Source organism: Lacerta agilis, chromosome 11, assembly GCF_009819535.1.
Source record: "Lacerta agilis isolate rLacAgi1 chromosome 11, rLacAgi1.pri, whole genome shotgun sequence".
NCBI lineage: Eukaryota > Metazoa > Chordata > Lepidosauria > Squamata > Lacertidae > Lacerta > Lacerta agilis.
In genome coordinates this window covers 18,282,217-18,426,395 of record NC_046322.1, presented here as the reverse complement: position 1 = coordinate 18,426,395, position 144,179 = coordinate 18,282,217, and the positions used below count along the sequence as shown (strand labels likewise).

Genomic DNA, 144,179 nt, shown 5'->3' with positions numbered 1-144,179 from the left:
ACACGTATGCACACACTATTTCTGGCGCACTTCCGGGTCGGAGGAGCACCGGAAATAGCTTGTGCGCATGTGCACAGGCCTCCTCTGACCTGGATGTGCACCAGAAATAATGCTTGCACATTTCCACAAGCTATTTCCGGTGCTCTCCAACCCAGAAGTGGACAGCCGCGCTGTGCCGCACTGTGCCGGTAAGAGTGGGCAGTGGCAGTGGGTGGTGGGGGTCACCGGGGGTGTGTGTGTGGATAAATGAGTCCCTCGGGCCTTATCCGGCCTGTGGGCCTTAGTTTGGAGACCTCTGAGTGTTGGACTAAGACCTGGGAGACCAGGGTTCAAATCCCCACTCAGCCGTGGGTGACTTTATGTTAATTCACAAAATCTATACACTGCCTGGTTGTTTAAAAAAAAAAAACCCTCAAAGCAGTCCATGAAGAGAACCAAAACAGTTTACAAAGAGAATTTGGCCAGTCACAGTGTCTCACAGCCTATCCTACCTCGCAGGGTTGTTGTGAGTATAAATGGAAAGAAAGAGGGAAACATGTTCTCTGCCTCGAGCTCCTTAGAGGAAAGGTGGGATATAAATGAAATAAATAAAATAAAAATGCAAACCGACTATTGCCGTTACGGAAGTGAGAGGACCAAGTGAGGCTGCGGGGTTGTGGGAGGCAAGCTGCATGGTCAGCTGCAGGCACAGGTTAAAAGCAGCAACTGAGAATCTGGAAGGCCAGAGTCAGGCGTTTTTAACCCAAGGGCCAGATTTAGGGCGCAAAATCAAGAAGCCCAAGGTTTCAGAAGGCTAGATTTCAGAAGGCAGTAGAGGCAAGGCAGGTGGAGATTACCCACAAGAGCCTGAGTACTCTGGCAGCTAAGGAGCTAGGCCAAGCTTAACACCATTCTTATATGAAACAAAATAGGAAATTCTTTCCAGTAGCACCTTAGAGACCAACTGAGTTTGTTCTTGGTATGAGCTTTCGTGTGCATGCACACTTCTTCAGATACCTGTAAGTGTATCTGAAGAAGTGTGCATGCACACGAAAGCTCATACCAAGAACAAACTCAGTTGGTCTCTAAGGTGCTACTGGAAAGAATTTCCTATTTTGTTTCCTATTTTGTTTCGACTATGGCAGACCAACATGGCTACCCACCTGTAACTGGAACCATTCTTACATAACAGGCACGTCCAACTTCCAAGAGACTGCGACCTACTCCCACTAGAAATAAACTGGCAGTGATCCACCCATTGGATTGACCAGAGTTGTTGAGCTTTCTTGGGGGAGGGGGAGCCAAAGTTGTTGAGCCCCCCCCATTTTTTGGGGGGGGGGGAGGCGATCGATCAGGATCCCACGATCAGCAACTGACACCCTGCGATCAACAGGTATACCGCAACCAACAGGTTGCACATAACTGTTATATAAGGTCAGAAGGGCCTTTATTGGCTCTGTACCTGATCCCTCTGAGCTTACCAGCTGCCATTTCCTTTTCTGCCAGTATCAAGGTGGTGCTGAGGCGCAGCAAAGCCCAGGCCAAACATTCTGTCTGCCTACAAGCTGTTCTGGTGGCACAGAACACGAACGCACCTGGTCCCTGCTGTCAGATTCCCTGTTTCAAGCCCACCATCACTTTGCATGGGTAGTCGTCAGCGGATCTAGTGAAGACTACTGCTAAATGTTATTTTTTTCAGACACTTAACATGCCTGCCAGAGGTGTGAGCCTGACTATCCTGATACACATACCTTAGTGTGGGTGAAGCTTTTAATATCACACAGGGTTTATTTTATTTTATTTTAAAGGTTATTTGCTAATGATGAATCATCCCTACCTGAAACAGAACAGCCACTTATATCATTTCGTTCCTCAGTTGTCAAGCATAACTACCCTCTAAAATGGTTGGCTATATGCCCAAGGTCAATAGTTTCACATCACTGTGAACAATGTCCCCTTCCCCTAACCACCAATCCTTGATGGGTGGTGGAATTGTTCCCAGCCTCTGCTGTATTATAATATTTTACGCCAGCAATTCTTACAACACCGCACAGTATCAATATCGGGGTGCCTTCAGGGTTCATGCCCCTTCCATTTCACAACAAATAAAGGTTGGATCAAGTGAAGCCCATTGAGCTCATCTTTTCATGCACTCTTATTTTGTCATTATCCCTTTTGTATTAGTTTGCCACTCATTCAATGCCGTGTTTGTGTGTGTGCATCCTTCTTAACTATATATCTGGGTTACTTTTTATGGCAAGCAGAACAACTGATTTTGGTGCATGCTATTTTATTCCCCAAGGTTGCCTTGAATATTTCTTCATTCTTGGGGCGTTAGGTGGTGGTGGGGGAATGGTCAGTAAGGGACATTATGGGGTAACAAAATGGTATCTGACAAAATCAGCTCTGCTGCTGCCAGTAGCCACTAACCAGTTTCACGCAGTTGCCTTCCAGCTGAGGGGGGGGGGCCTCCCTACTGAATTTCCAGTGCCTACTTTTTTAATTAGAGCAAATTTATAGTTTTAACTAGTGTCCAGAGCACTGTGTAGTCCTGTTGTGCTGGATGAGTGTCAGCTAGTAAGCCTCTAGAATGCTGACAACTGCTTGGATCCCTTGAAGATCCCTAGGACAATATGGGGGGAGGGAGGGATGGACGACAGGGACAGTCCTAGTAAACAGGAACCGTTTTGCACAAACGTTATTCTTATCTTCATATTGCAGGCTGTTGGTGGTATTGGAGGGGAGAGATGGCAGAGGCACTTTGCCAGAGGTTGTGCTAATCAGTTTCAGGGAAATGCCGGGCTCGTATTTTGAAGACCGTTCTGTAAACCGTGACAGAGCCCTGTGCACCATGCACACGGATGTGGGGTGTGGCTCGAACTTCATTTTGCAAAGAAAAATAGCGAGGCCATTAAAAAAAAAAAAAAGAATAGTGGCAAATGAAGAGGAGATGGCAAAAGCAGTCAAGGGTTGCATATACCAGTAGTTCAGAAGTCATGGCCTGGAGAATGAGGGCAGCTGTCAGGGACAGGTCCTTCAGCACCCTGGACAGATCCCCAGGAGCTAAAGACACACTACTTTTTCTGGCCTGCTCCTAAATCTAAGCGGAAATGCAAGGGGATAAACACATTACGATCTAACACGGGTTCAGGGTGAGTGACTAGTTAAGGTGAACAGGCCAATGAGCTTTAGAAAGAAGAACCAACTATTTTCTCTCTTCTCAGGGACATCACCTTTGCATTTTTATTTTTATTTTGGAAAAAGGTGGTCCCCACAGACAGTCAAGCTCCTTCCCTGTGGGGACAAAAGAAATATATTTGGGGACCAAAGAAACCTATTAGTCACTGTGTTTGTACAATGTGTCATACCATTTCCCAGATTAGAGAAGGGTTTGTTATCTTACTGCAGCGCTTGTGTTTCTATTTTCTCCGTTCACAGCAATAGCACGATTAGTATTTATACTCTGAATCATATTTTCTCCTCACCTCTCTGAAGGGTGAAAGGAAGGGGGGCGGCGGCACCGGAGCAAATTTTGGAGTGAGAAATAAGAAACAGGTATAAAAAGGCGGGAGGGGAAGCTGAGGTGATGAGTAAGGAAGGGGAGGGGAGGAATTCACGGGTTATGCCTTTTGATTCTTGTTTCTTGGCTTCTTTTAAAAACATAATATGGAAATTAATAATGCAGGCAATTTGCTTCCCTTTTGGCATGTATTCTAGGTTTTGGGAATCCATGCTTGGGAGTATGCATGGTTTGCAAGGGAGCAGAATAAGAGCTATTCCGGATCACACAAAGGACCTGTCGCCCAACATCCTGTTTCATGCAACACACACACACACACACACACACACACACACACACACACACTTCTTGCCACAAGAGCATGCAAAATTTAAACATGCCACATTAAGAAAGACCCACTATTTTTGTTTCTTTCGCAGGAGGTCTGGCCTCCTCCACAATGGTACCTATGGGTTGGCCACTGGGAGAAGAGGACTCTGAATGAAATGGGCCTTTGGTCTGATCCTGCAGAGCTCTTATGTTCTTCTTAGGTAAGAGCAAAGCAGAAACGATCTTTTTATTCCTTGCAAATGTACACAATTAGTTGGTGTGAGCTTGTTATGATTTATTGGCCACAATTCTGTCAATGGGGTGACAGATCTGCTGTTGAAAGCTTTTGAATATTTCAGTATTTGGGGGATTTGGACCACGCACCAAATATGAAGAGCACCTGATATCAGCTCTTGGTTTTAAACCAAGCTACGGTCCTTAATTGTAAGGGGATTTTATTTGGCAATAGGTCAAGCCTTCTGTACGAATATGTGTGTGTGTGCATTGTCAAAGTTGTCATCTATCTCAGCATAACTCACCAAGAGGATATTTTTCTTTAAGCTATTTTAAATCCCCGTTGATGTTTCTCCATTCCTAGGCTGCTGAAAGAGAAAGGTCACTTGCCACAAACTGTATTTCTTCTGTAGTTCATGGAACACAAGGTGTTCCCCATGAGATCTGGCACTTACCTTTGCAAATCCCTAGCTGCTGCTATTTTCTCATGAGCAAATAAATAAGGACACAAGCTAGGTTAAAATGCATACATAGATAGATAGAGCCAGGTCTATAATTTGCTGTGCGAATAGCTGGCCAATTAACATACTGCTGACTCCTGGAGGGAATGCAAGAGAGCCGCTGTTGCTTTTTTCGCTTTGTGTTTGCAATCATTTATTGTAGGAAGGTGCTATAAATAGAGTGTGGATGGAATGTATGAATGATTTAATGAGGAGAAAGTAGGGTTGATCCAGAAGCTGGGTCAAGTCAATGCTTGAGACTTTAAAAAGTTGTTTCATTCCACTCATTAAAAAAACAACAACCCAGCCTCAGCCTCAGCCTCACAAATATCTAAACAAACAAAGCTCACAAATAAGAATGCTAAATACTAAAATACACTTCTGATGTTGCAGGACTATAAATCCCAACATCCTTGGCTTTAAGGTGTGCTAACATGGGCTGATGGAAGCCCAACCACACCTTGTGCAAAAGTGACAATAGACCAATGCCTTTTAAAGGGCCAGCTAAAAACCGCCCAAGAAATGAGCAAGCTTTTGAGTTCAATGGGTGAAATTCTAGCATCATATAAAACTTAAAAACTTGGAGTGTTTTTTTTACAATAGCTTTTCAGTTGTTTTGTGTATGGGGGGAGAGTTGCATACTTTTTGGTCTATACTTTATTCTCTCTCTCTCTCTCTCTCTCTCTCTCTCTCTCTCTCTCTCTCTCTGTGTGTGTGTGTGTGTAGCGGCTTTGCTTGCTAATTAGAAAAAACAAACAAACAGAGCATTGCCAGTTTTTCTGCAGTGAATTGAGTATTTTGTGGTGCCCACATCAGTTTCATAGATTTCCAGATATGATCTGGGCCCAAAAAGGGCTGTGGACTTCTGCATTAACATATAGAGAGTGTGCCAATCTAGCATGGAGCATAATTTGGAGCATGTGAATAACTCCTCCCATGGTTTTTTTTTCATATCAGGAGACGTGGGCAGCTGGGCAGGATGCAGAATATTGAACAGATCTTTACTGGAAAGAAACACATGCACACACGCACACACACACACACACACACCAACCTTGGCCACCTTGCAACAATAAGGTAAACCTCGCATCAATCCAATTCCAAAGAAATGAACTGGGGATGATTTCAATGTTGCAAATAATTTCAAAGTGATAATTCCATCTGGGCAAACATTCCAGCTTACCAAACAGAAGAACCCGCCCTCTCCTTTCTCTGCAAACTGTTTTAGGGGTTCTCCTTACCACCCTGAGCCAATTTTGTGGGTTGCATGGGTGTATGGGGTGAAGAGACGGGGGAAAGTCCTGTTGCACCAGTGGCAGCCCTGGCATAGGGTTCCTGCTGATGCATCTCATTAGCTGACTCCTGCCCTGAAAATAATGAAGAAAAAATGGGGGGGGGGAATTCTGAAAAACTGGAGGACAGATTTTAGCAAAGTACTTGGGGAGAAAAAAGTCGGTGAGAACAGGAGGGCGAGTGGATTCAGCACCTGGGTCAGCAACATGTTATGGTAAATATGCCTTTTAAAAAGGTGTGCTTTAACTGGCAATTTTCATTCTGAAAAAAATGCAGGCGTAGAGCACCTAAACTGATGTGTTCCTGATCTTCATTGGGGCTCAGCATTGGTTGCTTGCAGAAATCCCCTCGACTGTTTCTTGCCCTCTGGGGACAATAGCAGCACCTTCAAGGGGATGGTGGTAGCAGGAAACTGCTGGCTCAGAGCAGATAATGTTAAGCTAAGCTAGACCAATTGTCCTTTCTATGGTCCTCTGAAAACAGAACTACCACCTACCATTGTTCATTCAGGAAGCTCAGAATAGTTGGTCTAATTCGGGGGTCAGCAACCTGCGGCTCCGGAGCCGCATGCAGCTCTTTGACAGGTTTGCCGCGGTTCCGGGCAGGGCAAGCGCTTAGCGCCGAAATGTAGGCGCCGCCGCGCCGCGCTGCTGGCCCGCCAGCGCCCACCCACTTGCCGCGCTGCTGGCCCACCTGCGTTGCTGGCCCGCCTGCGCCGCTGCCCCGCCTGCGCCCACCTACCCCGAACGCGGCGGGGGATGGGGGGAGGCGGGCAGGAAGCGACGGGGATGTTGCTGGATCATGTCAGCACCTCCGTACGCCGAAAGAAGCTTCTTTCGGCGAACAGAGGTGCTGACACGATCCAGCAACATCCCCGTCGCTTCCTGCTGCTTCTCCCGATCCCCCACCGCGTTCGGCGGGAGGTGCGGGGAGGCAGCTGCGATGCCTGCTTTTGGGATCGGTGGGCGGCAGGGAGGTTGGTGGAGGATTTCCTCCACCACCCCACGCGCTGCCCTCCGATCCCAAAGGTGCGGGGTGGTGGAGAAAACAGCGGGGATGCTGCTGCTTTCTCCACTACCCCGCGCTGATGCCAAAAGCAGGCTCATCCCCGCATGCTTTTAAAGGGACATGGGGAGGAGGGGAGAAACTGAGCGTTCTCCCCTCGTCCCCATGTCCCTTTAAAGCAAGCGGGGATGAGCCGTTGTGAAGGGCTCCCCCTCCAGCGCACCCCTCCCTGCCTTTTAGAGGAGGAAAACCAGTTTTGATCCTGGGTACGCCCCTGAGTCAATGCAAAAAAGTAAGAACTTATTCTTGTTGTTTTTACTAATTATACTTTGCATTGGCTCCTATACGTTATTTATTATTATTGCATTAAGGTAAGAAACAATATATGCAGCGTTATATTTGTTTTAAATGTCGCAATGGTTTTGCGGCTCCCAGTGTTTTTTTTCCCCTTTGGAAACGGGTCCAAGTGGCTCTTTTCGTCTTAAAGGTTGCAGACCCCTGGTCTAATTCATTCAAGCTGAGCCAAGCTGACTCCCAACACTAATGGCGAGTTTGTTTTTGGCACGAATTTCCGGTGCTTCTCTCCAGATAGGTGAGCAAGTGAAGAAAGGCACTGCATATTATCAAAGTAGCTATTTACACATGTAAGTAAAGAAATTGCAGAGCTATTTCTTGCCGTCTTCCTACAGGCATCCGGTGGACCACTATGATGCTGGACTAGACTGGCCACTGGCCTGATCCAGCAGCCTCTTCTTAGGTTCTTATGGCTAGTGGAAAAGCCTACTATAAATGAACAAAATGAAATATGCAAACTTGGGCTTCATTTATGGAAATGAAGTAAAAGAGGGATCAAGAGAGGTTGCTATGCAACTGGGTGTTTTCATTAAATTAAAAAAAGGGAAAGTATGCTCTTGATAATATATTTGGCCTAAAAAGGAGCAAGTTTAGAACTGGTAGTAATGAGGGATTCCTGTAATAATTATATTATTTCTAGCTGAGCTGCGGAAAGGATTTGGCCATTATTTTACAAAATAGGACTAGTGCTATAGTCTTTAATTACAAGAGCTTTGGCAGCCAAGAATGAAGCTAGCTAATGGAAAGGAAAAGTAATAAGTGGATGTATTTAATCCATTGCAAACACAAGGGTAATAATCAGTGTGGGAAGTATCCATAGCTCTCAACCTTCAAGATCTGCTCTTATGCAACCCTAATAAAAAGTGGTTTTGAAATGTGCTGCAAAACCCTTTGGAAATGGGCTTGTAGCAGGGGAGTTCCCTGGTGGATTGGGCCCTGCGTTAATATTCTAGTCCTAACACGTTCATCTCTGTCAGGAAGGTGTGATGTTCAGCAGATCAAAGAAGAAATAGCGGCTGCTTTGCATGAATAACAACAGTTTTAAACATTTTTTTTTCCATTCAAAAACTGAAAAGACTTATTTAGTATTCCGTTGCAGCTTTGACTATACAGCACCAAAAAAAATGAGAAGAGAGGCGAGGGAATTAAAACGGAGCAAGGCTTTGGTGTCAAAAGGGGTCATGACAACTTTGCTTCAGGTTTAGATTGACAGACTAACAGCACAATCCAAACCATGTCAGAAGTAATGCTTATTGGGTTTAATAGGGTCTTGGCATTAAGGATTGCTGCCTATTTTAGCTGGAGATGCTAAGTTATCCTATTGCCATTGGAACAAATGGAATAAAATGCATTTTAAAAAAACATTTTTTAAAATCATCGGGTGGGTGTGTTTGTACGTTTTCAGAACTTCAGAAGAGTAATATTGCTTCCTGAACATAAGAAATGCCTGCTGGATCAGGCCAGTGGCCAATCTAGTCCAGCATCCTGTTCTCACAGTGGCCAACCAGATGCCTGTGGGAAGCCTTCAAGCAGGACCTAAACAGTCTCCCCTCCTGCGGTTTTGAAGCAACAGGTACTCAGAAACCTTCATCATAGCTAGGAGCCATTAATAGATTTATCCTCCATGATCTTGTCCAACCCTCTTTTAAAACCATTCAAGTAGGTGGGAGGCAAGTGAAATACTGTACTTAGAAAAGTCCCTGTGATGGCCTGGGAGTCAGACTCTGATGCTGAACCTGAGGGATCCCAGCCTGCACAGGATTCCCCGCCTCCAGAACCAGCTGAGCCGGGGCCAGGGCTTGAGCCTGAAGGATCCCCACCTGTGCTGGATCCCCAGGTGCAGACATCAGCAGAGTCTGCTCTGGCTCCTGATGGGAGGGAGGACCCATTGCCTGCAGGTGCTCCACTCCCAGCCTCTTCAGAGGTAGCTGAGGCGGCCCCTGGGTCCAGTAACCCACCAGCCTCTCCTGAGCTACAGAGGCTCAGGGCAGAGAGGCGAAGAGAGCTAAGTGCCTACAGGAGGAGTGCTCGCCTCCAGGCCCGGAGGAGAGGCGAGTCACCAGAGAATCGGGGCCGCCCTAAGCATAGGGCCAGATAAAAGCCAGCCAGACCCAGCCCAAGTTGCGTGAGCAACTTAGTTGCAAGTGTATGCTCAACCTGCAACCTCGTGCCTGCACCTGCCTTGGACCTTGACCTGCTCCCTGCCTCGCTCCCTGCCGGACTGACCTCCTTTGGACCCCTAGACCCAGGACTGGACTTGGACTACGCTTCACGGACAAACCCCTGGGGCCAGCACAGTCCCTTTCAGTTATATTCCTCCATTGGGTGCAGCCTGGAAGCTGCAGCTAGCGAAGAACCCCAGCTGCTCCTGGGCTCAGTCCAAGGTTTTCCTTTTAGCCCTTTACATCTTGGGGACAGGTTACTTGACAGGTTACCTGAGGGAGTACCTTGCTCCATGTACCCCAACCTGGCAAAGCCATTCCTCTGATGGGGTATATTAGGAGTTCTTTATGCCCCAGAGGTACAACTGACATCAGCTGGAAACCAAACCTTTAGGCTTGCACTCCATCTCGATGGAATCAGCTTCTGGCTGAACACAGAGAATCCCTGCTTTTAGGCAGTGATTAACAACTTTTTTTTTTAAGGGCTTCCCCTGAAGAAACTCGGCCATTTTGTATTGTATACGATATATAATTTTGTAAGGTGGTGCTTTTAAGGTATGTGTTTTAGACTGTTAAGTATATTTTACATTCTCTCTCTTTCTCGTGTGTGTGTGTGTGTGTGTGTGTATACGTATACTTGTTGTTTTGGGATATTTCTGTTGTTGTTCAGAAACACTTGTTGGGTAGAAGTTTATAAATCCTTAAAATAGATCAATACGCACACATACCATTATGCCGACTGCAGAGATATTTTTTGTTCATACTGTATGTTTGTCTGGCTTTATCTCTTGGCTAAGATGCTTAACACTGAAAGACATCCCCCTCAAGGAGCCACAATATCATGTAATTTGTTGGGTGCCTCACATTCTCCCTCCCCCTCTCTTTGTGTGTGTGTGTGTGTGTGTGTGTGTGTGTGTACCATCTTATTCTGTTAAGAGTTCTACCCTTGGCTCAGGAAAAAGGGCAGGGGACTGGTGAATTGTGGGATGTGTAGTACCTTAGCACTCACTCTTCTTTGTCTGTGCGATTGAGGGAATGAAAAGACCATACCCGTCTCCTTTTAATTCCTCAGTTGCTGCCACCACTGCTTCTCTGCCACTGACAAGGACAATACAATGCGGGAAGGGGGAGCATTCTGTGGGCCTGGGAGCACAGCAGGGATGGGTCCTCTGGTGGTGTGCAGAACTTGAGACCTGCAGGAGACAGGGATTCATCCCTCAGTGCTACAGTTTTAGATCTGAGCAGCGGAGCATTACCAGGGGTTGGGAGATTGCCCACTCCTTTTGGGGCAGGCTTTCCAAAATACCAGGGTTCTTCTTCAGGCAAATTCCCATGATGTCTCTGATTCTAAGATCCTGGTGCTTTGGGATAGAGATGTCCAATTTAGCTACTCAACACGGACAAATCTATATTTGTCCTTTTAAAATGTTACAGGTGGGTAGCCGTGTTGGTCTGCCATAGTCGAAACAAAATAGAAAATTCTTTTCAGTAGCACCTTAGAGACCAACTGTGTTTGTTCTTGGTATGAGCTTTCGTGTGCATTCTTCAGGTATCTGAAGAAGTGTGCATGCACACGAAAGCTCATACCAAGAACAAACACAGTTGGTCTCTAAGGTGCTACTGAAAAGAATTTTCTATTTTGTTTCTTTGAAAATGTGTGGTGGAAATGCGGATTATTGGGTTGTCTTTGTTTTTATTATGCGTTTTGTGTTTTGTATATTGTGATTTTATGTTGGGAACCACCCTAAGACCTATGGGTATAGGGTGGTACACTGAATGAATGAATGAATGAATGAATGAATGTAAATATTATTGTCAAAAACAGAAGGCAAAGTCAGTTCTAAGATAGTGACCACCCGAGTAGACGATTCCATTAAATGAAGAAAGACACAAACCTTGTGTGAATGATATTTCCCCCCCCCCCCACTCTTGCTAGTAGAAATTTAAAGGATCATGTATTCACAGGCCACAATAGCACTACATGACAACAGTCTTTCTTTGTTGATGCTAAATGCCCCCTCACCCAGCTTAAACACATTCTACCTGAATGGAGAGAACGCTTGTTATTCATCACTGTCAGCAGGGTACAGAGAATCGTGGGGTAAATTCTAAAGTGACACCTCTAAAGAATGGCAAATGTCCCAATTTTGCTTTTGTGTTTGAGCCCAGGGAAACGTTTTCAAAGAGCAGTCCCCAAGGACAAGCATGTTTCTTGTATTATTATTATTATAATATTTTTTTTTTTATAAATCCAGACTTCAGGGAAATTGCAGAGGGCACCCAGAGCACTGAAATTACCTTTATGAGTTGCATTAGGCTTGCCACTTGAAAGGTGACTGCCCTCTCCATGCCAGATTGAGAAAACAGGTTTAAACAAAACAAAACGAAAAAGAACCCTGGCTCTTATATATGCGATTTGTACTGCTGTACTTCCTACAGCTGAAGGGACAAGTCCTATTTACACTCTTCTGTGGCTTGCCTCTTCAGCTGTGGGGATCGCTCTGTCACCAGTGTCAACAAAACTCTGGCTATGCCTGAGATTCTGCCCCATCTCTCACTTCTTTGGATTAAAACTCTAGGATTGTCCAGACAATTACACTGAACACAAGCACAAACTGTCGCTACATGTGTACAAGCATTGTGTGAAAGGGCGTACACTTGTTCCTCTGTACAGCTCAACTGTGGTGTGCAGACACTGTGCGGCTTTTGAAAGTAACATGTAAAAGTACAAGGGTACAATTGTTCAGCTATTTGTGTGCACAGCTTGGACGCTCCTGGACTGCAGATACCCGACAAGAGATTTAGTTTATTTAGTTCATCCTCACACCAGTTCTGTGGATTGCAGCAACTCATTTTAAAAATAGGAAATGAGGCCAGGCAATCATGATTTGCTTACGGTCAGTCACTCAGTAAACACTAGCTGTTCATGATGCAGGTTCAATTTCATAGAATTTTAGAGTCGGGAGGGACCATGAGGATCATCTAGTCCAGCCCCCTGAAATGCGGGAATATTTTTGCCCAATGTGGGGCTCAAACTCATGACCCTGAGATTAAGAGTTCCATGCTTTTACCAACTGACCACAGATCCATAGCAAGCTCTTAATAACCATGCAGCACGATTAGAAACATTTGATGAAGACAGGCTGTGAAACAGCATCTGCCAACAAAGAGACTTTTCTCTGGCCTTTTCACCTGAGATCGATTTCACCCTTAATAAAACAAGATACCTTATGATTCCATGGGGGTATCGTTTGAATGTCTCTTGGGGGAGACATCTAAATGCAGCAATGACATCAATCAATAATGGGCATCCATCGATTTGATTTGCTAAATGAGGATGTGCGTAACAGAGAAGGTACAATATTAGCTTGGTAAAAGAATACAATGTTATTGACTACTCGGGCTAAGACTAATATAAGAGGCAGCTGTGCACAGCTCTGTGCCTTTTGACGAGAGGATCAGAAAGGAAATAATTCCTCTCTTGTGTTAAAAGCACAGATAAATGGGCCAGTTTAGTGCATTTATGAAGACTGTTAATTAGATCCATAGAATTACAGGGGCAAAGGAGGATGCTTTAGTGCTGCTGAGGGATATTTTAAGCAGAGCCTCTACGGCCTTTTATTGGCTAAAGTTTTGCTACGGGTCCTTGTTCTTACTACAATTAGGGGACAATAAAACTAGGTAGGATCTGATTGCTGGTAGCTGCGGAAAGCTGCAGCTGATGGATGAATTGACAAAATGCATATGGCTTAAAATCTGTCGCTGTTGTTATGAAAGTCACTGTTTATTCAGGCACAGGAGTCAAACCTGGATGAGAAAACCCAAAAGCAATTCACAGTCAGCGCACAAACAACAACAACAACAACACACAGTTAAGAGGACCCCGTGTGAGAGGCGGGTAAGGTGAGATCTCACAGGTTGAGAGGCTGTGAAAACAGAGGGCTAAGCCCAGGTGAAAGGGCCAACCTTCCTCTGCAGAGGATGAAAATGATGAGATAGGATCTTGTAGTTTCTTTTTCTTCTTTCTTTGGTTTCTTTCTTTTTTATTTCTTGTAGATTAGTTTGTTCTTTTACTCGCATTGTGAAAAAATCAATAATAAATTCTAAACAAACAACAACAACAACAACAACAACAACAACACATCATATTACTGAATCAGACCGTAATATTGTAAGAACCCTGCCGGATTATAATATTAGTAATATATTCATACATACCCTGCCCTTTTCTCTGTCAGGGACTCCAAGTAACAGAACACATGGAAGAGACGCAAAAGGGGATGTGGGAAGTGAAGAAACCATGCTTGCAATGAGTTACCTGGACCAGTTGGGGGCAACAGACAGAAAATCAACCTGCTCTTCGTGCCCAGGTCTCCCTCCTTTCTTCCTTCTGTGGGAATGTTTAGGAGTGTGGATGATGATATATTATTTATATATCTCAATCCCAGTTTGAGTTAACAAGCTCCAAACTTAGCAGAGTTCCATTCCCTTTTAAAACACACACAGCAGACGCTCTTGAGTAGGCTTGCTAAAGCCTCTATAAGAAATATATATTCCTGGTATATTCCCCTTGTTCCCTCTTAAAAGTAAAGACACAACACAGTACTGATTATAAGATATAAAAGAGTTTACTTACAGTCATCCATGAGTTACAGTATAGGCTCAAAGAGGCAGATAAGCTTAGATAAATATATTTACATGTGGTGAAGCTGATTCCATAGGGGAACAGGCTTCACCTCTACTCCTCTCAGCTGCAAGCTAAGAGAGAGAGCATCCTGCTTTTTCAAAATACGAGGCAAAATGGAGAGTGATCTTTGGGATCTTGTTCCCAGGTAAGACCACACCTACTTCTGGTTCCTGTAACTCAGTCCAGGTAAACAGGAAGTTAAGCCTGGAGGACTGAGTTACCTTCATGTCCACTCTAGCAGTGTTGGGTTTGGCTGCTTTGTGTTTACATCCCACACCTTCGTCAGTGTTAGTGTTGGGTCTTCCTTTTGCTCCCCTCATTGACTCCATGATATGGCCACAAGGAAGCTTGCACTTAGAATGGCTTTATTTGCCAGAGTGGGGGGAAAAGCCTCAAGACACTCTACCCTTTCAACCAGCAGTCTTACAAGACTGCACTCCACTGCTGTTTATACCAAGCTCCCAACAGTGTGGAGGTGCTAGTGGTGAAAGTGGATTGAGCAACAGATGAGACTCTTACCTTTGAAGACTAGGCCATGCAAAAGCCATATGTTTTCCACACATGCACATTTCTCCATCCAGACAGGCAAGAGGCATTATTGCAGCTCAGCGACCAGCAAAAGCACTTGAGGGGGGTGCCCTATGGAGAGCTACTGAGTCCGAGGTCCTCTGCCCCTGCTTCAGACATTTGCTCTGGGCATACTGACGCCAGTGGGAGGTGCTGCCCTGTTCGTTTTCTCTCTCTGGAACCTTAATGTCTGAAAAAGGGCTTTTGTCTTATCTGGACTGAGCTCTACATCAGGCCCAGTATCAGTGGAGTTCACTGCGCATGCTGCAAGCATCGATTTATAACTCCCTCGTGCGGCTTTCGTGTAGTTTAGGTATAAATCTGTTTTTATAAATATTTCACTCTCATCATAGCAAAATCCCTTTAACTGTCTCTTTCCACTATATCACTTCTTCCAAAACTCGGAACATCTTAAGGCAGTAATCCTTCAAAGCACGCTCTGTAAGCCTCTGTTTCAGTTCGGGAGCTGTCCTTTACCAAAGAGGAAGAGAAAGGTTCTGAACATTGAGAGAAACTGTGTTGTATTTTTCCACATCTGCCAGCTGGATTAATAACGGAGTGCTGTGGCATTTTTCAGAGACCATGTGTTCCATGAAAGATACCACTAAACCATATCAGTCTGTCTTGCTGATTGAATTGTTGCTGCAAGTTTTGATCTAAGAGCATTTGAAAAAATGCTTGCAATTTGCCACTTTAATGGGCCAATACCATGAACGGTTGCTTTAAGATAAAGGCACATCATACATCAGGAAACCACCGATTCGCTCCAACTTTCACTTTCGCTTATTATTCCTGACTTTCACTTTCACTCATGCCTTCTACGTATTATCAGCCCAACTTCTGCCATGGGCCCAAGGCCACAGGAGGGCAGAAAAATGGAAGCCTCTTTTGTGAGGGAAGACAACTTTTGAGCAATTTTAGGACAGGTTTCAGCACAGCACTGGGGAAGTATATTTCCCTGTCTTGGCTACATAAGACAGCCGTAGGACGTTTGGGTCAGGAGAACAGCTAATGCCTCTCCCTTAAGGAAACTGTAGTTCCATCAAGCCTTAAAGTGCCTCTGGTTAGATCATTGTTGTGTAGACTCTCCATCTTGAAGAATTTCCTGCCAGTGTTGAGTATTCCATTTTTGGACCAGGTGTCTGGCTATGTGGTAGCAAGTCAGCTTCAGAGGTTCTCAGATGACACAGATGCACATTCCAGTCCAGCTTCAGGAATGATGGGGGGGGGGGGAGAGAGACAACTTCAGCCATCCTGGTAGATGCCCTCTGCTGGGAGCTATACAGGGAGAAGAGAGCTGTTGTATTCTCCCTCCCAGTGCTCCCCACTTTTCTCATTTCCAACTGCATCGCATTTATTGGATGCAAAGGCAACATTAAGAATTTATGAAGGAACAAATGAGAAAACTTGAACACACAATTCTTAGATAAGGAAATGCAGAAATGAGAAAAGGGAAATACAAAGGCCAAGTGAAATAAGGAATGCAGGAAACGACTTTATTTCAAGCCCATCTAGCTCAGTAATGGCTTCACTGACCGGCAGTGGCTCTCCAGGGTTTTAGACTCAGCAGAGATTCCTAACCCTACATGGAGACACTGAGGTCTGAGCTGTGGTCCTGAGGTAAGGTTGCCATTACTTCTCTGCCATTAGCTTCTCTCTCATTACTAACCTTCTGTTTGGGAATAGAGTTTTAAAGCGCCTCAGAGACATTAGGAATATGAACACAGGAATTTACCTTATACTGAGTCAGACTGTTGGTCCATGTAGCCCAATATTGTGACTACAATAACTGGTAGTTGCTCACCAGGGCTTCAGGTGGGATGCATTTCCAGCATTCCTTGAGCATGCCAAGTTTTGAACCTGGGACTTTCTGCATCCAAAACGGATGCTCCACCACTGAGCAATGGTCCTGAAACAAGGGCGCTCTCTTCAATGCAGCCATTTCAGGACACTGCAAGATAGGTAAGTCAAATTATTTGTTCATATAGCCCAGTAATGTCTGCTCTGACTGGTAGCAGCTTTCCAGGGTCTCAGGCAGACTTTTGCCCATCAGCTAGTCCTATTAACTAGCCAAGGTGGAACTTCAGATCTTCTGCATACCAAGATAAATAAGACCACAAAACTTCTGCAGGATCAAACAAAAGGATCAAACAGGTTTTCCACACCTATCAGCCAATCATCCATTCCCACCACCCTTCTGAGTAATACCCCTCCCAACTCTCTCACTATATATAAGGGTCTGGTGACTTCTGTTTCAGTGTATTTGAAGAAGTGTGCATGCACACGAAAGCTCATACCAAGAACAAACTTAGTTGGTCTCTAAGGTGCTACTGGAAGGAATTTTTTAAATTTTTTATTTTGTTTTGACTATGGCAGACCAACACGGCTACCTACCTGCAACACAAGCTTATCTAGTTTAGCATTCTGTACCCATGGTGGCCAGCCAAATGTTGATTGGGAGCTCACAAGCAGGATATGAGCACAGTAGCCCTCAGTGCCCCATCACTTAGCTATAGTCTCTCCCATACCTCTCCCTTCATTGCAAAGGTTTGATTGACTGACAGAGGGGCCAGAGGACCAAACTAGACATAGCATTGGGGTTCATTCTTAGGCTGAATGTGCACACACAGATTCAATCTGCCATCTCAGTTTGGACTGAGATGGCATTCATCTGCACTGCATTCTGCCTTTCCCCTTTCCCTTCGAAAGTGAGTACAGGGAAGGCTGGGAGTGAAGCCTGCACCTGAACTTGCATTGCCAAATTGGTCCCCGAACATCTGTTGGAATTTCTGATGTCTCAAAATTCTGCAGAGTATATTTATTGATATAACATGCCTGACACTTCTCTTTAGAGCTACACTTTAACTAAGCAAAGTACAAAGGCGTGAAAGACAAGGGGGGAAATTCAATGTAGCACCAAGGAGCCCACTCCATCAGTGAAAATATTTCTGTTTGCCTGATGGTGCGATCTCCCCTCTCATCCAACCTGCACCCTGTTCTGGAGGTTCCAGCAAAAACTCTCAAGGAGGTTGCATATTTAGGCCATTGAAGGGTGTGGCTTGGGGAGAGTCCTACATACCCTCCATTTCTCAGATGAAAATAGGGAGGTTCAATTCCACAATGACAATTTTACTATTTAATACCCCACACATCTTACTGGGTTTCCCCAGCCACTCTGGGCAGCTTCCAACATATATAAAACACAATAAAACATTATTATTATTTTTAATTTCCCTATAAAGGATTGCCTTCAGGCAGCTTGGGAGTCAGATAACTCCATATCTTCCAACATTTCTCCAATGAAAATAGTGACATCCTAAGGAAAAGTGGGACATTCTGGGATTAAATCAGAAACTGGGGTGGCTTCTCTAAAATCAGGGATGTCCCTGGAAAATTGGGACTTGGAGGGTCTGGTTCTGAGGGACAGAAAAAGAGATTTGCAGAGCCACTTTTTGTTCCCTTGGTCTGAGGTTCAGGACTCTCTGATTTAGAGCTTTGAAAAGTTAAGTCCAGAGCTTTGAAATTGGTTCCAGAAACTACTGGTAGCCTGTGCAACTGGCACAAAATTGGAGTTATGTGTTTGGTATCTCCTGGCCATGTTTTACACCATCGGTATCCTCTGGACCATCTTCAGAGGCAGCCCATAAATGGCTCAGGCCATTATCCACTCTACATTATCCACTGTCTCCAAACAAGGTTTACAAGTAACCTTTGGATGGCCACTCTCTAAGAATGCCCAGTGTCTCTTTTTGCATATATGCTTCCATTAAATACTTGAACTCTGTGGTGGAGATGACATGGGCAATATAGAGACATTCAGAGTTAACATGCACTTAAGAAACTGAATGCCAAATGATGGGGCTAATTAAATGAAGGTGCTATGGAATGTCACTGTAAAGACGAGCCTTTTATTTTCTGATGATTGCTACAGAGAGGACCTGAACTTTCAAAACAATGTGTTAGAAGAGCGTTTTAGAGTCTGCAAACCATCAAGGACGATGCTGTTGTCATTGTACAAGAGAGCCTTCTTAGAACTATCAGAAATAACAGGATTCTTCATTTGAATTGTTCCGAACTTACTATGAGCCATAAAGATAGAACTTTCTCTACAAAACTGAGTAGATCTTACATCATCATGATGCAGGGGCAGGGGAGAGAAGTCTAACATTTTTTACTCTGAAATAAATACCATATTTTTCCTTGTATAACACACACACACACACACACACACACACACACATAACACGACCCCTGATTTTGGGACTCAAATTTAAGAAAATGGGGGGAGATGCCCCAGAGTTGTTGAGCTTTTTTTGGGGGGGGGAGGCCAAAAATCACTAACCCGAATGACAAACACTGACAATCGCTTATGTCGCTGAAGCCAGCAAGCCACGCCCAATTGCCGCAGTGGCAGCCAATCCACAGCAGCCCTTGCTGCAGCAACCAATCACCCACCAGATTACCGCTGCTGCAGCCAATTGAAAGCAGCCCTTGCAGAAGCCACAAATCAACCACCAAATTGCAACAGACAAGCTCCTGCTTGCGGCTGCAACCAATCACCCGTCCCCTCAGGCACTATCCATTTATAAGATGACCCATGTTTTTTAACATTATTTTAGAGTAAAAAATACCCCCCATCATCTTATACATGGAAAAGTATGGTAATTTGCCCCCAAAGACTGAGAGGGTCCTTGTATCAATTATAAGTAGCCATCACGGTGGCTTCTCGGTGTTTTAGACTACAACTCCAGTCAGCCCTGAGCTTTGGCAATGCTGGCTGGATCTGATAGGTGTGGGATGTAAAAAAAAAGCACAGGAGCAGTCAAACACAACTTTTGCTAGAGTAGACATAAAGGTTGTCTCAGTCCTCCAGCCGGAACTTCCTGCCTTCCTGGACTGAGACAAAACTTCCTTGTATGTAACTTGAGATGGGTGCGGCCTCTCCTTGAAGAACCACAGGCCAGGCCTCCATTTTGTCTCTTCAGTCTTCTCTCTCTCTGCCATCTTAACAGCAGCATTATACTAAGATGTACCCTTGGCTCAAGGCCAAGAGAAGAAAAGGGGGACTTTCTCCCATAAGGAGATAGTCACCACATGTATACTGTTTAGTAACTTTTAAGTCTGCCTCTGGGATCCTTTGTGTGAACAGATGATTTCTTGTGAGTAAACGTTTTATACTTTACTGAAGACTGTGTAGTGTCTTATTAAAAGAGGGATTAAAAGGGGAAGACACCAGGATAATATTTCTAATGACTCTAGCGAGTCTGTGCAAGCTATCCGCTGTGTGTGCGCTAAAAAGGGAATGTTAACTCTGCAGATATTATAGAACTTGTAAACACAAGTTGGGACAGGATATCTTAAACAATATATGCTCCCCCACATCCCTCAACATTCCCACAATAGGGACATGAGAACATAAGAAGAGCCTTCTGGAACAGGCCAATGGCCCGTCTTGTCAAGCATCCTAGCCAACAGGATGCCTGTGGAAAACCTGCAAGCAGGAGCAGAGCACAAGAGCCCTCTCCCCTCCTGCAGTTTCCAGCAACCAGTATTGCTGCCTCTAACAGTGGAGACAGAGCATAGCCATCAATAGCTCCTTCCTCCATGTATTTGTTCAATCCTCTTTCAAAGCCATCCCAGTTGGTGGTCATCACTGCCTCCCATGGGAGTGCGTTCCATAGTTCAACCATGTGCTTTGTGAACAACCGCTTTCTTTTCTTCCTGTCCTGACTCTTCCCACATTCAGCTTTGTTGGATGTCCAGGAGTTCTGGTGTTCCAGTCCCTTAGAGCAGAGGTGGGGATGCTCCAACATCTGGAGAGCATCCCACTGACTACCTCTGACCTAAGAGTTAGCCAATTTGTTTTTGATACTCTACACTTGATGCCTGTTATATTGGGCTGTATCCAGCTGGCCACTGTGAGGATTGTTGTTGTTGTTCAGTCGTTCAGTTGTGTCCGACTCTTCGTGACCCCATGGACCAGAGCACGCCAGGCACGCCTATCCTTCACTGCCTCTCGCAGTTTGGCCAAACTCATGTTAGTAGCTTCGAGAACACTGTCCAACCATCTCATCCTCTGTCGTCCCCTTCTCCTTTTGCCCTCCACCTTTCCCAACATCAGGGTCTTTTCCAGGGAGTCTTCTCTTCTCATGAGGTGGCCAAAGTACTGGAGCCTCAACTTCAGGATCTGTCCTTCTAGTGAGCACTCAGGGCTGATTTCTTTAAGAATGGATAGGTTTGATCTTCTTGCAGTCCATGGGACTCTCAAGAGTCTCCTCCAGGTGTTGGATTAGATGGTCCACTGGCCTGATCCAGCAGGCTCTTATTATGCTCTTATACAATGCTAGTCCTACTTAGAGTACACCCGTTGAAATTAATGGACAGGGTTAATTCACTTCAGTGGCTCTACTCAATAGAATATTCCATCTCTACTCTACCTCTTGGCTTCCTAGTCCACTATCAAGAGGACATCAGCATTTTACAGCTACTGAGCATGGCTCAGTCAATTTCTCGCTGGGTTCCCCCCCCCCCCGGGGGGGATTCTAAGGTTTCTCTCTACTTCTACAAACTTTGAGGCTTCTCAAAGCCTGCTGATGTCCCCTTTTTGGTATAGATGGTGCTGTACTGATCACTTAGGTATCCACAACTGGAGAATGAGTTTGCTGTTAGCTTAAGATATGGGTTCTTAGTTGACTGGTGCTGTATTATTCATCGTGTAGCTACTGAGTTCTATTTTTCTGCTTCTGTTATTTTAAAATTCCAAACAAGATTCTTACGCTTGCAGGGGAAAGCTGAAGATGTCTCCAAAGGTTAACTTCTTATTTAATCCATGCCTGCTAATAGCGGTAAGTTTACTTTGCATGAACCGGTAGCTGCAATTTGTATCTCAAACTGAGAAACAATAATGAGATCCAATCCCATGGGGTCTGAGCTCTTTATTAGCAATTCATCCCTTATTTTGTACAATGTTATTACAGTTTCAACACCTAATTATCTGTATAATCCAAAACTATTCTGCATGTAATGAAAATATTTTAACATATTCATCGGAGCTTTTGCATATAATGACAACATGCCCCCCTATTTTTGAGAAATGCAAAAGGAAAAGTTCAGTATGAAATGTGCACATAAATTATGTTTAGGATGAACAGGCAAATGTTATTACAGAAAATAAATAGCCAGTTTTTAAGGAAGCAGGATTTAAAATTAAAAGAGTCAGATACACATAGCTTTATCATCAACCATGGTTCAGGAAACAGGGAGCATGGAAATTTCTGCTGATGCTAACAAGCAGAAGCTAGAGCTGAAGTGTGTGCGTCGGTGTGGTTGGTCCAATTTGTGCAGCACAAGAGAGATGATGAGAACCACACAATGTAGTCTGGGTTTAAGTGTTTAACTAGGACCTGAGAGACCAGGATTCAAATCCCCACTCGGCTATGAAGCTCACTGGGTAACTTTGAGCCACTCACTGCCTCTCAGCCTAACCTACCTCAGTGTGGTGTAGTGGTTAAGAGTGGTGGACTCGTAATCTGGTGAACCGGGTTCGCGTCTCCGCTCCTCCACATGCAGCTGCTGGGTGACCTTGGGCTAGTCACACTTCTCTGAAGTCTCTCAGCCCCACTCACCTCACAGAGTGTTTGTTGTGGGGGAGGAAGGGAAAGGAGAATGTTAGCCGCTTTGAAACTCCTTCGGGTAGTGATAAAGCGGGAAGTTGTATGTAAAGTAAGAAGATATTCTTTATTCTATTATATTAGATATTTTTTCTTTCTTTTAGTTGATTTGTTTTATATTTTTGTATTAATGGATGGTGAAGAATGTTTATTTTGTTTATTTCAATTAAGCAAATAAAATTTTTAAAAAAGGGAAAAAAAGAAAAAAAGAAAATGATGTATTGCTGGTACTTAGCCCCGAGTAAGTTAGCAAAAATGTATAGGACTAGTTCAAATATCTGCTGGAAATGTAAAGAAAAGGAAGGCACCTTTTATCATATGTGGCGGAATTTTAAGTTAATAAAAGAATTCTGGGAAATGATATATAATGAATTGGGGGAAAAGTTTAAAATAACATTTGTTTTTTTTAAAAAACATTTTTGTTAGGAATTGTAGGTGCAGAATTACCGAAGGAGCAGAAAAAAAACTATTCATGTACGAAATGACAGCTGCCAGGATGTTGCTAGCCCAGAGCTAGAAAGACAACAAGGTCCCTACCAGAGTGGAATGGCAGACTAAATGGTTGGACTATGCAGAAATGGCAAAAATGACCGGGAAAATCAGAAATCAGGAAGATCAAAATTTCAATAAAGTGGAATACCACTGAAAAATTTAAAAAAATTCCTTCCAGTAGCACCTTAGAGACCGACTAAGTTTGTTAATGGTATGAGCTTTCGTGTGCATGCACACTTCTTCAGATACCAGCACGGCTACCTACCTGTAACTGGAATACCACTGCAAACATTTGGACTCTTTAGCAGGTCTAAAATAACTATTGTAAGGTAACAAAGACTTTGGATACAATGGATAACTGAAAAATTGGAGCGACACATGATATGCAGTAGAAAAGGTTAAGCAAAGAACCCATGGAAGGGTGGAGGGAAGTCTAAAGATTCAGAAGAATCTTGTTTATTTGTTCTTATTTATGATTGTGAATGTAAACAATAATTTGTAAAATTGAATAATTTCCCCCCCTAAAAAATAAAAAAAATAAAAAAATAATAAACGCAGGGGACAACAAGAGATGCTCCTACAGATGATCTCAGTGACTCAGCTGAGAAATTAGGGTTCAGTAGTCTAGTCTCTGCATTCTGCACCAGCTGAAGCTTCTGTGCCAGCCCCAAGGGCTGCTGCATGTAGTGTGTTGCAGGAATCCAGCCTCGAGGTTGCCAAAGCACGGACTACAGACGTCAGGTTCCCCATTGCCAGGAGTTGGATAGATGCACCACAAACTACAGTCTTGCATAATCAACTTGATTAGGTCCCTCTGGTTTTCAGGGCTGCAAGATGTGCATTGTAGATGGTAACATACTGTAACCCGCAAACTGTGCTGTGGACCGAAACCAGCATATTGATTTAAGTAATTTTCATAAAATCTCATTAGGCTCATTGACGGCTCTCCACACCTTTGGGGAGTGCTTCATTACCATGTAAATAGAGATAGATCCTTTGGGCATCCAAAATTAAGAAACAGTGGAAGCTCATCAGGCAAGAAGGAAAGCTTCTGTGGAAAGGTGCCAATAAACCAAAATGAGATTTATTGCGGCAATCTGTGTTTCCCAGAATTTGCATGTGTTGCATTTTGAATTCCCCAAACTCTTTAAAATCTTTACGTTGTTTCAGAAGAGATAAGAAGGAGCTGTCTCTGTAATGTTTGATACAGATGGGTGAGAACTTCCAAGGAAGATCCTCAGGGTTCAGTATCCTTTTGGAGGAGAGAACAACAGAGACTTGTCTTATTATATGATATATTTGTAAGAAGAAGAGTTGTCATGTGGCTGCCTGGAGCGAGAGAGTGAAGTGAGCAGGTTGGTGGCATGAGTGAGCAGGTGAGCAGGCAATTGAATAGCCCAGGCAAGCTTTCCCACTTCCATGAATGAAGATGAGAAAGTCTTTCTTCCCTTTGCTCTGTGCCACCAACAGAAGGAAGTGTGGCAGGAATGGGGGGGGGTGGTTAAAGGAGCTGTGAGGTGATAATGGGTTTGGGCAAGCTATAAACGGAGAGGGTTGACAAGGTGGTTGTGTCAGATAACCAGCCTCATATAAACAACATGTTTAAGTCTAATTAATGCATGAAGGAGTTAAAATCATAGAGTAAGCTGTCCTGCCAGGCTTAGCTATGCCACTTCCTCTTACCTTGGGAGGCATTAGGTAATCAGGTCTATTGCTTCCCGAGAAACACAGCATGTGAAGAGACTTGAGCTGCTTGCTCCAGCTCAGCCACATGGCTCTCACCCGCCACTCTTGAGTTCCTATACCAATAATCTGGGATTTTTTTTTTACCACTTTGTAACTAAGCTACGTTTTACTGCCTGTGCAACTTTTTTGACTAAGGTGTGGAAAAGCACATGAATCTGACCTTTGGAGAGTTTGTAAGTAAACAATTTTTAACCAAAGGTGTGGTCTTTTCCTATGCTGGGAGGGAAATTTTGGAACTCATATTTTATAGGTCTAAAGCCTATATTTCCACGCTCTACTTTGCTGCATATTTTGTGACTTTAACTCTCTGCTGGGGCTGTCTCACCAAAGAGTACTTGCCCCAAACTTGGAATTTGGCATCTAGGAATTCTCCTTTCTTTCTTTTTTTTTTTTCTTTTTTACACCAACTGGTTGGTGGAGTAGGGGATAGACAGCATTTCCGGGTTCTGTAATATCTGTCTGCAGTAGTGTAGTTGCCAACATACAGGTTGAGCAGAGATGAACAAGCAACAATAGCCCCCAAACAGCAACATCAAGCCCAAATAATGGCATCGCTCCTCAAGCCTTTAAGGCTTCTATACCTTATACATAGTTGAGACCATTGTTGCCTCTAGCTCAGTATTGTATGCACTGGCTGGCAGCAGTTTTCCAGGGTACCACAATCCCACTTCCTGACTATTTTTAACCTGGAGATGCTGGGGATTGAACCTGCGACCTTCTGCATGCAAACCATGTGCACATCCACTGAGCTATTGCCCTTTCCCGAAATGGGCTATGACCCTTCCCCAATCAATTGTCATCTGCAGTGAGAACTTTCCAGCTTTTGTTGAGCGCGTGCAGCTGCCTGTAATGGTCTGCATCTATTTTTACCAGAGGGTTGATCTCCACTGCTCTGAAAAGTACAAGGCAGCCTTTTCATTAATGGACCTGCAATCCTGCCTCAAAAGACCAAGAGGAAAGAACAATCCATTTTGTTATTAATTAAGCAGCCTTTGGGTCCGCCATTTCGTTCAATAACATTTAGTACGTATATGTGAATACCATGTCAAGTGTCTTTTATTGGCAGCAATGAAGCTCCATCTGGCTAAGCCTCCCTCCCTCCACAATTTCACAACTAAGATAATAAAACAAGGATTTCTCTTGAGGTTTGGAACTGCCTTTCCAATGACCCTCCAATAAAGCAATCAGAAATGCATAAATAATCACTGCTTAAGTAGCACCCAGCCTTAATTAAGATAAATTACAGGGCGTGGCAGCAAACGTCTTGTGATAAAACCCACAATGGCTCTCGTATATCAAGAGTGCCACTTCCATAAATATGGAGAACATATCAATTCCAAGCTTAATTTAATAGGTTTATTTTGGAGGAGAGAAATCCTCTGTCTATAGCAAAGTCTCTTCTTAAAGGACTTTTGTCACTTAAGCTTTAATGCTATAGATTACAGCTCTGGGAAAAGGGACCCAGTGGATCAGTCAGAGCATAGACTTAGGGCACCTGGACACAGACTTAGGGTATTTCCATTTGCCTGTTGCTGCTGACTCAGGACGTTTTGCTGCCTGAAGCAGACCCCAGATGGCACCTGCCCAACCCTTAAAAAATAAAATAAAATTGAAGGACACCCAGGTACCAATTCCTGTTTTCATCTATTCATGGTGCAGCCTGAAGCATATCTCTTTACTGCATGGCAGGAAGGGCCAGCCCATCCATGAGGCAAGGTGAGATGATCCTCTCAGGCAGCAGAGCCAGAATGGTGGCAGATCTGGCCTCCAAGGAACACATCGTCCACCACTGCTGCCGCAGTGGCAGTGGTGTCTGCAGCACTCTCCTTGAGGCCGGGTCTGCCTCCTCCTCAGCAGCCCTTCCATGCCGCCTTCACAATGGCCTCTTGGTGAATGGGAGATGCTGCTGCTCTAGGGAGGAAATGGCAGGGGTCTCCTTCTTAGTCTCCCGGTGTCAGGGACCGTGCTGAGCAGGAGCGTAGCAAGGTAAATTGGTACCCGGGGGCAAAAATTTTTTGTCAACCCCCCCTCCCCAGGCATGGGAAGGTCAGATGGTGCGGAAAATTTCTTGTCAACCCCCCCATTGATTCCCACCCCCTGCAAAAATGGTTTTACATTATTTCATATTTTCTTACAAAGGAATAATAACAAGTAATAATAATAATAAACTTTTATTTATATCCCACCCTCCCCGGCCAAAGTCGGGCTCAGGGTGGCTAACATCAGATACATAACATTGGTGTAAAATCAAACAATCATTAAATTACCTCCTAAAAGCATCTCAAAATCAAATTAAAGTCTAATTAGATCGCTTTCGACAGGGTTAGGCCTGGGAACAGTAAAGTGTTCTCTGAACTGAAATTTCAGCCTTTATGACATAGGAAAACAGCCAAGTGAACAGCTATTTTGGTGGAGGAGGGTCAAGTTATTAACCGATATGCATGAAATTTCATATATAGCTATATAATCCCTAGTATAGTAAGATAAGACCTTCGGAGCAGGCATTAAAAAAAAATCAAAAAAAATTCCTTCATAATTTGTCACCCCCTCCATTATGGAACCCGGGGCAGCCCCCTGCCCCCCTTTGCTACACCCCTGGTGCTGAGGAGGGCTGCACCGAGGAGGAATGTCAGGAACCTCCCCCTCCCCCTGCTCCTGATCAGGATCCTGAATCCTCCCAGGGGCAGGAGGACAGTATAGATTTGGAACAGTGGTTTGCAGAGGGACGTAGTTCAGAAGGCAGAAGCTGGGAAATACTGGGTGAGGAACAGCCAGGAGGAGGAGAACTGGGGGAGAGAGAGTTAACAGACTCACTGTCTCCGGAAAGTGTTCATCCGCTCAGCCCAAGGTCAAGAAGAGCAGATAAGGTGGCAGCCATTTTGAGGGTGGTGGTGAAAGGGGTACATGGGGGAAGGAGAGAGAGAGAAAGCCTCATTGCACAGATAGAAGCCCTTGCGAACGGCTTCCACTGATGTGGTTTGCTAGGTAAATTCCATCCCATTTATGTTTTTCCTTCCAAGGTAAATAGCAATTAACCTGTAACTGGCAATTAAGAGTTGGGGGTGTGTGTGGACTTGATGGGGGAGAACAGAGGGAGGAAATGTGAAATCTTCCTTCTAGCTGTGCCATGGTCCCAGACTGGATCCAGATCCCCTCTAGTTTATATATACGTATATTTAGAAGTCTAAAAAGACAGAAATGGAGTCTCATATTTCTCGTCTGATGTAGTTTGGCCCTCAGACTACAATGCTAAGCATGCTTATAGAAGGATGAGCAGATCTGGTATTCCAAGGAAGCAAACAGGCTTAGACCTGGTTAGGGATATTTAGGTGATGATTCCTTTAGTTGCCACCCATTCTCTTCTTCATTGCTTCCTTCTGCTGCTTCACTTAATAAACACACATTATTTTTTTAAAAAGATATCTGGAGTGAGCCAAGTGTTGCAAACCTACCTGAAGTATTGATATCAGAGTTAAAGTGAAATATGAAACAGACAGAGTGGAGAGAAAAAAACACACAACCTCCTCTAAGTCCCATCTCACACATCCTCTTGGTGACTGTTTAAATGTGACACCTTCATGTTTAACCGAACACTTCAGAGATAAAAATACTTCATTGGGTTCCTTTTAGCTGTGCTGAACAACACAGCTTTTAAAAAAAGAAGAAGAGAGTGAGTGAGTGAGAGAAAAGAAGAATTCAGCTCATTGTTTAGTAACACCCAAGTGAGGTTTGACTTTGCCCCCAAACGGCAATGAAGACTAGCAAGGACTGGTGTTTTTTTCAGAATCGCACTTTGCTGAGATCCATAGCATCTTCTCGACAGGTGCAAGAAGGTAGCAGCTCTAAGCGCAGGATGCAGCAACAATTGCTGAGGCAAAGTAGGTGTGGGTCTGGTCAGGGCCTGGATGATGCTACACCTTCTGGATACCCCATGTATATCACCCAGAATTCCATCATGGAAGAAAAGTGGGGTATAAATGTGGGCTGTAAAAGTTGATGTGTTTGAAGTGATTCAGAGGAGAACTATGGACAGTGTAAGAGATTGGATTTTGAGAACTGGTGTGGTGTCGTAGTTAGAGTTTTGGGACCAGCACCTGGGAGACCAGGATTCAAATCTCCACTCGGCTATGAAGCTCACTGGGTAACCTCGAGCCACTCACTGACTCTCAGCTTAACCTACTTCCCAGGGTTGTTATGGGGATTCAATGAGGAGGGGTAGAACCATGTATGCTGCCTTGAGCTCTTTGGAGTAAAAAAAAAAAGTAGACTATAAGTGCAATGAAATAAATAATAAACTGGGTGCTACCCAAAGAAGATGGACGCTCAAAGACTCAGAACAGGCCAAAAAAAAAAAAGTACTTCATCAAGCAGCACTTAGTTAAACCATGGAACTGGTTCATGAAGGATAAGGCTGTCAGTAGCTACTGGCTGCAATGAATATGTCCTTCCTCCATTATTGAAGGCCGTATACTCTGAATATCAGGGGAGCACAAGAGGGGAGAATGTGGTTGCACGGTAATTCTGCTTGTGGGTTTCCCAGAGGCACCTGGTTGTGAGAACAGGAACTTGGCCTAGATGGGCATTTGGCCCGATTCATCCAGGACTCTTCTTGTGTATTTATAGTGGCTGAAGGCTCGGTCTTGTGTTGATGTCAGATGAGCATTGCCAACTCAGGGGACAACCAGAGATGCTCCTACAGATGATCACAGTGACTCAGCTGAGATGTAAGGGTTCAGGAGGTCCCTAAGGTATCTTTTTACCTCAGTTGCTGAGGGCAAGGACCTTAGACCTGGCTCAGTCATAGCTGGGAAGTTAAACAATTGTGTCACACATTTGTGGCTATCTGCTGCCATCAGTCGCCTAACTCAGCCATGAAGCTCACAGGTGCCCAAGGGAAGCCCACGAGCAGGATCTGAGCACAAAATCATTCTTCCCACCAGACCAGCCACTCCCAACATGGGGTATGCAAAGGCACACAGGCTACATAGCCACTGTGGCTAGTAGCTGCTGATAGATTTATCCTCCATGAAATACTAAGCCGCATGGATTTTTTAAAAAATATATATATTAAGCAGGCTAGAAATAAATGTCACGCCAGGGATATGGGAGTTGCACTGCACATCAGTCCCCTCACTGAGAAAAGGGGGTTGAGATAGATGTCCTCCAACCTTTCTTAATGATCCCGTTGGAATTCCCACTCCGGGGCTGTGATTTGGCCCGGGGGTGGGGAGTGGCAGGGAAACTGACTGAGCGGAGTGGCTTCAGCCTTCGTTGTTTTGCGACCCGGGCCCTACTCAAAAGAAGAACGAAGTCTCCCATTTCCTGGCTGGGTTTCCTCCCTCCAGCCCAAAGGCTTTTGTGGTTGCTTTGCAGGTTACCAAAAATAAGAGAGAGCGAGAGAGAGCTTAGCAGCAGCAGCAGCAGCGCAGCAGCCCGCAGCTTGTTTCTCTTGTTTCGCGCAGCCCGATTCGAATTCGTCTGTGCCTGCGCCATCAGCGGGTGGGTGTGGCGCAGCGTGGCGCGTAAACTCCCGAGCACAGCGGAGGCTGGCGAGGAGCGAACAGTCTGGGATTCAAGGAGTCAGGTGGAGGAGGAGGAGGAGGAGGTCGCTGTTCTTGGTACCGCTGCCGCCGCCGGCTGGGTCCAGAGAGCAGCCGCAGCTGCAGCTTGCCGGGTTGAGTGAGCGAGTGCGTTTTTGCGCCCCTCTCCGACCTGCAAGCATGGCTTCGTCGCAAGGCAAGCTGGAGCTGAAATTCGCGGACTGGATGGCAAGTTTGCCCGAGAGCATCCACAGCGTGCCCCTGACGAATCTGGCGATCCCAGGTAGGCGACTCGAGGGTTGGGATATGGGGAGGACTGGTTGGTTTTGCCTCAAAAGTCCTTTATAAAATGTGGATGAGCTCTTGAGCAGCCACCAGACGTGGGAAAGGTGACATTGCCAGAGAATCTCTTCGCTTCGCCTGCAGGGAGATAATGGCTTTTCTTCAGGGGAATGGCTGGCGTGTGTGATGGAGCCCTCCAGGGCTGGGAGAAACTGGCTTGTATGCGACCCCCTCGGCGTTTCATGTGTGTGTGCGTATTGCATGCGCATCTGTGCACATGCTTTCCAGAAGGGTAGCCGGTATCAGTCGCGTTGCACCAAGCAAACAACAAAGACTCTCGTGGCTCCTTGAAGGCGAGCGCATTTGCAACGCCATCCCGTGCATTGTTTACTCAGGAGTAAGTTCCATTGTGGCCAACGGGACTTACTCCCTAGTAAGTGTGGCTAGGGGTTGCAGCCTTGCTGAGGCATAATCTTTCACGGGCTGGTGACATATAATATATATGGGAAGAAATTGGATTTGAGTCCCAGAAAGCTTATGCTGCAATAAAATTGGCTTTTGCTTAGGGTGACACACAGGTATATAAAGTGTTACTGCAACAAGGAATTCGCCCTCTGAAAGTGTGTGTGTGTGTGTGTGTGTGTGTGTGTGTGTAATACTAAAAATCCTCACCTTCTCCACCTGCCTCTGTGGCCAGAAGATCTGTGTTTGACTTGCATTGGAAGGCTTATGGCTTCAGATAATTCCCCTGCTGCCTAGCATCCAGGTTCTTAATATTCTCCTCAAGTCTCTAAAAATGAATCTCTAGTTCCAAGAAAAGGAGGGACAAAAGTTCAGACTAATGAAACCATTTCATTCTATTCTCTCTCCCTCTTCCGTTCCACCTTCTGTTAGACGCTCAATGGCACCTTGATGTGTGTCCCATAGATCATGTGTTTCCATGATCTAATACATGTGGCAGATCTATCTGGCTTGGTTCACATCACACTTGCATGCCCCTCTCTTCCTTCTCTGCCCCTGACTGCTGCATCTTGATGAGTGACAAGCAAGGGGTCAGTTTAGATATTTGGTACCACCAACCTCTTGCTGTTAGAATCGGGCACACATGCCTGTTACTATAATTTATTTTTTATTTCACTTTTCTCCAAGGAGCTCAAGGTTCTACCCCACCCCCCTGTTTTGTCCTCACAAACAACCCTGTGAGGTAGATTAGGTTGAGACACAGCAGCTGGCCCAAATTCAGCCAGTGAGGTTCATGGCTGAGTGGGAGTTTGAATTTGGGTCTTCCCAGTTCCTAGTCCAACACTCTATAACCACTAAACCTCACTGGCATGCATGCCTGACCCCATCCCACCGCTCTCTGTTTGCATAGTTGAGGTAGTTCTCATCTTCAAAACCACAGAATGGCCACCATCATGTCTAGTGGTCCTAAGCTTGTGAGATGTCTAAATAGCATTGCACCTTTCAGGTGATGCGAGATGAAACCAAAGTTTAGTCTGGGTGGTTTTTGCATTGTTGACATTGCATGCATGCATACAGCAATATGTTTCCTGGCGTTGCAGGGAAAGGGTGGTGGGTGTTCATGCATGAGCTGACCCTTGTAGGTAGGAGTGTTTGTGTACATGTGTGAGCAACCACTGGAGAGCCACAGAAAATGGACAGTTCAAGACCAAGAGCTAAGATCCAGTGGTCAAGATGTTTGCATGCAGCCGGTAGAGGGAAGTCTGTTGGGGTTGATGTGCTTCACTCTGCATTGCTGATAGCCTTGCTCTATAATGGGCTGGGTAGCCCTAGTCCTAACGGATTTTGGATTCTCAGCTCTCATCAGCCCCAGCCAGAATGGCTAATGGGCAGTGATGGTGGGAGATGGAGTCCAGCAACATCTGGCCACAGGTTCCCCCATCCCTGCTTTGTAAAGTGGGAAACTCATCTATCGTTTGAAATCTACCCAAGAACCATTGACACAGTGCAGCTTTTCAAAATGATCTGCCTTATTCCTCTGCTGCAGGGTCAATAGTTTGTAATGGATGGTAGACTTGGGGTTGTAATAGGGAGAACTGAAGGGTCAAGGCCTATCTCAGCCATGCATCTCATCTGGGGCGGGCGGTGGGCAGGGGGTGTATATTGAGCAAGTTGTCTCAGCCTTGACTTTGCCTCTCAGTATTGTGAGGCTAAATTGTGTAAGTCTTTGATGTCCTTGGAGGAAACAGCCACTGGCACCACTGTAGAACACATGAGAGATTTCTCCCACCCCCCGAAAAAATCCAGTTTAAGAAAAAGTGCCTTCCTCTGGAAAAGCAGAATAAATTTATTTATTGGGATTAATAATATCGTAATTTTTTAAAAATAATAACAACAACAACAACAACCTTCCATTGCCATTTACTATATTGGTGCTGTTTTCCTACACAAGACTTACATTGCCTTTCAACTTCTTTCATGCTGTTTGTGTGGATATCTGGAAGCTTTTGTTGTGCAAGACAAAGCAGATGAGCATTCTAGCCAGGGTAGATTTCATATTTTCATTGCAAACTGAGAAGTAAGGAATGTGTTTAACCATTCAACCCTCTTCCTATTCCTATTCAGCAGCAAGCCCCACTGAGTTCAGTGGAACTTGTTCCCTAGTAAATGTGCCAAGTCCCACTGAACTCAGCGGGACTTACAGAGAGGATTGCGCTCTAAGCCACATTTGTGAAAACGCTCCGTGTGCATGTTGCTAGACTAAAATGCCAAACGCATCCTAATGCCTGTAGTCTTGGGAGTGCAAGGTGTGCGCGCAAAGGAAGCAGTTGTGGGGACACCACTTGGCTCTGGATGAGCTTGGACAAAGGACACGACTTGAAAATGTGGAGTTGCTTTGTGGAACAAAAGATATCTTCTAATTTTGGGGTCTTGTTGAAGCTGCTGTGTGAAGGAGCGTCTGTGCAGATTACCAAGGTTATTCAGAATTTGCAAGAGCAAGAGAGATGTGGTGCCTGATCATTGCAGGAATCAATGATCAATTTGTCTGCCTCTGAACTCCTATCTCAGCCTTTGCAAACCTGGTGCCCTCCAGATGTTTTAGACTACAACTTGCATTGTTCCCAGTGAGCACAGCTCGCTGACTGGAGCTGATCGGAGTTGCAACCACAACATCTGGAGCCTCCTGGGTTCATGAAGGCTGCACTAGTCTTTAGGGTGTCAGCATGAGACAGAACAAAGGTAAAAATCAGGCGGCTTCTTGGGGGGGGGGAAATATATTCTAATATGTTCTTTCCATAATTGTCTGATATGAAAATAACTTGCCCAAAATAACATTTTGGAGAGGAGGGGGAGAAAGGGAGGGAGAGAGAGAAATCCTTTGTATTCTCTGCAGTACAAAGAAATGGATTCTCTGCTAATTGCTAATTGAAATCTAATATATGCTAATTGAAAACTAATGCATGCAAATAGGTTAATTGCTCTGACATAGAAAGTGGATGGCTTGCTGATTGGAGATGTGTTTATCTGGCTAGTTAAAATTAAAAACAAAAACACACAATTATTGCTCTCTTTACACACACACACACACACACACACTCAAGCTGAGTTTTTCAAGCACCTTGAGAGCTGAGCAGATCTGCCATGGGAAGTGGGTTGGAATGCCTGTGGTTAGATAAGCTTTCCTGTTATACTGAGCAATTTAAAGGCAGAAGCCAGAACCCATAGTGGAGGGCCAAGATTATGGAACAGCTCAAACTGCTCTTGCAATAACAGATGATGGCTATCTGTGGGTGGATGGCATTTAATCCTGCTCTAGATGCTTCATAGCACAGTGGTCGACTGCATGCTCTGCATGCAAAAGGTCTTGGGTTTGTGCCTGAAACCTTAGAGAGCCTCTGGCAGTCCGTGTACAATACAATAGTGAGCAAGACGAACCAATGACCTCGGTACAAAGCAGTTTCCTAGAGCTGTACTGGACGCTTGAGGCTTGATCTGCCTTCGGAACAAAGTGCTTTGCAGCTCAGTGGTGATCTGATTTAGTATTGATAAGGGTGGGCGTGCAAATCAAGCTAAATTAAATAAATACAGGGGATTGCTTCCTAGTGCTTTGCTGTTGCAATGGGAGAAATGCTGTTTGCTTGCTTGCTTCTTCTTCTGGATCGATTTCCCCAACCTTTCCTGCTGTAGGTTGACTGCTGGCTCCATAATTTATGGGGGGGGGGCTTACTTTGGGCAGGTAACTTTAGGGAACATGCGGGGTCCTCTTGTTGCATCGGCCAACTACATGCCCATGGAAAGCTCCCAAGCAGCACCTGAGCACAGCAACATCCTCCCCACTTGCAATTCCCAGCAACTGGTATTCAGAGGCATAATGCCTCCCAAACCAGTAGAGGTAGAACATAAACATCGTGGCTATTGGGCATTTATAGTCTTGCCCTCCAGGAATTGGTCTGATCCTCTTTCAAGGCCATCCAAGTTGGGGGCCATCACAACCTCTGCTCTTGTGGGTGAAAAGCCTTTCCCTATCTGCTTTCTTCGCACCGTGCATAATTTTATGTGCCTCTGGAACACCCCCTCTTCCTTTTTTTTCTACACTGAACAGCCCCAGATAATGTAATCACAGAATTGTAGAGTTGGAAGGGACTCCGAGAGTCATGTAGCCCAACTGCCTGGAAATGTAGGAACTACAGCTAAAGAATCTCTTTACATTGCAACTTTTTCTCTTAAGGGAGCTGCTCCACCCCCTAGATCATTTTGGTTGTTCTTTTGTGGACCTTTTCCAAGTAGTGGGCCTCACAGAGGCATCTAATTGAAAGAGATTGGGGTGTGTGTGTGTGTGTGTGTGCGCAAATGGATTCCCCCCTCCCCCCACGTTGCCTTTGACATTGGGTTTTCTTTCCATATCTTGCTGGGGAATGTTGGGACCCCTCCTGCAAATCTCAACCACGCTACCTTATAGAATACAGAGATAGCTTCTTTTTCTTTCAGTGCCTGCCACTAGGGTTTTATTTGCCACTGCTTAATCTGAAATGACCTTGGCAGTATTGATTAACGCACTCCAATTCCCTTTCTTGGAAGGTGGCAAAAGATAATATTCTTTTGTTGCAGGAGTTGCAGGGGGATTAGTATCCCCAAATGCTCAGAACTCTTGGAACTCCTGCCATTAAAAGGAGAGATAGAGAGAGGAAAGGGAATTGGAAACGCACCAGGGCTGTTTAGGATGGGGCTGAAATCATATAAACAAACCTCATGGAGCAGAGTGGCACTTACTTCTGAGTAAAAATGTACAGGATTGCTCTGCACATAGATCTAAATGCCTAAACATGCTAAGTATATCATTCTGATTTGGCTCGGATCCACTGAGTTTAAACCCAGTGAGAACCACCAAAGGTTAGTTGACCAAACTTAGCAGTTGACAACAACAACAACAACAACAACAACAACAACAACAATAATAATTTATTATTTGTACCCCGCCCATCTGGCTGGGTTTCCCCAGCCACTCTGGGCGGCTTCCAACAAAGATTAAAAATACATTAAAATGTCACACATTAAAAACTTAATGTCAGTTTAGGAAAAGCCTTCCATCCTCATTACATAATTCTCCCAACTATCTCCTATGTTACTTTTAATTGGTTAATTAATACACTAATCAGTTAAAAGCATGGCAGGGTAATCTCAGCAGCAGTGTATAATTTGAGCCAATGTTGTAGTACAGTGTTTCCCAAACTTGGGTCTCCAGCCGTTTTTGGACTACAACACCCATCACCCCTAGCTGGCAAGACCAGTGGTCAACAAGGATGAGAATTGTAGTCTGAAAACAGCTGGAGACTCAATTCTGGGAAACCCTGCTGTAGTAGCTCCTGTTGATAGAGAGCCACAGGCAGAGGCTATCAAGTTAGATGAGCTACCGGCCTGACTCAGTTTTAAGGCAGCTCCATATGTGAATTTCAAAGACGGGCTAATGAAGCAGTGGACAATATGACCGGCGCACCCCCAAATTCTTTTATGTTGCACTAGAGCAGGGTTTCCCAAACTTGGGTCTCCAGCTGTTTTTGGACTGCATTTCCCTTCATCCCTGACCAGCTAGGGATGATGGGTATTGTATTACAAAAACAGCTGGAGACCCAAGTTTGAGAAATGCTGCTCTAGAGCAATGCTGCAGAACCTTTCCCAGCCTGAGGGCCACATTCCCTTCTGGGTAACCTTCTCAGGGCCACATGTTTAGGGACGTTTTTAATATCTAACGCTGTATTTTTTTAACATTCGTTTGGGAGCCGCCCAGAGTGGCTGGGGAAACCCAGCCAGATGGGCGGGGTACAAATAAATTATTATTATTATTATTATTATGCCAGTGGTGGGTGGGGCCAGATGCAAAAGTGGGCAGGGCCATGAGTATGAATGTAAGGTTGTGCGGTAGGCTAGTTTCTGCACACTGATTCCCCTGCTTTCCTTCATCCAAGCAATGCAAGTGTTATCTGAGTTCAAGGACACATTCCAGACAGGCAAAAATGTTTAGGGTTCAGAAGGGCGTGGGACCTGGGTAGAGTTCAGACAGAGGGTCCCATTTGGCTCTTGGACCTGAGCTTCCACATCCTTGCCATCAAGAGTGCACCTAGGGTGGCCACATAGCTTGACAGAGCTCTGACAGCAAGTCCATGTTTATTTCTCACCTCTGAAGCCCTGAATCCAGCTTGGTGAGTTGATTGCCAGGCCCACTCACTGCTCACATGGTGACCCTTCTCAAAATTGCTTCAAGGCACCATTTTGGGGAAGTCAGTGAGTGCTGTATATTAATTGGGAACACTGCATTCAATTCTTATGTGTAAGCCTTTCTCCAGAAATAAATACCTCCGCCCATGTCATAGCTGTCAATCTTCCTTTTTTGCAGTGGGAAATGGCGCTGGAATAAGGGAATATCCCACAAAAAAAGGAAAAGTTGACAGCTATGTCATGGGTAGATTTTTTTTTGTATAACTTGTTCTTACCACCTTCATTGAAATATGAATGAGTCTGGACCAATGGCAGAATTTAAATTTGTTGTTTCCTCCCTGCACCCCAGTAGGAAGAATGTTGATCTTGGCATAGCGAGATTTTGAGCTCAGAATGTTATCTGCATCTGTTGTGTGTGTGTGTGTGTGTGTGTGTGTGTATTCATACAATAACTTATCTTGAGTTTCCTAATGGATTTGTCTTGACTGATTCAATATTGAAGATGTTCCTAGGGTAATCAGATATACTAGGTTTCCTGATAGTTCACTGTGCTTACATGTTTTGCTTGTCCTTTGCGCATAGAATGAGAAAGAGTCACGTGGCTCGAGTTAGTGTTTGCTTTTAGGGGCGATCTGCTGCTAGGGACGCTGTGGAGGCTGGTAATTAGCCCAGCCGCACTGCACACCTCGCCTCTTCACAATTCCCATACGTGTAACAAAACATGATTTTGATGCGCCCAAAATATAATAGCCTTGCAATTGAGAAATGAGATTTAGCATGGAATAATTTTATTCTGTGCTCCTGTGTGGTTTGCTTTGTGGCTGGCATAACAGAGCAGCCCGGGTAGACCAGGCTGAGAGACAGTTACTCACCTATGGTGAGCTTTGTAGCTGAGTGGAGTTTTGATCCTGGGCTTCCCTAACCCTGGTCTGATACTTTTGCTACTACATCACATTTGACTTGAAATTCAAACTTTACCGCAAAAGAAGAAGAAAGAATACTGTATGTTTCATTCCATTTTTATGTTCTAGTTGCAATGATTACGCCAATAAGAACTACTTAGAGCCTATTTCTCCCTAATGTGTCCATTTCTTCTGCCTGTATTATCTGTTAATGGATCCATTTCTGTGATGTCCAGTACCTTAATTGCCCATTCAGTTGATGCAGATGTCAAGTGCTGAGCAGGAGAGGAGTAGATTTGCAGCTCCTAAGAGAGTTTTTTTTGTGTGCGTGTGCGCAATAAAAATAATTTGATTGGCTCTTGATAATCCTCTTCCAGAGAGTTCAGTATTACAGTTAATACATCAGACATCAGCCTTGACACTCATCATTGAAACAATAACCTCGGCAATCTGGATCCAGAAGGAGGCAAAGGGTGGGTGGGGTGGAGAATGACACCCTCAGCAAAAGGTTAATCCAGTGCAAGGACCAGTGACTTGCCCAGGGTGAGGGCCATGATGCCCACTTGAAGAGGCTTGGAAACAGGATGCAGAAAAATTGGGAAGTGGGCAAGCAGGCAGGTAAGGAAGCAGATCCTGGATTAGGCTGGGGACAACGTGCCAAAGAAGTGAGGGCTGGTGCCCCTTGGGCAGACGTCAGAGAGCCCTACAGTAGGTGGACCCAGAGCCAATGACTCTCGGAGCTGACTGATTTGAGGTTTGATCCCATCTTCCTCCCAGCTGAGTTCTTCAAGGGGCAACACTGAAACTAAGGAGAGGAGGAATGTGGCAGGCAGTGCCCCTTGCTGGAAATGGTTGTAAGTAAAAAGACAGGAGTCGCTGGCTGAGGGTGGGCAGAAGTTGGTGGGGGCAGTTCCCCCTTTGCCCTAACTCGCTAGCTTCTTTTGCAGAAAGCAAGGTGGTTGCTAACTGTCGCCCTGCAAGTGCTGCTATACTAGATAACCAGCAATGTAAGAAGAGTGGGTGGAAAGAGGGTCCGGCCATGGGTGCCACCTGGACAGGGCAGAATGAGCATCAAGGATGGATTTCTGGAGTATCAATTGATTTTTTTAAAGTAAAATGATGTAATTTTCTTCTTCTTCAGGGTGGAAATGATTACAAATGTTTTCAAGTTGGTTGATATCAGGTGTCAGCTTTTTCTGGGGCTTAGTGGGGGCAGCAGGCCCAGCAGAACGGCATGTGCAGTCCAGAATGTACTCTGTAAGACAGTAAAACACATTCAGGGTGATATCCAAGTTAGCAATTTGGGGCAAGTTTACCTACAAGATCATCCACCCACTTGACAGCTTCCGTCTGTGGAACTGACACAGCAACTGGTCCTGATAATACCTGTTCTGAATTTGTAAGAAATAAATCTTCCAGTGTGGCAGAACTTACTGGTACCCTCTGGAACTCCCTGCCTATTGACACCAGGCAGGCGCATTCATTGTACTCTTTTCGGTGGATAATAATAATAATAATAATTTATTTATACCACACCCTCCCCAGCCAGGACCGGGCTCAGGGCAGCTAACATCAAAATATATAATACATTAAAACATAAAGTCAAACAATCAATTAAAATACAGCTTAGAATCAAATTAAGATCAGAATAAAATCAGATGGCAACCCACAAATTGTAACTATAGCGGTTGGGAACATTTTTGTTTAGACGAGCTTGCCTTGGAATGTAGAATGTTGGAGTATGTTTTTAATCTGTTTTAGAGAGTGGTTTTTACTGATAATTTTATTGTTTTGTTCTCTTTGTAAACTGCTTTTAGCCCCCCCTTTTTACAATCAAGTGATGTATTAAATCATGTGAAATAAACAAATAAGTTAACTTGGGAGTTAAGCCTACTGAGTTGAGTGGGTCTTCCTCCTGAGCAGGACTGTGCTGTTTTCAGTCATTAAATACTGCTGACCGGGGACAGGAATGTGGAATTCATTTTAAAGTAAGGCAACCTTCCTTTCTGGAATGAGCTACATTTCTCAAGAATTGCCGTGTCCATGGATAAGATTATGTGTTTGCTAAACCGAAATGGGCATAGATGCTACTCGTATGCTGGACAGCTTCACACTGCTGATTTTCAAGCAGGTTTCACCCTTGCTGCTATTGCAAACAAAATGAACCAGAATGAAAAACTGCTACACAATGTGAATCATGGGTTATTTGAATGCATCCCCTCATACCAATAAGTGTGTAATTTCATGAGCAGCTTGAAATGCCAGTGAAATGTTCAATTATCCCCCAAATAGCCGCCCAGGGTTGTGGTTGTGGTTGTTTTGTGTGTGTGTTTGTGCGTGTGTAAGAGATTTCAAGAATGTGAAGCATGTTTGGAAGTCGTCACAAATCCCAGTATTGTTTGCATGATATTACCAGCGTTTTGGAATTCTTTCCTTATGTTCTTTTCTGGCTGCATCTCCATAATAACATTTCAAACTGTGTGCTGTTTTGAGCAACTCCTCTTGAATGTCTGGGGGATTTGGGGGGTGGGGGGGGGAGGTAGGGCATCAGAATGATAATCCAAAAATTGAACAAACACGAATCAGTCACACAGATTTTTCTGAAAAGAGGCTGCATGAGATACGTTCCTGCAATTCCAGCATGGAACCACTGCTGTCTCTTCTGCAAAACCTTTTGCTTAAACCCTTCACCCTTGACAGAAACACGTTTGCTTGCACTTATCTCTTGGTATTCTTCTCTCTCCATTGTCTTGCTCCTACAATCTCTCCTTCACTGTCTAAATTTAGTCTGTAAAGCTCTTTAGAGCAGGGACATTGTCAGGGTGCTGCCCTCACCTCAGCGCAAAGGGTTGCCAGGACTTTCAGGGTATCGCGAGCCCCCGCCCCACCTACTCAGCAATTCATCTTCCTCCAGTGAGGAAGGCAGTGGGGAGGGGGAGACGGGACAGGGAAGTAGGAGTCAGGGTTCTGACAGGGAAGGAGAGCCCTTGCATCAAGCAGGGACTGGAGGTGAGGCGCCTCTTCCATCTCCCCACTTGCGCAGGGGGGGAGGGCGCAGAGGGGGTAGGCGGGGGTTCCGCATCCCGCAGCTCTTATGCTGGGCAAAGAACCGGAAAGAGTCATTCCCGGACTCTGCCGAAGGATGAGCTAGACGTACCTTTTATTGCTGCACAATAAAGAAACTTAGTTTTAGAGACCTCGGCGTCAGGCTGGTTACTCATGGGCAATCACTGAAAACCCTTACAGACATATATTTGGCTTCTGTTACTCTGTAAATCAGGGGCTGGCAAGGCTTACTGGGCATGGGCCGGATCACTCCTGCGGAGCACCTCCGTGGGCCAAACTGGCGCCGGAAATTGTGTGTGCGCATGTCTGCGGTGCCGGAAATTGCTTCTGTGCATGTCCAGATGCTGAAAACCACACCTGCACACAAGCGACTTTCGGCGTCTGGGCATGTGCAGAAGGGATTTCCGGAGCCGCAGAAGTGAGTCCCTGCACTGTGCCGGTTTAGCGAAGTGTACAGGGACTCACCGAGTGGGTGGCTCGGTTCAGGGGCAGCTCATGGGCCAGTTAAACGGCCTCTGTGGGCCACTTCTGGCCCATGGGCCACAGGTTGGGGACCCCTGCTGTAAATCATCATGCACAGTGATGGCATAATAAATAAACATCTCCACAATTTGAAGGGTGGCCTGTGGATATTCTTATTCTTATGAGCTCATTCGGAGTGAAGGCAATGCTGATCCAGGACACTGTGCCCTCACTCTCAGTTGCCTTTCTGACATCTTATTGGCTCTGTAGTCTTGCAACATTGTTCACTTCATTACATTTTAGATTGTGTTATGGCTGATGTGTTTGCCTCCCCTGGGCTTCTTTGGGAGGAAAGGCAGGGTATGCAATGAATGAAAGAATGAATGAATGAATGATCCTTGCTTGTCTGGATGCATTAATCTTAGCAAGAAGGGCTGTAACCCAAAGAAGAAGAAGAAGAAGAAGAAGAAGAAGAAGAAGAAGAAGAGTTTGGATTTGATATCCCGCTTTATTACTACCCTAAGGAATCTCAAAGCGGCTAACATTCTCCTTGAGGTGAGTGGGGCTGAAAGACTTCAAAGAAGTGTGACTAGCCAAAGGCCACCCAGCAGCTGCATGTGGAGGAGTGGAGACGCAAACCTGGTTCCCCAGATTACTAGTCTACCACTCTTAACCACTACACCACACTGGCTCTCCAAAGGGCCTCAGGTGCAATCCTTGGGATATCTTGGTATGGTTGGGGAACTCTCTTGTTTAAAATCCTGTGGAGCCAGATGAATCAATGGACTTCCGAGAGAGAGAGAGAGAGAGAGAGAGAGTAAGTAAGTTTGTGGGAGTTCTGAAAGTAGCCTCCCCTTTGAAACATTGTTCTCCCCCTGGCCCCTAAAGGAAAAGGCAAATATAGGGTCCAGCCTTACATTTAATGTGGAACATTGTTTTGTTGGCATCCATCAGCAACATTGGCGTGCATCTCCAGGGGTGAAGTCAAACTGCTGACCTCTCTGGGATGCAAGCCTGGACAATGTGTATGGAGGTCCTGGGTTGCCCAGACAACAAAACCCCTCCCTTGGCCTTATTGATGTGGTCCGAAGGAAAGCAGGGCAATCCGTTTGGCACCAGCTTGGCTGCAGGAGTTGCTGGAGGGAGGCGTACAAGGCGCTATACAACCGTCTTAGGACTCCACTCTGGATTTGTGTAGGGTTTGCTCCTTAGCCTTTGTTTCTCCTGAAGATGTCCCACAAGCCAGCCGATCTCCTAGATGGGCTACCTCGCCAGGTTGACGAACCCCATCTGCTCCTCTACAACACATGCAGAAACCCCCTTCCTGACCTTTGGACCCATTAATGGTCTTGTCCACTCAATCCGCTGGAGTCTGTCTTTGCATGTGGAACATTAGAAATTTAAGAGCAACATTTGGCTGGTGATGCTGAATTAGTTGGTACGGCCCATGCTAAGCATGTACAACATGTCTACTAGTGCCGATCTGTGCTTGTTTACTTGAAAGTTAACCCCATTGATCTGAGGAGTAAGTTTCCCAGGTAAGCGTGTAGTCTTAAATTTGATCTGTAATAAAGCTTTGGTTATTATCATTGCCATTATTGTTATCATTGCTTATGAACTACTAGCAGCACAATCTAAACATTACCCAGAAGTAAGTGTGACTGAATTCAATGGGGCTTACTTCCAGGCAAGTAGGATTGTAGCCTAAGGTAGGAAGGGAGGACACGATAGAGGTGTTTGAAATGATGCACAGTGTGGAGAAACTGGATAGGAAACCTCTCTCTCTTTCTTTCATAATACAGTGGTACCTTAAAACAAAATAAAAAAATAAAAAAATCCTTCCAGTAGCAGCTTAGAGACCAACTAAGTTTGTTCTTGGTATGAGCTTTTGTGTGCATGCACACTTCTTCAGTGGTACCTTGGTTCCTAAACGCCTTGGTACTTGAACAACTTGGAACCAGAACACTGCAAATGTAAGGGTTCCAGTTTGCGAACTTTTTTCAGAAGCTGAACATGCTCCATTTTGAGTGTCTTTCGATTTGAGTGTTACGCTTCCGATTTGAGTGTTACACTGATGTCTGTCTGTTTTTGCTATTCAATTTGCATTTTTGTTTTTGCAGCTTTTTTTGTGACTGTGTGGAACCCAGTTCAGCTACTGATTGTGTGACTGCAGTACTGTGCATTGTTTATTGCTTTCATTTTATAGATCAAGGGTCACATTAGATAGGAAAAAAAATCATGTTAAATTGCTGTTTTAGGGGTTGTTTTTAAAAGTCTGGAACGGATTAATTCATTTTGCATTACTTTCTATGGGAAAGCGCACCTTGGTTTTTGGAACGGACTTCTGGAATGAATTAAGTTTGAGAACCAAGGTACCACTGTACTAAGTCCAGAACCTGGACAGACTAAATAAAGGACTATGCCACACTGTGGATAGTTAAATGATGGCGTTCACTCCCAGCGGGAGTAGGGGCGTTCTTAGCCCCTTGGCTGCCCGGGTCATGACGCACACACACGTGGCGACGCCCCGCCCCCGGGGGATGCCAGGTGGGGGCTTTGGGAGCCTCTGTGGGCTGCAGAGACTCCCGAAGCCGCAACCCGGGCCCCCTCGGGGGAGCGCAAGTGGGGCAGGGAGAGGGGCGGGTCAGCGAAGAGGGATGTCACCCCTCTTCGCTGGCCCGCCCCTCTCCTTACCCCGGCTCCGCAAGCCAGCCAGCGGTGCGAAAAGCCGCTGGAGGGCGGGGGCTATTTTCGGCGCTGCCGGGGCAGAGCCGCAGGGGCGGCCAGCGAGGGGGGTGACACCCCGACTTGCTGGCGGCCCCTGCGGCTCCACCCCAGCAGTGCCGAAAATAGCCTAAAAAGAAGTTTAAAAAAGTAAAAAAAGCCCAGTGGGCGGGGCTGCCCCCCTATGTGTCACCCCCAGCAGGGGCACTGCCCCGGGGCCCCCCGCCCCCTCCGCCCCCCCTGCGATGCCCCTGAGCGGGAGGCAGTGATGGCCACTAACTTTGCAGGCTTAAAAGGAGGATTAAACAAGTTCATGGAGGCTACAGTCCGATGGCTGTGTTCTGCCTCCACTGTCAGAGGTGGTATAGCTCTGAATATCAGTTGCTGGATGTAACAAGTGGGGCAAGCACTGTTGTGTTCCTGGCTTTCTATAGATAGGTATTGTATCTGCTTGGCCACTGTGAGGACAGAATGCTGGAACCAGCAGGGCTCTTAACATTCTTCCTTACACACCTAGCAGTCAGTCTCACTGAACTCACTGGGATTTACCTCTGGGTAGACATGCATTGGAATGCACAGAAAACGTTGCACATGCATTGAAATGTGCGGCAAATGTTGTACACGCGGTGTGTATTCCAACACCTGTTTTCTATTGGCTTATTATCCTGCATATTATTATAGCAGTGGAATATTTTTCTTTGTATAAAATCCTAGCATCATGATGGGTGTGTTTTCTTTTCTCTCTCTCTCTTAATGACATTTTAATTCTAGCCCTCCTCTTGGCATCTACAAATTGCTGGTGTATATTACCTCTTAGTCTGACATTTCTATATACTTATATTTGGCCAAGATCAAAATTTTCTTGGAAAGTTTTAGGAACATCTGTTTAGCCATTTGGGGGCTATTGAAGCATGTAGAAATTATACTATTCAGCTGTTTAAATTTTGCTAAAGTACTTCTTCCTATTTTAGCATGGGCATGAATAGAAAATAGATCAAATGCAATAACTGAGAATTTCAAAATGGGCTTCTGCATGGAAGTTCCTCTGGGGTTTTTCTCTCTCCTTTCTCTCTATCCTGATTGCAGCTACTATTCTGCACCTTAGAATAGTTCCATTTCTGAGATCCGCTGCAGGTATGAACAGTGCGTCTGACTCAGAGCGGGGGGAAATTGGGTTCAAACTCCTGGTCGGTCATGAACCTTGCAGCCAGCCACCATAGGGCAATTTAGACATAAATGCCAAATGTTACTTGCACAATCCTTTGGATCATGGCCTCCAATATCCGATTTTGGCATGGGCACAAGGAAGAGTTCATAGGTTTAGGCTTCCATTTTCAGTTAAGTGCAGTTTCGCATTCTGTCCAAACTCTAGGCTGTTGTTAAGCTAATTATGGTTTACCACAAAGCGAGTTCTCCATCATGGGGGGGGGGGCACGTGTTGCGGAAGGTTAACAAGACAACTCCCTTGTTGCTGGGCAGGTTACTACAAGATTTTCTAAATGCAGCACGTACAGACCGTTTTCTCTTTTACATTTCATCACAGACTTTCATAGCAGCCAAAACTATATATCGGCCAAGAACATCCACTTGGCTAAATGGTCAAGGAATTTACAAAGGGCATTATTGCTGTCTTGTTGCACAGCTGTGAACATGTCATAGCTGGAGACGCTTCAAAAGTGTGAGCTCAGGGCTTCCTGTGAAATTGTTGTTAGACATTCTTGTTTGTTAGCATTGGGGAAAATTGGGAGTCCAGCATTTACAGTATGTTGTATATAAGTAATAAGGAACCCAGCACTCTAGGTACCCCTTTAGTTGAGGTTCATTGAATATAAAACTAAACCTTCAGTTTGTATCTCAAGAGCCACTATTCTTTAGCAAAGCAGGCTGAAGTCTCCACTTTGGACTAATGATTTGCTAAGGAATGGTGACTGCTAAGCTACAAACTGCAGCCAACACACAATAATTACTTAGCTTGTGAACCACCCTGAGACCTGCAGGTATGGGGAAGCAAAGATCACCGGTGTTGAAGCAATGATTCTTCAACATCAACTTCGTTGGACTGGAGAAGTTATACGGATGCCTGTGTCTTCCAAAGCAACTACTCTATTTCGAACTTAAAAATGGAAAGTGTAATGCTGGTGGTCAACAAAAGAGGTTTAAAGACTGTCTCAAGGCAAATGTAAAAAAAAATGTAGTATAAACACTAGCAATTGGGAAACACTGGCCTGCGAGCGCTCCAGTTGGAGAACAGCCTTCACGAAAGGTGTCACGGACTTTGAAGACACTTGAACTCTGGACGCAAGGGAGAAACGTGCTAAGAGGAAGGCATGCGTGGCAAATCCACACTGTGATCAACTCCTGCCTGGAAACCAATGTCCCCACTGTGGGAGGACGTGTGGATCCAGAATTGGCCTCCACAGTCACTTACGGACTCACCGTTAAAGCCGTGTTTATGGAAGACAATCTTACTCGGCTACGAGTGATTGCTAAAGAAGAAGAAGATAAATTTAATAAAAATAAAAAATATAGTAACAATAGCCACAAATCCAGATTAAGCCCAGTTCATTATATCGCCTAGTTCCTTGAGAGTTATTTTAAACCTACTTATTTTGTTTTATGTTCCACCTTTCTTCTGTTGAACTCAAAGTGCTGCCCAGGAGTTTCCAAGCAATTGCGGTATACCCTCCAACATTTCTCTGATTCCGATGAATCGGAAACCCGGACATCTTCTGTAAATCCAGGACTGTCCCCAGAAAACAGGGACATTTGGAGAGTCTGTAGTGGTGTCCCATTCATCCAGCCCAGACCAGATGCAGACCTGCTTAGCTTCAGAAGGCTTGCTGCCTCTTGTGCCCTCAGGGGCCATTATTGTGGCTTGAAGTGCCCCCATCTTGTTGTGTAAAGGTTGTTCAATCTTTCTTCCACCTAACCTTCTGCCTATCTCCAAGCTCTCTGGGCAGAGTAAAATACTCTCTACGGTGTCAATTTCAGACTCAGCTGCACTTGATACGTGCAGATTAGCTGAAATGTATGACACACACACAGGCTGCTGTTGCTAGGGAGGGAAGAGCCTGTTGAGGAGGTTTATTGGATTACAAAATTTGCTCTTAAAAATGAGACCAGGAGGAAGTGGAGCTATTCCAGCTTTCAAAATAATTCCTGTAATACAATTTTCTGAAGCAAGGTGTAGCTGGGAAAAGAAACTGATTGTGGCTCAAAATCACCGGGGAGCTAGAATCTGAACTTGGGATCTTGGCGGAAAGCTAGGCTTTATTTTCCTGCCTTTTGACAGTATATATAAATCTAACTCATTTGGCAAGATGACCTTTAGTGTGAACAAGAGATTTGAAGAGCATACTGTCAGCACAAGCACAAAACAGGACAATAGGCTAGGGTGGAATTCTGTTGGGCTTTTGGTTTTAACTGGAAAAAGCCTCAAAACCAGTTTAGCACTTGGAGTGGTGTCCAGCTACGCTTCCTCTGCGTTTTCCTGCTTCTCCAGTGCTTTTGCAGAGTTTTTTCAAACTTCAAACCTCTTACTTCTTCTTCTTGTGCAACGGTATGTGTGCCTTGTGCCAGCAAAAAATTCCACAACATCTGGGTTGTTTCAAAGTAAGCAACGCTTTAATTACAAGCATATAAATCATAAAGCTTCGCCCGGAGATTGGGACGACATCTCCGGCCTCTCCGGTTTGCTCAAAAGTGAAAGCAAGACTGAACAGGAAATAAACGGTGCGTCACATAAATCACAAAGGCATCGCATACAGCAGATACCCGGATGTATGACACATCTTCCTCCCTGTGGGAGGAGCGAACTGTTGAACTTCTTTAACCCTGAAAGCTCCAAACCTCACAAATTCAGAACGGCTCATTTTGGGAGGTGGAATCAAGAGGGTTGAATCCTGCTGGGCAAGCAGAATTCCACTTGCATGCCCATGAAATGTGCTATGGAGGGTCCCTAAATCCATCGGAGCAGATTTTGAGGGTGCAAAGAGCAGGGACTGCAAAGTGAATTAGGAGTGGGAGCTCCATTGTGCACGAATAAGTCTATTGCATGGGTGGAACAGCAGCCAGGCTTACAACCTAAAGATGTACTTCCTGGATAGATGGTCAAAGCAATGGTGAGCAAATTTTATTTTGCTGTTGGTGGCCCAGTTTCCTTTGGCTTAAGTTAGGGGGCTTGTGATGATTGTGGATGGGGCTGAAGACAATGGTGGAAATGACCAGAGCCCAAAGTAGGTGATGCCATCCTCCCCCCTCTCTCTTTCATTCTCTTTCTCTCCCTCCCTCTCTCCCTCCCTTCCACTCCTTCTCTCCCCTGCTGCTCATCCAATAGGCTGTTGCAGGAGGGACAGATCATTCTTTCCAGATGTCTGAGCAGAGATCACCTGCAGAGGAGTTTTCAAAGTCAGCCAAGGACCACATAAAATTTGAGTGAAGGCCACATGCAGCCTGTGGGCCACAGGTTGCCCATTGCTGGTTTAAGATAAATCATACATGGGCAGGGAACCAAGGAGCTATTTGATTGTTAGGTTCATATTTTCTCAAACGTATACAGCATAATGACAACACAGTCCATAAATCATTATCACATTCAACTTAATAAAACAGCTTTGCAAATTATGGTTCATGCCCCAAGTGATCAATCTCTCAATCAATATTACTGTGTACAAAGACGAGGGAAAACAAAATAAAATAAAAAATTCTTTCCAGTAGCACCTTAGAGACCAACTAAGTTTGTTCTTGGTATGAGCTTTCGTGTGCATGCACACTTCTTCAGATACACTGAAACGTAAGTCACCAGACCCTTAAAGACAAGGGAGAGAGTCAGTTACTGGAGGTGAAAACACTCCAAAGGGCGCATGCATATTTTTATTAAATATTTCAGGTTTTGGGGATTTTTTGGGTACATTTTTCATAAGCCACTAAAATACACAATTGTCCTAATGGCTCCCATTTGTATTTGTATTAAGCTTTCAATGAATGTGTTTATTTCTAAAATTGATGCCCGCTTCTTCAGTGACCACCACCATTCCCTGGATGGCTTATAAACCATAGAACAGAGTAAACTTCTTTATAATAAGAAAGTTCTCTTGTGTCTGACTTTGATGGGGTTAAGGTAATCTCCCAAACCAGGAGGGAAGCATTATAAAGTGGCATGCATAAATGGAAGGGAACCATGTTACTATAATTTTATAAGTACAGTATCATGAGAGAAAGATGAAAGTGGGTCACATGCTGGAACATGTGCGGAGGAGGGTGACCAAGTTGATCAAGGGTCAGGAAACCAAGCCTTATGAAGAACAGTGGAGGGAGTTGGGTATGTTTAGCCGGTTAAAGAGGAGACTCGGAGGAGATATGACAGCCATCTTCAAATAACTCAAGGGCTGTCACATGCAAGAGGGAGCAAGCTTGTTTACTCCTGCTTTGGAGGATAGGACTCAAACCAATGGCTTCAACTTATAAGAAAGGAGATTCCGACTTAACATTAGGAAGAATATCAGGAAGAGCTTTCTGACAGTAAGAGCTGTTTGACGGTGCAAGAGTCACCCATGGGTGGTTGTGGATCTTCCTTCCATGGAGGTTTTTAAGCAGAGGTTGGATGGTCTCTGAGATTTGTGGATCACTTTGTGGGGTGTGTTTGTGTTGAACTAGAAGACCCTTGGGGTTCCTTCCAGCTCTACAATTCTTTGATTCTGTGATTCTTATCAGAAAGCTTAGGAATATTGGAAGCTCCTAATACTATCTGGCAGTGGCTCTCTATGGCTTCAGACCCAGGGGTGTAGGAAGGGGGAGCCAGTCCGCCCTGAGTGTCATCCTGAGGGGAGTCGCAAAATGGCGGCCGGCCGAAGGCTACACTCACTGTAGGGTAGCCAAGGGCGTGCACATGCTGTCATTATGGGCGCTGCTCGAGCGCTGTCCGTATTGGCGCTACGCATGCGCTGCCGAGTGGTTTGCCCCACCCCTGTGGGTGGTTCACCCCACCCCTCGACACCCTGCATCGGGGGCCAGAGAGCCTTCCTTCACCACTGTTCAGGCCAGGAACATTTTCAGCTGTACCTGAAGGTGTTGGGGATGGAACTTGGGAACTTCAACATGCAAGCAGATACTCTGTTCCTGTGCTAATAAGATCCTTTCCACTGACCAACAGACCTTGTGCCAGTAACACACATCAAGAAGAGCTTGGCTTTGGCCCTGATAGGGATAACTGTAGCAGATGGTTTTGGTGTCACAGATTTGGCAGTTGTGAGAAGAGAGCCAGAAAAGAAAGAGTAGAAAAAAGAGGAGTGAAAAGAGTGGCGAATCTCAACCAAGTGCCTAAAGAGAATGTATTGATACAAAGGATTGCTTAGTGTATCAACAGTTCTTTTCATCGGAAGCAGCTGCAGGTGTCAGTAGACTGAAAGTAAAATCAATGTAAGAACAGGGCTACGAATCTGTAAAAAAAAAAAAAGTTTGAATAACAGTCACAAGGAAACCACCAGTGTACAACTTGCATAAAACAAAAAATTAATAATATGTTGCACATAATTATCTTGATACTAATGTCAAGCTGACATCTAGAATCTCTTTTAAAAATACTGTGAACAGCAGATTTATGCAACAAATAATTATATATAGAGAGGGGGGGAGGGAGGGAGGGAGAGACAAGCCTGATACTTGGGGGCTAAAATCTCCAGCTGTGTTCAGAATACTCCAACCCACTGACTACAGTCTGAAGCCATATTCAGTTGTTCCTTCATATGCATGCAAAAAAAGGGCTTGAGGCTGTTCCCTCCTGCTTCTGCCTCCACTGTTCCTGTACATTGGTGGCCCTGCTCTAATTGCCTGCACACTGTGGGGGGAGTTTGACTTTACCAACATCCTGGGTCAGGACATTGCAAGCACTCTGTGCATCAGCATTGGTGACCACACGCATGTGGTGGCAGGTGATTTTGTCCACCTGGGTTCCACCATAACCAGCAGCCTCTCAATCGACGCTGAGTTAGACAAGCATATTGGCAAGGCAGCTACAGCAATGGCTCACCTCTCTGAAAGGGTATGGGACAATGTGATGTTTAACATCCAATACCAAGATGAAGGTCTACCAGGCTTGTGTGTTATGCACATGGCTTTATGGTAGAGAGTTGTGAGCCACTTACAACTGCCAGGAATGACGCCTTGATGCCTTCCACATGTGCAGCATCAGGAAGATAATTGGGCATCACATGGAAGGGCAGAGTCCCAAGCAAAGATCTGCTTTCCCTAGCCCACATTCCCTGCATGTTCACGCTCCTGTCTCAGTGACATCTGCATTGGCTTGGTCATGACTACAGAATGGAAGATGGCAGGATCCCCAAGGATGTTCTCTACAGGGAGCAGGCTTGTTGGCTGACCCAATTCTGCATTACAAAGATGCCTGCAAACATGGCATCAAGGCTGGCAACATCAACCTCGCCATGTGGGAATCTCTTGCAGATGACCGCAGTGCCTGGAGACAGTCAGGTTGTAAATCCATATGACTATGGATGACTGACTAGAGGAGGAAGGACCACTGGGAGGACTGCAGAGAGAGGAAACAACACGGTGCAACTGCAGCACCACAACCAGGTGCCTTCGTTTGCCCCAGCTGCAACAAAACATGTCTCTCCCATATCAGTCTCTACTGCCACAGCAGGAACTGTAACCTTCCAGCAGTTTGACTTCACCCCCAAAGGCACACTTTCCTGAGAATGTGTGTTCAGCTCCTGCTGCTAGGTGGGTCTATATATATGACTGGAAGAGATTGGCAGGCAAAGAGATGTCAGAATAGCAGGATATCTCTTTCTGGGGATCTGAGGTGGGGCAGTAGCTCTGCTGCCTTGCAGTCTGGGCCACTTCTTCTGTATCTAGGGTGGAGAACCACTGACTCGTGGGTCAGATATAGTATCTTCTCCTTGCTCTGAACAAGAGCCAGCAGAATATTTGTTCTGATATTGTAGCCTCCTCATGGACAGTGATCACCCTCCCACTGAAAATTTTATCCTGCACCACAAGTGGGCTTGAAAAAAGCCTTCCTTTGGTGTCAAGCATAATGATCATAGTCTGATACTCCTGGAAACGACGTTGGGAAGGGAAGGGTTAAGATCACCTCTCAAACTTAATTGCTGGGGTAGAAGTGAGTGTGTGGTTGTCTCTCTGTGTTTGTTGGATTAGGTTTAGGGTTAAGTGTGTGCTACGGAGACCCCTATCTCCTTCACAGAGCTCCAGTACTCAAGAGTTCCCTGGGAAGAGGGATTGATAGTTAAACTACTCTGGGAATCGTAGTCCTGTGAGGGAAATATGGGTTTCCTAACAACTACAAGCACCTTTGGCAAACTACAGCTTCCAGGATTCTCTGTGGGGAAGGTATGACTGCTTAAAATGGTGTTGTTGTTGTTGTTGTTTAGTCGCCTTAGTTGTGTTTGACTCTCCGTGACCCCATGAACCAGAGCATGCCTTGGAATCTCTCACTTTCTTTTCAGGGCTTCTCCTTTTTATGTCCATAGAGTTTTCTTGGAAAAATACTGGAGTGGTTTGCCAGTTCCTTCTGCAGGTGGATCACATTTAGTCTAAATTCTCGACTATGACCTGTCCGTCTTGGGTGGCCCTGCACAGCATAGCTCATAGCTTCTTGGAGTCATTGAAGCCCCTTTGCCACGACAAGGCAGTGATTCATGAAGGGGGAAATGGTGCTACACCACTCTATATGTATAGTACAGATGGAGTTTTAATGGATGTCTTATAGATATTTTTGGAGGATATTCTCTGATCAGTGCATTGAACCTGGAGCTTGGCTGTCGTTACTGTGGACTTTTTTTATTTTTAATGTGCTATGCATTTGTGGTGGAACATTTAAGTAATGAGCAAACATGTGATCATCTAATAGAGAAAAGTGGTGGGTGATGCCCCAGGTTATTTTCCTGCTAGCCCATTGTTCAGAAAACAGAGGGAAACAAATGCAAATTGTTCAGCATGGAGAAGTTCTTTGCAAAACACCCTTTGCAAGGGTTGTGTTAGATGAGCTGCCTCTCTCCACCTCCATTAGAGCTTTGTGCTAAATGCTTTTTGAGGCTGTGCCAAGTTCTGGGTGACCTTGACGGTTGCCCTGCAATGGAAAGCTGAGACATGTATGCTCAGGGAAGGCCTTAATAATTGACTTAAAAGCTGGAGGTTGCCAATCCTAGAATTTACCACAATAAAAACATACTATTGGGAGTGTTGTTGGGGGTGGCCAGGTGTCAAGGCTAGAAATGACCTGATATTTGGGAGGCATTCCCCCCCCCCCTGCCCATTCAGGGCAGAAGCAAATAGCTCCCTTGCCCATATTAGGAAAGAGTGGGAGAAATTCAGTGCCCTTTGGCCTGTTGGTTTTTTGCTGAATAGCATCACGGGAGAGGCGGGGGACTTGAGAATTCATTCAGACCTGGGAAATATTGTGTAAACTTTCCCGATTATAATGCTAGAACATTTGTCATGTTTTCTAATGTTCCTTTCACTGCAGTGCCTGTTGCATTCTGGAACAGTGGCTCTTTGATCAATAAACTGGCATACCATGCTAAATCTCATTCATACCAGCGGTTGTGCTGTGACACAACAATGGGTGCTGTTGGACATTGTCGCTGCCCCCGCTTCCACACATGCATGCTTCTTATTCCTCCACAGATCACCCGGGAAAACCTCAAGAATGAACTGTATGTCGGTATTCCACCTCAAATCCTATCATTTTATTTCTGCAGTTTTCTAAGTTAATGTACTTGCAGTTAATGGAAGCAATGAGCAGAGATCTGAGCACTAAACTGCCACCAGATTTCTGCAGGTGTTTTCTACATTGTGTGAAATGTGGAAATTAACAGTTAGGGAAAAGAAATATAATGCTGTGTGGATTCAGCCTGAATTAGGCTGGTGGACCAGATCCTTATCTCTCCCGCTCCTCATGAGACAAGTTTGCCAGGAGGGCAGAGCCACCCACCTGTCAGTCACCTGGTGTTGCAATGTGCTGATTTCCACCAGTCACAAAACGCTGCGTGCAGGACTTCAGGGGTGCCACTGGTCAGCAGATTGTCAGTGCCTACAAACCCGCTTTGGTCCAGCTGCGTCCTTGCCTGCCATATCCATGATGCCATATTCGATGTTAGGTATAGGGATGCAGGTGGCGCTGCAGGAACGTGGGTGGTGCTGTGGTCTAAACCACAGAGCTTAGGGCTTGCCGATCAGAAGGTCGGTGGTTCGAATCCCCTTGAGGGGGTGCACTCCCATTGCTCGGTCCCTGCTCCTGCCCCCCTAGCAGTTCAAAAGCACGTCAAAGTGCATGTAGATAAATAGGTACCGCTCCGGCGGGAAGGTAAATGGCATTTCCATGCACTGCTCTGGTTTGCCAGAAGTGGCTTAGTCATGCTGGCCACATAAACCGGAACCTGTACTCCGGCTCCCTTGGCCAGTAAAGCGAGATGAGCGCCGCAACCCTAATGGTCAGAGGTCCCTTTACCTTTTATAGGGCAAGTGGTGGTGGCTTGGCTGAAATGACCCTGGTGGGCAGAATGACTTATGGTAGTTCATTTATTACATGCTGCCATTCCACAGCCCCAAAGCAGATGCCCCTAAACCTCCACTTATCAAAAAAAAGAAAGCATTGGGTGTAGCTGAGAGAAGCCAGCTTACAAAACATATCCATAAATTCAAGCAGGGCAAAAATCAACAACTGAACAAACCTAGAGTAAATTCCGTATTACAAAAGAAACTCTCTTTGGTGATCACTTGTAGCTGCGTAAAAGTGTCTACCATAAACACGGTTTAAAAAGTGAGTCCGTAAGTGACTGTGGAGGCCAATTCTGGATCCACACTTCCTCCCACAATGGGGACATAGGTTTCCGGGTGGGAGTTGATCATGGTGAGGGTTTGCCAAGTGTGCCTTCCTCTTAGCACACTTCTCCCTTTCATCCTGAATTCAAGTTTATTCAAAGCCCATGATACCTTTGGTAAAGGCTGTTCTCCAATTGGAGCCCTCGCAGGCCAGTGTTTCCCAGTTGTTGGTGTTTATACTACATTTTTAAAGATTTGCCTTGAGAGAGTCTTTAAACCTCTTTTGTTGACCACCAGCAATGACGCTTTCCATTTTTAAGTTCGGAATAGAGTAGTTGCTTTGGAAGACGATAATCAGGCATCCGCACAACTTGACCAGCCCAACCAATCTAGACTTCAATATGTAAGTACCGAGCAAAGGAAAGTGAACAGAGAATCAGGTTTCAGTTGCTGCCACTAGTCTTGCTGAACTCCATGAGGCTGCAGTAGGCTGCCTTTAAGCACAGTTCAAAGGAGGAAGCATGGCAGGGGCCTGATTTGGCCGACAGGAAGGAGGTTCCCCACTCCTACATTGTGAGGTGGCTGAGTGGTGCTCTTCGTTTTAATATTTGTAAAAGTTTCAAACCTGTCTCTAGTACCGTCACAGCCTCCTGCACTTACTGGAAGGACAGGACAACCTCTTATCCAAAATGCGCCCAGGAAAAACACTCCTAGAGGAGGTGGCCTTGGGAGGGGGTGTGGCCTGTGTCATGAGGCTGGGGAAAAGACCCGGAGGGCCACATTTGACCCCCTGGGCACGAGGTTCCTCACCTCTTGGTGAAACACATCGCTGAGGAAATGGCTCACAATACCTTGTGAACCCAACTCTGGATTCTACTCTTCTTATGTTCTCAGCTGCTTGAGTATCATTTCAACTGGGAACATCAGACCTAGTCAGGGGTCTTCCATACGTTGAAGCTGGTGCTTAATCAGTGAGCTGTGGTGGTCCCTGTGGCAGAACGTCACAATTCTAGGCAGCTCCTTGAGGTTTCTGGCTGCAACCCGCAGCTGCCTGGCTCTGCTTTAAGACTTTCTTGCTGCTGTGAAATTCTACAAGCAGCAAAAATAGCAATCTTTAAAGAACTTGCTCGCTTTGGACAGCTCTTTTTTTTCAAAAATCTGTTCAAAGCAGGAATTCCCCGTGTATAATTTTCTTTTGAGTTAGAAGCCACTGTTTAGCTCTCTTGAGTGACAATAGTGATTCTTTGTGCCTTAATGTAGAAAACAGAGGTTCGGTGGGGTGTTGCTATCGTTTAAACACCAATTAATGCAGTAATTTCTTGGCTGCAGCAGTAAAGGATTCCTTTTCATTTTTAATTTGCACGGGTTCTTGAAAGTGTGTACTGCTATGCTGGTGCTTAGGAGGGAGTCATTAATGGGTGGGATCGCATTACCACCCTCCCCCTTCTCTCCCTGGTTTCGTATGGTAACCCTCCCCCCTGCCTTTGTGGAAAATAAAAAGGGGGTAAGCCCCACCCAAGCCATTACCACTCCGCATGCGTTAATGTTCCTACTATTCATCCTGCCTACACAGACACGCTGTCCCTAATATACTCCCAGTGCCTTGCAGATCTTGAAAAGCATTATGCATTGTGAGGAAAGTTTGGCATTTATGTACACGGGGTGGCGTGTGTTTTTTGTTTTCTTTGTAAGAACTCTGTGATTTCTATTATTTGGCACTCCACGAGCACAACAATCTAGGTTCATAAGAAGAGTGCGTTAGAGCACATTGCATGGCAGAGTGAAAGTTCATCTGTTAATGCAAAAGGAAAAAGGGAAAGCAAGGACAGATCTTAAAAAACAAAAAGAAAAGAAAAGCTAGGTTGTTTGAACCAGTGATTATGGAAAAGGCTGCTTTGTCTCTCAAGAAGCACATTCCACAGTGAGACAAGAGTCTTGATAAGTGTGCCAGCCTGAAAATCCCCCAGAACAGTCAGGAATCCATCAGATTCCCTCAGTCTTTGAGAGTGCACCAACTCGTTGAGTCTCTCCTGCAGAGTTGAGTAGCTACATTTAGCCTAAACCTCACCAGGGAACGGTCCATCCATGACAAGTGACTCACATTGAGCCCACGCCACCCCAGTCAATGGAGTATTACCAGTCTGCTCTGAGGAATTAGGTGTAGGGGAAGCGGCTGTGGTGTGGGGAATATGGCCTTATGAGTCAAATTGAGACCCATGCTGGGCCAAATTAGTCTGGAGGTTCTCCAACCTCGCAGTAAATGAGCTATGCTGGATGCAGACGAGCAGCAGATTGCTCCAGCTTTCCTCCTCCAGCCTGTTCAATTCTCCATCATGGGATTCAGTGCTCTCACCTGCATGGAATTTCCTGGTGCCTATAGCTACCAGGTGAATGTTTCAGTACACAGCTGCAGTGTAAACAGACTGCTGTGGTCAGACCACTTTGAGCAGTCAATAAAATAAGCCATTTCCTACAAAAGCTGCTGTGGCAATAGCTTATCTCTGATGTGCCACCTGACTTTTCAACTTCCAGACACATCACTCTGTTCTGCTTGGACTATGCCCCTTTCCACACCAAATTTTATGTATTGGTTTAACATTTGTTCCCCATCTTTCCTTGAAGGTGTTCATGGTTCCCCCACCTCGCTGATCTCATAATGTTGTGATGCAAATATGTGACCATGCCTGGAATACTGGAATACACCTCTGGTCCTCTCGCCTCAAAAAGGAGATTATAAAATTGGAAAAACTTCAGAAAAGGGTCACTTTGGCAGCTTATTGGGACTTTTTGGTTTAGAGTGAAGGTAGGAGGCATGGAGAAAGTTGCTGGAGAAAAGTTTTTGCCCTGCTCCCGTAGCACTAGAACTTGTGACTTTCCGGTGAAACTGAATGTTGGAAGGAGCTTCAGGACAGATAAAAGAAAATAGTTCTTCACACAGCACATAATTAAACTATTGAACTTGTTCCCGCAGGAGGAAATGAAGTGATGGCCATCAACTTGGATGGCTGTAGGAGGGGACAAATTCATGGACAATAAGGCTTTCAATGGCTATAAGCCATGATGGTTGTGCTTGGCCTCGTCAGTCGGAGGCAGTAATGCTTCTGAATACCAGTTACTGGGAACCACAGAAGGGGAGGATGCCCCTTTGCTTGTCTACTGTGAGAACAGGATGCTGGACTAGATGAACCTTTGGCCTGATCCAGCAGGCTCTTCTAATCATGTTCCATTTTCCCATTTTATCCTCACTACAATCATGGAAGGTTGCTTTAGCTGAGAGACATTATCTGGCCCAAGATCACCCAGTGAGCTTCATGGCCATGTGGGGACTTGAACCCAGGTCCCTCACGTTCTCCTAGTTGAGCACTCCAAGTACTATGCCACACTGGCTCCATTTCTAGTTTTGTTCATCTGGAACAACATTTTCCGGCAGAATTTTCTCAGTTCGTTATTGGGTATGTGCATTTCTTGCGTGCACAAGTATTCCCATCTTCCGAAAGCACCCAGCAGCATGGAATTTGAAGTGTGGAATGGAAGGTATCAATAAGCTTTACAGCGTGAACTGACAGCAATGTAAACGGATTAGTTTGTGGGATGCAAATGAGTAAGAGGAATCATGGAACTGTAAGAGTTGGAAGGGACCACCACGGTCATCTAATTCAGCCCCCTGCAAAGCAGGAATCTTTTGCCCAATGTGAGACTCGAACCCATGACCCCGAGAATAAGAGTCTTGTGCTCTACTGGCTGAGCTATCCAGATGCTTTCATGGCAAAGGACAAAATACTGCTTTGCTTGATCTTGAATACTGAATAAACATAGAAACACTAGGTGGGGAAGGGATTTGTGATGGCAATAACCTCTGGATGTAGCAGTCTGTTAATGTGGAGAAAGCACAAAAGCAAGGGGAGAGGGCAGTGTGGAAAGCCGTGTTTTAATTGCTCCCCTTATTAGCCTCCCAACAAAAATAAAATGAAATAAAATTGTAAAAACAGATAAACAAGCAGAATATTTCAGCAGACACCTGCAGTGTCATATTGTTCTGCAGTCAGGTTGGTGAATAAAAGAAAACGGGAACCTAAAAACTTGGGGTGGGTGGGGAAGAGACACTGCTATCTAATTAAAGCAAGGAAAAAACCCAAACAAATTAAGCTGAAGCCATCATGTTTCCTACATGCTGTGCTGGGAATAAATTAAATGGCAAAGTTTCAAATATTCCAGGTCCTGGTGCACAACTAAAATAGAACCATTGAATTGTAGAGCTGGAAGGGACCCCAAGGGTCATCTGGAAATGGAGTTCTTTATTGCAGGGTTGGGAGGAAATGTTTGATATGGGAGATGTGAATAATAATAATAATAATAATAATAATAATAATAATAATGTGCACTCAGTGTTCTTGCAGCATTAAATGTGCCTGGGTTTGGCACTCATTTACTTTGCAGATCAACCATCATGACGCTGGTGCCTTCCAAACGTTTTGGATCACAGTTCCCATCAGTCCCAGCTAGCATGTCCAATGATAAAGGAAGGTGAGAGCTGTAGTCCAATATTAGCTCAAGGGCGCCGAGCATTTTTGTTAATATAAATTCTCTGCAGTATATTTTTCGAAAAAAGAAAGACTAGGTTGTACGAACATTTAAGGTAACATTTTCAGACAACTGCTAAGAATAAGCACAAATGTTTCAAAGTAGCTTAAAATAAGTTGACTGTACCCAACTTCTTGGCCACATGCTACAGTTTTCTGGGACTTGAAGCCCCTTTCATTTCTCATTCTTTTAAAGATTCCACAGCAGGAATCTAGGTGGTTTTGACCTAACAGCTGCTTGGTATTTTTGCTGAACACAGTTTGTTCCAGTATTTTCTTCTTTGGGTTTCAGAAAGGGGGGGGGGGAGAAGAGCTAACAATTTTTGATGGTACATAACATACCCAACTAGCTAGCTAGATACAGATTTATTGTAAGCAATAGAGACTCTGATACGTCCTGGATATAAAATATTACAAAGGGTCAAACAAAGATGGACAGGATCCACAGAGAACTGGTTTTGTGGGTTGCTTACAACAATAGCCCTATTCAGATGTCATACCCAGGGTGAGTGATGAGAGGATCTTTGCATGTTCAGTGTAATAGTGTGTTCAGTGTGTGTTTGAACATGAGTAGAACACCTTGTACTTTATCAGTGTCCCCAACAGTGCTCACATTCCTTCTTTCTGATTGCTTAGCAACAGTGATTTAGGGACCAAACATCCTTAGCAGCAGTAGAGCAGCAGTAGCGGCCCCATACCTGTCTAATAAACCTTGGAACATTCCTTCCACAGTTTGCTTTCTAACTTTCGTTATATATGTGTGATTGACTTACTTATTTTTAAAATGAAAGCTGAAAGTCCAGCCCTCCTGTTGGAGTGAAGGAGGCAGGAATGAATGTAAAGATGAACCAAACATTGTCCTACTCCAAAATGAACTTAATTTACCTTTAGTTTACTTACCAATGGGAATTGCTTTCAGGTTTGCCTCCGAGATTTTTGAACTACAGTAAGCCCACAACTTATTCACATTTAACTTGTGCACATTCGGCTTTACTCACATGGCAAAGAAATTTAAAGGGGTGGAAAGGGAACAGGGTTCCAGGGAAAATGACCTTGGCAATCCTGCTTTGAATGTATGTGATTTTGGCTTTAGGTGCGATCCCTGCGTAAGTTGCAGGTTTACTGTGGTTCAAAAGCACTGCCCCAGGACTGCATGGAGGTTTCTACTCATGGTCAAGCAAGGATGAGTGCAGCAGACCTTCCCTTCTCAGTGCAAGAGGGTTTGGGGACTGAGATACACACCTCCAGAATGCGGCAGCTAGACTGGTGACTGGGAGTGACCACCGAGACCATATAACACTGGTCCTGAAAGACCTTCATTGGCTCCCAGTATGTTTCTGAGCACAACTCAAAGTGTTGGTGCTAACCTTTAATGCCCTAAATGGCCTCGGTCCACCCCCATCATTCAGCCCGGACACTGAGGTCCAGTGCTGAGGGCCTTCTGGCGGTTCCCTCTGTTAGCATTTCATTCCTCCATATGTTTTGATATTGTATGCTAATGTGAGAATGTATTGGTTGTATTGTGTTTTAATCAATAATTTTTTTGCATAAAAAAAGAAAAGAAAGAAAGCTCATACCAATAACAAACTTAGTTGGTCTCTAAGGTGCTACTGGAAGGATTTTTATTTTTTATTTTGTTGCATCACATTCTGTGTTTACTATCTAGGCTTGGAAACTGTGAGAATGGAAGTCAGTCTTATCTCTCTTCCGCTGTGCTGTACTTTTGTACTTTTCTTTCCCTCTCTCTCTTGGAGAAGATGTGAGAGGATGCCATAATTACTCTGTCCTGTATATATTGCTTAATAAATACTTAGAATGCACACACCTACGGTCCACAGTCGTTTCTGCTATACTCTGCTGATTGAGCGTGCACATGTCTTTTGATATGTGTCGCTGGTGCGCACTGGCACTGATTTGTGAACGCTTCATCAGGAAGACGCCCAGAGAGGTCTGTCTCATTCTGGGAGCTGCGTGTGCCCCCCAGGCGTGTTCTGACACCCTCCCTGCATGAAGTGAGGTTACAGAGAACCAGGCAGAGGGCCTTCTCGGTAGTGGTGGCCGCCCTGTGGAACGCCCTCCCATCAGATGTCAAGGAAATAAACAACTATCTGACTTTTAGGGAAGTTTTTAAAGTTTGAAGTTTTATCGTGTTTTTAATATTCTGTTGGGAGCCACCCACAGTGCCTGGGGAAACCCAGCCAGATGGGTGGGGTATGTATGTATGTATGTATGTATGTATGTATGTATAAATAAATAAATAAATGTTTGTTTGTTTGTTTCCTGACCTACAAATTTAGTCCAGGACAGAAGTCTGAGCTCATCTGCATATTAATGTACACACATTGGACCCCCTGCTTTTGATTTGTAACCCAGCTCTCCAAAGTAGACATTCAGTAGAAGGTGCATGGGGGCTTCCTCCCCATCCCAGCCAACATTAATTCACCCTGGCTATGCCATTTAAATACAACTACCAGAACTCTACAGAGAAACTTTTCTAATCCAGCCATTTTGCAGAAGGTTTGGGACATTTTTGCACGATGTGAGTCTGAGGACCTGAGATTACAATGGCAGAGGGCTTGTGATTTTAGTATGCTTTGGTTTTAATTATTATTATTATAAATTCATTTATAGCCTGCCATTCTGAGCACTGCCCACACAAAGTGGCTTACATATCATAAAAGCACAATGCTGTGTGCAACGCAGAACCGAAAGCCGAACGATTTCTAAGGCGGCGGTGCAAATGTTACTTAAGAACAATTAAAGGCCAATTAAAAACAGGGTAATTTAGATTTGTTTTGCAAAGAATAAAATGCACATACTGAGCTTTCTACATGTTACAGGCAATTAAAAAAAATTCATTAAAAATTGAACACCTGTCTTGAAAAGATTCAGCAGTACAGTTTTTCTATTAGGGCTGTCAACTGATGAAATCCTTTTAACTGATTAGCCATCTGTTGGTGAATTATTAACTTTATGTAAGTTTGTGTAAACACAGAGAAATGGGTATACATAGATTGGTGAATGCCAGTATTTTAAAGTGTAGTTTTATGAGTTTTTGGGTGCTGTACTCCTCTAAATTCTTGCCTCTAGTAAGTTTTAGAGTTTAATCAAGGCTTGGGGAGTTGAACTGGGTGCCAGACACATAGTCCCTGGATTCAGAAAGTGTTCAGAGAACGAAGGGGATTGTGATGGGCCATTAAGAAAGCAAAAGAGAGGGGGCTCTGGGCCAGATCACAAATGGGTGGGGCCTCTCCTCCAGTTCTTATAGAGGACAAAAGCCAGGGTTTAGAGTTGAAAGGACGTGTCATGTGTCCTAGATGTAAAGGCCTAGGTTGTGCTTGATGAATAGGAAAAACCTTGAAATAATTTTTATTTGATTTTACAAGTGTACAGTTATAACAATACCAAATACATGTTCATGTTCAGAGATTTCTCCGACTTCCCACCATCCCCTTCCTGGGTCCTATTGTCAAAATTTTCAACTGCATAATATTTCATCATCCATATTTTGTATCTCTCCATATTGTCCATAGTCTTTGTTACATTACAAGTGTTATTGGAATCCTGCTAATGTTTTCATTTGTTTACAGTGGTCTCCTAAATGAATTATAAATCTTTCCCATTCATTCTTGAATTTTTTTGTCCTCTTGGTTCCTGAGCCTTCCGGTCAGTTTTGCCATTTCGGCATATTCCAAAAGCTTAATTTGCCATTCTTCTCTGGTATAAGAATGGCAACACCATTTTTTAATTATTATTGGGGACAAGCACCCCTTGATTCTCCTCTGTTCATTTTTTTTTTAAAAAGATTGTAACCTTTCCTTCTACCAGCGAGTACCAGCTTTTATTATATTGTAAATAGTTTTGCATTTTCTTCAAGCCACATGTAATACCGAGGCTAATGCATTGTGCAAATTTATTTAAGAAAAACAATGCAGTTAGAACTCCATTAGCTCAAACCAAAGCGCCATCCGGCTAGATCTTTCTTCACAAGGTGAGCATGAATGCCAATCCTTTCCTCGTTTTTTTGCCCCAGCCATCTGGTGGTCAGAATTGCAAGTGGCACCTGCAACAAAATGTTGCAGTATGAAGTGCTCCATTCAGGGTTCCTGCTGCTCCATTCTGTTCCCCACCACCTGTCAGCAAAGGGACTTTTTTGCAGTCCAAGGGCCACACCCCTCATATGCAACCTTCTGGGGGGCCACATGCCAGTGGAAGGTGTGGCCAGAGGCAAAATAGGTGCGGACAGGGACAGATATGGGTAATGAGCAATGGATATGAGTCTTACCTTTATGCTGCAGGCTACATTCCAGCTGTCAAAAACCACACACATCCAGGCCAGCAAGAGGTATTATTGCAGCTGAAGGAGACATTACAACTGGACTCAATGAGGAGCAGGGCTGGTGAGGGGTGTGGCTTGGGGAGAAGGGGTGTGGCCTGAGAAAGCCCTGGGACCAGGTAGAGAGGCTCGGAGGGCCATATTTGGGCATGGACCCACAGTCCAGCTCTATGATAACCAATTAGTAGATAGCTCAGTCAGTGTCAGGCTTCGGGGAATCGGCTTCCTCCCCCATGGCCATAAATGAGCAGAGCAAACGAAAGGAATTCTGAACAGTTAGTTTCTTCAAATAAACACAGCGAAGGACAAAAGAAAGCATCTACCCAGAATGGTGGTGCTCCCAATTAAGGGTCACTCCCCCACCCTTAATCCATCCCTATTAATCTACGTCACGCCTACATTATGTAATCTGAGTTTGTAGCCTCTGCGCTTTCTGTTCTGACACTTTCTTTTTTCTTTTTTAAAATAATTTTTATTAATTTTCTTTTCTCATAACAAATATTAAATATCATCCATTTTCTAGTTTCTCCCCTCCCTGTTGACTCCCTCCCCCAACTTCTATTTCTGGTTTGTTGCACCAAACATTACATTCCGTTGTTTATACATAATGTTCTGTTATCACTGTTATATTTCTTGTTCTCTGTAAATAAAGTTGTAAATGTTTATTTAAATCCTGCCAGCGAGTCCATTTTTATTGTTGTTTCTGCAAATGTTCTGACACTTTCGGAGCTCTCCATGACTTTGGAGACGGGAGGTGAATGTTGTCCAGAGACTGTTAACTCTCTCTCTTCTAGTGTTTCTTCTCCTAGCTCTTCCCCATCCAGTATTTCCCAGCTTCTGCCTTCTGAAATATGCCCCTCTGCAAACCACTGTTCCAAATCTATACTGTCCTCCTGCTCCTGGGAAGATTCAGGATCAGGGCGAGGGGGTGGCTCCCACCATTCCTCCTCAGTGCAGCCCTCTTCAGCACAGTCCCTGACAGTAGAGTATGATACTCATAACCCCAGGGTTGTGTGTTCAAGCCCCATTTTGGGTAAAAGATTCTTGCATTGCATGGAGTGGGGCTAGATGAACCTCATGCTCCCTTCCAACCCTACAATTCTATGATTCTAAGGCCTCATTCTTACCTGAATATGTATATAGAACCACTTCAGTCTTAGTCCTGATGACTGCTGGTTAAATATTCCTGATCATCTTGATAACAGGGTAAAAAAAAATGAGCAGCTCCCCATATTTTTCTCTCCTCTGTTGGAATAACTTGGTCATTGGAACAGGAGCCTCAAAATTTCAGGGTCGTGGGTTCGAGACCCACGTTGGGGAAAAGTTCCTGCATTGCAGGGGCAAAACAAAATCGAAAATTCTTTCTAGTAGCACCTTAGAGACCAACTGAGTTTGTTCCTGGTATGAGCTTTCGTGTGCATGCACACTTCTTCAGATACACTGAAACAGAAGTCACCAGATCCTTAAATATAGTGGGGGAGTGGGGAGGGGTATTACTCAGAAGGGTGGTGGGAATGGGTGATAGGCTGATAAGTGTGGAAAACCTGTTGACGACTCTAAACGGCTGCAGTTAGTCTTGCAGGGAAATGCAAGGGGTGAGATGGCTAAAGATGGCTTTGTTATGTATAATGAGATAAGAATCCAATGTCTTTGTTCAAACCAGGTTTCTCCATGGTTTTAAGTTTGGTGATTAGTTGCAATTCAGCCACTTCTCTTTCCAGTCTATTTCTGAAATTTCTTTGTATTAAGACAGCTACTTTGAGATCTTTTATAGAATGTCCTGGGAGATTGAAGTGTTCTCCTACTGGTTTCTCTGTCTTGTGATTCCTGATATCAGATTTATGTCCATTTATCCTTTGGCGTAGGGTTTGGCCTGTTTGTCCAATATAGAGAGCTGAAGGGCACTGTTGGCATTTGATTGCATACACAATGTTGGAAGATGAACAATTAAATAGTCCTGAGATGGTGTGTTTGATGTTGTTGGGACCAGTAATGGTGTTATCCGGGTTTATGTGGCAGCAAAGTTGGCATCTGGGTTTATTGCAGGCTCTGGTACCAGTGTCCATGTTGAGTCCTGTTTTTGTATTATTGTGGGTGAGGAGCTGTTTGAGTCCTGTTTTTGTATTATTGTGGGTGAGGAGCTGTTTGCATTGCAGGGGGTTGGACTAGATGACCCTCAGGATCCCTTCCAACTCTACAATTTTTTTCTATTCTACCTTTGCTATGAGTCACTGGAGAATAAACTCATCAAGTCTGCCTCTGTGTGTGTACATCCCAAAGGGTATGTGTTTGTGTGAAGGAAGAAACCCAAAAATAACATGGAAAAGACAAGCAAACCCCAACAAGGGCCATCACCTGGAAGACAGCACTTGGCAAACTTGAAAAATGTGCCTAGAATTGTCTCAGGGATACTTATCTTCCTTCCGAGATTGTCTTGGCGTTAGCATGAATATCAAATACAATGCCGAAAGCATTTTCACGTGAGTTTAGCTTCTGTTTGATTAACACAGACCAGGTGAATCGTTCGTTTTCTCCATTAGCACATTTTACAAATGTATCATTATAATTATTATTTCTACACTTAATTTATTAATCTCCCTTCTAAACCACTGTCTCAAGGCGACTTACACATACTATAATTAAAAAGAATTTAAAACAATTAAAATGGAGAGATTTAAACACAGCTTCTGGAATCACCAGAAAAACCCCTCCCTCCCCACCCACAATTTAGCTTAACACAGCGTATATAAATCAGTCATTTTCTTCATTAGCACATTTTATAAATGTGCGCAAAGTGATCTCAATACAGCTGGAAGTGGAGATAAGTTCTTAGTTACCACCAGGAAAAAAAAAAAACCTTCATCCATGATTTATCTTGATCATTGTTTTATGTTGCCACCAGAAAACCCTCCTTGCCTATCCTTGATTTACCTTTTTAACACATTCTCTTCATTAGCACATTTTATACATGCATGGCGGGATGGGGGGGGGGGGGGGTGAGATCCAGCTGGAAGCAGAGCTAAGTTCTTGGCTGCAATCAGAACCCCCCCCTTCCCTTCTCTCAGCATTGCATCAGTCTAGCAATCTAGTTGCTTATTTATTTATTTTTGAAATCATGTGTCTCTCACCTTGAAGGACCGAAATCCTTCTAAGGTGTCTTACAAGTCCACCCAAAATGCAATAATAAATTTTCAAAATGTCTAACTCTCTACACATGTTATTTCGGTGGAGATGGAAACACAGGGGCAAGTTCTCACATTGCTACCTGCCTCCCTCTGCCCCTGGAGGTCCATGTGTCCCAAAAGCAGACGATGACGTCAAGTGGAGGATTTGGAAAGTAAATTTTGCTAGGACAAATTTTGCTAGGACAAAGACGGGCAACCTGGGGACCTCCCGATGTGTTGGACTACAACTCCCATCAGCCCTAGTCAGCGCTGATGGGAGTTGTAGTCCAACACATCGGGAGGTTGCTAGCATGAGGAAAGCTCATCTAGCGGTAAGTTTTCCAGCACGAAGTAGTAGATTATGCCCAAAGACTTTTGAGATGCAATGCCTGTTCTAATTTCTGGCCTTGAGCTAAGCAGCACAAATGTAGGTACAGTTGGCAAGCCATTTTAATGAGGCAAACTCCAGGAATTGATATAAATAGATCTCAGTATTTGGAAATAGTCCCCCCCCCCGCCCCCATGAAGATACACTCCATAATGCAGTGCATGACACACACCCAACATCATTGCCTGCAGAAGGCACAGTATAACAGACCTATGGATTTCTTTGAATTTCAGAGTTAGAAGTAATTTGTAACAGCATAAGTAGAGACAGCAGCTTTATTCATAAAGGGTGGCGGTGTGTGTGTGTCTTGCTGTCTGGCCAGTCAAGGATGCTACTCCAAATTTTGTCATGAGAGTGGTAGTGGCGTGATCATGAAAACCACTGGGACAAAACGTCCATGGTTTTGTGATTTAATGGGATTGCAAGCAGACGTTTCCCCACAGCAGTGTTGTAAGAATTTTAAGGTATTTTATTTTTATATATAATAATTGTTATTAATGTACCAAAACAAATAAGGCCACATGTCTGAAAAACAGCACAGACAGGCCTCACTCCATTTTGACTCCCAACTGACCAAGTATTTCTTTGTCTCAGGAACAAAAGGGGGGGTTGCCCCTCCAGCTACTCAGCAGCCCTCTGCCTGAGTGATAATCTCTGGGATCCTGATATCTGAGTGTCAGACAAAAAGGTGTGATTAACTTGGCTGGGATATAGGGAAATGTAAATATCTTTTGTTTCACTTGATGGGTTTTTGGTGGAGGGCAAGAGGCATGGGGGCAGGGTCCAAGATGCTCAGATCATTGCTACCAGACCATCCCAATTTGTGATGTAATTCTAATGTATGGAGGGGTGGTCTTGAGCTGGAGGGGGGCAATTTCAAAAGTCTATATAGGAGCTTGCGCGCCTTTGTTCAGGGTCTTTTGCTTGCAAGACACCCTGCTGCAGCAGTTCTAATAAAGGGCTACCGCCTTGCTTTGGGAGATTCTGTATTGTTTCTACTTATTCATAAGTGCTCCTGAGAGGAGGGGAGCCCTACTAAGGCTCTCCCCCGGGTTCGTGGACTCCCTTATGGGGTTGAACCTAATTTTTATAACAGCAGCAAACAACACAGAAATGAGCACTAGGCTTCCACTATATCCTGCTAGACTTCCAGAAGTCGCTTACAAAAATACAAACACTATTAAATTTAAAAATTAATAATTACCAAACACTGAGAATTGTATTTCAGGACAAATACAAGTATCAGTGTTATGTTCTGTATGCAGTGATCCATCTGGCATCAAAGCAGACTTGGAAAATCTTTTACGACATTACAGATTAAGCTCACACCCACAGGGTATGCTTTGATCTACAGCATTAAGAAGCGGCTTTTGCATTGTGTGAAAGGTAAAATAAAATCAGCAGTTTGAGAAATGTTGGGAAGATGGAATATAACTGCCGTAATTTTAAAACATACAGAAAGTGACAGAAAGTTTAAACCGCAATAGGGCAGACTAAAACAAATTAAAACTCACACAAACTTTATAAACCTTTGATTAGGCTTGTCTAAATGATAATGTCTTCAGCAGGTGCCGAAAAGAGTACAGTTAAGGTGTCTGCCTGGCATCAATAAGCAGGGAGTTCCAAAGTGCCATTGCTGCCATGCTAAACAATGTAGTGCCCCATTAAAAAAAGTAATGTGTAGTTATGCTCAGAGATACATGCAGCTTACCATGAGACTAATGGCACCCATTCCTTTTGGGGTATTGTCAGTATAGATAAGAAAACCATGTGTGCTGTGGACTGGGAAGATGCTACATCTTTTTGGTGTTGTTGTGTTAAAAGAAATGCTATACAATAATTGCATACAATCGACACACAATCTACAAACATCACTATTTAAAGTTTAATTTTATAACTTGTACAAAATTAATGGTTTCTGCTATTACAGAGCTAGAATACACACACACACCCTCTCTCTAGTTGTTTATTAAATGGAGTTAAATGGAGCAGATACTTTGACTGGCATTTGATTTATTCTTTGTTTTGTTTGAAGTTTTTGATTTTTCCTTAAAAACATTAATTTCATGTCTTCATAATTACATATTATCCATTCCCTGTCCTGGATTTCCCAACTCTCGAAAGAGATATAAAAAGTTACCAGGTTCCTCTTATTTGTGCTTTCTTTAAGCCTACCTTCCTCCTCAAATATAGCTGTTATTTTAACCATATTTAACTGGTTGCATACCTTCTTCATTAGATCTAATTTATTGGGCTTCTGATATTTTCTGTATGCCTTTGTGCAAAGTTTTCTAGCTGGAGTGAACCTCTGTAGCTTACTCCGAGGTTCTTTATTTACTTCCCAGCACCTCTTTGATCCTGCCATAACTTCCTTGCTATATTTGCCCACTGCAGGAAGATCCACCCACTTTTGAAAGCTGTGGATTTCTAAACATGTGTTTTGGACTCACCCAGCCTAGTGTGCAAGAGCATGTCTTCCTTTTGGTTCGGCATCATGCAGGCAGGGGCGTTGCTAGCCCCTTGGCTGCCCGGGGCGGGAAGCCAAGAGGCACCCCTGGGAGCGGGGGCTTTGGGACTATCTGCAGCTCGCAGAGGCTCCCGAAGTGTCGGCCCGGCATCCCCAGGGGCGGGGCATCGTGGCGTGTGTGTCATGACGCACGCACACACGGCGATGCCCCGCCCCCGGGGGATGCCGGGCAGGGGCTTTGGGAGCCTCTGTGGGCTGCAGAGAGTCCCAAAGCAGCTGCTGTAGCACAAAGGGGTGCCAGGCTGCAGCTTCGGGACTCTCTGCAGCCCACAGAGACTCCCGAAGCCGCCGCCTGGAGCGCAAGTGGGGCAGGGAGAGGGGCGGGTCAGCGAAGAAGGGTGTCACCCCTCTTCGCTGGCCCGCCCCTCTCCTTGCCCCGGCTCTGCAAGCTAGCCAGCAGCGCGAAAAGCCGCTGGAGGTGAAACCCTGACTCGCTGGCGGCCCCTGCGGCTCCAACCCGGCAGTGCCGAAAATAGCCTAAAAAGATTTTTTTAAAAAAAAAGTAAAAAAAAAGCCCAGTGGGCTGGGCCGCCACCCGATGTGTCACCCCCACGATGCCCCTGCATGCAGGAGAGAGAGAGAGAGAACCCCAATTCATCCAACCACATTTATTAAGTACTTTGATTCAGCAGATAAGAGATTGCTAAGTAAAGTTTGCATTCTAGCCAATGCATCAATCAAAACAGCATGTTCTGCAGAGAACTGCTTGACTTAACAGCGTTTCAGCATGCCTATTATAGTAATTATTCTGAGCATCATTTTTATGACGCACAGAAAGGCAATTTTAAGTACTGTATTGTGCCCCGCTCCCCAGTCTGTAGGTCGCCCCCCCCCCACTTCCCATCGCCACACGCTTTCTGGTCTGCATAACAACTAAGCTGGGATGTAGAAACGGAAGATAGTTTGATTATGCTGTGTGTACACACACATATGCACACATGTAATACTTTATGCAAATTGGGTCTAAATTATGCAATCTTCATTATGCTGCCTAAATTATGCAAAAATTCTTCTATTTTCCCCCAACTGATGTGAGGAAGATGTGTAAACAGTCTATATTAGAGCAGAACATTGCGCTTAGATAATTACTGTGATCATATGCACCATAGATAGGTGCTTTGGGCAAATATATTTGTTTATGTTTTGGCACTAAAGCTGAAAATTGGAAATGTTGTAAAATGGAAATGCTTTAAAAAACACCCCCCCCCCCCAAGCAAGTTGAATTCTGTGTACAAAGTAAAGTAAATGAATCAATACAATATATGCATGTTTGGGGCATAACTGTTATTGCCATTTTATTTTGAATACTCTGAAAATTGGATAATACTTTATACTGGAAAGCTGAAGAGCACACTCATTACATTGCTTAGCTGAGAAAAGTCTCGGGAAGCCTTGCTTAATTTGCTTCTGCCTTTGCCAATGATGCCAGTAGGCATGTCGAGATCAAGCTTTAGCTGTATCATACTATTTGAGGCTGTAGGTAGGTTTTGATGCTCTATTAGACTGTACGTTTTATTTGGTGCACAGGACGCTTTGCAACGTAATAACCACGCAACACAAGAACTTTAAAACTATTATTTCTGTATAACTCATATCAAAAGCTGCAGTGTCAAACTATTCAATGAGTTACTGCAATCGCTGTCCCCTCATTCCAAAGCCTGCTGAGGAAGAGGTGTGTCTTTTACCTGTTTCCTAAAACCACAATAGATTTGGGAAGCAAATTAATACTGTAAGTAGTTGTTAGCTGGGAAGCAATTCCTTACATGTAGAATCTCAGTATGTCAGGGTGATTCAGCCTAGACTTCTCCTGCATGTCTTACTTCAACATATAGGGAAGTGTGTGGGGTGTGCATGCAATCTGAACATTCAAACAGTCAAGCAGTCCCCCCACTTTGTAGCCTGAAGTAGTTGTTGTTTAGTCATTTATTTGTGTCCAACTCTTCGTGACCCCATGGACCAAAACACACCAGGCACTCCTGTCTTCCACTGCCTCCTGCAGTTTGGTCAAACTCATGCTAGTTGCTTCAAGAACACTGTCCAACCATCTTGTCCTCTGTCGTCCCCTTCTCCTTGTGCCCTCCATCTTTCCCAACACCAGGGTCTTCTCCAGGGAGTCTTCTCTTCTCATGAGGTGGCCAAAGTATTGGAGCCTCAGCTTCAGGATCTGTCCTTCCAGTGAGCACTCAGGGCTGATTTCCTTAAGAATGGATAGGTTTGATCTTCTTGTAGTCCATGGGACTCTCAAGAGTCTCCTCCAGCACCATAATTCAAAAGCATCAATTTTTCGGCGATCAGCCTTCTTTATGGTCAGCCTGTAGTAGTACACTGCAGTAATTATACCTTTAATTATCCTAAAGATATAAACTGGTCCTTCATGACACAGCAGCCTTGCACATCTGCATGTAAGTGGGAGACCTTCAGAAGGCTCACTGACAACTCAAGAACTCATTGTCTACACAGGTTTGGTCCAGGTATCCTCTCATATACACCTGTCTGGGCCTTCAGATTATTACCACCAGATATCCGTTTTAGGTTCCCCACTTAAAGAGATGAAATTGGAGGTTACTAAGGACCTGATACCTACAGGGGGTTGGACTGGATGGCCCTTGTGGTCTCTACCAACTCTATGATTCTAAACATATTTTTGGCACCTGGTGAAGACCTTTGTATTTTCAGTCTTTTTGCAGTCGTCGTCGTCATCATCATCACCCCTCCGGCTGGGATTTAAATGCTGTTATGCTGCTTGTTCTGGTTTTTATAAACTCTCATCTTTGTGGTTCCCATTTTTGTTGCATAAGGAATTAAAATGCCTACAAAGTCTCTCTTCCCTTCCTTTCTGGCAACAAGCCATTTTGCTAATTGTGCTACTGGCATGCGCTAATTAGCCGTAACTCATATTTTGTAGGAACTGTTTAGTTTTTTTTTTTTTTGATGCACTCATTGTGGTGGGGAGATTTACCGGTATGTCTGTACCAGCATATATTTGTTAGCATGTGGCAAACACACTCCAAGGGGTGCATCACGAGTTGCAGCAAGAGACAATTTGCAGCCTCCACGGAGCCTTAGTCTGCCCTGCCCCTTTATATAGCTCCTAATCTGGGCTATCCCATGCAATAGGTCAGGGGTGGGGAGCCTTTTTCAGTCTGAGGGGGCCATATTTCCTTGTCTGCAACCTGCCGAGAGCGGAGAGCTGCATGCCAGAGGTGGGCAGGGCAGAGGCAAAAGTCAGCAAAACCAGAAGCAAAAGTGGTGGAGCAACATATGTAAAGTTAGCTACCTTCCTTCCATGCAAAAGCCATTATCTTATATACACAACCCATCTCTCCATTGCACAGAAAGAGGTACTGTACCAACACAGTTCAACAGTACATTCCAGACAAGCAAAAGCACTTGCAGGAGCTCTCTTTTGTTGAAATGCAAGAGCAAACATGGCTCAACGCCTCTCCACCTTAATTAGAGAGAACTAGGATCTTTCCTCTGAACTTGCAATTTTTTTATTTTCCAAAACCCAGAGTCTCAGTGTGAATATAGCTAGGGCATGGGTCAGCAAACTAAGGCCCGCGGGCCAGATCCGGCCCAATTGCCTTTTAAATCCAACCCATGGGTGGTCTGGGAATCGCTGAGTGGATCGCCAGCGTGTGGATCGCCAGCGCCTGCGTTTGTTCCCTCTCCCTCACACAGTAGTGGCGGCGCCTCCTCCCTCCCTCCTCCTGGCTTCTCCCCGCCCTGCCTAGAGGAGGAAGGGGGCTGGGCTTTGTTGGTGCCAGCCCCTCTCCGGAGGCCCTTTCGTGAGCCGCTCATCATCCCTCCGCCGCCGCCTCCAGCCCCTGCCTCTTGCAAGACGCAGGAGCCATGGTTGGCTGAGCACCCCTCTTGAGCGTAATAGTATTTATAATAAATAATAATTATATACTAATAGTAATACCTTGAACTTTGCCTGGTAACAAATCTGCAACCTGTGCAGGTCTCTGAGCCCAGGTGTTATATGCTGACAAGGCCTCACTCCTGTCAGCAATCGCGCTGCAGCATCCTGCACCCAACTGCAGCTTACAGATCAAGCGGAAGGGAAGCCCAGGCTTCAAGGAACCGATGCATAAATTACTGTGGGCAAACTTCCCTGCTCCAGGAATGGCCATAGCTTTCGTACTAATGGCAGTTTGTAAAGGTAGTTATGGGGATGCAGGAGAAGCCATCTACCATGGACAGCTCTGTCCTCCAACAAAAGGGTATTTCCCACCCCCCAGGAGGAGCACCACTGCCCCTCACTGGCATCTGCAGCCTGAGGCAGTGGCAGCAAACTGCCTAATGCTAGGGCTGGTAGGTTTCTGGTGGTTTTTTTTTTTTTTTAAGGACAGAATATGAAACTCCAGCATAGATTCTGGATTTTTTTTTTTTTACAGTCTTAATAAAACCTATTACACAAGCAGCGGGTGAAAGTAACATTGAAAAAGTCTGCAGGGAGTCTAAAAATATACATCCAAGTCCGCCTTGCACTGAGGAAGGACTGTACGGATTGTACTGGGGGAAAATTACAGTGGAAAAATAAGCCAGCGATCCAGAAGGTTTCTTTCGCTGATGAGCTCTGGTAATTGGCATGAAGGCTGTTTTTTTTCTTTCCTTTTTTCGTCCAGCAATTGTGTTAGTACTGTGAAGCACTGTACTTCAAAGAAAGGTTTCTCCCCATTATAAAATCTATTAAGTATTGTTGTTGTTACAGATAACATCAATCGAGAGACTGCTCAGGGCTGAGAGGGAACACTTTGATTTCAACTTCCTTTTACTAGAAAGTGTTGCCCTCACTCACTTAATGCTGTGCGCTACAAAGACCTTTAACAGGGACCGTCTAGAAATTTCATCATCTTCTTTTCTAATACAAGCGATTCTTTTTCTAAATTGCTTTTATCAGTAGACGTGCCAGGATTATCCCAAACGCAAATGATGATGGAGACATGGTTTCGTAGAAAAGATGCTGTCTCTCATGCTCAGAAGCATGAAAATGCTCGAGGAATTCTGCTTTATGGAGGAAATTGCAGGGGGGGGGAATCAAGCCCCCAGGTTTTGCCCAGCAATGCAGGCTACTTTAGACATGTTTCACCTGAGCATGCTGGTCATTGATTCAATTGTGTGTGGATCTCCTTCTTTGCATGGAATCCCATTCACTTTTCTCACAAGAGCTGCTAGACCATTTAGCTGGTAGGTTAATCAACTAAAGCTCAAGTTGATTAATAATTTGTGCTGGAAGTTAAGGGCTCGCTTGCTTATTTTTGTGGTGGTTTTGGCTCTGGGGTACTGCATGCTTGATGGGAGAATCTGCTGGCAGTCATGTTTTTTGGGGATCTGACTCAGTTTCACAGGGCTAGAAGCATGACGGACGGTCAATGGAAACAACCCCAAGAGTGAAGGCCCAATGGATTTGGGTAATGTAGTCCAAACCAGGCAGAAGGTCATGAAGGTCAAGTTGCAGAATCATCAGCTGAAAAAAACCAACACAGTTTAGAAGCAAGTAAACTCTTCCAAGGTAGGAAGCAATATGGAGGAAGGGAACAGGAACAAAACTAGATAGGGATATCAGGTTGAATCAAGTGGTGAAAATGGAAGATAAAATTCAGAGAGTGAGGTGTGTTTCAGCCAGACTGGTCCATTGAGCCACATGAAGATGGGTGACGGGGATTGCATTGCAGTCCAAATTATACCTTTGAGCAGGAATAGCCAATGTAGGATAGCCAGATGTTGCTGGACCACAACTCCCATCATCCCTGACAGTGAGCCATGCTGACTGGGGCTGATGGGATTTGGAGTCCAGCAACATTTGGAGGGGAACACGTTGGGTACTCAGTCTTTGAGGAGCACAGTTCAGTATACGAGGCAAGTGCCGGTGGACTCCATAAATTGTGTGTTGTTCAAATAAGTTATTTTGCCTGTCCCAAACCTTCTGCCACTTGGTTTCATTTCCTGCCTCTGCATTCAAGTATTAGATTATGAAAGACAGAGAGAAAATTAGCTCCATCCATTAGCACCCAACTCCAGCTTTGTTCATGATCATAGCACAACACACCCAGTATTTTTAACATCTGCCTTTGTGCTGAATATTGCTTTCCAAATGTGCAATGTTATCTCTTTATCTTTGCATAGTCGTTGCAGACTAATTTATCCTGGAAAGAGTTCTTTAAAAAAAGAAAAAAGCTGGCTTCCTTTACTTGAAGAATGAGTTTTTAAAAGCTGTGCAGTCAATATGGGCAACCCTGAGCAGATTAACTGCCTGGCAATGGCTCTCTCTGCCTTTATATATGTGACTTGGGAGAAAGAATTAGCTATTAACCACTGATTTATTTTTATTTTGATGATACAACGCAAACATTTTACGCTGGGTAAATAGATTTATTTAAACCAGGGCTTTCATTTGACTGATGGCTTCTTCAATCGAAATACCATTTGCATCACAAAAAGGTCTCCGATGGAATATATCCTTCCTAAGTGCTCACAAGAGGTGGGAAGGGGAAAAATTGAAGCGTGTGCAAATGGTATCTCTCGCCCCACCAAAAGCAATGCCATTGTATGGTTCCTTACACCCTGACGGTACCAGTTGTGGAAGGGAACTTCAACCCAGTTTGTGCCAAGATGAGAACAGCTTGTTCTGCAGGGAGCAGAGAGCTCAGCCTGACTACTAACAAAGAACAGCACCTGGATGTTGCTTCAGCAACAGCCAGCCTTAGACTGAGCCCTTTAAAGGAGCAGTGATTGTCCTGTGTTCACCTACACTGAAAGATCCCTCCTCAGTAAAAGGAGACCAGGTCCTTCCAGCCGTCTTTTACTCAGATGGAGGAGGGCAGACCCTGGGAGGACTTCAGTAGCATGCACAGTGCAAGCGTTTGAGCTTGCCAGACAGATTGTTCCCCCCACTCCTCCCTCCATTGTTTTTTTTTTGGGGGGGGGAAACAGAGGGGAAAAGGCTGTTGCACAAGTGGAAGTCATTGCACATGGCTTCCACTGACAGGACTCATTAGTTGAATCCTGCCCTCTGATCTTACTGGAGCACCTGAAATTTAGTCCTTTGAGCCCAGAGGTTGGCATTTGGACAACCTCAGGCCAGAGCATGGGCATAGCCAGGATTTTTTTTTGGGGGGGGGGACTTGGTTGTGGGGAGGGGAGAACCTCTGTGTGTGGAGGGGGAAGAACCAATGTGATTGGTCAGTTAGTTAAGTATTTCTATTGTTTTACTTGATCTAGGGGGCGCCACTGCCCTCTTCCCCCCCTTGGCACAGGCTCACCTTGTGGAAGTCGAGCTGGGATCTAAAAGAGTGGGGGAGAGTGGTCTCTGCCTAACTCCTGCCCCTTAACTTGGTTTTTTTGGGGGGGGGATGGTAGGTTTTTGTAGGCTCTAACTCTTTACCCACTAAATGCAACAGGATTTCACATCTGAGTGGAAATGCAGACCATCGGGTTGCAAACCATTTCAAGGCGACGGTGGAAACGGTTCATTAATTAATTTTGCAGAGAAGCAGGGATTGCTTTAAACTTCAAAGAGGAAGTCTTTGCTGACGGAAGACTGCCATTTTGAGCAGGACCTGCAAGACAGAAAGGGGTTTACTTTAGAATAAGTGAGCTCTCCCATTACAGTTCAGAAATCCCAGTCCATCCTTCCATTGCTGTGAGGACACAGCATTATGAGATTGCAATGAAGAAAGGATGTTTTACTAGGTGTGGGCACAGAACACCACAATCAGCTAGTGATGAAAAGCAACATCTAATATAACATAGTGATATGAGATCAGGGTTGAGCTGTCATCATTGCTGGTCATTGCCTGTTCTGTCCAGGACAGATGGAAATTCAAGTCCAGGAACATTTGGAGGGCAACAACTTCCACATCCCTGGTTTCAACATAGAAACTAGTTATTTACTTTCAATCAACACAGACATTTCTCCTAACAGGGGACCTCTTTTCAGTGACTAAGGCAAGAATAGATTGACAGAAGACAGTATTTGCACATGAATGAACAGACCTGGGTTTGCAAAACATAATGATTGTGGGTGTAAGAAAATCTCAGCTCATCAGATAATTAACTGAGAGAATAGTGAAGTCTGCCAGATTATTTTCCACCCAGGCACAAATATATTTAACTTTATGTGCTTACATGGTTGCCTTTGTAGTAAGATCTGAGTAAGAATGCTTGCAGGAAACATCGAAGATTGGTATTTTAATTTTTTTTTAAAAAAGAGAACTTTTTTAGCAGGAACTATTTCAACGGCGGCTTAAACACTGGTGAAATTTGTTGTCACGAAGAACGAGTGCTGGTTCATACATGCACACTCTTAGCTAGTCAGCATTTGATGATTCACCATAATATGTCTAATGCAACTCCAATGAAAGACACTCTATTTGAGGTGACGTGAAGTGATATCTGTGGCATTTTGATTTATGATGGCAATCCACTGCTCAGTGCTTCAGTCATTATATGACAAACATTCTTGAGTGAATCAGCCCGCAATAACAATCTGAGGTCTGGATAAAATAGAGTTCTTCCCCAAGTGGAATTGTTTTTGTTTGTTTAGTCGTTTACTCGTGTCCGACTCTTCGTGACCCCATGGACCAGAGTATGCCAGGTACTCCTGTCTTCCACTGCCTCCTGCAGTTTGGTCAGACTCAGGTTCGTAGCTTCCAGAACACTGTCCAACCATCTCGTCCTCTGTTGTCCCCTTCTCCTTGTGCCCTCAATCTTTCCCAACATCATGGTGTTTTCCAGGGAGTCTTCCCTTCTCATGAGGTGGCCAGAGTATTGGAGCCTCAGCTTCAGGATCTGTCCTTCCAGTGAGCACTCATGGCTGATTTCCTTCAGAATGGATAGGTTTGATCTTCTTGCAGTCCATGGGACTCTCAAGAGTCTCCTCCAGCACCATAATTCCAAGTGGAATTAGGAACACAGGAATCTGCTTCATTCCTATGTCAAGCCATTGCTCAGTATCTCCCCATCTATATGTAGTCCTCAAATGAAGTACAGATGTTCTAAAGGTAGGAGACTTGGGTGGGGTGAAGTGGTCAGCTGGTTTAACCCTTTCTTTGCTATTTTTCTGCGTGGAATCTTATCTTCCCCTTCCCTTTACTGGTTTTCTTCCAAAGAAAAGAGTTCAAAGTTACAGGTACCCCTCTCCTCCCCCCCCCCAGTGAGAAAACCAGATAGTGCTGGGACTGCCGCTAGCATAATTACTATTTAATTTATTATTTATTATTAGGTTTATATACAACCCCCCTTCATCAGAAGATCTTGGGGCGGTTCACGAGATAAAAATACAAGATAAAAAACACAAAAAAGTAATTAAAAGAAAAACAGCAAAAACAATTAGACCTTCCCTCCTCTCCTCCCCCTGCATGCCCCACCCTCGGCCATCCATAGATCTACCTTGGAGGATTGGAAGAACATCCAGAATAGATTTGGGGATGGGGAAAAACATTCTGTTGTGCAAGGATAGCCTTAGGCTTAGCACTGCATTGAATGAAACCCTTTCTCTTACCCCTGGGCTTGAAAAGCACTCTAGCCACTCATATTCCTGGCTCAGAAGACTGGGAGCATCACTGCAAAGAGCTGAGAACATGAAAAGAGCTCTGCTGGATCAGGCCAAAGGCCCATTGAGTCCATCATCCTGTTCTCACTGTGGTCCGCCAGGTGCCTATAGGAGGCCCCCATACAGGATGTGAGTGCAATAGTTCTCCCTCTCCCTCCACCCGCATTTCACAGCAACTGGAAATTCAGAGGAGTACTGCCTCTGATCCCAGAGGTCATATGTAGCCATTGGCTACCCATTGATAATAAGTAGTGGGCAATGATAATGCTGTCCTCCATGAATTTGTCTAATCCCCTTTCAACAAATGACCTGCAGGGTAGTGTGAGTGCAGAGAACAGAAGACGCGGCACTTTAAATAGAGTGTGGCATGATGAGAGTCTTTCTGGGGTCCTTTGCCATGCAGATAACGTGCAGATGTTTCCTATTTGTTGCTGGCAATTTCAGATGCCTGTGCCTTCAGAGAGACTCAGCCTCTGTTGCTCTGCTTTTGGTTAGGGCTGGATCCTAGGATAGGTCACAGGAGATCAGGACCATGGTCAGCACATTTTGGGGGGCAAGGTTCCAGCTCTGGCGGGAAACATGGCTCTCAGGCGTTGCAAACTTGGAATTCCGCGTCAGCGATTATCTGGAGCAAACCAGAGAGGCCTGCTGCTTGCAACTCCACTCATAACAAGAAACCTATCAGGGCTGAAAGGGGCTGTGCCTTATTACTTAGGCTTGGACTGTGATGGGACTAGGGAGCCTTCTGCTGCCTCTGGGATTTCCTGCTTCACCAGCAGGTTTCCTGAGGGGTTGCTCAGTGTTCTAGAAGAGGGAAGAGCTATATCCTCAGGCTGTGCAAGAAAATGCACTACTGTTTCCTGGGGGATGCCTTCCCATGGGTATCTTGTGAGACAGGTAGATTTGAGGCTATCCATCTCCAGGAATGGACCTGTAACAAACCTCCCCATCCTCTGTCAGATTCATCCTCTATGGCACTGGGGTATTTTGTTTTTCAGCATTTAAACACCAATATTTTGTACCTGAAACAAAAAAGATCCCCCCCCCACGCATACGCATGTGTATTGGGTGGTGTTCCGTTCCTTGCATTTTTTAGAGAGCTGTAGGGAATACGGTGGCAGAAGTGTCCCAAGATTCTCTTGGATAAAACCTGTGATGTCCTTCATGATGAGCTAAACTTGTTGCCTCCATGCTCACACTGTTCAGTAGTCTTCTTAGAATCATGGCAGGGCCCCTTTCATTTACAGCTATTGGTTTTTGAATCTTATGCATTCTTCTCCTGCCCTGGAAACTGACACATCCTTTGCTCCTCCAAGGATGCGTGGAATAGAAATGTGATAGACCTGCCATTAAGTCAGTTGATTCATCCATCCAAATCCAAAGGAATAGTGCAGTTTCATCGTCATCTGGGAGGGTCCAGTTGCATCATAGTGGTGCTCCTATAATTCTAGGGTTCTCATCCTGTGGGACCATAATGACAACCATTCCCATGCCATCCTTCTGTCTATCTGGCATGTTGCCCCATCATCTCAACAGTGTCTGCACAATGCTACAGTTTGTGCTGCTGCAAGGACACAGTGATGGTGATGATCCAAATTGAGTGCACATTTGGGTCAGGGTTGGGAAAACTTAGACCCAGGGACTGAATATGGCCTCACCATCCAGCCCTCATAACTCTCCTCAGGCTACACATCTCAGTGGCTTGTCTTCATGGAGAATAGAGAAGGGTGCATGAGTGTTTGTTGAAACTAGCCTGCTGCAAATTTACATTTGTGGCTTTGCCTGCTTTTACCTCTGGCCCCGCCACAGATGTCAGGATTAGGTGTTAGGACTAAGCCCTCTCTCATATAATTTAAACAGGTGTTGGATTCATATATTTTGGCCTGATATCAGCTGGAGTTATTCCTCATTGTCAGCCTTCAAGACTAACGGTGTATTTCCTTCAAGACTAACAATTGCTACTCAAACACATCAAGGACTTGCAGAATGAAAACCAAACAATTGCCAGTGGCGAGTCATATTCTGTGCCAGAAGCACGACCCGGCAGGGACTCAGCACACCACTGACTGAGTCTGAAAAGTTAAGTCATTTCCCCCTCCCAGCTAACAATATGCTTTGACCTCCAAACACTCAACATAGTACAAACACAGCTATCCCTTTCATTGACTCTGCAAGGTGCAAACTAATGCTATCAGAACAGTAGCGCAAGTGTGAAGCAATCAGGTGCCTTCTGAAAATAACATATTTTGTGATTCCCTTGCTGCACAGTGTGACGGATTGGCCTTAGGGTGGAGGAGGTATGACATCCCAGCACAGAAAGAGTTAAGACACCTTGACAGACAGTTCATCCTTTTGGGGGTGGGGCAATCCCCAGTTTAAAAGGAGGGAAGCCGTTTTTGGCAGTTGAGAAGAGGGAGTGAGTGAGTGGTGACTGTAAGAAGAGGGGTGTGGGGCCAGGATAGTGGTGGTTAGGCTAGGATAGGATGAAGATCAGTCGGTTATACTGAAAGAGTTTATGATTTAGATGTAACTAGGCTGATGGACTATTGAAGTACTTGAAACATGATGTTATGAAATAAATAAAGACTTGTTTTTGTTGAGCCAAGAGAAAAGGGGCGTTTATTTGGTCCAGCCATATATGGGTGCTCATGAGGAGGTGAACTCAGGGAAAAGGCAAAACTGACCTGCAGGGTGATAGTTTGTGTCTTGGAGTTTCACTCAGGAGGGGCAAAAGGGCAGAAACATCGGTAAGGCTACACAGGTACTAAAAGGGTTTAGCTAACTGATGCAGTGGGGGGGGGGAATCTAATGAGAGAGTGACCCGGAACTGATAGAGCTGAGAGGTATTCTCAACCCAGGAGCCCAGAGCAATATATATATGTAACAGGCCACGACAGCTGGACAAGAGAACCCCGTTACTAAGTTATCCCTAGTTATAATAAAAGGGGATTATCCACACAGACGGACCTCAAGAATCGAGGTGGGGTGGAGAAAAAAAGTGACCTGGAACACCTCAGAAATAATACACTTAGTAACAGAGGGGTAGTTGGCAGGGAGGTTGGTCGCACACAGGTAGCCCATTTGGATACTACTAGTGACATCTTTCCAATGCTAAAATAACTGATATTAAAACAGTTAGAGAGGAAATAAGTGATTTGTGTTGTAATTTGAGCTCTGGAATATTTTCATGCAACCCTGAGTATCAGTCTTCAAATGTTGCTTTTTTAAAAAAAAAAATGCAAATGTGTTGTTTTGTGTTATTTTTTAGGCTCTCATGACTCATTTAGTTTCTACATTGATGAAGCCTCACCCGTTGGACCTGAACAACCTGACACCGTCCAGAATTTTGTCTCTGTGTTTGGAACTGTGGCTAAAAAGCTGATGAGGAAATGGTTGGCGACGCAGACAATGAACTTCACAAGCCAGCTTGGAGCAGGCATACGGTATTTTGATCTTAGAATCTCCACCAAGCCCAGAGACCCCGACAATGAACTCTACTTTGCTCACGGTTTGTTCAGTGCCAAAGTCAACGAGGGCCTCGAGGAGATCAGTGCCTTTCTTGCTGACCACCACAAGGAAGTGGTCTTTTTGGACTTCAACCACTTCTACGGGATGCAAATGTGCCACCATGAAAAACTGGTCCAAATGCTCAAAGACACTTTTGGGAATAAAATGTGCCCGGCTATATTTGCTCACGAAGTCTGTCTCCAGTATCTGTGGGAGAAGGATTATCAAGTGCTGGTGTTTTATCACAGTCCAGTGGCTTTGGAGGTTTCCTTCTTGTGGCCAGGGCAGATGATGCCAGCTCCGTGGGCCAACACAACAGATCCTGAAAAACTGATCCAGTTTCTCCAGGCATCCATCATTGAGAGGAGGAAGAAGGGCTCCTTTTTTATATCTCAGGTGGTGCTGACCCCAAAGGCTAGCACTGTGGTCAAAGGCGTCACTAGTGGTCTCAGAGAAACCATCACAGAAAGGTGAGTGCCTTACAACTCCAGGTGTACTTGGATATACGGCCTAGGATATACGTGCCTACGGGACTGCATCTCCTGGTACGCCCCATGGAGGACCTTACGGTCTGCAAATAATAACACCTTGGAGATCCCAGGCCTCAGAGAGATTAGGCTGGCCTCGACCAGGACCAGGGACTTTTCAGCCTTGGCCCCGGCCTGGTGGAATGCTCTGCCCTGCGGGATTTGACATCTTTCCACAGGGCCTGCAAGATGGAGTTGTTCTGCCAGGCCTTTGGTCAGGGCTCAGTCTGACTCACTCCCCTTTTCTTTTTGTATAAGAACTAGTATGAAAGAGGCCTCCTAGCATTCTCACAGGCCCATATAAGGTCAGCGTAAACAGTTAGGCCGATGAGCACTTACTGTTCCCAAACCTAACCCTGCGGAAAGCCATCTAATTTCTGTAGACTTTAATTTGATTTTGACCTGTTTTTAGGAGGTAATTTAATTATTGTTTGATTTTATACCAATGTTATATATCTGATGTTAGCCGCCCCGAGCCTGACTTCAGCCGGGGAGGGTGGGATATAAATAAATGTGTTTTTAAAAAATTTATTATTATTATTATTATTATTATTATTATTAGGAAGTAAGATCCTATTAGAGTTGTCTTCTCTTATTCATTTATGATGGTCTAAAAATGTTGAAATGTTACAAAGGAAGCAGAAACAACAATTGTTACTGTTACTTGTGGATGGGAGCAATTGGCCAGAAATCAGATAATGACTGTTTCCCTCTTTTTTGGTCCGTATTATTTTCTACAGGTGATTGGGTTTAAGTATTCATTAATGTCCTTCATGCAGCTTGGGTCTGGGTCTGAGGATTAGGTGTGGCCACCATGCAGAGAGGAAGGAATGTGTGACCCAGATGTAAATATGTAGTTCACCCAACTTAGTGATCCTTTCTGAAATGAGAAAGGGAAGTGGGGACTGAGCATAAAAAGCAAAACACAACACAACACAACACAACACAACAAAAAAACACAGTGCTCTCATGCAACAAGGCAGAGCCAACCCATGACATTTTCTTGCCTGAAGTTAGGGATGGGGAAGAATACCTATTTATTTCCAAAAACGATTCTTCCCAATGGTTTTTATTCCTGTAGTAAGTTGCAAGGCACAGTAAAATGGCGTGAAGTAAAGGGCACCCTACTCCAGAAATTTATATTTATATTTATATCATGTCAGTAGATTTCACCCAAAGAATCCTGGGAAAGGTAGTTTGGTGAGGATGTTGAGATTTCTCTGTTACAACTCCCTAGCCCTTGACACAGAACTACAGTTCCCAGAGTTTCCCAAAGAGAAAGAATCATTGTTAAACTGATTTATTTTCTAAGTGTAGATGCATCTCAAGGGATGCTTCTTACCACATGCTTTACTTCTGTCAAAGGGAATTCATTTTCAAAACACTTTTCTTATTTTCTTTTCTTTGGTTTTAGGAGTAATTAATTTTTTCCTTGAAACAATTCACTTCAAGGATTACCCTTCTGAGTAATACCCCTCCCCACTCTCTCACTATATATAAGGGTCTGGTGACATCCGTTTCAGTGTATCTGAAGAAGTGTGCATGCACACGAAAGCTCATACCAAGAACAAACTTAGTTGGTCTCTAAGGTGCTACTGGAAGGAATTTTTTTATTTTATTTTGTTTTGACCTTGAACCTGATTATTCAAGTAGTGCAAAACCCATCTCTGCATCTTCTGTTGGGAAAATACCTTGAAATATATTTCCATTCATACAAAGGTTGCTGGAGGGATTAGTTTTTTTCTTACCATGCGGGATTAGTTTACTTCTTTGCTCTTCCCCACTTGAAATATTATTCAAAGAAAATAGGGCAATGATCAAAGTTCAGCTGCCTAGCTTGGGTTGGAAAACATCTAAGCCTTAGAGGGTTTCATTGTATCACTTAATTGTATGTTTTCAGTCTGAAATTTGATCTTACTGCTAATGCGTGCATTACAAATCCTAATGAATATTTGTGTAATGGTTATCTGAAGACCTGGACTTGCTTTCGAGTAACCAATATTTCAGGTTTTAACTCTCTCCACCCCCACAACCCCGTTCTCCTCCCGTTCCCAAAAGCTGTAAATTTGAGTCCAGTTAAAAACATATCTCAACCCTTTGTGTTCACCTATGCTTATTTTATTTTTTACATTTATTTAAAGAAAAAGTGAAAGCTGGCTTGTCCCCTCCCCCCCCCCCTGGTTCGATAGAATGAATATATTCATGGGTCTATTGCTTTATGTGTTTAGAATGGGCACCTTTATATAAGAAAAATATTTTAAAATAATATTGTGTTACAGAAAGAAATGACTCTTCTAAGATGTTGTCTGCTGTGAAACGCAGCACGCACTATCTAACAAAGGAAGGATGCTCCCCCCCTTTTAAAATAGGGGTGGGGGGGAATCTGTGGATTTCAACTCTCATCAGCCTCAAACGATGGAAGTTGTCTTCTAGTCATATCTGGAAGCTCCAGGTTCCACAACCCATTCAAAATTACTGTTAAAAGCATGCATAAATTTGTGCAGATACAATTAAACAATGGATGCATTGATTGAAATGCATGCAATTAATCAGCTCCAATTTCCTTAATTGGGTGATCTGACTCATATATGTATATATGTGTATATGTCGGGACGCGGGTGGCGCTATGGGTTAAACCACAGAGCCTAGGGCTTACCAATCAGAAGGTCGGCGGTTCAAATTCCCGCAACAGGGTGAGCTCCTGTTGCTTTGTCCCAGCTCCTGCCCACCTAGCAGTTCAAAAGCACGTCAAAGTGCAAGTAGATAAATAGGTACCACTCTGGCGGGAAGGTGAACGGCGTTTCCGTGTGCTGTTCTGGTTCGCCAGAAGCGGCTTAGTCATGTTGGCCACATGACCCGGAAAAACTGTCTGCGGAAAACATTGGCTCCCTCAGCCAGTAAAGCGAGATGAGCGCCGTAACCCCAGAGTCATCCATGACGGGACCTAATGGTCAGGGGTCCCTTTACCTTTACCTTTTTATATGTATATGTATATGTATATGTATATGTATATGTATATGTATATATGTGTATGTGTATGTGCACACACAGACACACACACACACACACTTGGAGAAAGGTGCATATTCAGACCCTAACCCTCCAAATGTTAATTCTTTGGGAGGAGATGTTCCACTGGAGGCTGGAAATATATGCAGCCAGCCATAAGGTCTTTGAAGACTGATGAGTTCACTGATGTGGCACATGAGTGCATGCCCACAACAAAGCAGCTTGTGCTGACGCCATGCATTGACGCACAAACACCGTCTCACCTGCCACAAAGCTATTTCTCTAATGCAGACGGGAATTACAAGGGCGCAGTTCATCTGTCCTCCTCAGAATGAAAAATGGCTCTGCTCTCCCCCACCCCTCTTCCCTCCAGCACCACAGCAAATGTACAATAAGGCAGCCCCGTTGTAATCCAGATAAAAGCGAAAGGCGTCTGCAGGCCTCCCCTAAAACAAAGCTCAATAGCAAATACATCATGTCTGCTTCTGGCTGATAATGTTCACTGAAGAACTCTGCTGCTTGATACCAGAGGTAGCTAGTCCCTGGTGTCTGAAAGAAGGTGGGGCGTGTAATGATGTCAGATTCCTCGAAGCTCTTTTCTGAATTCACAACTTCAACCTGGATTACTGTTGTATCCAGCAGCGATTGGCACGGGTGGGTAAATGGGAAGACTTGGGTGGGCACTTGCCTGTTATTTTGTCATTTTCACTTTTCTTAAGAAACATGGAAGGCTTGTGGCAACATCAGGCTTTGCATGTTCTCCTATACAGAGTGTACATGCCAAGCTCCCTTCTTCGACTAGCCGGCATCTTGTGCCAAATTCATCATGACCCTGCTGTTCTTTCTCCTCCCTTTCCATCCTGTTCTTCTCCTTTCTTCTACCTTTTACAAATTCAGCACCCCCATTGACTGGAACCAGAGGCTGGAGGATAAACAGCAGTCAGCTGTGTGTTCAGCTATTCAGTTCTAAAGGGGATCTGACAGGGCCATTACTGAAAATAAAAGCTGCTAGTAGTTCTTACGCTCTTAATTAGTTTGAATGGATCCTCCTTAAATCTAACCAACCAAGTTTAACACACACACACACACACACACAGCCCTAAAACTCCCAGGGGCAAGATGGAGTTCCAGGTACATCGAGGCCCTCACTCTGCAACGTTTCAGAATTTGAGGTGACGATTGGTCAATGGCCCTCCCCTTCCCCAATCTGGTGGAGCTGTTGATGAATGCTGGTTCTGTCCAGAGGAAGCCATCTGTCACCTGTGCCCTGATAATGAATGAGCTCTGACCTGCTGTACACAATTGAGACCTGGCCAAATGATCTGGTCTGGGTTCACCTATATACCTCCTATGCTGGCCTAACTGTGCCTGCCTGGGAAGTCAACACAGCTCCAACCACATCAGAGGGGTGGGCCTAGGGAGCTGATCTCAGGAGGAAAACCCCATTCTGAAAGTAGGAAAAAACCCATTCTGAAAGGCATGAAAAAATTGAAGGCACTTACCGGTACTTGTTCCCACAGATTTTCCTGGACATTACTGGGATTTTGATGTCAAGGGGGGTGGGGGGGATTTCCGAAAGGTGGCACTTTCTCCTGCATCTTATTTTTCTCAGAAATTTATTTATTTGGTTTCTCAGATTGAAATTTTACAGTCACCTATCCAACATTCAACACACAGCAAGGAATCTCTTGGACTCCCCCCCTGCCCTTTGTGGGTCCTGCTGCTAATCATTTCCTCCTGCATCTTTTATAACACAGTAATCCAAATATTTTATCTCTCCATTGTATTCCAAATTCACCATTAAAGTACAAGTGATATTCCAACCCTACTAACGATTTTAACTGTTTACAATGGTCTTTAAGATAAGTTATAAATTTCCCCCATTGCTTTCTCCTGGATCTTAGGCAAGTCAATAAAAAAACTGTGTTATTTTGGCTTTTTCTGTAAGCTCAACTTTGGGGGTGTCCTGGTTTTTACTTTTCGGAATATGGCAGCCCTACCATGGGTTTTCCCAGCTCTTGACTTCTGTCTTCAGGACACTGCTCCACCAAATGCCTCCTGGGTGTGTTGGAGCCTTCTTTTTTACATTACAAGAGCAGGCAGAGATGATCTCTCTCCAGAGGTATCTGCTCTCTGGCCCAGATTTTCTAACTTTTGTATGCACTGGTTTTTATCTTCAAAGGTTCTTACATCTCTTTGCGTTAGCTGCTCCAGGGTACGGCTGTATTTTTAGAGTTGGCGACGAGGATTAAATAATGACGGCTCTAACTGAGCCAGTGAGTTAAGGGAGTTAAGCCACAAAACTTGGTGGCAAAAACCCCACTAACCTTCCAGGGTTTTGGGTGCTGGGGATAAAATGAAGAGAATTCCACACAAACTATCCTGAGTTGCTTGGAGCAGAGGCAGGAATTAAATGCGAAGTATCAGGAGTCATCACCATTGCGTGGACAGGCGGAGTCCCCCAAACCCCAGGTAACCCCTGAGCGGAATAATGACACAAGACAATGTGCTATGGGATTAAAATTGGCAACAACTTTATTAAAATTCAGATGTAGGGAGACCTTGGCTCAGGCACTGGGCGTTTATCCTTCCCAGTCCCCAGCCTGGGAGACTTCAGGGTTATCCAGAATGTGTGGGGATTGGGCTGGCTCTGGAGAATGCCTGTTCAAGCAGAGAGCCCGCCCTCATTGGCCGCCACTGGAGGGGGAGAGCAATGACAACTTCTCAGCGTATGGCCAATGCCTCCCCCCAAGACCCCTTTAACGGGAACCCTGGTATCATAGCCGCAAAGGGGGTGAGGGTCACCGCATCACACACCCCCATTCAGGAAGATAGACTAAAGGATTGCACCCGACTGCCGCTTCCCAGGTAAGCTACACCTTCTATTGTGTGGGCAGGGCAGCCCCTCTCCTTACCTGGCCAATCCCCTGGCAATGCCTCCCCAGGCGGGATTGGGCGACTGGCTGAGGTAGGCGGAGACCTCCAGTTATCTAGCCTGGGGAGGATGAAGCCAGTCTGAACTACCAGGAGTTACACTTGGATCCAGGGGGCTGCGTGCGACCACGCAAAAGTCGCCCCCCATTTGATGTGGGGAGCGGTCTTTGTGGAAGCAGTTGGGAATAGCTCTAGACCAGCAGTAGTGCAGCTGGGGCTGCCACTAAGATTTTGCCCGGCAAAAACCTAGACTTTAGAAAAAGTGGGATTTTGAGGAGTAATTTGCAGGAATTAAGAGAGATAGCATGGATTATGGAGTCAAAATCTTCAATAGGGATGGGTGAATCTTGTGAATGTTGGTTTCCTTCATCTTTACACTTCTTTTTTTACAAATGTAAGTTCACTTCTCCACATTTCCACATCATTTTGTGATTTAAAAAACAACAACAGTGCAATCTAGGTATGGCCACACACACACACACACACACACCATACATTTAAAGTGCTATGATACAACTTTCAGCAGTCTCAGCTTCTCCCAAAGAACTATGGCAGCTGTAGTTTGTTAAGAGTGTGGGAAGTTATTAGGAGACCCCTATACCCCCCCCCCAGCTACAGTTCCTAGAATCCTTTAGCAATTAATTCCTCTTCACAGGGAACGCTGGGAATTGTTTCTCTTTGAGGGGAGTAGGGGCCTCCTAACAACTCTCAGCACCCTTAACAAACCACAGCTCCCAGAATCCTGTGGGGGTAGCCATGGAAGTTTAACATGGGGGTCATAGTGCTTTATATGTACAGTGTGAATGTTGGCCTATACTCAGAAGTCCCAATGAGTTTTATGAGACTTAGCCTCAGCTAACTGTGTAGAGCTTCACAACCCAAGTCTGTTGCAAGAAAAACAACACAGAGTCCTGTAGCGCCTGGAAGCAGACTTCGCAAACCTGGTGCCCTCCAGGTTCAAAATGTTCAAAGCAGGAGAGCTCACCTGCTAGACCTATTCCTAATAAGAGACCCCCACTCTCTGCCCTAATTCCAGACCAATCAACTCCTTTAACTCAAACTCTCCAAGTGTCCCTACTTCCCAGGGACAGTCCTGGATTTACAGAGGTTGTCCTCATTTCTGGTTTGATCCTGGAATGTCCCGCTTTTCCTTAGGATGTCCCTATTGTCATTGGAGAAACGTTGGAGGGTATGTTAACCGGCAAACTGCAACTGCTTCTTCCCCAACTTCCTGTCCCTCTGCAGACTCCTCCTGCCTCTTACCTTAACACATTCCATCCTCTCAGCAACTCCCCTGTTCCATCCAGTCTCACACCATGACCACGTACATCCCACCCACCATGACAGCGGTATTTTGTTCGCAAATCAATAAAAAGCAGCCAAGACAGAGACTCACATTTTGCCTCACTGCATTTGCAACTCAGTTGTTCATGAAATGGGGCTGGCGCTGTGGGTTAAACCACAGAGCCTAGGGCTTGCCGATCAGAAGGTCGGTGGTTCGAATCCCCATGACGGGGTGAGCTCCCATTGCTCGGTCCGGGCTCCTGCCAACCTAGCAGTTCAAAAGCACACCCCAAAGTGCAAGTAGATAAATAGGTACCGCTCCAGCGGGAAGGTAAACGGCGTTTCCGTGGGCTGCTCTGGTTCGCCAGAAGTGGCTTTGTCATGCTGGCTACATGACCCGGAAGCTGTACGCCGGCTCCCTCAGCCAATAAAGTGAGATGAGCGCCGCAACCCCAGAGTTGGACATGACTGGACCTAATGGTTAGGGGTACCTTTACCTTTACCTAGTTCATGAAATATCTCTGTAGCCAGTGATTCACTTCTCCTTTTCTTCCTTGTGAAAATTATTATAATACCTCATCGAGGATTTGTGAGGCTAAATTCATTAATGTTTGCAACGCACTTTCCATAATTCTTCATGGCTGGAAAAAGATGCAGACTTCATTTTGAGCAGTAGGATAAAACACAGTGATTTCATTATTATTATTATTATTATTATTATTATTATTATTATTATCATCATTATTACTGGTGGTGATGTTTTTGTTCCTTTGAGAGCCATTATTTCAATTTGATTGCACTTTCCTTGGCAAGGGGGAAAGGTGGGAGAATTCAGTGTTGGGACTTGTGCATTCCCACTTGACTGTATGAAGTAAAATTTTATAGCGAAAGAAATAAAAGGGGGTCTAGAAGAAGTTTGTAATGGAGATGGGATAACTTTGGGCTTGGAAAGACACATTACACTTGAGCCAAAACAGATGCACAAGCTGCTATGATGAAGCTATCCCCAGACTACATGATTTGAGCTTGTAGATGAATGACATATCCTTCAGCATATCTCTGATGAAAATGGGACGTCCTATTCCACAGAGCCTAGGGCTTGCTGATCAGAAGGTCGGTGGTTCGAATCCCTGCGACGGGGTGAGCTCCTGTTGCTTGGTCCCTGCTCCTGCTAACCTAGCAGTTCGAAAGCACGTCAAAAGTGCAAATAGATAAATAGGTACCGCTCTGGCCGGAAGGTAAACAACGTTTCCGTGCGCTGCTCTGGTTCACCAGAAGCGGTTTAGTCATGCTGGCCACATGACCCAGAAGCTGTCTGTGGACAAACGCTGGCTCCCTTGGCCATTAAAGCGAGATGAGCGCCACAACCCCAGAGTTGTCCACGACTGGACTTAATGGTCAGGGGTCCCTTTACCTATTCCATAATAATAATATTTTTATTATTTATACCCTGCCCATCTGACTGGGTTGCCTCAGCCATTCTGGGCAGCTTCCAACATATATAAAAACATTAAACATTAAAAAAAAAAACATTCCCTATGCATGCTGCTTTCAGATGTCTTCCAAAGGTTGTACAGTTACTTATCTCCTTGGCTTGGGGTCGCATAACTCCATACCCTCTAATATTTATCTGAAGAAATTACGGACATCCTAAGGAAAAGCAGGACATTCTAGGATCAAATGAGAAACCAGGATGCTCTTCTGTAAATCCAGGACCGTCCCTGAAAAACAGGGACACTTGGAGGGTCTGGAATGGATGAGGAAGAGGCGGCTGTAAGGATGGGTTTAAAGTGACCGAAGGATGGAGCACACAATGGGCTTTGACCTTTGGGGAGATTTTAAAATTGTAGAGCCGTCTAAATTAGAGTTCTGGTAGCTAAGCAACTGTCATGTAGAATATATTACTGCTTGATAAAGTGGCTTTAAGGACTGAAGCAAAACTGATTGGTGATGAGCAGTTTGGAGCCTTGGAGATCTGCCAGGTCCATCCTTTGTTTACTGAGCTTCATCAGAGAGGAGTGTTTCGCCTCAAGAGCCTTAAGACAATTGCCGTAATGCATGGTGTGAAGCATTAAACGCCCAAGACCAACACAATCTGGAATCCATCTACTATATAAATTCACAACAGCACCTTAATGTGGGATTACCACAATGGGTTCTGAAAGATACTCGGAGTCCAGTGTGATTTTCATGCTCTTTATTCAGCTCATAGTAGTGAGGAGTGTAGTTCCCCCAAAACGTTTGCTTTATATACACTATTTACACAATGGGCCCCACGTGATTGGCTAATTCCGGGATACTCCTGTATGCCAATCAGAGTGCGGATTCAATTCCACCTGGAGCTGGATTGGGTGGCTCCTGCAAACCAATCAGACTGCTGCAATCTCAATCCTATTGTTCTGGGACCAATCAGACTGCTGCAATCTCAATCCTATTGTTCTGGGACCAGTCAGACTGCTGCAATCTCAATCCTATTGTTCTAGGACCAATCAGACTGCTGCAGTTTGGATCCTATTCAACTCAGTACATAACAGGTTCCTTATTTTTTTTTTGCTTGTTATATCTTATTTCTGGGGGGGGGGGAATCACTGTTGGCATTAATTTCATGGGGGAGCTCTGTTTATGATCTCCATCTAGACACTTTTGATTGGACTGCCTATTTCCTACATTAGAACCTTTTAGATATGGTTGCTAAGAGAATCACTTATGGTGTCTCAATCATGTATTTTACTTTGTAGCTGCTGTGGCATAACAATAATTATTTTGCTGTACAATGCAGGAATGCATCCTTCCAGAGATCACAAAGATTAATCTAACCCGGGTCATTCCCATTTCTAGCTGTCTTGAAGAAAAGCTGTGCTGGTTACACTTTTTAGTGTCATTTTTCAGCTGCAATGGGGTGCAAGCATGTATTAAATCTAGCCATTTGTTACCTCGGGTTAAGAACTTAATTCGTTCTGGCAGTCCGTTCTTAACCTGAAACTGTTCTTAACCTGAAGCACCACTTTAGCTAATGGGGCCTCCCACTGCTGCCGCACAATTTCTGTTCTCATCCTGAAGCAAAGTTCTTAACCTGAAGCGTTATTTCTGGGTTAGCGGAGTATGTAACCTGAAGCGTATGTAACCTGAAGCATTATGTAACCTGAGGTACCACTGTACTAGCTTTCAACCTGTGAGGCTGGGTTCATGCAAAATTGTTGCCAAGTTGATGGTGACTTTTTACAACAGGGGAACTTATTTTTCCAAGTATCTAAGGATACCAGCATGTCTAAGCATAATCAGAAAAGAGCTGTTTTAATCCATTGCCTCTAGCAAAAACAAGCTAGCTAGATTTTACCCAGTGCCAATGGCCCAACAAAGAAACTTAAGAAGAAGAAGAGAAGAGGAGTTTGGATTTGATATCCCGCTTTATCACTACCCTAAGGAGTCTCAAAGCGGCTAACATTCTCCTTTCCCTTCCTCCCCCACAACAAACACTCAGTGAGGTGAGTGGGGCTGAGAGACTTCAAAGAAGTGTGACTAGCCCAAGGTCACCCAGCAGCTGCATGTGGAGGAGTGGAGACACAAACCCGGTTCACCAGATTACGAGTCTACCACTCTTAACCACTACACCACACTGGCTCATAAGGTGTCTCAAGGGATTTCTTCATTTTTCCAAGACTGGTTCTTACATTGCAAAGAACCAGATTTATTGCATTGAAGAAATGCCTTGAGCCACCTTAAGGGGTTTTTTTTTTGATGCACCATTCTCCCTGGGTAAAATCTAGGTTACCTTGGCTCTCCCTTTCTCCATTCATGTCACTTGTCTCATCATTCGTCCCCCTGCTGTTTCTTTATGTAGCTCTTGATTGCTCAGTGACACGTATGCCTTGGTCCCTGAGCTAGCTAGTTTCACTTTCCTGGATTCTCACATCAGTGCTCCATTTCACAGCTGCACGGTTAACCATGTCACTTTGGCTCCTACTCTTGGTTACACTCACTGAATATTCCATCGGGGAAATGCATCCAACAGCGCTGGGATGTATCAATTCATTACCGGCTCCCGCTGCAGAGAAAACGCTGCCTGTTTGATGTGGTTTTATTTAAGGAGATAACATATGCTGTGTACAGGAATGGCAGGTCAGGGCTATTGTAATTGCCTGGAGTTGAATTACCTCCAGCCGTGTTCTTGTCAGATATCATAAGTGAAGACAGGGTAAGTCTGGTCAGTATTTTCTTGGGTAATCTCCATCTCCAGCGGATACACAACTGCCACAGGCATTGGTGCTGGAAACTCAGCATCAACAAACAGCCTTTGTGATGGGGTATGAGCTGTAAGGAATCTTGTGTTGAATAGGTAGGTCACATACACTTGTGCAAGGATTATATACTTGCCTTTATGTTCCCTTATATATTAGGAAGGTGGAGAAATGTGCAATCATGGTGCTGTTACAAAAGCTGGGTGCCATACCTGCAAGATTCCAGGGGGGCCCAGGGTCTGTGTTCCTTTGGAGAAATATGGTTAAGAAATATGGTTTATTCACCAGTTTACACCTTCAGTCTCCATGGAGGGAGTCCAGGTCTTACAGCATGGTTATTTCAAGAGGAGCTTGTCCCCCCACAGCAGTACAGCCATGGAGTCCAAGGCATCTCTCCTAGCCAGCCTTCAGCCAGCCTGCCCAAGATGGATCCCAGTCTTTCTTCCTCCTCCTCCTCCTTCACAGAACACCCTGCTAAAAAATCCCTTTTCCTGTCACCTTGCACCCAATTATCCTGGCAACCTTCCATACCCCAGTCTCTGTTCACACCTCAGGGCAAGGGGGTAAAGGACAGTTCTCTTGCATTGCCAATGGCTCTCAATGGCTCTAGCTTGGCCAGGTCATTTTGCATAAGCTAACTCAGGGATTCATCTGCAGCTTGTATTTCTCCCTTCGCATTCCAAATAAAAAAAATCCTACCATTTATTAATTTCTAGGGTTGAGGGGGGGTCCCCCCCAATCTATAACATACCTTTAAAGTTGCAGTGGGCAATTTTGGCGAACATTTCCTCATGACTGGCAAGGAAAAATGGGGGGGGGGCATGGAAGGCTACGGGACAAATTCAATTCAGTTCACATTTAAATTATTATTATTATTTATTAAGTTCATATTCTGCTCTTCATCCACAGGGTAGTTTACAGCATAAAAATACAAAATGAAAACACAAAACAACAACAACAACAACAACAACAACAACAACAACAACAACAACAACAACCGCAACAACTACCCAACAATAACACCCCCTCCCGCAAACACATTTAAAAGGCCATAGCATGTTCAATCAGCGAAATGCCTGGTTATAGAGGAAGGTTTCTGCTTGGTGCCTAAAATTATGTAATGAAGGTGCCAGGCAAGCCTCCCTGTGGAGAGCATTCCACAAACAGAGTAAAAAAGTTGTTGTTCTCATGTTGTCACCCTCTGGACCATGGGCCGGCAACCTAAGGCCCATGGGGGTTGTTTAACCGGGCCATGGACCCCTGCCGCCCACTCAGGGTCCCCCGCCGTCCACTCGGTCGGTCGGCTCCCGTGCTAAACCAACACGGAGCAGAGCAGGGACCGCCTTCCGCGACGCTGGCTGGCTTCCCATTGGCTGCAGGAAGCCTCCTCAACACCGGAAGGAGCACCAGAAATAGCATTTGTGCATGCGTGCGCATGTGCACTCCGGCCCACAGCGCCGTCTGCAGGACCGTGAACTGGCCCAAGCCACAAAAACTGTGCTGACCCCTGCTCTGGACCGTTTGTGGGGGGGGGGCATTGAAGAAGGGCCTCAGATCATGATTTCAGAGTCCAGGTTGTTTTAATGGCAAATCTTCATAATCCCCCCTTATACTACTGACTTGCCTTTTCCCTAAACTAAAAAGTCCCACATGCTGCAACCTTTATGTGGGGCATAGAGAAAAAATAAATGCCACCTTCATTAAATCATCCTCTGAATACTCCCTGAATATGAATAGCGTGTAATGCTTGTTACAATCTCTTACAATGGATGAATTATCTAACAGCAAGGCACTTAAATACCTTTTTTTAATAAGTCTGGGTAGCAGTGTCAAATGACCTCCGTACCGAGGCCCACGGTGCTCGCTGGCTCTCGTCGGCGTGTACCGAACCACATCAGCCCAATAAATTGACAGAAATTACCGTAATTGCTCCACATGGAATTCTAGGACTTGCTGGCCTTGAATGCAGCCAGCCAGCAAGGAGGCTTTTGATGCGATCTCTCTACTATAGTAGAGGCCAGTTCAAAGGATCCAGTTAAAAGAGGAACTGAGACTCCGTATGGGAGAGGAAGGCAAATTCCTCAGCCGACAAATATAAATGGTGGGAAGGGTATCTGTAGCAGGAGTGCAGGGTTTTTCACAACAGCATGCAAATGTGTGTAGCCTCCAGCGCCTCTCTCTCACGCCTGTGGGAGTTTGAACAGAGGGTTTATCTTGTCACCAAAGAAGGTCGATGGGAATAGACACCACAGAGTCAGGCCCTCTGTGGTCTCCCGTGAGACTGGCTGACTGTAACAGAAGGTATGCCTTGGCAGCCCATCTGTCTGGGAAACACAACAGACCTCAATGACTAGGCAGCTAGCCATCCTTCGTTAAACCTTTGGTGTGTTTTGAAGCTTCCTGCAAAAGCCAACCATTTCCCTCGTGCGTAACTAGATGTACTTCTGGCCTGGACCCTTCCAGGGATACTACCGCTCGTCTAAATGTTCAGCTGTCGTTAAAATTAACAACAGTAATAATACGACTCTTCTTTAGTTATGGAGAAATGAGAACACAGGCCAGTTACTGTAAGACAGGGGCAGGGAACATTTTCCTGCTTGGCTTGGGGGCTACAACATTGTGGGCACATGCCAGGGGTAGGTGGGGCAAGAGCTAAAAGTGGATGTGGTTTCAACCCATTTGTACTCCACACATACATCTTCATCCTGCATCCAAGCAGCAGGAGCCATGACCACAGGTCAAAGGCACATTCCAGCCTGTAAAAGCTCTTGAGGGGGGGGGGGTCTGGAGTAGAGCCAGTGATGGGCGTGTCCTGAGAAGGGGTGTGGCCTGGGGGCCACTTTGGTCCTTTGGCCTGAAGTTCACCAGCCCTGCTCTAAGAACTGCTTTGGTCACTCTGTGTGATGACTTCTGTTGGGGGAGAGACAAGGGAAATGTGTCCCTGTTAATTCTCCTCAACCTCTCAGTGGCTTTTGATACCATCAACCATGGCATCCTTCTTGAGCAGCTGTCCGAGTTAGAGGTGGGTGGCAATGCTTTGAGGTGGTTGCTGTCCTGCCTGGGTGGTCACTTCCAGGGAGTGTTGCTTGGGGAGTGGTTCCCTAGACCAGATGGTTGGGAGGCTGGATGATCTTGATGGGATTACGCTCCCTCTGGAGGAGCGCATACATAGTTTGGAGGCACTTCTACATCTGTTGCTTTTGGAAAGCCCTCACTCCATTACAGAACAGGACATTGGAAAGTAATGTGCGAGTAGCTTCTTGGTGACATGGATGATGATGTTGGACTTAATCGCCCATCAGCCCCATCCAGCATGGCCAAAATCAGGGATTATGGGAATTGTAGTCCAACAAATTATTGAATGCCACAGGTTCCCCATCCCTGACATATAGATTCTTTGGTGATCTCAGGGCATCGGCCATGGAAGTTCTTCATTCTTATAGGCATCAGACTCACTGGAAACAAGTGGAAGTAACTTTTACAAATTTATGAATTCAGCTTTTCTAAATTGCCATTCGGCAGCCGTGGAATTCATTCTGCTGAAATGCTTATCTATAATTCAACACTCTCCAATTGCTGGATAAAATTTGGAAGCATATTCAATCAGATGGCACAGTTTAACATTTTGAGGCTGGATGAACATTTTAATATGATTGATCACTACCCGGTAGTTTCTCAGCAACAACCATGAGCTGATTACTTCCCCCATTCCTCGCCCCCGTGTGATCAGTTCCTTTTAATAAGAAACCACCACCGACTTGGAGGACTTGTGTTTCTTGGTGGGATACAGCAAACAAGCTCAGCCAGTGGAAGCCTGTGCAAGCACTTCCACTAACACAATGCCCCCCTCTCCATCCCCCTATGCCCCCTGCATCTCTCAAATAGGCTTCAGGAGGGGGCCAGAAGATCCCCTGAGCAGTATGCAGGGGGAAGAGAGGTCAGGTCATTCCACCAGGCAAGCTGAAGTGCTTCCAGTGATAGAGCAGTCTGCTAGCACTATGCTGAATTCCTCTCTCTGAGAGACAAGCAAACAGCAATACAGTGGTAGCTAAAATGGAGCCCTCCAGATATTGTTGGACTACAGCTCCCATCCTCCCTGACCATTGGCCATGCTGGATGGGAGTTGTAACCCAAGAACATCCCAGGCTTCTTCAGTGGCCTGCCTCCTCTCTGCTTCTCTGCCCCCCTCAACTTCAGCCTCTGCTTCTGCCTCTGATTCTGGACTACTCTCCCAGCCTCTTCCTGCTCACTAGACCCTGTTGCGTCTTTGGCTTCTGACTCCTTCTCCTCCCAGTCTGCTCCCTCTTCTCACTCATCACTGTCCCACCACCAGTTCCCTGGCTCTGAGCCTTCTTCCCTTAGGGGTTCCCCTGCTGATGCCTCCCACCACTCCTCAGCATCCAGCCAGTCCATGACACTGGATCACACAAGGCCACAGTGTAAGGGGACAGGAGACATAACACTTGGCTTGCCATGGCACCAATCTGGATCTCCCTACTGGTAGCTGTTACTTACTAGGACTATGTACTGGATCTGGCTGGTTCTCTGATCCTGAACAGGAGTGGGCTGCTTTGGGGCAACCCAGGATTCAGCCAGATTGGGTTGAGGCAGCCCAAGATTGGCCTGGGCCAGGTCAGATTCACCTGGAGTGATTGGGGGATGTCAAAAGAGCCGGGGGTGATTGTGATGAGGAGAGGAGAGGGAGAAGGAGATTTGCAGGCTACCTGTGTGTTCTTCCTCTCCCCCTACAACTGCATGTTTCACCATGTTTGAGTGGTCCGGGGGGAGAAGAAAACATTTGTTTCCTTCTCCCCGTCCCTCTACCGCATGACTGCCCAAGGCCCCCAGATTGGGTCGAGACTCAGATCTGCATACTCTAAGCTCCAGGTCGTCTTGGGTCAGATCAGGGCCACTCTGTAGCATTGGAACCACAGCCCTGTTATTTATCCCGAGAGGAAAACTGGTACTGGCATTTGGGGTGGGTGGGTATTTTGATGCAAACTTGAGGAATCATTAGGAACATTACATGGATGGAGAGATCTTTCTCTGACTCTCCAAAGACCTTAGCTACCCGCAGGTTTTTGTGCTGGGAAAGAGGAACACATTGGGCCAGACACTTTCTCTCCCCCTCCCCCCTTCTTTTTTAACAGCCAACCAGAAGGTGTTTATTGCTAATGTCAGGGTGTGTAATGTAGCTGTTTTATGTTTCTAAGAGCATTCAGCCATGTGGGTATCTGCCATGCCACATGGGCTGTGCTTTCCCTGAATAAACTGCTTAATGAGGCCAATTACAGGGATGGAAGCACTGGGAATTACAAGGAATGGTAAACAAGACAAGGGACAAGGGACAAATTTGATTTCGTTTGAATTCTAATAAGAAACTACCTAATTCTCACTTCTCAAGCCAATATGTGAACCAAAACACATCTATCTTTTGAAATTCGCACTTCTCCAAATGTTGCAATGCAGTTCTCCAGCCAAACAAAAATGCACATATTAGGGGAAAGTGTGCATAACATGCACATATGAGTGAAAATGACTTTTAAAATGCATATTAGTGAAAATTGATAGCAATAATGTATATAGTAGTCAAAATTGCATGCAAAATGTGGTTTATTGGCAGAAATTTGCACTAAAATGTTAACACATTTACATGAGGTATTTGGTTTCTAAAAAAAATTAAATAGCTGCAGGAATGTGGGGAATTGAATTTATGTTTGAGAAATTAAGAAACCCAGGCTAATGGATCTATACACCCTTAAACAAATTTGTACATCCTTAAACAAGACACACCACCTCCAGCCCAGGGAAAACACAGACTTGTTTTTTTCTTCTCGTTGCCATGTACATATGGAATATTTTTTAAAAACCTTAAAAATGGTTCAGAATTTGGTTGTGCTTTGAATTTTAAGATTATCTGTAGAAGGAAAAATATACTTTCCTTCCTGCGAACTTCTCCTCTTGAGGAGAATTAAATGAAGTAGACTTTTGTTAAGTTGGATTCTCTGTTGCAGTTTATTCAATTATATTTGCTACCTCCATTTTTATTTTTATTTTGAGACCTGGCCCATCAGGGTGGGGAACCATTGACCCTCCCGATGTTTCTGAACTTCAATCAGAACATCAAAACCCAGAGAGCATCCAAAATGAAACCAAAAACAAAAAAGAACATTTCTCAAGATGCTGAGAATAGAACCCTTTCTCTCTCTCTCTCTCCTCTGCCTGGCATCTCGAGGAACGTTGATGGGAGTTGGAGCCCAACAACATTGATGGGAGTTGTCACCATGTCTAAAACCCTGGGAAGCAAAAGTAACAACAAAACCACTGCACATCGGCTGAAATAATAATGACAAAATTAATAATAATAATACCAAAGATACTGTAATGAAAAATAAACAATGGAACCAAATACACTTATATACATGTAACGTATATGACCAAAATCAATACAAAAGAACCATTCAGCTTGAGATGTATTCAAACAGCTCAGTGCCAACATAAGTTTTCAAAGTTCACTAGGACAGAAAAACAAACATACAAATGATGTAGGCACAGCTATATATTAATCATATATACTTGAAGAACTGATGAAGCTTCCTTTGCGAAACCTGTTGTAATCCGGAAGGCAGGTCTTCTTCCTTCTTCTCAGGTGCCCCTCTGTGAAAGAATTCAAGATGACTACATCCCACTACCGACAGCTTTGTTTTTCCAGCTGATTGGTTCTTTTGTATTGATTTTGGTCATATACGTTACATGTATATAAGTGTATTTGGTTCCATTGTTTGATTTTTCATTACAGTATCTTTGGTATTATTATTATTAATTTTGTCATTATTATTTCAGCCGATGTGCAGCGGTTTTGTTGTTACTTTTGCTGTTTAGCACCACTGTGGTACTTCTCATTGTTTGTGTTTAAAACCCTGGGAAGCCAGTGCTGGCCATTGTAGATAATACTTAGCTAGATGGACCGATGGTTTAACTCAATATAAGGCACCTTCTTACGTTCCTGCACATTTTATGCTTTCAGTGGTGGGTAATTCTTTTTCTTCTTCCTCCCTAGAGCTCTCCCCGCCATGATGCAGTGGGTCCAGACTCAGACACCGGGCGAAAGTGGTATCAACATTGTCACCGCGGACTTTGTAGAACTTGGCGATTTTATCAGCACGATCATAAAACTGAACTACATCTTGGCTGAAGGCGAAGCTGATACGACTTGATAGTACCGTAATGTGTCCAACATGCTCTAAAGTGGAACTTAATCTCCCTTAGTTGTGTTAGGTTGTAATCTTGTGGCACAGATTTTGCAAGCACATGCTGAATATTATTCTTTTCTTTTGGACATGCTGAGGACTTAGTAAGGATGGGGGGGGGAGGAAAGAAAATGGGTTGTTGTTCTTCTACTTTGTCTGATCATTTCTTGACCTTGATTAGCTTGTGTCTCATGAAACCCAACCAGGTTTCATTTACACAGTTATCTTATTCAAGAAAGCCATTCATAAATATTTCTCCAACAACCACATGTGGTTTTGGCCATATTGAGGATCATTCGCTATGCTTAACTTGTAAGTGGCATTCATGAATTGCCCTTTGTTTGTGCAGTAGATTCTCATTGCCTTTAGTAATTCTGCTGCTGAACAAGAACATTGTATAGTCTTATCCAGGTGCTCCATAAATGTATAAATGTTTCAGAAATTGGTGGCATCAGGTTTGTTAAACTCAAGTGGGTGGGAAGGATATGGCATCATAACGAAAAGACCAGTCAAAAGTTAACAGTTGCAGTTACAATGCCTAATAAGGTGCAGATTTCCTGAAAATTTTAAACAGTTCAAACATACGTTATTATTTGTGTTGCTATTGCTTTTAAAAGAAGTTCCCCATTGCGAGTCTAATTCTGTCTTCTCCTGTGAGGGGCAGAAGGCTTGTCATAGACTTCTGCAAAGAGTTTCATTATGCAGTTTTAGAGGGTGACTCTACGTTATCATTTGGAACCATGGCTTCCTGAGAAGTCAACTAAAAAAAAACTTTGTATTGATTTGTCACTTTAGTTAGTTAGTTATAAAATGCATTAACTGCCTTTGGGGTGTGGGAATACAATGGAGCATCCAGGGAAAGGGCATGACTGGAATCTTGAATGGAAGCACTCCATGCTGCAGTGTTCTGTTGCAAGTCCCACTTGTTAAGCTAAAACAAGCTTTTCTTGTCTGAATGAATGAATGAATGATGAAAGCTATTCCTTCTAGAGCAGGAGTTTTCAAAATGTGGTCCATGAGCTTCATTCAGGTAGTCTGCAGTGTGTCTGTGGATTTGTGGTTCAAGATGAGAGAAGGCACACCTATCCCGTTAAATACTGGTACTGAATTTTAATTGTGTTTTTGTTGCTTCTTTTATTGCTTATATTGGATTTTATTGTACTACAGTTTGCATTCTATGGAATTCAAATTATAGTGCTGCAAACTGCAATATAGAAGAAACAAAAGAAGTAATAAAAATACAATTAAAAAGCTACAGCAAGTAGCACCACACATTACAGTTGCTACAACAGGTAGAAGAAACAATAAGTGGTCCGTGAGGAGGGAGAGAACCACTGTTCTAGAGAAAGTTACAAAGGAAGACTGCCCCATGTTGTTCTTAAAGGAATATCCAAAATGTTTATATACTTCACCATGTAAGGAAGTACTACTGCACACATAAACACATAAACATATCCTAGAATTCAGAGATACAGTTGGAAGATATGTAACCCCCCCCCGGCATTTTCCCTCATAGTACTCACTGGTATGAAGTACCAGTACTTCTTCTTTTGTGGCCCATGGCAGCCATTTTGTGCTTGCACCTATGGTACTTTTATTAATACCTGTATATGAGTACCAGCACCTCTTTTTTTTAATCCCCCCAAAAGAGAGAGCACATGATAAGTACCTGAAATCATCTTAAGACCTCATAACAGAACATGAAGAAGAGATCTGATAATTTATTCAAATTTTCAGAGAAACTTGAGGAACAGCCTAGCTTAGTTGATCTACCAGCTGCTGCCCTGCCACACATCTTCTCAGAGTGTGGACACCATACATAAAATCAGATCTTTCACAATCATAGCCCCACTTCAACTATCTCTACTTCTTCACCTCTGGATCCCACATTACTATAATCTCACCCCCTTTCCCTCTATTAATTCTCCCCTCCCTTGCTTCACTGTGACTGGAAAACCTCCAAGTCACTTCGATTGTCCCACTCAGTGGTGAAATGTTATCTGTAATTCTAGACTCTCAGCTTAGTGGTTTTACAGGGAAGTTGTTTAGTGGGGTAAGACATATTATTCCACTTACTTCAAAATGTCAGCTGGGGGTCCTACTTCTCATTCTGCTGAAGGGGACCCTAGATTTCTGCTTCAAAGTCCAGCCTTAACTGCACCCCCCTTTCTGCTAGGACAACAGCAATGGGTGTGCAACATTCCCATATTCAGCAAATTGTGATCCAGGGTAGCAAGATTCCAAGTTTCTTCCCTCCCTGAGGCTCCTTCTTTTAGTAATATCCCTAGATCTTGCTTCTATTCCCACCTGTCCAAACTCATTTGTGTGATGGAGTATTGGGTGGTACCACTGGTCAGTGGCAAAGCACAGGATTTTCATGCACAAGGTTCCAATTTTGGTCTCTGGCATCTCTGGCAAAAGCAGGCGTGACCACAGACTATGCTTCTTGGCACTGGTGGGAGTCCGAATGCAACAACTTCTGCAGAGTCACAGGTTCCCCCAGTCCCAAGTTACAGGGATCAGAAGGGTTGGTAGAAATCTTTGCCTCAGACTCTGCAGAGCCTCTGTTAGTCACAATACTGGGAAAGACAGACCAGTGCTGTGACAGTAGAATGTATCCTAGTCATATATGAATGGATAGTGCCCAGGATTCCCCTGTGCTCATGCACTGAAAGCAAATATCAGTTGTGGAGCTGGTGGGAAAGCTGCCAAAGGGGAGTTTTCCCATGTCCACCATAACTAGTCTTTTGAGGAAATCCTGATAAACTTCCAAGGAATCCCATGGCTCCACAGACCATAGTCTGAGAAAACCTTGGCCTTAAGTTAATGACGACAAGAGAGACTAGACGCTGAACATCTATGGGCTAATACTGTCAAATGTTCAAAGATGGGTAATCATCCAACATTGTCTGCTGAATGGAGCGTATGAAACATCTCATCGACACCTGACAACAATTTTCATGGGAAGAAGTGATGGGGGGAAAGATCAGTTGTTGGTTTTTTGTTTAAAAAAACCCTATTGGGAACAAACTTTCCAGAAACAAGAATTATTCTGATCCAACACAGGAGCACAAGCAGCCATCCATAACAGTTGCTGATGCAGATATGCTACCAAACATACAACTGGATGGATTTCTCCATCCACATTGTCATGCATATCCATCACCTACATTGAGACATCATCAGATGTGAATTAGGAATCTGCACCCAGAATTATCAGGTGCTGCGCATAGCTAAAGCCAGGGCTGTTTTTCACCTGGAACTTGTCGGAATTTAGTTCTGGCACCTCTCAGGTTGGCACCATTGCCATTGTAAGAGAACAAGGGAGGCATTCATGGTGAGTTCCAGCACCTCTTTTCCTAGAAAAGAAGCACTGGCTAAAGCCAATATGTTTAGGGATGGGTATCTCTCTGTGTGTTTGTGTTTGTTTGACCGAATCCTGTATTTACATTTCAACACCCATTTAAATCCAGTGTGATTTTTTTTTCTGGTTCAGTGGAATGTTCATAAATATTCCCTTCTGGTGTTGTAGGACGACAAAACACAGCCGCCTATTGTGCACCTTAGAAGCGGGCTTGGGGAACCTTTGGCCCTCCAGATGTTGTCAGACTCTGGCTTCCCATCAGCCCCAGTCATCCCATCAACCCAACGTCAGGGCTGACTGACTCCCAACAACATCAAGAGGACCACAGGCTCTCCATTTCTGTCTTAGGAAGCGCACACATTACCAGCTTAGAACGCTGCAGGTCATTCTTTTTCTCAATGTAGATTGAAGCTGGTTTGGGGGAGAATGCCTCAAAACACAGTATGTCATTAGAAATGACAAGGTTGATAAGGATCATGTGTATACCACTTCCCCAACCAGCGTTGGGAGCAGACGGAATGCAGAGTGTGTACTGAATGCAGCAGTGTGTACACAGCCTTAGAGCGAGCGATTCTGAAGATGGATTGTCAGTCTGCTTTACAGAACAGCTTCAGTGTACTTTATTTCAAATAGGACACCCAGAGAGACAAGCCCAGCTGCCTGAATGCTGTCCTTTGTGTGGACCGTAAGAGCTCAGCCGATAACTATCTTAGAAATCTAGCTTCTTTTGCAGTGAAGCAAAAGCTAATTGTGTATTATACAATATGTGTGGCATAACTCTGCAGTAGCTTCTGTGTTTACATTGTTCTGAACTGTTCCCGTTTACTTGCCGACAAAAAAAGAAAGAAAGATAAAATGCGCTGTATACTATGTAAAATGTATTGATTACCAATTTGTTAAGAGTTCAGTGATTCCTTCTTCCCCCAGCTCATAATTTTGAAATTGTGCCAGTGTTCCTGTAAGTTTTCACGTTTGTGTTTGTGTGTATGTATGTGTTCAGGGGTGTTGGGTGTGTACTACGTTGTACAATATATGAGAATTAGCAACTTCAGCCTCAATGGAAAGGGTAGTTGTGTTATCTTCCTTAACGCTACAAATGTTCCAGCTTGTGAAATCTTGAAGTTTCATGTGTGCTTGAGGATTAATGTATTTGGGCTGAGATCTAGAGAGCTCTTTAATAGAAAGACTTATTTAAAAACCATCGAGTGCATGGACTTCTTGAAGCTCCCTAGATCTCACCCCTAGGATTCGGTTGCTTTCCTTCCTAGTATGCAAGTTTTAATTGTAAAGATTTAAGAAAAATGAATGTTTGCTTTAAAAAAAACAAAAACAATGTCAAATATACAACCACAAATCTTACAACGGAATAAATTTGCAAGGATTGATTTGCAGGTTTCATGATAATTAAATCTGAAATTCAGCAAAATCTGTGTTTCGCTGCCAGGTTTCAAACCTGGGAAGGAGAGAGGGAGGACAGGTTTTGTGACACTGAAACCAAAGCCAGATACCAAAAATTCTAGTTTTATTCCTGAAACTTGGGATATAATATTTTAAAACAAACATAAATACACGCTACGTTATGCTAGGTTTGTTCTTCATTGTTCTGAATAGAAACCAGCTATTATAGATAGGGGGGATTTGTCAAATTTCAAATTGAATGGAAAAAATTACCTACTTCCACACTAATTTATACCGCCAATTCACACAACCTCTTTAAATAATTCAGATGGTGCATTTGTCACAAACAATGAAGGGAATCACCAAACAAAAAAGGAAGCAGTTTTCATTCTGACACATATCAAAACACTGGTGTTCTGTCCTCATCATTGAACCCATACCCCTCCTTCAGTGGGTGATATCCAACCAAGTCATATACAAAGCAGACCCATTTAAAATCAATAGACAACTTCATTGATTTCAGTGGGTTTACTCTAAGTAACACTGGATACCCCACAGAATGCACTAACTTCTCTTTACCTAATTCAAGTACTCTAGCAACATTTTACTGCCAACTGCCAATGTTATCAAGTCTGGAGTGGGTGGGAGTGGAAGTTAGTTGACCAGACATTTCACTGAAGTTCTGAGCAGAAGTAAAAACTGAGATTGGTATTCCTTTCACGGGGAGAAAAATAGATTCAGGCTATAATCCTAAATTCACTTACTCAACACAGTGGGACTTGATTCTCTCTAAACATCCATAGATGGTGCAGTAAGGCTGCAGTCCTGTAACCTGGGAGTCAATGGGACTTACTTCTAAGTAGACATGACTAGGATAAGATTACAATCCTGTGCATATTCACATGGGAGAAGACTCTGAGATGTACATCTGAGCGTAGGCTTGTGGTACACCTCCTATTTTTTGAACAACCCACTTCTCAAGGTAGGAGTAAATATAGTCCTGCTACCAAAATTCAACTGGAGATAATGCCATTCTTATTTGCAAATTATTATTATTATTATTATTATTATTATTATTATTATTATTATTATTTTATTGACATCATCATCTTTATTTATTGCCTGCACTTCACCCTAAGGTCCCAGAGTGGGTTACAACAATTAGAATACAACATTAAAAACAATTAAAAAACACCTTAAAAGGGAAAGGTACCCCTGACCATTAGGTCCAGTCGTGTCCGACTCTGGGGTTGCGGTGCTCATCTCGCTCTATAGGCCAAGGGAGCTGGCGTTTGTCCACAGACAGCTTCCGGGTCATGTGGCCAGCATGACAAAGCCGCTTTCTGGTGAACCAGAGCAGCGCACGGAAACGCTGTTTACCTTCCCGCCGGAGCGGTCCCTATTTATCTACTTGCACTTTGACATGCTTTCGAACTGCTAGGTGGGAGGAGCTGGGACCGAACAACGGGAGCTCACCCCGTCGCAGGGATTCGAACCGCCGACCTTCTGATCGGCAAGCCCTAGACTCTGTGGTTTAACCCACAGCACCACCTGGGTCCCCCCCCCAAAAAACACCTTACAATCACAGAAACAAGATGAGTCCTATTGTGAAAGCATTCATTGAAGCCAATTCAAATTTCGGTAGATGGCAGCAGTAGTCACAAGGTGTGACTACTTTGTGTGGGGCTGCGCACGAGTGCCAGGCAATCTTCTCCCCAGCTATTAGAAACATATGAAAATAAAGGGATGCCCAAGCATGGAATTAACCACCACCACAATGGCTGACCACAACTGTAAGCTGCAGATTGAAGCCCCATTCCCACACCTAGTCAGGTACCCTTGCTTTCAGTGACCTTAAGTAAGTCTTAGTTCATGCAGGGGGGTGGCCTGGTTCTTAAATGGGTCTGCATCATAAGCAGGAGATTATGTGGCACTGCCATGCTTTTGATGATAGAATCATAGAATTGTAGAGTTGGAAGAGACCACAAGGGTCAACTAGTACAACCCTCTGCCCAACGTGGGGCTTGAACCCACAACCTTGAAATTAAGAGTCTCACGCTCTACTGACTGAGCTGCCGTTTCCAAAGTGGGACTGTTCTGTGGTTGGATTCCAACTCTCACCAGTCTCAGCCAGCATAGCTGATGCTTGAAAACTATGGGACCTGCTAAACCACCATTAATTACCATTAAGAACTGGCCAAGTTAAAGACATATTGTAAGTATAAGTACTTTGGGAGTAAGTCCTATTGAGATTTGCTTCCAACTAAATGTATCAGGCCAAGTGCTGCATTGAAAGTGGTGAGACATCTCAGTTGCCCATCTTGTGACTGGTTTATTGCCTTCAATGGGACACAGCTGCAATGAATTCTAGCTGGGTTGGGGTCATAATAATTGACACCATCATCAGTTTATTGCAGCCAGCAGGCCAGAAATAAACTATACATTGCGCCATGCAGTACTAATTATTGTCAACAAGAAAATCCAAATGGAATTCCCCCCCCCCGCCGGACAGGACAGCATTAATCCCTAAACCCCTTACTTTCCTTCTTTCTCCAAGAAAACACATGCTAAAAGCATCAGAGTGACTTGATTTTTTATTTGGATGAGAATTGTGGATGTGTTAAGTTGGCTCAAATTGCAAATGTGTACCAAAGGTTCACACGGCTGCACCTGATTTTCTCATTCTTTTAGAATCTGGGTACTTTAGTAAATGTTGCATTTCTTAAAAAAAAAAAAAAACATGGCTACAGTTCTGTATAGCAAATGTGGATTTTTATTAAAAGAATGTGTATTTAATGTAAAGACGACAACAACAACAACCAAGTTTATTTGTATTCAGTGCAATGTTAATAAAGCCCTGGTACCCATCAGATGGCTTTGGGTGGTTTCTTCAGTTCTTAAACACAGTGAAGTCCATATTAATATATGATACACTTCACTTTACCCTGTTCAGACATTCTTGCAGGAGAAACAGCCTGTTCCACAGTCAAAAAGCCATTGGGATGTTTCTCTTCATGTTAACTTGATGTTTTTACGTCATTTGCAATTTCCACCTGTTCAATCCAGCCCTCCCTTCTGGAGCAATATGTTTGCACCATATTCTACATGGCAGCCCCTCAAATATTGGAAGACACCTCTCATGTGTGCCCCATATCTTCTCTTTGTCAGGCCAAATGTTTTAATAAGTCCTCTTGCTGACTGAGATCTTCCAACTCTTGTTTGAAAGGTAAGTCTGCACCAGGTGATCTGCTCTGTATTTATATTGTTTTCTTTCTTTTTTTACTACCCAGAATTTACTGCTCCAGAATTCTAAGAACCCCCCCAAAACTGAAGTTTTTGAAAGGTTCAGTCCACCATTTTGATTCAAAATGGTGTCCAATTGTTTCCAAGCAATGAATTCGTGTTAATATTGGTTATGAGGTGTCCAAATGCCTAGCAAACAGATAAAAAAAAAACAAGTTTCCAGAATGCAGATAAAGGTTTTGTATGCTGCATATATCTATCATGCCTTTCGCTCCAGGTGTTTAAGGTGCTTTACCTTTGAAAAGTTGGGACGCGGGTGGCGCTGTGGGTTAAACCACAGAGCCTAGGGCTTGTCGATCAGAAGGTCGGTGGTTCGAATCCCCGTGACGGGGTGAGCTCCCATTGCTCAGTCCCTGCTGCTGCTAACCTAGCAGTTTGAAAGCACGTCAAAGTGCAAGTGGATAAATAGGTACCGCTCCAGCGGGAAGGTAAATGGCATTTCTGTGTGCTGCTCTGGTTCGCCAGAAGAGGCTTAGTCATGCTGGCCACATGACCCGGAAGCTATACTCCGGCTCCCTCGGCCAGTAAAGCGAGATGAGCACCGCAACCCCAGAGTCGTCCGCGACTGGACCTAATGGTCAGGGGTCCCTTTACTTTTACCTTACCTTTGAAAATACCAATGCACCAAAGTCTTTCATATGCCTCTTGCAGACTGCACACCATGGTTTCCTCATTTTTCTGTCCACATACTTCCCAACTGACCCCCGCAATCATGAGGACTACAATTCGATACACGCAAAATGTGCAAATGTGATGCTAATTAGCACACACAGGCTGCATGCTCTGCAGAGAACTCAAGGAGCCTCGTCTGTCATACTTTACACATTTTAATCTAGTTTGCCATTTCTGTCCAAGCAAAGGAAAACGTAGCAAGCATTAAGCACGAAGATTATCTGAAAGCAAGAGGAAAACCACTTCAGCAGAACTGGAGCACAATTGTACGCTCTCCTTTGCAATGTACATCTACAGAAACACACACGGAGAGAGAGAGAGAGAGAGAGAGAGAGAGAGAGAGAGAGAGAGCGCTAGCTTTATAGGTCATTGCACAAAATGTAATTGAATTGTTTCCATCGCTTGCTTTTGTCGAAGTGATGGGTCTCACTCCCTGTTTGTACTCTCGAGTTCATGGTTTCAGGCCGCGCTTTAAAAACGGCTCTGTTATGAATTACGAGATGTGGCAATTTGCTGGTGGCATTGATTCAAGCAATCTCAATGCAAATTAGCTCTGGTGGCAAAAGGTGAAGGCGAACTAATAAAGGGGCCTGGCTGCCCACTTCTTATCGCACGGAGGCTGGTGGTGCTGCATACAGATGAGGCCGCCGAGCGTCGATAACAATGTTCTGCTGTGACTAAATTAATTAAAACCTGGTTTTATAGCTTTCTCCCGGGATTAGGGAGGAAATTGATCATTGTTCAAATTCATAAATTCCCAAACAGCTCAGCGAAATAATATTTAAGCATTTAATCTTCTGGCTGTGGCGCTTTGGCATTTCTTAGCCATGTACAAAACTGGGCGCTGCGAGGTGGTGCAGAAGAGTGTCTTCCTGCAGCCATCTTCAAAACTCTTGAGGGGCTGCCTTGCAGGAGATGGAACAGGCTCCAGGGAGCAACAGTGAGGGGCAGTGTGGCGGGGCAGAGCTGCCTTCCTGCCGCTGCCCTTGCTGCAATTATTATTGCTGTTGTTGGTTTCTTAATCATGCTATGCCATGAACTGTCAGGACAATGGGGAGGAAAAAGAGGATCCTGAATGTGTGATATATTTCAATCTATAAAGGTAAATGTAAAGGTACCCCTGATTGTTAAGTCCAGTCGCGGGCAACTCTGGGGTTGTGGCGCTTATCTCGCTTTACTGGCCGAGGGAGCCGGCGTTTGTCCGCAGACAGCTTCCGGGTCATGTGGCCAGCATGACTGCGAACCAGAGCAGTGCACGGAAATGCCGTTTACCTTCCTGCTGGAGTGGTACCTATTTATCTACTTGCACTTGACGTGCTTTCAAACTGCTAGGTTGGCAGGAGTTGGGACTGAAGAACAGGAGCTCATCCCGTTGCGGGGATTCGAACTGCTGACCTTCTGATTGGCAAGCCCTAGGCTCTGTGGTTTATACCACAGCACCTATCTATAGACGCTACTGAATTGCATCTAAAATGGATTTGGGGTCAATTTTTGTGTCTCTGCTGTTGAAGAGCGTGCTTGGGGAGAATTGCTTTACACTAAACCCATGATGCAGTGTAAATGCAAGATAATATGAACACATGTGAATGTTGTGCTCCCTGGTGGCAGGGCACAAAAACCGCCCAGCTCTGCTTTGGTGTGTTGTGGCTCACATGTTTGTTTCAAGCAATTTTGATTAAGGAATATAAGATCATTTCCATTGATGAAAGAGTTTTTCAGAATGCACTGGGGATGGTGCCAGTTTGTGTAACTGTTTCTATGTTTTATACTGGCGGCAGCAGCAGAAGCTCCAAGCGTTAAAGAATTCTCATTTCAAAAGGTGGGAGAGAGATGGCAGTCAGTTGCTTTTTCCTCATGATATGGCACAGTTCAGCTCAGCATTTGCCCTGCATGATGAGGCACGCTTGGCAACATCTGTGATAGCCTAGCAGAGTTGAAGCAAAGGAGGAAAATGTGAAGGATCATGCCAGTCAGAACACCATGGACCAAAAATCTTAGAAATGAAAGGTGCTTTTCAACACAAGCAACACAGATATAATAATTAAAAATAAATAAATCATGAAACAAGGGTATAGTCTGAACTTGACCCTGAATGAATCAAGTTCACCCAAGTCCTTTCCAGAGCAGCTCTGTTTTGTGCAATTTTCATCCAGACATGTCGCAAATGCTTTCCTTGCCAGAAAACAACATGAAGACAAATATTGAGGTTTGCTTATACTGGAGAGGGAAATGGCAAAGTTATTCTAATTATGCAGTATGTGGGCATTTGTAGCCAAGTTGAAATATACTTGGAGTCAAGTGTGAATTTCATGCTCTTTATTCAGCTCATAGAAGCAATGAATGAATCTTTCTCCAAAACGTCTGCTATATATACATTATTTACACAATGGGCCCCACGTGATTGGCTAATTCTGGGCTACTCCTGCAGACCAATCAGCTTGCTGATTCACTTCATCCAGGAGCCTGATTGGCTGTTCTTGCAGACCAATCAGGTCGCTGATTCACTTCCACCTGGAGCTGGATTGGGTGGGTCCTGCAGACCAATCAGACTGCTGCATTCTGGATCCTATTGTTCTAGGATTCAGCTCAGTACATAACACAAGTGTACACCTGCACTCTCAATCTATGATCTGCATAGCGTTTTGATAAATAAATTGGTGTGCTCATACAGAAACAGAGGCGTATTGGGGGTCCATGGTCTACAATTCTCCATGCCCTGCTTTGCTGCCTAACCAGATCATACCTACATCAGCCAATTTTTTGAGCTGAAAGAGAGAAAGAGAGAGCATATTTTTTTTTCCAAAAAAAAAATTGCAATCAAAATAGAGAGAAATGTCACAGGAGATGACAAGGAAGGCAGGCAACATTGCCAATTCCCACTTCTCACTATGGGGCTCAAGGATGTGAGAAGTTAATAGTCAAGACAGCTTAGGAAGAACTGTCAGCCACAATTGCCTAAGAGCCTTCCATGTGGGGATCCTAACAAGGACGAGGTGACTCCAGTGGTGAAGAGAGAGAGAGAGAGAGGCAAGAGAGGAAAAGTGAAGGCGAGGCTTGAGGTGTTTTTAATTGAGCACACAAACCGAAGAAGGGTCGGAGAAGAGAGCAGCGCGTGAGTTCAGAAATACAATAGCAGTCCAAATTCATTCTGGCTGGTGCTATTTTTCTGGGAAAAGAGGTGCCAGAATTCATCATGAACACCTCCCTTGTTCTCTTAGAATGGCAATGGCGCCCACCTGTGAGATGCTGGAACTGAGTTCCAGTGAGTTCTGACTGAAGGGGGGGGAAAGCCCTGTGCATAACACTTTCATACTAGGATTGTCCCAGCTATTGTAAGCTGCCCTCAATCTATGGCAGGCATAGCCCACAAGATGCCCTTGAGATGTTGTTAGACATATAATACCTTGGGCTAGGCTGGTTGGTGCTGATAGGAGTTGTAGTTCAGCAATATCTGGAGAACATCACATTGGCTACCCTAATATAGGATATAAAAAGGTAATTTATTAGTTCCGCTTACACCCTCCACTTCCTTATGCTGAAGCAGCTTACATAGGGCTCCCAGTTGTCTACCACAAAGTGATCCATCAGGCTTTTCCACCTAATGATGCAGGAACATAGGAAACTTCCTTGTACCCATTGTGTCCCATCCAGCTCAGTATGATCTACACGGATTGGCAGCAGAATTTCAGACAGGGCTTTCCCCCTGAAATACCTGGAGATGCCAGGAATTGAACCTAAGACCTTGGTAGAGCATTCAAAACTGAAGCTTCCTCATTGCCCTTCCCCAGGTACTTTGGCATCAACTGCTCCCATATAATTCTGTGAGCCCAGTAAGTAAGAGTACCGCCATGGTTGTATTCTGGCTTACATGCTTGTTGAAGTTCTTTCTAAATTAACTCACTACTATTTGATTGTCTCAATCTGTGAAGCAATGTGTGTGGGTCTGTGGGCGCAATTAAAGGCAATTAACATAATTACATGGGGCTGAGTTACTTGTGATGCTCCAGATGCTCTCAGGGCTTGATTCTTCCTGATGCGATTAGCAGCAGACTGCTTCTTTACAGGGGCCTAAAGGGGCAAAAAGAGGGAGATCCTACTGCACTTCAACCTCAGCTTGATAAGTCTTCAAGTTTTCTTTAAAAAGACACTTGTCATCTCTCTCAGTCTTCTTCCAAAGGTCTTGGACAGGGGTCTCCACACTAAGGTCCGGGGGCCAGATGCGGCCCAATCGCCTTCTCAATCCGGCCTGCAGACGCTCTGGAAATCAGCGTGTTTTTACATGAGCAGAATGTATGCTTTAATTTAAAATGCATCTCTGGGTTATTTGTGGGGCATAGGAATTTGTTCATTCCACCCCACCCCCCCCCACCCCAAATATAGTCCGGCCCACCACATGGTCTGAGGGACGGTGGACCAGCTCCCTGCTGAAAAAGGTTGCTGACCCCTGGTCTTGGAGGTCTTTTTGAATAGTTTCTCAGCCAGCCAAAAAAGGGGGAAATAATGAATTTGACTAATAAAAAATAGACTGGTTGATGTAAGAAATGAAATTGACTTACAAAGGATGAAACTCACTTATCCATCATTAGTCAAAATAATGTACGTAGTTGACTGAGATTTGGCCTTCATCTGGGCTCATTCAACTTGGCTATAGTAGTCACTGATGATTTTAGGGCCTCTCTAGAAGGCCTTTTCTGCATTAGTGCTCATGAGGGCAGTTATACACTGTCCTGCTATCAATACCATTTGTGCTTTCAGATGTTTTGGTTTAGACATACTGCTTTGTTTCCACTCAGTCAATGTCCCAGAACTTCCTACTGAAACTCTGCAACATGACAGATGGTGCGTTTTATTTTTCAACCCGCTTTTACTGCACCGGAGTGCAAGAGCGCCTCTGCAGACCAGCAACAATGCAGTGACATTGGGGAAATCATAGTGCAAGAACTAATAAAGCAGAATGACATGTGGACTATCTGGTATAAATCCATCATTAATGCAGCACCCAGCAAAAGATCACTCTCCTCCCCTTCCCTAACTCAGTTGCTCCAGAAGGATAACATGGTTGATGGTACTGAAAGCCACTAAGTTGAGGAGAATTAACAAGCACATATTTCCCCTGTCTCTGTCCCAACAGAGGAACCCTATATGAAAGTGTAAATTAATACAGTGAGTAGACACACAGCTCCTTTACTTGGGTCATGTGGCAAAGTGGTGGTGGTGGGTTCTGGAGAAATCCCATGAGATCTCACAGAGCTCTTGTGAGATCTCACGGAGTGCACAAAATCTCCTGAGATCTTGCTGGAAGCCACCACTGCTGCCGCCTCTACTCCGCCAGTGGCAGAGGCAGCAGGCTGGGCAGGTGTCCTCAGGGGCACCACCTCTTGGCATTCCTCCACCCAAGGGGGCTGCCTCATGGGTGGGCCAGCTCTGCTTGTAGGCCAACTAATCTACCCCCTGCCTGATGCAGGAACCACAGATCTTATTTGGGCTGCAGATGACAGGGACTGAACCTGGGGCCTTCTGCATGAACTTTATGAATGAAGAGTCTACAAAGCCATGTAATAATTCAAAAACCACTGCCAGGTTCTAGGATTGGCAGCTCCACCCACCCCACCCAACCCAACCCAGCTTTGCTCTTGTGCCTTTAAAGGTAAAAGGTAAAGGACCCTTGGATGGTTAAGTCCAGTCAAAGGCAACTATGGGGTTGTGGTGCTCATCTCTCTTTCAGGCCGGGGGAGCTGGTGTTTGTCCACAGACAGCTTTCCGGGTCATGTGGTGGAATCTCCTTCTTTGGAGGTCTTTAAGCAGAGGCTTGACAGCCATCTGTCAGGAATGCTTTGATGGTGTTTCCTGCTTGGCAGGGGGTTGGACTGGATGGCCCTTGTGGTCTCTTCCAACTCGATGATTCTATGATTCTATGTGGCCAGCATGACTAAACCGCTTCTGGTGCAAAACAACGCCGTGATGGAAACAAGAGCAAACAGAGCGGACGGAAACAGTGTTTACCTTCCCGCCACAGTGGTATCTATTTATCTACTTGCGCTGGCGTGTTTTCAAACTGCTAAGTTGTGCCTTTATTAGCTATCTGGCACACAAAATGTAGCAGATGACTTCCTCTCTCACCTTCTTTATCTCTATGCCAGGAAAATCTGTACCTGTTGAAGTCTGCAGCTTTCTTTCTTTCTTTCTTTCTTTCTTTCTTTCTTTCTTTCTTTCTTTCTTTCTTTCTTTCTTTCACTGTGCTTCCTTCTCTTGTCTGCTCAGCAAAAGAAAAAGATCAATCACTGGGCTTATTTTGAATATTGCAATAATAATAATAATAAAATGTACACGCCAAACATCCCTATAAGATGTTTACGGCTTTTGCTGTTAAAACCCTTCTAAAGCTTTTTCCATGTTTCATTACACTGCATTAATCCAGGTGCTATGAATGCGGCGGCTCCCCCACTAATGAGCCCCTCCCCCCGTTTCTAAATGGCAAGAGGTAAGCGTATACCTTTCCAGATAGTGACGCCTGAAAGGGCTTGAATTGGTCGTGATGTTCTGGCGTTGTTTTCCTCCACTTCCCCAGCTGCTGCCAAATAATTTGCAGTTCAGGAAAGGCTAATGGAGCCATAAACAAAGCACAGATGCCACCGTGACTTTTTTTTATTGCGCCGCATTATGGAAACGGTCCTCTGGATATTTCTGCTGCTGAGCCAGTGGCTGGGAGATGCCTGCCAGAAGTCATAGGGATAAGTTAGTGCATTTCCACCCAGAGACTTCTAAGTTGCTGGGCCCCATATGCACCAACATTCTCTACTAGCAGCTAGTGAGTTATTTAACAGGCTATCAAATGACTATCTTTGAGTTGGAAGTTCAGATCAGATCAAAGATCAGATCAAAGATGTTGGGTTTTAGCCAAGGCTGCTGTTTCTCTGGTGCAGCAGGTGTCCCTTTGCTCAGTGGAACTTTTCCCTCATCTCCCCTACAGCTCCTCACCACCCTACCCCATGTGCTCTCAAAGTCTGCTTCAGAGGTTTGGAGGGGGGCTTCTGGAGCATACTTGGTGGGGAGGAGAGGAGAAGAAGGGGAGGTCTTGTGGCTTGACTAGAACTCTGCTTGTGTTGCATGGGATACCACCTCATTGTGCCTGTATTACCTTTCTACAACTCACCTACAAACAATTTTCTAGAAGGTCCACCAGATGACTTCAAAATTAGATGGCTGCTGGCCGATGCAAACCAGTTTGTTACCTTCAAGATAGCTTTATATTCCATTGAAGTGGTCAGAAAGTGACCCCAGATGGTGTCAACTCCCTTCTAAAAACTAAATGAGTATTTTGCGTTGGTGACTTGCCATTCTGAATATGTCTATGCTTAATTCATTCTTCGATTAGATTGTTGCTGCGTGTTTTCTGGCCATTGGCTGCAAACAATAAAAGTCTGGTGGATAACGCCGGCGGCAGTGGGGTGTTGTCAGCCACTCAGAGCACAGGCCCATTTGCAAATTTATTCCTGGCATCTCCAAGCACATCTGAGAAAGATTCCCTGCCTGAAATCTGGGAACGTCACTGCCAATCAATTTTGACACTGCTAAGCTAGTTGGACGCATTGTCTCACTTACCATAAGACAACATCTTATGTCTTAAGCTTTAAAAAAATAGTACTAGTAATAATAATTTTTCAAGAGACAGGAAGAGGCAGGAGATCTGGGGAGCTGTAGAAAAGACTTGGGGTTCACCCCGCCTCCAATGGCCCTACCTGGTGGAATACTTTTGCCAGTGTTAACTCATTTTATGTTCTCATTCACAACAATAATGTAAGCAGGAGAGAGGTCCCAATCCTAACTTACCCTTCCTACAACCTGGGCAAATTAAGAACAGTGGCGGGCCATTAAGGAATATGCTTCTAAAATTCCAAGTTCTTTTTGCTGTTGTGTAGAAGATTTTTTGCAGAAAAGCTGCTGGCTGCTTCTGTCCAGTGTCAAATTGCATCTGTTTTTTTTTTTTTTTTTTTTTGAGAAGCACGTAGATCAGTGGTACAGGGTATTCAAAAGGTCCCAGGTTTAATTTCTGGCATGCCCAGGTAAGGCTTTCAATGCACCATGTCTGAAATCTTAAAAGCATAGCTGTCAACCCTCCCTGCTGTTTCCCAATGCTATAATAAGGGAATCTCCCGCAAAAAAAGGGAAAGGTTGACAGCTATTCCTAAAAGCCTTTACCTCAGAGCAAGACCCATTGAATTCAATATGATTTACCTCTGAGTAGGCAGGATTGGGATTACACTATCAGTTCATGGCCCCTGGCAGATTGACCATGAGTCAACTGTGGCCCTCAGCTGGAAAAGGTGAGTGATCTTGAGATATATAGATACAGATAGTAAATGAGTAATTAAGTGAATAAGGTCAATACCAGCAGGGAAACAGGTAATGTGGAAGTATCCTATATTGCATTCATTCATTTCAGGATGTAATCCATGAGTTTCAATGCTTTATTATTATTATTAAACCAGTTGGACGATTCAGGATTCAGGAATGCATATGTGGCATATTGATTATGGTGTCAGTTTCCTTAAAATCAATGGGACAAAGCTAATTGAGCTGCTTGCCTGATGGAAGCTTGAAGCTAACTGAGTATGTTGACTTTAAACTATTCCAATGGGTATTTGTGTTTGTTGCTTTTGATAGAAGAAGACCTCTTGAATATCTAGTGTGCTGGTGCTCCCTAGTGGTGGAGTTTGCTTTGAAGTATAGGATATTAATTTTTCTCACAGTTATGCAACCAAATATGTATTAGTAGGCAATTATGCATTTTTAAAAAACATGGCATGAGTTTTGCATACTGTATTTGCAGATCTGATGCCTCACTATATAGCAACCAGAAGACCTTAGATTTCAAACAGTAGATAGCATTCTGTCTTCCCCATGAGCAAAGTGTTGCCAGACTTCTTCTTTTTTTTGCTAGTCCTGAACTTATCCTGAACAGAAATTACCAGTCAAGCAGTTTTTCCTGGTATTACATAATGTATTTTTTAATTTTGTTTCATACAATTTATATACCACTTGATTGTAAAAAAACCAACAACATCAAAGCAGTTTACAAACATAATAAAGCAATAAAATTGGCTGTAAAAATAGTTTAAAACAGCTATTCCAAAAAATAATAATCAAACAATAGTTTAAATAAGTGATGGCACATGTAAACATTCTGTGTATCAGTGTAGGCTGGCCTAAATAGAAATGTTTTAAGCAGGTTCTGACAAAGCTTACATACATTATTTTTTGTTATATTATTCCACGCCATAGGGGCAGGTGGGGCTCGTCAACCTGGGAAGATGACCCATCTAGGAGAAGGGAAACTCTGGTCCTAAACCTCCGCTCCCTTGCGGGATATATTTTGGAGAAGAAAAGACTAAGGATAAACACTACACAAATCTGAAGCAGAGTATCTAAAGTGGTTGGATGGTGTCTCCTTCCAGCAACTCCTGCAGCCAAGGGGAGGTTGCTTTGATGCTGCAAACGCAGTGGTTAGACTTCACCCCCAGAGGTGCACTCCATTGTTTCTTGAGGCAGACGGGTGGCAACAACAACAATTCAACCCCATTCTTTACAATGCAAAGGAAATGCAATGCAAATGGCGCGCGGGGGGGGGGGGGGCATAACCTATTATGTACCATTTTTTGACTGAAAGCAACAGGGAATAATGATAATAGTTGCTAGATTGATTTTCCATTCTGGGACAAATGTGCGAACACTGGCAATTTCTTTTCCTGTTTTCATTTTTTTTTGTTGGAATTCTCTGACATCTCTAGTCTAATTCTCAATCTACTGCACCTCCTTGGCTCACAACCTCAAGGTCACTTTAGAGAGCGTAGTGGTGTGTTAACCTCCTGGATTAGCTGCAAAACGAAACAAAAGTTAGACGTCCTTCCTGATTTCAGCAAAGCCAACTGCAGTTTTCATTCCCTTGTGGAATCATCAAAGCCTACAGAAATGGGCAAATCCATGAAGTGAGGAGCTCCATCAGTGCAACTCTAAAGCTCTCAAACATTGCATTTTAAACACCAGTCAGTCCCAATCATACGTATTATTTCAATGCCTGTGATTTATATTTGGCTGAGCCAATATGGCTCGTAAGATTTTTATCTTGCAAGCCCAAGAAACGTTTGGCTGTAATGAAAGGCTTCGGTTATTATTCTGAATTGGTTTTTCTTCAGTGTTATATTAAACTGACGGACTTAAGCACAGGAAAATGCTAATATGTCTCTTTCATTTGGCAGCAGTAGATCTTTAAGCAAAGATTGGTTTCCTTTTTTTGAGTGCAAAACCTTGGTTTTTGCTTGGTTACTATAGCAAGTTGTCATAGTAACAGTCACTATTAAAATCCTTTAAACTATTTATTAAAGCCGGGGGAGGGGAGGGCAGAGAGGAGGAGAACAGACTTCTAAGAAGTGCCATTTTCTCACTAAGTACAATGTACTTTATTTCCTTTTAGACAACTCCTCCAATTTTGGCCCAAATCTAGTGTGGCCATAAAAAAAGGATCAAAGAAGACAGAGATGTGTATGAAATCTGTGTCTGCTAATCTTCTGTATATTTAACTTGGGTGTCTTAAAGAGGTTTTTTTTAAAAAAGGAAGCACCTGGAGTTAGCAGGAAGCCTTTAAACAGCAGCAAAAATAGTTACAGCTACTAAATAGAAATTATTAACCCATTGCTTTAAGGTAGGAATGCTCAAAGTGTGGTAAATATAGCTTCAGCGATCACCTTTGTGGTTGCTGTCCAACTCTACAATTCCATGATTCTATGATTCTAATTAGACCATGAACTGTCCTACAGTAGAAAAAACATCAGTGGAAAAAACATCAGAAGAACATCATCCCAAATTCTAGCAAGTATTCCATATAGAGGTCATGCTTGCAACAGAAATGGTTCCTTTAGAAACCATGGATTATGAGTAGACACATTATTGTAGCTCCTGACTACATATACAAATTGTGGGAGGCAGAAGCGGCAGCTTCTCAGGGTGATCGAGGGGATGCGATGTTCTGACAACTTGTGCACGACGTCGCCAGGAGCCGGGGATGGAGCTGAATGCCCTCTGAACATTGAGGGGGCCTGACCCCCTTGGGGAAAAAACCATTGCCCCCCAACTGCTTCAGCCTCTAGGAGACAGCACCTACAGTGGGAGGCAGCCACAGTTCAATATGATGCTAAATACAGTATGTGTAGGAACCCACAGGAAGCTGCCTTAATATGATTGACTCTGAACAGCTGTGATCAGTCAGGGCAGTGCAGATAATACAGAGATAATACAATGGTCTGAACTTTTAATGTTCCTCTGTTCACTCATAAGTACAAGAAGCAGCCCTTAGGCTCCAATCCTAAACACACTTTCTAAGCACAGTGTTCTGAGTAAACATCTGTAGGACTGCATAGTTGCTTGTTTATATTCTGAAGATATCTGGCGTTAATCCTGCCATGTGGGAATCCCTGACAGACGACCACAGTGCCTGGAGACAATCAGTCAGGTTGTGCATCCGCAGTGACCAGAGGAGGAATGACCACTGGGAGGAGCGTGGAAAGAAGAAATGCCATGGTACACCTGCAGCAGCACAATCAGATGCCTTCATCTGCCCCAGCTGCAACAAAACATGTCTCTACAGCCACAGCAAGTGCTGCAACCTTCCAACAGTTTGACTGTTAAGGGTTCTAATGACCAGAAAAGAAAAGAAAGAAAAAAGAAAAAAAAGACCGGAGTCTTAGCAGCCCTGTAGAATTCAGCAAGGCTAAAAAAATTCACTCAGTGGCTGTCCAGAATGTTTTTGACTTCCTGTGGTCGAAATGCAATTAAATCATATTGAGAAAATATATGAACTCCTTTCTTCAGAGCGGCAAGTATGGAAATGTCACTCATACAATATATTTTCATCTAGGGAAGGTTGATTTTTTTGGGTTATTGATGTTTTATTGAGGATCATTCACCATGGCAGACAAAAACATTGACAATGTAATATAACGTGTTCACCAGATCTTTACATAAGTTGATTCAATTCAAATGGCCTGAAAACATCCATTAACACAATCGTGAATATGCCCATAAGCTTGAAACCCTGTTATTCCCTGGAATTAACGACTGCAGTAATAAATAAATAATCTACCTGAGTGTACCTTTAAACAGCACATAATAAGCAGTGAGAAAAACAGACGAAAAGGGAAAGTGCAATGAAGTGAGCCAAGAAAATATGCTTTATCATCCTCCGTTTGGCCATGAGCCTTCCCTGAAGGCATCCTCTACCTAAATGCACCCCCTGTTTCAAGAATGGGGGAGCTTTGGCCCTGCAGATGCTGCTGAACTACCACTCCCATCAGCCTTAGCTATGGGGGGCAGCTAGCACAGAACAGGACCAAGTAAACACTGAAACTACCCTCTGATGGTTAAATAAATGAAACAACATTGTATGATGGAATCTGATATCAGTCCTTACTGGCACATATGAGAGAACATCACAAAGGGGAAGTCCTACACTGAGTCTGGCAGAGCACCAAAAAACATGGACTTCATGAACATTTTGATACTCAAGCAGGAAGTGATTGCCTTACTTTGCATTAGAAATGAAAGAGCAAAGGCTGGGTATTTCCCCATCAGGGAGAGATTTTACTGCCTGGACTAATCCTTTAAGCAACACTAAACATTAAAGATACATGGGGAAGATTGAAGTGGCTCCCAGCCAGTGCAACTCTACTTCTAAACCATCAGTTGGTTAATCAATAACAAATTTTAAGAGCCTTAGGAAATTGGGGGAAGGGGGAACTTTTCCTATTCGGTGTTTTGTTGAATGGTCCATCTAACTTTCCAACCTTTGAGCTTGGACTGATGCTGGAAGTTTAGTTTCGCACGATTGCAGTCACCGGCAGCATGCAAATTTGTTGAATTAGCAGCACATGTCAAGAAAGTTAGCAAATATGTTAGTGGAGAAGTTGGGCAATGAACATGTTCTTGTTCTTGCGTTGTGTTGGTCGATTGACACAAGAGGCAGGAGTGACACCAGCGTTGGCCTGTAGGAACTTCTGTAGCAGAAGGATCCTGCCTCCGTTGCCTGTTGAACCCCTTGACTGCTCCTTCAGAAGCACCTATGCAGACCCTGGTAATGTAACAAGAGTTATATACAGATCACTGAAAGGGTTCTGCCCACAGGCCTGCAACAAGATTTCTCCTTTGCCAGGGAAAAGTGGGAGAAGGGAAGTCTAGAGTTCGGGTCAAATGTAGACAGTGCACAGTTGTATTCACTGGGGATTTCCCTCCAGTCAGTTGAAACATCTTACGTAAAACTGTGTGTTAGAAAGGATGCCAATTCAAAGGAAGGAAGCTGCCTTATAGGAACTAGGGACTGGGAGTTAGATAAGAGTGCAATTTACCCAGGAGCAGCAGCCTTATATCAAGTCAAGCCATTGCTCCATCCTGCTCAATATTGTCTATGTCAGTGGTGGCCTGCAGTCTCTCCATTAGGACAATGAGGCCACTTTTAGCCAAGCCAGGCCCACCTGTACTGCACCTGAGGTCATATATGATGTCAGATGTAGGGCAGGTAACCTCTCAAGAACAGGGGCTGTGGACACTGTCAATCAGCTGCAAAGCCCTGCACCAGTTCAAACACTGCCATGACGCTCAGCACTTCTGAAGGCAGAGGGCTTTGCAAATTGCTGATAGTCAGCTGAATGGTGGTGTCTGCAAAGCTTGGTGCCTTTGCTCATGCAGTTTGATTTCAAACAGCACAGGCGCAAAGGAAAGTGTGCCACCTGCCAGGTGACTAAACAGGTGAGCATATACTCCAACATTTCTCTGATAAAAACCGGGACATCTTATTCCATAACCTCCAACATTTCTCTGGTGAAAATAGATACATCCTAAGGAAAAGCAGAGACATCACCTTGTCAACAAAGATCCACATAGTTAAAGCTATGGTTTTCCCAGTAGTGGTGTATGGAAGTGAGAGCTGGACCACAAAGAAGGCTGATCGCCGGAGAATTGATGCTTTTGAATTGTGGTGATGGAGGAGACTCTTGAGAGTCCGATGGACTGCAAAAAGATCAAACTTATCCATCCTTAAAGAAATCAGCCCTGAGTGCTCATTGGAAGGGCGGATCCTGAAGTTGAGGCTCCAGTACTTTGGCCACCTCATGAGAAGAGAAGACTCTCTGGAAAAAACCCTGCCCTAGCTGAGGTTGTTGGGGATTGAAGTGGAGACTTTCTGTGTAAAAAGCTGCTACTAACTTGCAGCTCTTCCCCTGTGGTCCAAAAGCGCGTGTTTGAAACAAAAAATGATCATACATTTCCAGACAGCAACCCTCCTATTGGTACTCCATGTTGCGTATATGATGACACCAACATGTGCTGATACTGCAACACTAACACAGGTGAATGAATTTGGATGCTACTGAGAGGTCACAGAACAGAGGGCTTATTCAAGTGCATGGCAGGTTGCCATGCTCTGACTGTCTATAACCTAGGGAGTGTGAGATTGACAGGCAGGCAGTGTGTGAAAAAGGAATTCTAATAAACACCAGGTGTCATCATGTCATTATACAAATCCAAGGTGCGACTTCTCCCCACCTGCTGCCCAGTTAATATAGCAGATGGGCATTTGGCTGTGAGCTTGCTTAAACTCGCAAGCTAATTCTGTTTTCATGTTCAAGGCATTTCACAGAAGATATTACATTTAAGCTTAGACTGGCAAACATGTCTGCATCTGTTGCAAACATTCCTTTCCACCCAATTCATTTTTGTATGTTCTTTTCACTAATATAATTTGCAAGTATGCATTTTATGCACACATGACCTTAGTATATGCATTTTTGTGCATATTACTTGACACTGCAAAATTCAGAAAAGTGCACGTTTTGAAGGATGCCTATAGAATCATAGAATTCTAGAATTGAAATCTATATTTTTGGTTTACAAATTGTTTGGGAAAGTGTGATTTAGGTAGATTTGCCTTGAATTGTGAACCACTCTAAATTTCTTTCTCTATTCAAGATGTTAGACTTCTCTGAACCCACCCTTCAGCTTTCCTGAAGTGCAGCTTTATAAATTTCACCTGACGGCACCTCTTTCAGAATTGAATAGCAGTTTTACACACAACCTCTGCATCCCATCTCCTAATGAAAGGAAAGAAGGCAGAATGACTTCTGAATCTGCTGAATTCCTTGGATCTGCTGAAGTCCTTTCAGGCTGTTGTTGTTGTTGTTCAGTCGTTCAGTCGTGTCCGACTCTTCGTGACCCCATGGACCAGAGCACGCTGGTCAGGCTAAGTTTCTTGAAAGTTTGAAGAAGAAATTGAAGAAAACATGGAAGAAAAATAATGAGACCTCAATATACATATATTTTTAACTCCAGTGAATCTGTGGCTTAATTATTTAAGGTGTGAGTCTCTCTGTGTGCCTATATCTATAGCAGCTGTTGTAACATTAAGCTCTCCAGATCTAGCTGAACTACACACAAACACACACACAAGCGCATGCGCGCACACACATACACACACACAACCCCCCCCCCCCACATATTGGCTTCCAGTAATGGATTTAGAAATGTTACAGGAAGTGGTTGTGGTTGCAAGAAACATGTTCCAGGCAAGTGTAGCAGTCCAGATGTTCTTTATTTAATGAACAAACAAACCTGGAACTATGCAAAATCTGCCCTGAGAAATTGCACCGACTCATCAAGGTTTTATTTATATGCAATTTGTTTTCCCTCAAAGTGCCTGCAAAGTCTATTTGCTCCATAGCAAAATAACATTCTACTTACATAGCTTCTTAATGAAATTTTATATCCCACCCAAGGAGCCCAAGGCGGCAAACACAATTGTGATAAAACATGTTCATTAGAAACAAAAGAAAAACATATAGAGAACATTTTAAAAAATAATAATAATTGAAAGCACATAAAAACATTTGATAACATTGCAAGGCAAAACTTGGGGTTGTGGGCAGTATCCAGCGAAACAGATCTACACAAAGGAACTTCTCCTCTCTCTCCTGATCCCATGCACCCAACAGTGTCACCCTAAATCTGTTCTGGGGTTTTCTCCAACCTTCTGGAGCAGATCTAGAGATGGCACTGGGGCATTTGGAGAAAGGAAGAACAAGAGGAACTCCTTGCACTAGCAGATCTATTTAGTTGGATATTGCCCGATGTCTGTGGGCATTTGTAGGGGCAAATAAGAATTGCAGTGGCAGGCAGAAGGGCAGTCTCCATACTTCCTTCACCTGTGGCCTCCTCCTCCTCCACGGGTTGTTATTTCCTGTCCAGGCATAATGCCTGGAGAGAGCCAGACAGAAATGAATGCAATGAAAATGATTTCAGCCTCATTTCCTTGCCTCCTGAGGCATTTGGTTCTCAGATCAAACCATTCCCAGCACACTTAGCTCCCATCCACACTACATATTTAAAGCACGTTATATACATGTGTCATCGTCCCCAAAGGATAATTGGAATGAAAGTTTATTAAGGGTGCTGGAAACTGCATCTCTGTAAAAGGTAAACAATAATTTCTGGAGTTCTTTGGGAGAAGCCACGTGTGTGGAATGTGCTTTGGATGCATTGTTTGCTTATTTATATTTATTTAACAAACTGTATCTACCGCCTGACTGTAAGAAAATCTTTAAGCGGTTTGCATAATAATAATAATAATAATAATAATAATAATAATAATAATTTATTTATACCCTGCCCATCTGGCTGGATTTCCCCAGCCACTCTGGGTGGCTCCCAACAGAATATTAAAAACACGATAAAACATCAAACATTAAAAACTTCCCTAAGCAGGGCTGCCTTCAGATGTCTTCTAAAAGTCAGATTGCGGAAACCTTTTGAGAAAAGTGTATTTTTGAGGTTTGATGGCTCATAGCCAGTGGTGGAGGAACCCTCACTGGCACCTGGGGTGGCGCAGCCCATACGAAGTGCGCATGTGCGGCAGCCCGTATGGACTGCGCTTGTGTGGCGACCGTATGGGATACCGGACATGCGCAGTCTGTATGGGCTGCATGCGCCCTCGGCCATTCTACAGCTTGGGGGAGGCAGGGCCATCTTGTCACCCCTCCCAGAGTGGCACCTGGGTCGGCCCGCCCCCTTCCTATGCTCATAGCACAACCTTTTTTTTTTTTTTGAAGTAATACCATAAAATTATATATCAATGGAAAGATAATTTAATGAAGAATGTAATGCAACAAAGTTTGTTCAATTATCTGTATCATGTATTATCTGTCAACTTTTCCCTTTTCTTGCGAGGAATCCTGTTCGGAATAAGGGAATTTCCCTTAAAAATGGGAAAAGTTGACAGCTATTCTATCAAAGGTTATAGCCAAATAACCAGAAAAGGGGAGCACACCTTGCTTAGGTTGATATGCAGTAGCTTTCCTTCATTTGAATGCAGCCAATGAGCATGAGTGTTTAGAGAGCCAATCAGGTGCTATGAGCCACCAGACCTTGGAAATACACTTTTCTCAAAAGGTTTCCACAATTTTGGCCTCTAGTGTATTTAGAATCTATTGGCATATGAACTCATAGCAAGAAGGGTAAGGTACACATCCGGCAAGTAAATAAATTCCACTGGTTTACTTATTCATTGGTTGTGTGTGTGTTGTTTTTCAGTTATGGAAGCGACAGACACTTATGCTACTGTTTTAAGTACAAGTTGCAACTATGACTACTCATGTGTCATGATACAGCACAATGTCAATGAGACTTGCTCTCATAGTTAAGCATGTTTAGGATTGGATCCCTGGGTTACATTTTAATTGAATGCAAACAAAACCCACGAGTTGCACCATCACTGTATAAAGACTCCTGTTCTGATGGGCTAATGTCCATATTGCATTTAGGTTGACGGATACCACCAAAGGGATTCACTTTGTGTGCAGAAGCCTTCTGTGAATTATTATTTTCACACAAATTGCACGGGTAAGTTTTTGCTGTATTTGTATGCAAGTTGACTCGTGGTTACTGTGAATAAACCTACATAGCAGATCCCCAGTTTGGGTGTCACTTCTAAAAGATCCATTTGATATACTCCTAGTAAAATAAGGAATGCGCCAAAAATGCTTTATGGGGGTGTGGCAAACCCCTTCTGGTTTCAGAGCTGGGGAAAAAAACCCTCTAGGGAATAAGAGAAGCTGTTAATCTGGTTCAGCTGCTAATGAGGTGTGATTTCTGCTTCCTGCAGGGAATACTTTGCCACAGAGGAACTTCGAGAATTATTTTTTGATCCCAAAGACTTCAATTACAAGCTCTGTAGGAACTGATTTATAATGCTATTTGCCGAGTATGTGAAATAGGGACTTAGTTAAAAGGAGTGAAGCAAGTATTGTGAATGATAGCTTTGAAATTCGATGGCAGTCCTTTAGCAACTTTTAGAAGAACAGTGGTGTTATTCATGGCACTGTTAATGTTGTTCTTTGGGTCATGACCTTTTGATTTCCCTGTTCTGCTCCTGCACCTTTAAAAGAGTCCTGATTCATGAAAATTAAGCCGGTGAAACTGTTCTAGCATTGAGGCAGGACTGGAGCTTTGCTGTGTTTCTGTTCGATGAAGAAATAGGTAGCAGTCCTAGCAGATATGGACAAAATGTTTTTGAAATTTTGTAAACGGGGGTAAAATGGTTAGAAAATTCTGTCACATCATGTGAAAGCTAAATATATAAAGGATTAGGGGGTTGTTTTAAAAATGAGGTGAATATTATCATAAATTGGGAAGTTTAATGATGAGAGGAGCTGTTGCAATGTGATTTTTAAAATGTTTATAAGGTTCACAACTGTTTTGATAATTTGTGTGCTGTATTTGAGAGGAATTAGCATTCCAGAGATATTTCTTGAGGAGGCTGATTATTCTTGGATGTGGAACAACATTGAAAGCTCTCTTATTACTCCTTTAAGAGTCAGTAAAAGATTCCTGGTTCCCAGAAAGTCATGTGACTGAATGTTAGTATCAGTTGAAAAATGAAGAGCTGTATGGCTCCTTTTTCAGCATGGGAAAGGTGGGTGTCTGAGTGGAAATAATGTGCGCAGGAGAAGGGTGGGGCAGAGCTTGCATGCAGCTGCTGCCCCCATCCACACTTTGCTCATGAATACGCCTTTGTGGAACAATCCTAGGCATGTCTACTCAGAAGTACGGTAAGTCCCATTGAGTTCAGGCAAGATTTTCTAGGATTGCAGCCTGAGTTCTCCTCACTGCTTGTTCACAGTGGCAGGGATGGAGCAAGGTGAGTGCGGTGGGGGAGGATCGCCCCGGGTATCATTTCTGAGGGGGGTGACATTTGTTGTGCCGCCCACCCGTGACTCCCACCTACCAAGATCTGTCTGGGGAAGTGGGGGAGCTGTGGCGTTCCCCCCTCCCCCCTTCATTTTGACAGCCCTGCACTCCCGGGCTGCTGGAGGAGTCATGCAGGGAGAGGACACAGAGGAGGCAGGTGAGCAAACAAGAGGAGGGTGGAGGGAACTCTGGACCCAAACCCTGGAATCCCCCAAAAGCTCAGCAACTTTTGCCAACCCTCCCCTAAAAAAGCAATGGGTAGATCACAGGCAGTCTTTTTAGACTGTGAGTACGTCACAGTCTCTTGGGAGTCCAACTAGATTTCAATGTGTGTTGGGGGGGTGACAAGAAATTTTCTGCACCGGGTATCACCTGACCTTGCTATGCCACTGCACAGTGGTATGTATTAAAGGCTTTGGGGTCCCATCCTGCTTTCAACGTACACTTCCAGTGATTATCACAGTTTGATTCAGCTTCGGTCATTCACTCCAGGGCACCGCATTGTAGATTAGCTATTAAGCTGTCATATTATAGCGATGGATGTTGAGCTGTTCTAATGACAACTTCTTTTTCTGCATTGCAGACTTGGTTGACTTTTGCTAGCTCCCTGCCTATAGCTATGGAGAGAAAAGTGAATTTCATCCCCCTCCTCCTTCTCCTCCTGCATGCCACAATTGACAGCAGCGTGGGATGCTACTGTGACCATTACCCATGGTCTCCCTGGTCTGGATGCTCAAGGACCTGTAATTATGGCACTCAAAGTAGGCAAAGGTAGGAGAGAAGCGAGACCTTTGACTTCACAAAACTGATACCTTTTTATCTTTCAAGTTGTCTGTTAGGAATACGCCTAGGCAAAAATGTTTTCAGCAGCCATTGAGAAAGGATAGAGGGAAGGTGTCTGCCTGATGTCCATAGAAAGGGAGTTCCAGACTAGACAACGCTCGTGGTTGCTTCCAGTTCAATGATTCTATGATTCAGTCTAAGAGTGGGTGTTGATCAATTTCTTGCAAATGCAGAACGAGTACAGGCAATGACCAATTGATGTGCTACTGGACACCTGTGCATCGGGGTGACCTGGAAGTGTAACTGGGGGGCGTGATGGGGTGGGGCGGGGGAGTAACAGGGCATAATGGGGCATAACAAGGGAGAGTTGGCTTATGTACCAGCAATGGGAGCCGGGGTCATTGCCTGTATTATGTGGCACTTGTAATAGGTCCAGTTCCACAAATCGAAGTGGTCAAGTGGGTGTATATGGCGTAAGGAAATCTTGCAGGTAAACTGGCCCCAAGCTGTTAAGAGGTTTATATACTAACAGTAACACATGTTGTTTCCCCTTTATCTGCCAATTCCCGCCCCTGCGACACACTGCTAATCCTCCTCCCCAAATAAACTTTTTTTTCTTTTAATTTTTATCAGCCCTCTGTCAGACAAGGCAGGCATCTCAATCCTCCATCCCTTGTGGCAGAGCCAGTACCACAAGGGATGGAGGATTGAGATGGCTTCCAGGTCCATTCAGGCATCCTTGAGACAAAAGGCTTTCTTGCAGCAACTAATTGCACATTAATTCATCTTCCTTTCCCCCCTTTGGCCGGCAGGTTCCAAGGCGAGAATTATTTTGCTTCCCTTGACAGGAACCCTTGGCCATGAACATGTTTTTTTCCTGTATTCTAGGCAAATCAGGATGGATGACTATTATATCAAAAACCTCTGTGGCCAACTCTGCACAACTCAGGAATCCAGGGCCTGCAACCAGCAGATGTGCCCTATTAATTGCCAGCTTGGAAACTTTGGTCCCTGGTCAGAATGTGATCCCTGTGTTAGAAAACAAGTAAGTGCAAAAATTGAAGGGAGGTGGGCATGAAAGGAAGGCAATGTCAGGGACCGTGCTGAGGAGGGCTGCACTGAGGAGGAATGGTGGGAACCTCCCCCTCCCCCTGCTCCTGATCAGGATCCTGAATAGATTTGGAACAGTGGTTTGCAGAGGGACATAGTTCAGAAGGCAGAAGCTGGGAAATACTGCGTGAGGAACAGCTAGGAGGAGAAGAACTGGGGGAGAGAGTCACTGTCGTTGGAAAGCGTCCAGCCCAGGCATAGGCAAACTCAGCCCTCCAGATGTTTTGAGACTACAATTCCCATCATCACTGACCACTGGTTCTGTTAGCTAGGGATGATGGGAGTTGTAGTCCCAAAACATCTGGAGGGCCAAGTTTGCCTATGCCTGGTCCAGCCACTCAACCCAAGGTCAAGGAGAGCAGATAAGGTGGTAGCACAGAAAGCACAGTGGTTGCAAGATCAGGATGCAAGATGTGGAACTAGGGAGGAAGTGGGCGGGACCCTCACTTGGGAGCACCTTCATTCCTAGGAAATGGATCCTTTGTTCTCTAGCTGTGATCATTAAAGTTCTAACTGGTAAGAGACTCCTTTCTCTTTGTTCTGCTTGTCTACGACCAAGGGGGGGGGGGAGAAGCTGAGTCCCTGAATCCTGACAGGCAATGAGAAATGTGAGTGAGCCTTTTGTATTATTTTGATTCATTCGAAGTACAGGTCACTATCCATTCTGAAAGTCCCAGCTTCAATGCTCAGCATTTCCAGGTAAGACTGGGAAAGATTCTCCTTCTGAAACCCTGCAGGGCCTCTGCCAGTCACTGTAAGCAATAATGAGCTAGATTGACCATTGGTCTGACTCAGTCTAAGGCACCTTCCTATCTTCCCACAAACTATTCAACTCAAGGCATGCACTGTTATTTCCTTAAATTTGTCTGTAGAGGGGAGGCAAAATCTCCTTGTCCTCTCCTCATACTCTGTTTTCACTAGTGGCACCAGTGTTACGGAATGCTCTCCCTGCTGAACTACAATAGACCCCCATCAGTATTGGCATGCCACCGGCTTATAAAGACACTGCTGTTGTACAAGCACTCCTCTGATCTCCTGGCCTAAAGATCCTGTTGTAACTGTTAATTGCTGCACTATTTTAATGGGCTTTTTAATTGCACATTTGTATTGTGGGTGTTTATTTTAATGTTTTGGAGGAATTGCTTTCTGTGTATTTTAATAATGCGTGTTTATATTTTTGGTAATGGGTTTTATACTCGTAAATGACTTAGAAGCCATTTTGGCAATTAAGCAGAATATAAATTACTTGACCATGGTGATGATGGTGATGATGATGATGGTGTTGTCCTTGTTCTGTCTTTCAGTTTCGTGTCAGATCCATTATCACACCTTCTCAGTTTAAGGGGCAACCCTGCAATGAGCCACTGGTAGATTCCCGGAGGTGCTACCCAACCAAACAATGCAACATAGAGGAAGTAAACTGTGATAATAAATTCCAGTGTGAAAATGGTAACCCATATTTGTATCTTGATTCCTTCAATCTAGATGCACCATAAAAAAATTTTACAACCATTTTAGTAGTGAAGCAAGTTCCATGTGTGCAGTGGACTGTCTCCTTTCCCCATGCACCCCACCCCCCTTTCCAATCTGTTGCGGGGAACACACAGAGTGAATTTGGAGGGTGTGGGGGAAACAGAAGGAACAGAAGGAGGGGAAGTTTCATTGCATGAGTTGAAGCTGTTCCACTAGTGCAATATTTTTGTTGCATACAGCCCTATTTATTTATTCGGGTGGTGCTGTGGTCTAAACCACAGAGCCTAGGGCTTGCCGATCAGAAGGTCAGTGGTTCTAATCCCCATGACGGGGTGAGCTCCCGTTGTTCGGTCCCAGCTCCTGCCCACCTAGCAGTTCAAAAGCACGTCAAAGTGCACGTAGATAAATAGGTACCACTCCGGCAGGAAGGTAAATGCCATTTCCGTGCGCTGCTCTGTTATGCTGGCCACATGACCCGGAAGGTTCTGCGGACAAACGGCGGCTCCCTCGGCCTATAGAGCAAGATAAGTGGCACAATCCCAGAGTCGTCCGCGACTGGACCTAACGGTCAGGGGTGCCTTTACCTTTACCTTTTTACCATGTTGACAAAGTGATCCTCTCCAACCAGTTCTTCATTCCAGATTAGTTTCTGTATCTGGAGGGCCACACACAGGTTTCCCATCCTTGACTTAGTGAAATAATACATTCTTGGTGTGTGTGTGTGTGTGTGTGTGTGTGTGTGTGTGTGTGTGTGTGTTTAATAGTCTAAAACAATAGCTTCTAACTCTTAAAACTATGTTGTGAAAGGCAGGGCCCATGGCTACCAAATCCATCTTGGCAGGCATCTTGACGGGCTCAGTGGCCACTAATGTGGATGGCTATAAAAGTGAATTAGACAAATTTGTGGTCAGTCATTGTGTGATAACAGAGTACTGGACTATATTATTGGTCTTTGGCCCTGATACAGCAGGTCTCTTGTTACATTCCTGACAACAGGTCGGTGCATCAGCCGAAACCTGGAATGCAATGGAGAAAATGATTGTGGGGACAATTCAGATGAAAGGAACTGTCGACGTGTGAAGGCTGTGTGTAGCAGAAGGCACGAGAGCATTCCTAGCATACAGTTAATAGGCCATGGGTAAGGAAGCTATTCTTAGATGCCTTTTGCTTGTTCACATCTATTAAATAAGTTTAAAAGAACACCTTACAAACAGAATATAAATATATCACCCAAGTATGCTTTCTGCATGCACTATTATTACTGTGGTTTCTTAAAAAAATTGTAAACAGAAAAATATATTGATTTCCATAACATGACTGATAATTTAACTTGTTTTAACCGATTTTAATATTGTATTTTTACATTACTTTTCCTTGTATTTGTTGGGGGAGGGTGTATTTGACTGGAGAGGGAATTACAAGGAGCAAATGACAGGCAGAGAAAGGATTAAGCCTCCTCTTGCAGTTGTTCTGCAGTGACTAGATTTCCCAAATGTCTAATTCAACTGCAGCAGACACCCTACCCACCCACCCACCCCCCGGCATAATGATGGCCCTTGCCTTCACACTTTCCCCACCACAAGGTGGAGCAGAACAAACTGAAAAATCTTGCTAATCCCATTTAAATTATTTTTAAGATACCTCAAAATTCCTACAGAAGTTTCACTTGATCAGAATAACCCACGATCTAAAACCCAGGATTTACAGCAGTTACCATACTATTTTAAACAATCATGGCATACCTGCCCCGGCCCCCGTATCCAGGGAACTGTAGTTTGTTAAGGGTGCTTAGAGCTGTTAGAAGACCCCCTATTCCACTCACAGAGCAACAATTCCTAGAGTTCCCTGGGAAGAGGTGTTGATTTTTAAACAACTCCAAAAAACTGTGGTTAACTTTCATGCCGATGAATTGCGTTAACTCAGAGAAAGACGGAATGAGCTGATAGGAGGTGGTGTTAAGGCTGGTTTCTGATTAACTGGATGTGGGTGGTGCTGTGGTCTAAGCCACCGAGCCTCTTGGGCTCATCGATCGGAAGGTCAGTGGTTCGAATCCCCATGGCGGGGTGAGCTCCCGCTGCTCTGTCCCAGCTCCTGCCAAACCAGCAGTTCGAAAGCATGCCAGCAGGAAGGTAAATGGCGTTTCCGCACACTCTGGCTCCCGTCACAATGCTATGTTGTGCCAGAAGTGGTTTAGTAATGCTGGCCACATGACTCGGAAAGCTGTCTATGGACAAACGCCGGCTCCCTCGGCATGAAAAGCGAGATGAGCGCCGCACTGTTTCCCACAGTCTCCTTTGACTGGACTTAACCGTCCAGGGGTCTTTTACCTTTACTTCTGCTTAGCTATGAAGGAGTGGGTTCTGCTTTTATAAACAGGCATTCTTAATACATGGGAAAGGTGGGACTAAGGGTGGATGAACATAGTCAGTTTCAGTTTCTCTTGGTTTCTCATTTTTCCAATCTTATGCTCAGTTTGCCTCATTCCCACTCCAGTCTGTGATTTATTTATTTTGTAGTCTCCATGAAAAACTGTATGGATTTTCATATTCTGTTCTCCTAATATAATCATTTTTGTACACAGGCTTGCCTAATAGACACATTTTTGCAAGCAGTCTTCCTTGATTTATTGCATTTTCTACGTTATTTTCACAAATGTACACATCTTTGTGCACATGTCTCACGTTTCCCTATGCTTCTTTGGTTGAAGCACTGCATTGAAAAATTTGCAAAAGCATGAATTTTGAAGGATAGTTTGTGTTTTCAATCCAGTATTGGTTTGGGAAGTGCACATTATGTAGATTTACATTAAAATGTGAACTAAACAATTCACTCCCCCATCCCTAGCTATGATAGACATGAACAGTGGACAAGTTGAGAAGGATAGGTTTATACTCCAGCCTAGCTACTCAGAAGTAAGTACCATTGGCTTTCAGGCTATCCCTCCCAGTAAGTATGCATAGGCACACAGTGTTATTTATTCAGTCAAGTCACTTATCCATCTTATTTGACTGACAAGTTGGCCCTTGGTGCTTTTTGTGACCAACCAGACTTTCTGAAATCTTCCCTCTCTCCAGATTTCATCTTCTGGCACAGGAGAACAGAGGAGAAGTCCTTGGCAATTCTTTCAATGCAGGCAAATGTACACTTGTGAAAAATAATGATACACGAAAGACATTTCGGGTTCCTACAAACTTAGAGACTGTCAACTTTCAGGTACTGATCACAAAATACAAAGCACCAGATCTTGCATACAGAAGCTCTACAATTATTATAAGGCAAATGATATCATACTTTAGCAACAGAGGACTGGATGTTTTCCAGAAATCTATGTATCTTTGGGCAATATCCATCCTGTTCTATTGTGATTTGAGGCTTACTGGGTAAGTGGAAGCAGACAGAGCAGGCAAATCAGGACCCTGGACAGTTCCCCACTGTTTGAGCTATGGTAGATGTTGTCACAGCAAAGGATCTGATCATCTGAAGGCTTTTTGTGGTTCTACCCTCCCTGGGAGTTGTGTAATTTTTTTCCTGCAGTTTTGTGTTCCTGTGTGGCTGCAGAATTGCAGACACTACAGTGGAGTCACCCCCAGAGTCCAAAGATGAAGGGGAAACCATGTTCTTAGGCCAAAATGATTGAGAAAGTGCTGCTGAAGGCTCCCTATCCCCTATGCGGGGTGACTTTTGGGACATCCTTGGTGACATGCTGACCTGGATGTAGGAGACATAATTTTTGAATAGAACTATGCCTTATATTTATTGTGGGTGCATATCATTAAATCTCTGCTTTCCCTCTCCATAGACAGAGAATGAAGAGGATGATGTGGCATCTGATTTTTATAGTGATTTAATTCCCCTAGAGTCTTCTTCTTCTGGAGGCAGCTCTTCCTCCAGCTCAGGCAGAGGATCCTCTGGAATTCCATATCTCTTCTCCAGAAAGACTAAAGTAAAGGTTACTTCTTCATCCTCCTTCAGAGAGGCTGTGCAAGCTTCATATAAAAAGGTACTCGTGTTTTTGTTCTCTCCTTTTCCCCCAGTCTCTGTCCACTAGTGCTGAATTAATAATAATAATAATAATAATATTTATTATTTGTACCCCGCCCATCTGGCTGGATTTCCCCAGCCACTCTGGGCGGCTTCCAACAGAAACCAAATACAACAATATCAAACATTAAAAACTTCCCTAAAAAGGGCTGCCTTCAGGTTTTTTCTGAATGTCAGGTAGTTGTTTATTTCCCTGACCTGTGATGGGAGGGCGTTCCACAGGGCGGGCGCCACTACCGAGAAGGCCCTCTGCCTGGTTCCCTGTAGTTTTGCTTCTCGCAGTGAGGGAACAGACAGAAGGCCCTCGGCGCTGGATCTCAGTGTCCGGGCTGAATGATGGGGGTGGAGACGCTCCTTCAGGTATACAGGATTCAAGTCTTGACCAGCAGAAGCGGAAAAGGATATGGTTTATTTTCCAGGGAACACAAAAACTTTCCTCTCCACTGAAGTATCTGTATTGTGAGAGAGCAGAAAATTGTATCATAGGCCTGAAAGTGTTGATCAAAGCAGATGAGTTTAGAGCAGTCCATTCAGATAATTGAAAGGGAATACAGAGACATTATATTTCATATACAGCTTATATGTTTCTCTTTTTAAATGGCTCTTGATGGGTGAAATTAGATTTTTTCTAAGCCCATGAAACCACTACAATACAACTGGAATAAGAGTGATCTCTTCTTGTTTATCAATGTCTGGCGGCGCAGGAAAGATAGATAATATTGGATACATTGCAGTCAGGGCTGGGGGAGAAACACTGTCGTAAAGGTGTGTCTTTTGAGAATGTATCTGTACTGAGATTAAGGTTAGTAGACCTGATTGCATCTGATCAAAAACTTCAGTTCTACTCATTTGTGTTTGAACAGAGACAATGCTTTTCCTGTTTCACTACAGCTGTTAGTTTATGCAGGGTTGCTGAGATGAATGTATTTTTATCAGGGAAGATCACCGCACTCATTCTGCATACATTTGTGCAAATAACCGCAGACTGACCTTTTGCATTCCATTGCTATTTAGTACCAACTTTTACACACCCACCCTTTCAACAACCATGTGTATTAAACCTGACAACCAAAGATCACTGTTTGAACAAGAGCAAGTGGGGCTTTCAACAAAATGTTGTGATGTATCCTCACTTCCTAGCAGTGGTGTTCCTGTTTAGGGTTCCTGCCACCCAGCCATACTCATCTCCAGGATAATATAAGTGTAAGGAACTCAGGAAGATGCATTGTATTTATTTGCCCACCTAATTTTCAGTTTTTTGTTTCCCATCTATCAATGTTCTGTGGCTGCTGAAAATTCTCAGCCCTCACTGGGCTATAACTTTTGGGGGAGGCGGCGAGTTACTGTTTGTTTTAGGTTACGTGTACCTCTGCCAAAACTGAAGTCCCCCTGAGAATGCTAATATTCTTGTCTCTGTGACTTGATTTTGTCGGTACCCACCGCCTGAGGTTGCTATTGAAGGCTGTGATGTTGGTTTGGACTTTTGATCAGATCAAGCAAGGCAATTCTTTTCATGTCTTCACAAAAAATGAAAGGAATTTACTTCCAAACCAATTATATTTATTCTGCACTAGGGAAAGGGGAGAATTTAGATCCGAGTTGCATTTAAAAGCAAACATCCATACTTTTCAAAACGATACAAACACAGCCGTTTTTTTGAAATTTGCACTTGTCTGAATTTTGCAATGCAGTTCCCCAGTCAAGGAATGTGTACAAAACTGCATATACTAGGATAAAGTGTGTATATATTGGTTAATATGCATCATAGCAGGGGAGATTGTCCAATAAAAATATGTATATTTTGAGAATTTTACATTAAAATGCAGATGAGTTTTCATGATCATGGTTGTTTTTTTTAATGACAAACTGATGTGGAAATGTGGAGAAGTGAGATTAAGATAGGGGGAAATGGCAGAAACCAAAATTGACAGATTCACCCATACCTATTCTGCACAGACATCACTGATGCTAAATCTAGATGCCCTTTTTGCCCTGATATATCTGGCAGCAGTTAAGATGAGACCTAGTGTGGTTCAGGGACTAAAGTGTTGAAGTAGATTTCAGGCAACCTGGTTTTAAGTTGCCACTCGGCCAGGAAGTTCACTAGATGACTTTGGGCAAATCATGACATCTCAACCTAGCCTACCTCTCAGGCTTGTCATGAGTATAAAATGGGAGGGAGAACCTTTTGCACTGTGCCTTGAATTCTTTAAAGGAAAAGTGGAATATAAATGGAATGAGCAAATCTCTTTTATTTCTTTCTGGAAAGCATATTCTGCATCGTGAGTTGGTGGGTTTTTTTTATCATGGTGCAACATTTGTCCTTTCTTTCTAAAGTATATTTGTAAATTCTAAATGAATTCATAATAGCCTGTGTTTCAGTAAAAGTGTGGGTGTTATGAGGTATAATATTTTTTTAAAAAAAATAATGTTCTTGGTAGCAAGTGAAACAAAAATGAACATAATTTACTTTAGTGTCTGCAGTGCAGAGATAAGCTTTCTTCTTAAACCAGTTTATTTCTTCATTCATTTTTTTATTTTAGAAAAGTATCACAGTAGAAACAACGGCCAGGGATTGTAAATGGGAAAATATTTTAGAAAGAAAGAAATTGTTGTCCATTTACTGATAGCGTGTAATATATAGACCATTCCGGACAGAATTTTTGTAAATTGCAATAAAAGGAACCACAAACCAAGAAAGAACTAAAGTTAAAATTCTCACCAAAAAATCATCACCATAAGATGTGGCACAGCTGGCTGGTTTTATTGGCCTTCAAAGGTGAAGGGACATAATCATGGAGGGGTAGTCCTTTTGGCTACTATTAGCCATCACTCCCACTTATGGTGAACTCAGATGTTGAGTGCTGACACAAATTCATCCAAAATTGGGCAACTGATAAACAGGAGGTATTAGGGTGTGTGTGTGTGTGTGTGTGTGTGTGTGTGTGTGTGTGTAGGTAGGTAGGTACATAGGTATTTGTGGGATGTAAACACAGAGCAGTCAAAACACAACATTGCTAGAGTGGACATGAAGGTAACTCAGTCCTCCAGGCATAACTTCCTGCTACCTGGACTGAGTTAACTTCCTCTGTGACCGGAAGTAGGTGTGGTCTCACCTAGGAACAAGATCCCAAGACCAGTCACCATTTTCTCCTTGTCTCTTGAATGAGCAACAGGCATGTTCTCCTGGCTCTCAGCCAAGAGAACAAAGGAAACTACTTTTTCCCTATGGAAGTAGCAACCACATGTAAATACTTTTACTAAGCATGCCTGCCTTCTGAGAAACACTGTGTAACTCAGGAAGTAATGTGAGTAAACTCTTTTTATTCATTTAAGATATATTGTGTCGTGTGCAGTCTTTTAAGAGGGATATAGGGGAATTATACCAGGAATATATATATATTATTTTAGGCTTTAGCAAGCCTGTGCAAGCGCGTCTGCTGTGTGTGTTTTAAAAGGGAATGTAGCTCTGCTAAGTTTGGAGCTTGTTAACACAAGCTGGGATGAGATATATAAGTTAATATATACTCATCCACACTCCTAATCATTCCCACAGTATTCACCTGTGAACTGCTCCACTGTATTCACATACCCTCCACCTCTTTGAAGCCCAAATCCGGGACACCATCTTCCTGGATGCCATCTTCCCCATTTTTTTTTATCATGAGAGCATGGTGGCCATTTTGGTTGCCGTGATCTTGTGCAATTTCACACCACACTTCCCCCCCCCTCCCGGGCATAAAATGCTTTTTTCAAGCATGGCACCCAAAAATATGAGATCATGGCCTTCCTAAAAGTGCTAATTAGGGGGTAATTGCACTGTGAGATCACAGCAAGCAAAATGGCTGCCGTTCTCTTGTGATTAAAAAAAAGGGATGTCCAGGTTTTTTTTTGCGGGGGGACAGTTGTGGGGTATGTATTCAGCCCTGAGAAACACCACAGTTCATGCGACAGCAGCACATGAGATGGTTTTCTCTGTGGTGGCTCCAAGGTGTTCTGGAATGCCCATCCATTTCCAGGTGTATCTTGTCGCAATTGATAGACTTTTTTTTGCCTTGGACCAAGGTGCTGTCCTAGGCATTTCCCCTCCTGCTGTTTTATGTTGCTGCACTCCCGTTTTGCTGCTCTTGTGATCTTGTTGAGCTTTGTGCTTTTGATTCATGGTTTTAATGAATTTTACGTTGTTTTAAAACCATTGTCATTTTATGTAACCTGCCCTGGGAGCATTGGGTGAAGAATGGCCATAAAAATCACATAAGTGTCTTATTAGCAACTGGAACAGGCTCTAACTTTAATTCTTCCATTTTAGAACTCCAACTTTATTAGAGTCCATAAGGTGATTGCTGTGTCGAACTTCACAGTGAAACAGTCGGACTTGCACCTCTCCGGAGTTTTCCTACAGGCCCTCAACAGCTTGCCTCTGGAGTACAACTATGCCCTTTACAGTCGGATATTTGATGACTTTGGGACTCATTACTACACATCTGGCTCTATGGGGGGCACGTATGACCTCCTCTATCAATACAGTGCTGAAGAGCTGAGAAATTCAGGTATGTGGCAGTTAGCTAGGTAAGATAAGCCCACATCACCATTTTAACAGCAGTTAATGGCCCTGTTTGGGGGAGAATGGGAGAGTATATGCAACAATTTCTTTTTTAAAAAACCCAAACTTTTCCAGAAGTTTCTTTAGTGATATAATGAAATAGGGTATGCATGAGGGAATATTGTACCAAATATTGAGGGCAGGGGACCTGAAAAAGGAATGTTTGTTTAGATTTCTCATGAAGAAGGCACAAAGAGGAATGTTTAGATCATGGACAGTGCAGTTCCTCTCTCTTATGCCTACTCTGACCAATGTCGTCTTGGGTAACTGAGTAAATTTGGTTGTGTGCGTGTTTGTGTGACATTTCCTTGGTTCCATGCTCTCTTCCCCAGCAACACCCCCCTATAACTCCCATTGTTCCTACCACAGACCTGTAAGTCTTGCCCTTGCAGGAACACCATGGCAGCTAGGTTTCTGAACTCTGGCAAACTTCATCCAATTCTGGCAGTATAGAAATGAAAAATGTATAGACTTTTCCTTTGTTTGAAAAAATCATACTTTAAAGCTGGCTGCACAAGATGCCTGTGGATTTATCTGCCTAGATTAGAATTTGGCAAGCAATCCATTTTGGATGGGCTGCTGTACCTACAAATTTCATCCTCTTCTAGAGAAAGGCGGGTGGGGGCATTTTTACATCATCCATTGTTGTTAATTGGGTGGATCCAATTTGGTTCTAAATGATTTGCTTTGGAAAGACAGAGAGCACCATTGAAAAAGACCCTACTGCTCCCCAAAGCTGCACATACAGATGCAAGTTGAATCTTGTGGTCAAAGCATACCCCTAGAACTCATTAGGGGCTCAGCTAGATTGGTAAAGAAAAAGCATTTTATATGCATTTTATATGCATTATAACACTGTGGCACCAATGCGATTTCTCATACCAAGTTTACCAGAGTATTTTCCTGAAACACTTATTTGATGTGTCTAGAACCAGCCTAGGTTTGTGTTATTTTGTATTATTTAAGATTGCTGGAGTTCTGATTCCAACCCAGGCACATATTGTTGATATTTTTCTGTAATAGTAGAATGCTGCCAGACTTAGGAGCTGCTCCTTCTGCTAACTCACTAAGATGCGCTGACCAATTTTAGCCAGTTCTGAAGAACAACATTTGCTCTCCACTTCGGAAAGAGACAGTGAGCTATTCCCACAGTGTTGTTTGCAAGGCGGAACAATAAGTAGAAATGACGTGAATGCTGAGTTGCTTTGCGAATTTTATAAAGTACTGGGGAAATGATTTCTCTCCCTGCTATAGGTTTAACAGAGCAAGAAGCAAATGAGTGTGTCCGGACAGAAACAACGAGGCGTGTCTTCTTCAGGAAGAAAAAGAAAGTGCGTACAGATTGCATCAACAACAGAATGAGTGAGAAGCATGAAGGTAGCTATAAAGGATAGTGGATTTCTAGTGATTCTATTGTCTCGGAGTGTGTCGTGGTGAATAATAAGAATAAGCAATAACCTCAATATCCTTTGTTTTTCCAATGGCAAATACTTGCAGAGAGAGCATCATGTTGATATCCAGGGATTCAGCTGTTTTCATTCTTTAAAAAACAACCTCCATTGTATTCTGCGCTAGAATAGTCCAAATGTTCATGATTGCAAAGCACTGCAAGAGACTAATGTGAAAGTTTTTCATTATATATATATATATATATATATATATATATATATATATATATGCAATTATCACTTGCTTTTTGGGAGGGTTAACTGAAGCAGACATGGTCAGGGAATTTAGCCCTTTCTCTGCTGCTGTCCTTGGAAATCTCTCTTTTCCCCCCCCTGTAACTGCTATTTACATTAGGAGGAAATACCTCCCTTAGCAGATGCTATTTGCATATTTATTTATTTATTTATTTATTTATTTTACAAAAAAGAGC

At 44.2% G+C, this 144,179-nt stretch overlaps 2 protein-coding genes across 3 annotated transcripts in view; both read left to right on the top strand.

The window, feature by feature from the left end:
* Nucleotides 1-29,960: 29,960 nt before the first annotated feature.
* PLCXD3 (phosphatidylinositol specific phospholipase C X domain containing 3) lies at nt 29,961-105,021 on the top strand. The gene is made up of 3 exons (XM_033164493.1): nt 29,961-30,341; nt 82,792-83,500; nt 102,083-105,021. The coding sequence occupies exons 1-3, from the start codon at nt 30,239-30,241 to the stop codon at nt 102,237-102,239; spliced, it is 969 nt and encodes a 322-aa protein (XP_033020384.1). The 5' UTR covers nt 29,961-30,238; the 3' UTR covers nt 102,240-105,021.
* A 23,797-nt stretch (nt 105,022-128,818) lies between these two features.
* Nucleotides 128,819-144,179, top strand: part of LOC117055022 (complement component C6-like) — a 26,031-nt gene continuing 10,670 nt past the window's right edge. For both annotated transcript variants that reach the window (XR_004427566.1, XM_033164340.1), the window contains exons 1-9: nt 128,819-128,943; nt 130,874-131,061; nt 131,962-132,118; nt 133,488-133,632; nt 134,653-134,794; nt 136,731-136,869; nt 137,456-137,656; nt 142,007-142,247; nt 143,555-143,677. Coding sequence is in view for 1 of the 2 variants with exons in the window: in XM_033164340.1 (XP_033020231.1) it covers nt 130,910-131,061; nt 131,962-132,118; nt 133,488-133,632; nt 134,653-134,794; nt 136,731-136,869; nt 137,456-137,656; nt 142,007-142,247; nt 143,555-143,677 (1,300 nt within the window). In the remaining variant the exon portion in view is untranslated. The remainder of the gene's footprint in view (nt 128,944-130,873; nt 131,062-131,961; nt 132,119-133,487; nt 133,633-134,652; nt 134,795-136,730; nt 136,870-137,455; nt 137,657-142,006; nt 142,248-143,554; nt 143,678-144,179) is intronic.

Coding starts and splice junctions, on each gene's coding strand:
- PLCXD3 (XM_033164493.1), top strand. CDS start 30,239: ATGGCTTCGTCGCAAGGCAAGCTGGAGCTGAAATTCGCGGACTGGATG. Junction 30,342..82,791: donor GACGAATCTGGCGATCCCAG/GTAGGCGACTCG, acceptor GTTATTTTTTAG/GCTCTCATGACTCATTTAGT. Junction 83,501..102,082: donor AGAGAAACCATCACAGAAAG/GTGAGTGCCTTA, acceptor CTTCCTCCCTAG/AGCTCTCCCCGCCATGATGC.